Source organism: Microtus pennsylvanicus, chromosome 8, assembly GCF_037038515.1.
Source record: "Microtus pennsylvanicus isolate mMicPen1 chromosome 8, mMicPen1.hap1, whole genome shotgun sequence".
In the NCBI taxonomy this organism is placed as follows: Eukaryota; Metazoa; Chordata; class Mammalia; order Rodentia; family Cricetidae; genus Microtus; species Microtus pennsylvanicus.
This window is the reverse complement of record NC_134586.1, coordinates 4914197-5058375: the sequence shown is the minus strand read 5'-3', so window position 1 is coordinate 5058375 and position 144179 is coordinate 4914197. Positions and strand designations below refer to the sequence as shown.

At 46.5% G+C, this 144179-nt stretch overlaps 1 protein-coding gene across 3 annotated transcripts; it reads right to left on the bottom strand.

The window, feature by feature from the left end:
• Positions 1-62182: 62182 nt before the first annotated feature.
• Positions 62183-131044, bottom strand: Bcat1 (branched chain amino acid transaminase 1). Of its 3 annotated transcripts, XM_075982306.1 has the most exons (12): positions 130876-131044; positions 130356-130510; positions 105675-105743; positions 98388-98588; positions 90369-90479; positions 88713-88832; positions 82264-82427; positions 75774-75916; positions 71805-71890; positions 69728-69868; positions 67352-67426; positions 62183-64138 (listed from the first exon to the last, which is right to left on the bottom strand). In XM_075982306.1, the coding sequence occupies exons 1-12, from the start codon at positions 130913-130915 to the stop codon at positions 64097-64099; spliced, it is 1347 nt and encodes a 448-aa protein (XP_075838421.1). In that variant the 5' UTR covers positions 130916-131044; the 3' UTR covers positions 62183-64096. The 3 variants fall into 3 exon arrangements, with proteins under 3 accessions (XP_075838421.1, XP_075838420.1, XP_075838422.1); XM_075982305.1 differs by lacking the exons at positions 130356-130510; positions 130876-131044 and adding an exon at positions 106961-107406; XM_075982307.1 differs by lacking the exons at positions 130356-130510; positions 130876-131044 and adding an exon at positions 105817-106919.
• Between the last annotated feature and the right edge of the window lie 13135 nt (positions 131045-144179).

Sequence of the window (144179 nt, the reverse complement as noted above, 5' to 3'; positions counted from 1 at the left end):
TAGGTCTTGTGGGAGCTTACTGACTCACTGACTATACTGAAAGGTGGGGAACCTGCGTAAGTCTGAACTAGGCCCTCTGAATGTGGATGACAGTTGTGTGGCTTGGGCAGTCTGTGGGGCCACTGAAGTAGGACCAGAATTTATGTCTAGTGCATGAACTGGCTTTCCCTATAGAGATATCTTGCTCAGCCAAGACACCGAGGGAAGGCCTTGGTCCTGCCTCAAATGATGTGACAGACTTTAATGACTTTCATGGGAGGCCTTATCCTCTCTGAGGAGTGGATAAGGGTGGGATGGAGGAGAAGCGGCAGGAGGGGAGGCAGAGGGAACTGGGATCAGAATGTAAAATAAGAGAGATTGTTGTAAAAAAAATTTAAAAAAAAGAGGAAAAAAGAAAATAAACCTGGTATTGTTCATGCTTTTAAAAACAGAGTAGATTTTTATGAGGAAAAAGAAGGAAGTCTGTGTTAGGATGAGCTGGTAGTCCTGATTGAACCTGCTAGCTGGTGTAGCTAAAAGGTGAATTTTGCTCCTGGATCCTGCTGTTTTGATAGTTGGATCTTGGAGTTTTAGTCAGGCACAAGGGAGTGGTCAATAAAGGGAACCTGACTTTGGGGGCTAGCTTAGAAATTTAATCTAAGGGCTTATGAAGGGAGAGGGGAGGGAGATGCACAAGACCTATCTCTGCCATGTCATGCTTGTCAAGCTTGGACCTTCAATACTGACCCAAGGGCATTGAATACACATGATGCACATGTATACATACAGACCAAACACCCATACACATGAAATAAGTATTTAGAAATAGAGAAACACATCATCTTAGTGGACCTTGACTTAAACAAACCAACTATAATTTTTTGTGTGAAACAATTGGACAAATTCATTTTATTGATATGATGCAGCACATTTATTGATTTGAATTTAATGAACTTCCAGTGAATCCCTGGGGGGAATCTTATTACATGAAGAATTGGTTAATGTGCTATTGGATTTGGTTTTGTTGGTGATTTTAATGGCAACTTCCAGCAAGTACACTGACCTATAATTTTCTCTTTATGCTGTGTTCTTAACCTTGTTTTGGCATGGAGGTGATAGCAGCCATCTAGTTGTTTAGAGGAATTTCATCCTCTTTTTTTTTTTTTGTTCAGAAGAACATAAGGAGAATTGGTGTTAGCTGTTCTTATAGTCTTACATAGAATTCAACATGACACCACCTAGTCCTGAACTTTCTTTGATGGGAAATTTTTTTCATGATTCCTTCTTGGTGTGGTATGTGTGTCTGTAAATTTTCCATTTCTTCTAATTATGAAACTTGCATGTAAATATTTCTAGAAATCTCTAAGAACCTTGAGGAGTTTCTGTTGTGTGTGGTAATGCCTCATTCACCTCTGTTTCTATTTGAGCGACGTTTCTCTCTCTTCAGTTAACCAGATAAAGGGAGTGTCTATTTTTGTTTTGTTTTCTATTTTGTTTTCTTTACCTTTCTAAAGAACCAACTCTTTGTCTCAAAGATATTTCACACTGAAGTCCCCATTTCACTGCTTTATGTATATTTTTTCCTTCTACTGATTTTTGAATTCAGTTTGTTTTACTGGCAGCTTAGTTGCTTCAAATCTATTTTTTTATATAGCCATTGATTTGTTTAAACTTATTTTTCAGCACTGCCTTACCTGCACCCTATGTGCATTGGCATGTTGACTGTTTCCAAGAAGAAAAGCTGATTCTTTTTTATTTCTTCCTTGATCCATTGAGTGTCCAAAAACCAGTGGTTTTGTTGCAATGTTTTCTCATTGTTGACTTCTAGTTGAATTGCATTCTAAGTGAGAAAGATACCTGACATGGTTTCAGTTTTTTTAAGTTTTGTCAGGCTTGTTTTGTGCCATGCAGAGAATGTATCCTGTGTGGTGTCCCCTGTAATGATGTGGAGAACGAGTATCACACAACCATCGAATAGAATGCTCTGTAGATGTGTTGGGTTTATTTTATGCAGGATGAAATATCACTGTGTAGTGATGAGGCAAGCGGGCCTGCTTTTCATCCCGCCTGACTCCCGCATGGCTAGCTTTACACCCGAAATAACAACACACAAATTACATTCATTTAAACACTGCCTGGCCCATAAGTTTTAGCCTCTTATTGGCTAATTCTCACATCTTGATTAACCCATTTCTAATAATCTGTTTAGCACCACGAGGTGGTGGCTTACCGGGAACGATTCTAGCCTATGTCCATCTTGGGCCAAAGCTTCACTACGTCTGCCTCACTGCCTTCTACCCAGCATTCTGGTCTGTTTACTCCACCTACCTAATTTTCTGTCCCATCAAAGGCCAAGGCAGTTTCTTTATTAACCAACAAAAGTAACACATAGACAGATGACCTTCCTCCATCATTACTGTCCTGCTTTTATTTATTTATTTTTTTGGAGCCTTTCTGTTTGGATAATCAGCCATTGTTAAAAATATATGTTAAGATCCTCAGTTGTTTTAGTAGTAGGGTACATCTATCTCTTTGGGTCTATTATTACTTTGCCTTAAATATTTAGTTCCTCAAATACTGGGTTCATATATGTTAGAATTGCTAAATTGGTGAGTTCATTATTATATAATAACCTCTTTTATCCATTTCTACTTTTTAGATATATGGTCTATCTTATTGATATTAATATGGGAAATTATGTTTCTTTACATTCATGTTATGTATATCTTTAAAGGTTCAATAAATTTTTGTAACATATAGCTGGGTGTTATTCTTATCCACTCAGTCATTCTATATCTGTAAATAGAGAAATTTGATCCATTTATGTTTAGGTAATTATTGACATTAAAGGTCTTACAATCAAATTTACGTAACTTGGTTTTCCTAATGATATTTCTCTCCTCCTTTTATAGTTTTTTTGTGGGTGTTTATATTCTACATACCTTCCCATGCTGTCTCCTTACTCATTAGTGTCTCCCCTTTTTAGTTCAATATCTTCCTTTAGCATTGCATATAGAGCAGCCAGAATAGAGTCTCAGTCTCTCTCTCTCTCTCTCTCTCTCTCTCTCTCTCTCTCTCTCTCTCTCTCTCTCTCCTTTCATTTTTCTGGGCAAATCTCTGTGTCTATTTCATTTCTAAGGGATTTTTTTGAAATACAATTTCTTTGGCTGATTTTTTTCAGTTCTTTGTATTGGAAAAACATCTGGTGCCTCTCTCTCTCTCCTGACCCATAAAATTTCTCCTGAGGGGTGTGGTTATGTGAATTGGGCTGCCCAAAAGCTGTTTCTTTTCAGTGGAAGCCTTGAGACCTTTCTCTTTAACTTCCACCCATGAGATCTTGATTATAAGATGTCTTAGGACACACTTAACTGAATTAAATCTGGATACTGATCTTTGACCATCCTCTACCTGGATATTGTAACCTTCCGTATTTTTCTGGTATCATTTCTTCAGAAATACTTTTTAGCCCTTGGACATCCTCAGGTTAATCCATAACCTTGATAACCTCAGTATTTTCTTCTTTAATGGTGCCCACATGTTCCCATAAGCTTCCTTCACACCTTTCCAGTTTTTCCCTTCACGTGTGTATTTTCAAAGTCTTCACTAGTTCTTTCTCATGTTTGATTTCTCTTGCCTCATATAACATTGTTGCTGGGCCCTAACATCTTCCATGGGATGTAGGGGCGGGGAGAAGATGCAGTGTCAACATCTCAGACACTGGGAGTCAGGTATGTTGTATCAGGAGTGGCAGGGCTGCTTCCCCAGCACCCCCGGCCACCTGGCTAGCTTATGCCCTGAAATAACAACACACAAATTGTATTCATTTAAACACTGCTTGGCCCATTAGCTCTAGCCCTTACTGGCTAATTTGATATCCCATTCAACTCATCTCTAATAAACTGTGTAGCACTGGTCTTACCAGGAAGGATTCAGCATGTCTGACCTGGTGGCTTGCTCCATCATGTCTGCTTCAGAGAGTAGAGCTATCACATCTGCCCAGGAGAGGGGAGCATGGTGTCTCTGAGCTCACTTTCTCTTCCTCCCAGCATTCTGTTCTGTTTACTCCACCCACCTATGTTCTAACCAATAAAATGGGCCAAGGCAGTTTCTTTATTTTTTAACCAATGACCTTACTCCATGACAGGTAGAAGGCATAAAGCAGACTCACTTATTTAACAACAGGGAAAAAACTTATACACTCTCCCAGCACCCAGGCTTTTTGATCCATTGATGTCACATGGTCACCCCTCATTTGCTAGGCATGATCAGGACCTCAGACACTGCCTGTTGCTAGGCCCTCAGGCAGCATTGGGTGGTTGTCCCTCATTGGCTAGGCAGATCAGGACTTCTGACAGTGCCAGGCAGACTCCAGGTTGACTCCTCTCAGCCTCATAGGCCTTAGCTTCCTACATACCATCGATGGCATTCTTAAATTCATTGAGAGCATTTTTCAGATCAAGGATTTCTGTTCTGCGTTTTTATTGCTTTTGTGTCTTCAATAAGTATTTTTGTTAGATTTATGAAACATTTTAGCTTTCTCTAATTCAACTAAGTTCCCTTAAAAATAGCTGCTGCACACTCTCGAGGAGTCTCCCATACTGATTGGCAGCTACCTGATGTCTGAGACCTCACTGTGAGTCCTAGGTGAGATCAAGATTTCCCAAAGCCTCCAGGTGCTTTTGTGTCTGACAGCTCTGACACCACGAGATCATATATCCATTCCAACATCTTGTAATGGTTAACTTCCAAGAAAAGCTCCTCATTTTTTCTGAGCCTGCATCTTCCTGCTTCATCACCCATGATCTCTGTTTCAGTTCCTGTTTCCATGTTCCTGCCTCTGGGTTCCTGCCATGACTCCTCTTAATGATGGACTGTAGTAGATTAAATGAGAATAGTCCTCACATGAGCCTGTGAGGACTTTTCTCATTTAATGTATTTGCACGCTTAGTCTCCCGTTGAAGAAATGTTTGGGAAGGATTAGGAGCTGTGCCTTGTTAGAGGAGATGAGTCATTGAGGGTGGGCCTAGTTCCTTTCTCCTTGCCTCTTGCCTGTGGATCAGGATGTAAAGCTCTCAGCTTCTGTTTCAGCATCATGCCTGTCACCATGTTGATCATAGACTACCCCACTAAATCTGTGGACAAGCCTCCAATTCAATGCTTTCCTTTATAAGAGTTGCCGTGGTCATAGTGTCTCATCACAGCACTAGAATAGTGACCAAGGCATGGCTATAACCTGTAAGCCAACAAGACCCTTTCTCGCACAGGTTTCTTCATCACAGCAATAGGAAGCAAACAACAATGCTCATTTATTTAGAGTACCTTCTGAATTATTTTTCATAGTGAGGCAGGGGGCAACCTATAAGAGCAGTCCATCCTCATAAGGCTCTGGCTGGAGCCCAGGCAGCGCTTAATGACCCAATCTGTCCTTTAGACAGTGAAGATTCTGTCTGACTCTGGGCAGACTTCCCTTAATATGGGCCAGCCCTCACCTCCTATGCCATACCTGCATGTAGCAAATCTTTCTCTCTCCCACCAGCCAGATCCCAAATAATGACCTGGAGATTTATTATTAATCATGAAACCTTAGCCTTTAACTTAGGCTTGGCTAAACTAGCTCTTATAACTTAAATTAACTCATTATTTTTAATATAGGTTCTGCCACGTGGTGTTACCTCTCTTCCATCTTGCACCTCTTGTCTCCTCTAGTTGGCAACTCTGCTTTTCTTTTTCCCAGAGTCCTCCCTATCTCTGGAAGTCTAACCTAACCTCTTTCTGCCTAGCTATTGGCCATTCAGCTTTTTGTTACACCAATCACAGCAATACACTTTTCACATAGTGTACAGATATCCCAAAACATTTCCCCCTTTTGTCTAAATAAAAAGGAAAGGTTTTAACTCTAACACAGTAAAATGATATACAATAAGAATTATCAGGTAAGAATTGTATTCATAATGTCCAATCCATTTGTATTTGAGAAATTTGGGGAAAGGACTGTATTAGCTATCTTATCTTAGTGAATATAAAGTTTTGTACCTAATTCATGTTCTAGCCTAACTTGTATAACCATCTTCAAAATATATTTTCAGACCTTAAAACATCTTCTTAAATAAACAATTTAAGCTGCTAGTTTCTCAACTTTATAAACATTTCATCTCTTTTATAAGTTTCATTTCTCAGTTTGGTAACAAGGAAAACTATAACTATAACTATCTCTTTTTCAACTCCATCAGAGACCCGAGAAGGATATAGTGCTTCCTGAGTAAGCAGGAAGTGCACAGAAAACAACTTCCAAAACTATAGAAATGACAAAACAGCTGGCTGTCTGCACACTCACCCCGAAGTTTCTCTGGAACATTGGAGCATCCATCTTTGGCCTACAGGCCTAGAATATCTGACAGATTTTTCTGTGAAGCAGGAATTTGAAGGAATGTATTACCTTATCTTAGCAAAGTTTGGTAGTCACTTTCTTTTGTGTCCTGCTTATCCAGTTTTGACAGCATATTGCCAGTACTTTATATAAGGGCAATTTATTACCCAAATAGATAGCTTTGTCAAATTGAAAGCAAACTCCATATGGAGGTTCTTCAATACCTATCATCTTTTTTTAAAATAAATTGGAGCTGTCAGAAGCAGGTGTGTCTCATTGTCATGAAAATCCTTACGCTATTAAAACATTTTAAATGCCATATTCTGTATACTTCTGAAATGTCTGACAACCATCTATCTATTTAAAACATTTCTTTCTTTGATCTTAAAAACATATCTAACATGACTCTAAGTTTTATTTTTATAGCTGACTAACCACTAACGTTTCTTTATTATCATAAATAACTTTCAAGGACTAAAACTTCACCTTACATTTTTTAATTAACTGCATAGGTACAATACCTTAAACAAGAGTAGAGTAGAAATATACATACAGTATGACAAAAATAACCTTAAATTTGTATCATTATAAAAAAAACCCCATACCAATGTAAAGTATTTGAGACTAGGGGTTGTTCAAAAGACTAAACAATCCACCCTTTAATCCTATCATTTCTATACTCTGTCTCCCTCTTTTTCCTTCAGAAAGAGAGCCCTGAATCTAATCTCCTTTGCTTAGCTTTTTTTCTGACCATGATCAGTAATAACTTGTAACCATTCCCCTAAACAATGATAAGCATCTATAACCCTCCAAATGACCAAAAAACACTCACCCTGCCTCTTGAGATTATGGGTATCATGTTTTCTACACTGCTTCCTGTTGTCTGGGGGTGATGGAATCTTTAGGGAATCCTAAGGAAATTGAAGTAATGGTCAAGTCCTGGGTAAGTTTGTTGTATTTTTTTGTTTAGTCTCTGTGTTTTGGGAAAGTGTAGAGCTTATCTGAAGTCTTGACTGGATAGTCTGTGAGGCTGGACCATCTCAGCTAGCAGCTTTGAAGTTATTCTGTGTGCAGAATTTTGAGGAAACTGCAACAGAAACATTCTGGGCATCTGGGCCATCTATTTTCATTGTTTTTGGTCCATTTTCCTAAAAACACATAAACTTTTTTAAGGTAATATATTTATCTGCATTAACACTAGCTGGTGACTTTGCCTTTCTTCTTCCCAGAGTTCTTTCTGTCTCCAGAAGTCACACCTAACCTCTTTCTGCCTATCTATTGGCCATTCAGCTTTTTGTTATGCCAATCAGAGCAAAGCACCTTCACACAGTGTACAGATATCCCATTACACCGGTGCACATCTGTGATATCACATTCTGTCACCTGCTAAACTGACAACCCATTCAAACCAATATAACACAGAACTGACACCATGCCCCACATGTCCACTGTCTACTGTAGTGTCACTGTGAGGGAGGATGCTCAAAAGAAATCCCACACTAGCTCAGAATTGAGTATATTAGAGGGTTATTTATTTAGGTGTAGACTCACAGATCACAATCCTCTGCTAGAACGGGGAACAACAACCAAATCCCACAGCCAGAAAAGAGGCTGGACACATGCTTTACATCGGCATATATAATATAAGAGGCCATATCCAAGTGGGCGGGTAACGTAAAGGCTACTGGTGGTAGGAATTCCTACAGCATTAGTGGACCTGTGACCGGCTCTACCCAGAAACAGTTGGTACTCATTAGGACAGAAGTTGACAGACTGTGGCCATGTGTCAGTACTAGAGCCACATCTACAGGCAGACTCTATAATGGGGGGGGGGGGGGTACTACAGTCTTTCCACTGTTAGCTTTTGCTGGTCCAACAATAAATTACATGAGCAATCTGATACTTACTTTTCTGCCCTAACCCTAGTTATGCCCTTGTGCACCGCCTGAGATGACAGCTGTGTTGGCACAGGTGGTCCTTTGGCCACACAGGTGGTTGCTATGTAGATTGTACCAAAGTCTCCCAGCTCCAAGTGCCTACACTGTCTTAGGAATGCATTCCAGGCCCACAAAGCTGGAGAGGATGTGGTTCAAGGCATTAATCTGTCCCACTGGATCTCAGGTGGCTTCCTGGGGACAGGGGAAATGCTGAAGTTCCACCTGTGAGCCCTATCTTGACAGGGCTGTGCTGCCCACGGTACAGAGATTAATTGGACACAGGAAACAGTCCTTTGCTTGCCAACACTGTGCTAAAATGGGTCACACCTGAGTCTCACACAGGCCCACATGGTCTTGGATGGAGGAAGGCAGTGACCCAGACCCATTCCAAGGTTGGAATTGATAAGGTCAGATATTGGGTCTGTCTTCCAGGACACAGGCCTTGCTGGATGCCAGAATGATCTAAAAGCTCTCTCTGTGAGTTTCTGTTTGTATGTGAGACGTCCAGTTTCTAGTAAGTGTTTGGTGTCACCTCAGCAGGCCTACCACTAGGTCCACAGACTGTCTTGTATTAGCTTCTGTACCCCGATCCTCAGCAAATGAAGCCCAGCTTCCCTCTCTGCCACCGGAGGGAAAGAAAAGGTGGTGTAGGTTGGCAGCTGCCCTATGTAATTCAATTACAGTCTTGATCTCTGGGTTTTAGCCAAAGATTGGGGTCCTAGGACTCTGCCCAGGATTTATTACACTATAACAGGTCCACCACTGGGGTCTTGGCTTTTTAAGATTTTTTTTAAAGTTCATTTGCATGTGTGTGAGGCTGCTTGAGATTACATGCACTGTTGTCAGAGTTTTCTGTCCCACCCAGTTCCCACAGTCATTAAGTCCCAAAGAAATCACACAGAGGTCTACATTAGTTATAAACTGATTGGCCCATTAGCTCAGGCTTCTTATTAACTCTTATAATTTGTATTAGCCCATTATTCTTGTCTAAGTTAGCCATGTGGCTCAGTACCTTATTTGGCGAGGCTGGCACATCTTGCTTCTTCTGTGGCTGGGTCACAACTGCAGACTAGGACTTTCTTCTTCCCAGAATTCTCCTGTTCTTGTTGACCTGCCTCTACTTCCTGTCTGGTTGTTCTGCCTATACTTCCTGCCTGGCTACTGGCCAATTGGTGTTTATTTAAAATATGATTGACAGACAGCAGACCACTCTCCCACCCCGATGCACCACATGTATATGGGTGACTATGGGGTGTTGGATCCCTCAATGTGTGCTGCCATGTGTGTGCTGGGAACTGAAGTCGGGTCCTCAGCAGAAGCACTAAGTATTCCTCATTGTGTCCCTCCAGCCCCTGCTATGGTCTGATTTTAAGACAGGAGTTGATGTGAAGTGGGAGGTGTCCTTCCTGTCCTTCTACCTGGAGTGTGTCGAGAGATAATAATCCTCTTCTTGCTTCTTCCATGAATTTCATTTTGTTTCACTAAACTGGGCCCTTACTCTCTTACCTGATTCCTGAGCACTTGTGGTGGGTCACTGGGTACATGGGCACCTGTTGGTCTTGGACTCTCTGTAAGGGAACAACTGTTAGAAGACCCTTTCCAGGTGGTGCACTCGGGAAGTAGAGGCAGGTGGATCTCTGTGAGTTTGAGGCCAGCCTGGTCTACAAGAGCTAGTTCCAGGACAGGCTTGAACAGGCTCCAAAGCTACAGAGAAACCCTGTCTCAAAAAACAAACAACAACAACAAAGACCCTATTCTGATGTGGGAAGGTCATTGGTTAATTAATAAAGAAACTGCTTGGCCTGATACGTTAGAAATAGGTGGGTGGAGTAAACAGAACAGAATGCTGGGAGGAAGTGAGGCAGACGCCATGCCTCTCCTCTCCAGGACAGACGCGATGAAGCAAGCCGCCAGGTCAGACATGCTGAATCTTTCCCAGTAAGACTGGTGGTACACAGATTACTAAATATGGGTTAGGAAAGATATGAGAGTTAGCCAAGACGAGGATAGAGCTAATGGGCCAAGCAGTGTTTAAAAGAATACAATTTGTCTCCCCATCTCCCCTTACCCCCATCCCACCCCATCCCCAAGATCCCAATTTTTTTGCCCGGCAATCTTGTCTACTTCCCATATCCAGGAGGATAACTATATGTTTTTCTTTGGGTTCACCTTCTTATTTAGCTTCTTTAGGATCACAAATTATAAACTCAATGTCCTTTATTTATGGCTTGAAACTAATTTTGAGTGAGTACATCCCATGTTCATCTTTTTGAGTCTGGGTTACCTCACTCAGGATAGTGTTTTCTATTTCCATCCATTTGCATGCAAAATTCAAGATATCATTGTTTTTTACCTCTGAGTAGTACTCTAATGTGTATATATTCCACACTTTCTTCATCCATTCTTCCATTGAAGGACATCTAGGTTGTTTCCAGGTTCTGGCTATTACAAATAATGCAGCTATGAACATAGTTGAACAAGTGCTTTTGTAATATGATAGGGCATCTCTTGGTTATATTCCCAAGAGTGGAATTGCTGGGTCCTGGGGTAGGTTGATCCTGAATTTCCTGAGAAACCACCAAACTGATTTCCAAAGCAGTTGCACAAGTTTGCATTCCCACCAGCAATGGATGAGTGTACCCCTTCCTCCACAACCTCTCCAGCAAAGGCTATCATTGGTGTTTTTTATTTTAGCCATTCTGACGGGTGTAAGATGGTATCTTAAAGTTGTCTTGATTTGCATTTCCCTGATCGCTAAGGAAGTTGAGCATGACCTTAAGTGTCTTTTGGCCATTTGAACTTATTCTGTTGAGAATTCTCTGTTCAGCTCAGTGCCCCATTTTATAATTGGGTTGATTAGCCTTTTACAGTCTAGTTTCTTGAGTTCTTTATATATTTTGGAGATCAGACCTTTGTCAGTTGCAGGGTTGGTGAAGATCTTCTCCCAGTCAGTAGGTTGCCTTTTTGTCTTAGTGACAGTGTCCTTTGGGGGAACTTGGGGAAATGGGATGGTTGGGATAAAGGAAGGGTGGATATGGGAGCAGGGAAGTATATATCCTAATTAAGGGAGCCATCTTAGGGTTGGCAAGAGACTTGAACCTAGAGGGGCTCCCAGGTGCCCAGGGCGATGTCCCCACCTAGTTCCTTGGGCAGCTGAGGATAGGGAACCTGAAATGGCCCTATCCTATAGCCATACTGATGAATATCTTGCATATCACCATAGAACCTTCATCTGGCGATGGATGGAGATAGAGACAGAGACCCACACTGGAGCACCGGACTGAGCTCCCAATGTCCCAATGAGGAGCAGAAGGAGGGAGAACATGAGCAAGGAAGTCAGGACCGTGAGGGGTGCACCCACCCACTGAGACAGTGGGGCTGATCTATTGGGAGCTCACCAAGGCCAGCTGGACTGGGACTGAAAAAGCATGGGATAAAACCGGACTCTGAACATGGCGGACAATGAGGGCTGATGAGAAGCCAAGGACAATGGCACGGGGTTTTGATCCTACTTCATGTTCTGGCTGTGTGGGAGTCTAGCCAGTTTGGATGCTCACCTTCCTAGACCTGGATGGAGGGGGCAGGACCTTGGACTTCCCACAGGGCAGGGAATCCTAACTGCTCTTCGGACTGGAGAGGGATGGGGAGAGGAGTGGGGGGAGAGGGAGAGGAGTGGGAGGAGGGGGAGGGAAATGGGAGGCTGGGAGGAGGTGGAAATTTTTTTTCAATAAAAAATGAATAAATAAAGAAAGAAAGAAAAAAAGAAAGAATAGAATTTGTGTGTTGTTATTTCGGGGCATAAGGCAGCCAGGTGGCCGGGCAGGACTGCAGCCCACTGCTCCCTCTACACTATTCAGCTGCCCTCTCACCTTTCACGTGAAATGGCCATGCTCAGGGTGTTTCCTAAGGCTCAGCTTTGGGCTTTCGGTGAAGCACCCACTAGAAGAACAGATTAGAACTGTAGCATAAACAGTGCGAGTGCACACAAAGAATCTGGTTGGTGTTTAAAGGTTCTGGAGTCTCAGTAGAATCGTGGTAGACTTCTGGTTTTAGAGGTACTGACATCTCAATGGAAATGTGGTTGACTTCCGGTTGATGTTTAAAGGTACTGGAGTCTCAATGGAATCGTGGTAGACTTCCAGTTGATGTTTAAAGGTACTGGCATCTCAATGGAAATGTGGTTGACTTCCGGTTGATGTTTAAAGGTACTGGAGTCTCAATGGAAATGTGGTTGACTTCCGGTTGATGTTTAAAGGTACTGGAGTCTCAATGGAAATGTGGTTGACTTCCGGTTGATGTTTAAAGGTACTGGAGTCTCAATGGAATCGTGGTAGACTTCAAAGTGCACTTGTCAAGCACTGAGCATAGAAAGACGCCAAGATCTTACTTTCTTGTGGTATAAATTGTCTCTATGTTTTTAAGCCCCATGTCTTTCCTTTTATTGGTCCAGAATGAAAAACATAAGAATTTTATCTTAATAATCAGCACTTCCCACTTCCATAACCAAGAAAAAGTGGAAGGCTATTTCAAGGGTCTCCAATATTACACAGCAACAGGTGGGGCTGGGGAAAGTTTGCCCAGCTCAGCCGATTCCCTCACTTACTTTGAGACTCATAGAATATACACGGCCAGAAGAGTCAGCCAACTACCCGGGCAGAAGCAACGGCAGACTGATTTGGTCGGCCACCTGGATATCTGTGGCTCTATGAGCTGTCATCAACATTAAGCTAATGTCTTGGCAAAGCATCTTCTGACCACATAGACTTGACTTTTAAAGTCCATACAAAAGAATGGCCTGGCCCTGCTCTGAAGGCACTCAGGGGTCTCTGATTAACAACTGCCCTAAGGATTAGAGATGTGTGCTGTGTGTGTGGGTGGGGGGGGATGTAGCTCAGTTGGTAGCAGGCTTGGCTGGTTCAGTCTCCACACTGTATGAACCGGGTATGGTGCACACACCTGTAATCCTAGTACTTGACAAGAGGCAGGGTGCTGGCACCCATTAAACCTGGGCCTTTTCTAATTCGGTTTGATTTGGTCTGATTTGGATTATTGCGTCAGTGGAGAGGTTTGTCGCACTGGAAAAAACACTCAGCTACATAGTAAGCCCAAACCTCACCTGTCCAAAAAAAGAAAAAGTGTGTAATATGTATGCTGTATCCAAATTGAACAAATCTACCTATTTTAATATACTTTCCTTATTGGGGGCGTTGAGTACCAGCCTCAATACCACCTCAGGGCTCAGAATTGGATGTCTAAGGCAGGTGAGGATCTGAGGGTAAAAAATTAACTCAAGTACGTTACCTCTGCGTGTTTATTTTTCATATGAGGGGGAAAAGTGAAGTGAAGGGGCACGGAGAAGAAAAAAGAAGAAAGAAGGAGAGAAGGGGAAGAAGTAGAAGAAGAAGTAGAGTAAGGGCTGATCTCCATGGGGTTTCTAGTTTTTACACAGGTGGCAAATTCCACAGGCAAGGACAATGATAATATGCATATCACAATCACAAAATGGGGCAGAAAGAACCTAACAAAGCTGTACTTCAGAACTGGTGGCCCGACCCAGGGAAGAGCCAGCATCCAAGGGGAAGTACCTAACATTCCAAACCATTATTAGATAAAGTTACCAAACATCCCTGAATCCTGGATTCACCCATTCTCCATTCTCCTCCTCTAATCTCTTTGGTGATAACCAGATTTGTTTGTTAGCAAAGTTGGGGCATGCTGCCTTCCTGCTCCCTCTGTGTGGTCTGTTGGCAGGTAATTTTGTGAGATTGACTCTATGTAAATTTGACTGTTAGAACAAAGAATGTTTGTTATCACTCCAAGGCCGTGTGTGTGTGTGTGTGTGTGTGTGTGTGTGTGTGTGTGTGTAGCAAGGTCATTCCATTGCCCTTGCAGAAATCACAGTGCTGAGGTATTTTGGGAATGAATCCCATTTTGAAGGGAAGAATCACGGTGTCACAAGGTTTCCACAGATATGACAGCGACTTTTCCAAAAGACAAGTGTTCCCGCAGCTCTGCAAAACAGGGCGCCCCATAGGTTGTACACTCGTGGGTCTGCCTTTATGAATCTGGCAGCTGTGCATTTACTGTATAGTCACGTGGGCTCCAAAAGTTCCTATACTGTCATGTGCCACAGGGAAAGTGAGTTTCTGCTCAGTTTACTCCGTGTGCCCATGACCACGGTTTCCACAGAGGAACTCAGGAAGGAGGCAAAGCCATGGCTAGGCTGTCAACACCCCATCATGTCAGTGGGGAGGAGATCATGAGGCCCCCCCGCCTGAGGAGCTTTAGGCAGCTCACTTGCTGTGGGGGAGTCTTATTCCCCAGTGGTACACCCCCAGTAAGTTGCTCTTGCTTAAGTAAAGAACCCTGGTCATCCTCATGTAGGCAGCCTAGTTAAACAGTGGGCCACTGTCAACAAAAGATAGAAAATAGAGGGGGGGTTGGTGGGAAGAAGTATAGGAGGAGGAGCAAGGAGAAGAGAGGATGGGGGGATGATCAAAGTACTGTGTGTGCCTGTGTGTGTGTGCCTATGTGTATGCCTGTACGTGTGTGCCTGTGTGTATGCCTGTCTGTGTGTGCCTGTGTGTATGCCTGTCTGTGTGTGCCTGTGTGTGTGCCTGTATGTGTGTGCCTGTGTGTATGCCTGTATGTGTGTGTCTGTGTGTGTATGCCTGTATATGTGTGTATGTGTGTGTATGTGTGTATGCCTGTAGGTGTGTGCCTCTATGTATGCCTGTGTGTGCTTGTGTTTGTGCTCGTATGTGTGTGCCTGTGTGTATGCCTGTGTGTGCCTGTGTGTATGCCTGTATGTGTGTGCCTGTGTGTATGCCTGTATGTGTGTGCCTGTGTGTGTGCCTGTGTGTGTGTGCCTGTGTGTGTGTGCCTGTGTGTGTGCCTGTGTATGTGCCTGTGTGTATGTTCCTGTGTGTGTATGTAACTGTGAAAGAATAAATTATTTTAATGGTTTAAAAAGGAAAAATTGAAGTATGAATTAGGATGAAGAAATGAAAGAAGGGAGGGAAGGCAAGGAGGGAAATTGCTTGTTGTGTTTTAACTCCTCTGTTCAAAGGACAAAGCGTGTGTTTACTGTGGACACATCATGTTTGGAAGTGAGTGCACACGGTAACATGACTTGGCTGGCTAATTAGCAGAGGATCACCTCACACAGGTTCCATTTCTCTGGTGAGGATACTTTGAGAACTACAGTCATCATATTGTACAAATCTTTTCAGCTCCCATGTTTAGCTCTTACCATGGGGTGGGAAGCCACCCCAAGCCTAAGAGCTGGATTCCAAATTGCCATCCTCCCGAGCGCTGTAGTCTGTGCTTGTAAATGAGGGGCTCCTCCGAGTTCCAGGGGACAGACGTGAACGTTACCAGGCGTGCGGATGTAGGTTGCTCCCAGCCCTACAGAAACTGAAGAACAGCTGTGCTATCTAGACCAAGTTCCCACACTCGTCGGCACTGGCTCAGATTTTGTTTTGTTTGGAGATAGGGCGATGAGGAAGTCACAGTTTACAGAGCATTTTCTTTAAAGATTTAACATCGTCACGTTTACCCCTTATATGGCCTGCCATGCCTGCACTGCCCCTGTCCTCTGGATGAGGAGGACTCTGGTAAATTAGATCCAGTCTCTTATGCTGGGGTCACACAACCAGTTAAAGGAACAGTTTATGAGCACAGGGCACATGCTCTGAGACATTTTGGTGGACTAGTGCTGGAGGGTTTGACCACTCCTCTGGACCAAATACTGTGATGTCATGACGAGAAAAGCACGTGACATTCTAGGCAAACTCACCCACAAGTTCGTCTAGCTGTCCTGGCTTTGCTGGAAGAGAAGCAGCAACAGGCAGATGCTACTGAGTCCGACCTTGTTTTATAGCCACTGTGCTTTAGCTAATTCATAAAAACATAACAATCATTTGCATCAATGCAGAGCCAGGTGATAGTCTGAAATGTAAGAACCTCCTGTCCCAATCCCCTCTCTCTGTGACAAATGCCCCGAGCATTTGTAAGCAATGTAAGGATGAAAGGTTTATTGGTTGACAATTCCAGGTTACCATCCATCAAGGCTGGCTCAAAAGCAGCCTGTCGCATCCCATCCACAGTCAAGAATGGCAAGAAATGGCGAGAAACGACTGCACCCTCACCGCCTGTAGAGCATCATTTAGCTTCCTCCTGTCCTACATAGTTCAGGACCCCCTCCTGGTCCCGGAAATGGAGCTGTACACCGTAGCCCAAATTTCCCCACATCAATTAACAATCAAGGCCATCCCCTACAGGCGTGCGTGCCCGCAGGCCAAGCTCATCTAGGGCTCCACGAGGTAGCAAGTAGATATTTAAAACAGTCACCCTGTGTAATATTTAAATCGGGCTAAGCAGGCTTCTCTCCTTAGTTATCATTTTCCCGGTGAAAAAGCCATTTCATGCCTTTCCCTTAGCTTCTGACATGCACAGCTACATTCTTCTCATCTGTAGTCACCCCACTGTGCACAGCACACCGAGACGTCTGCCTTGTGTGTGACTGAAGTTAGTGCCTGCCCAACACCCTCTCCCTCACCTTCCCTCCTATTCTCCCAGCTTCTGGTGACCACCAGTCTGTTCGCAGTGTCTGTGAAAGCAGCCTCTCTGGGTTCCACAACAAATATCATGTTAAATGAATATCCACAACACATATCATGTTAAACAAACCTATGTTATTCTTTGCTTAAATTTTTTTCACTTAATCATGATCTCCTCTTCCATCCAGATTACAAAATCTTTTTCATGGCTGAACAGTATTCACACACACACACATGCACGTACACACACACACACACACATACATGTTCTACAGATGCTAATCAGTTTATGGACACTTGGATACATTCCATTTCTTTGCTCTATTCGTCATACTATATGATGAGGCTGGCAGTTATATTTTACATAGATCCATAAGAAAATTATTTTGATGTATGTTTGAAATAATTTGTTTAAAATCAATAAGGTTTTCTAACCTTTCTATACTCCTACAGCCTGAGATAGAGAAAGGGGGAAATGGTGGGGTTTTGCTTGCCTTCATGACTACATGACAAACCTTCATCATGGTCAAAATCAAGTTCACAGCACAAAATGTAGCGTTCTTATCTCTGTGGCTGCCCACTGGCTCTGAATGTGCACATGGCAAAACTGGAGTGATAGGAATCTTCCAATAAGAAATGTAGGAAAGGGGAAGGGAAAAGGGAGAGAGGAAGAGGAAGAAAGAAGGAAAGAAATGGGAAGGGGAAGGGAGGGGAAAGGAAGAAAAGGGAAACAATGAGGAGGCAGTCAGGAGGAAAGGTGAAGGAAATAGAAGGAAAAGGAACAGAGTAAGGAGAGAAGGAAAAAAGGAAGGAAGGAAGGAAGAAAGAAAGGAAGAAAGGAAGGAAGGAAGTGGAGAGGGAAGGTAAAAAAGGAGGGAAAGAGAAAGGACAGAAGAAAGGATGGAGAGAAGGAAGGCTATGACATCTGGGCACCAGCAAATAGTCCTTCAGTAAGCCTTAGACCTTTGTAGTAGCCAGTTAGGCCAGTTCTTACTTTGTCTGCCTGGATACCCATTAGCAGAAGCTGAAGGTTAACTTTTTTCTCTGATAAATGTCTATGTGCCCCAGAGGACACACTAACATCAGAGATCAATTCCATACAAGTCCAACGTGGTGAGTCAATGACTGTATCAGGCTTATGAATAGGAGCAAGGGTGAGGGTGGTTCCAAAATAGCTCACTTTCAAAAGCCCCACCCTGTAACGAGTCTTTCTCTGCCCGAAAGGTTGACCTGTAGCTTAGGCTTGTTCCACTTGCTCTTATAACTTCATTTAACCCATTTATACTAATCTACATTTTGTCTCAAGGCTTTTACCTCCCTTTCACCTTGTACCTCCTGTTTCCTCTCCTTGTCCTTTGGTATCTCTTCAGTTTCTCTTCTGGAAGGCCCACCTACACCTTCTGCTTAACTATGGGCTGTTCTGCTTTTTATTAAACCAATCACAGTGTAATCAAATATCTCAGAATACCACCCCGTTACCATGATGACTCTATAGGAGCTACATGGATGGGGTTCCACTTCAGCCCATCTTCTACCTCCTCTGGCCACTAGCATCTTCCAAAGTCCTTCAGGGCTGGTTGGACTCCTGTGTATCATTCCTATGACCACTAGGAAGCGCCAAAGCCTCCCTCACCCATCACTCAAGGCCTAGTTATCACTGATTCCCTCTCTGTCACTCAAGGTCAGGCCATCACTGCATCAAACTGGCCTGTAAGCAAGCCTGCGGGCATTTTCTTGATTGATGATCGATGAGGGTGGTACCATCCTTGGGCTGACGGTCATAAAAAACCTGACTCACAATCATGGGGAGCAACTCAGTAAGCAGCACTCCTCCATGATCCCTGTTTCAGTTCCTGACTCCAGGCTCCTGTTTTGAGTTCCTGCCCTGACTTCCTATTGTGATGAACTGTGATCAGGACACATAACCCAAAATAAGCCCTTCACTTCCCAAATTAATTTGGTCATAGTGTTTCATGAGAGCAATAGAAACTCTAACAGGTACTTGGCAAGGACAAATTTGGCCCAAGATGATGGGAGAGTATCCAACGGTGTCCTCATTCTCTTAAAACAGCCAAGACAAAGAAAGAGGGAAGGAAAGAAAAGAGGGAGAAAGGAGAGAGAGAGAGAGAGAGAGAGAGAGAGAGAGAGAGAGAGAGAGAGAGAGAGAGAAAGAGAGTTTCAACATGCTCTAAGAAGGGCCGTGTGAGATCTGTAAGAGACCAGGCGCCTTTGTTGATAATTCCTTAAAACATGACCCTGTGGCAAGCCTCTTGCTCATCACAGTGACAAACACATACAGGTTTCTCCCCTGAAAGCCACAAAGGAAGAGAACTGACATAAAACTATTGGAGGGAGGGAATTAACACTGAGTTAGAAGTGTTCAAACTTGCTGTACACCATTAAAGACAGAAATAGAAATAATAATTTTCCAGTACATCTTTAAAATTGAGGTGTTATTCAAAATATTTTGTAATGAGGATAATGGCATTCAGTCATCCACTCATAGATCAGCTATGTACAAGCTGCTGTCTAAGGCTGGAGAGACAGATGAGAAAGAGAGTCCCCGACACGCACTGTAAGGAACACGCATTTTTGCACAGGAAGACAGTGCCCATGTACAAACTCTCAAGTGGTCAAGGAAGAGTTCAATCATACATGAGTACCAAGATAATAATAAATACAGTCATATGTTGTAATATGATTGGCGGGCGAGCAGCCAGGCTGCGTTCCGCCACCCGGCTAGCTTTACCCCGAAAATAATTACACGGAAACTCCATTCTTTTAAACACTGCCTGGCCCATTAGTTCCAGCCTCTTATTGGCTAGCTCTTACATATCGATCTAACCCATTTCTAATATCCCTGTAACACCACGAGGTGTCTTACCAGGGAAGATCTTAACCTGCGTCTGTATCCGGTAGGAGAATCATGGTGACCCCTTGACTCAGCTTCTTTCTCCCAGCATTCTGTTCTGTTTACTCCGCCTACCTAATTTTATGTCCTATTAAAGGGCCAAGACAGTCTCTTTATTTAACCAATGAAATTAACACAAAACAGAAGACTCTCCCCCATCAGTCATAGAAGGTGAGTGGTGGTTGTCAGTGTGGGAGATGGTGGGGTGGTTAGTCTGAGCAAAGAACAGCTCTCCAGTCCAAGACAAGAAAAAGGTAGGAAGCCATGTCATGAAGCGAAGCAAAGGGACTCTGGCAGCAATGACAAGCAGCGGGGGCCTGGATTGTGGGCCGTCGTGAGTAGAATACATTTTGTATAACTTTTCATTTGTTTCTGTTTAATTTGGGGTTTGGGGCACTTTGTGGTCAGTGGTTCTCTCTCTGTGCCACATTCCAAGACCCAGAGCCCCTGAAATTATAGACTGGATTCTTTGGCCTGCTATAACCCTTCTTCATGTGCATCCCCAAGATACAAACAAGGCACAGGAAGAGAGCAGCGTGGTCTTTCAAGGTTTATCAATGACGTACGTACAGGGATTCTTTTCCTTATTGAGAATTTTTACTTTTTCAATTAAACTGGGTGCTTCACAACTTTTATTTTGTTTAACCAAGTTCCCGGTTAATTCCTGTACTTTGAGCCATTATTAGGTTAATAAAGGTGACTTTAACACAGCACTTATATAACTGTTTGAGATGAAAAAAACAGTCTATTGTGGAAGCAAGCTTGCTAAGCCACTGGATGATCTAAAGGAAGGTAGAACACTGTGTCCAGGAGGGAAATTTGGTGATCTCAGCAAGTAAACAACTCAAGGGCTTCAGGAAGTCCCTGAGACTGACTAAATGCATTGGGCTTTCCTCACCTCAAGCAGATATAAGCAGTGGGGACCCAACTGTCGGGAAGAGGCTCAGGCAAACTGAGCTGCCTGAGAGAGACATCCTCAAACTCTTGAGCTGCCTATAGATTGTGTGGTGAACTCTAGGTTTCCAGATTTTCTTGCTCTGGCAAGAAGCCTCTTGATTCTGCCCAAGCACTACCTACCATCTCTGCACCTAGAGGGAGTGTAAGCTGTAGTCATGGCTGAATTACTGACTTCCTCTGGCCTTGCTGCTGGTTTCACTGAAGACACTCATACAAAACCAGAGGGGTTCTTTTCCAAATCAGCCAAAGGGCACCTTCCTCTGCTCAGAGCTGCCTTGCGGCTTTCATTTTGTTGAAATCCAAGCTCTCTTCAGGTTCTGGGAGGACCACACGGTCCACCCCGCTTACACCCTTCCATCTCCTTCCCACTTCTCCCCACCACCGCCGCTCAGCCATGGGTTTCTATCCAGACCCTTACCCTACTGCTGGAAGACAAAGTCCACAGAGTTAGGGGCCTGCATTTGGTTCCCTGCAGATCCCAAGGGCCTGGAGCAACACCCTGAACATAGTTAGCATTGGACATGCAGCTGTTGAACAAAGGCACCAAATTTGTGCACATAAAGATAATTCGGCATGCTTTGCACAAAGAGAATTAAGCCTTTTATTAAATTTCTCTTTGTCGGCCCTAAACAGGATATTTGTATAACTCCTCCAAGACTTGGGGAATATGACTGAAGAGAGGATAAAAGGCAGAAGAATCGGAAGATGGGTGTCTTAGAGTCTTTATTGCTGTGAAGAGGCACCATGACCACAGCAACCCTTATAGAGGAAAATCATTTAAGTGGGGTGGCTTTCATTCTCAGAGTTTAGTCCGTTATCATCGTGGTGTGACACGGTGTCACACAGACAGACATGGTGACATGCAGACAGACACGGTGACACACAGACAGACATGGTGACACACAGACAGACATGGTGACACACAGACAGACATGGTGACACACAGACAGACATGGTGACACACAGACAGACATGGTGACACACAGACAGATATGGTGACACACAGACAGACATGGTGACACACAGACAGACACGGTGACACACAGACATGGTGACACGCAGACAGACATGGTGACACACAGACAGACATGGTGACACGCAGACAGACACGGTGACACACAGACATGGTGACTCGCAGACAGACATGGTGACACACAGACAGACATGGTGACACACAGACATGGTGACACGCAGACAGACATGGTGACACACAGACAGACATGGTGACACACAGACATGGTGACACTCAGACAGACACGGTGACACACAGACATGGTGACACACAGACAGACACGGTGACACACAGACATGGTGACACGCAGACAGACACGGTGACACACAGACAGACACGGTGACACACAGACAGACATGGTGACATACAGACATGGTAACAAACAGACAGACATGGTGACACACAGACAGACATGGTGACACACAGACATGGTGACACACAGACAGACACGGTGACACACAGACATGGTGACACACAGACAGACATGGTGACATACAGACATGGTGACACACAGACAGATATGGTGACACGCAGACAGACATGGTGACACGCAGACAGACATGGTGACACACAGACATGGTGACACACAGACAGACATGGTGACACACAGACAGACATGGTGACACACAGACATGGTGACACACAGACAGACACGGTGACACACAGACATGGTGACACGCAGACAGACACGGTGACACACATACAGACATGGTGACACACAGACAGACATGGTGACACACAGACAGACATGGTGACACACAGACATGGTGACACACAGACAGACATGGTGACACACAGACAGACATGGTGACACACAGACATGGTGACACACAGACAGACACGGTGACACACAGACATGGTGACACGCAGACAGACACGGTGACACACATACAGACATGGTGACACACAGACAGACATGGTGACACACATACAGACATGGTGACACACAGACAGACATGGTGACACACAGACATGGTGACACACAGACAGACATGGTGACACACAGACAGACACGGTGACACGCACACAGACATGGTGACACACAGACATGGTGACACACAGACAGACATGGTGACACACAGACATGGTGACACACAGACAGACATGGTGACACACAGACAGACATGGTGACACACATACAGACATGGTGACACACATACAGACATGGTGACACACATACAGACATGGTGACACACAGACAGACATGGTGACACACAGACAGATATGGTGACACACAGACAGACATGGTGACACGCAGACAGACACGGTGACACACAGACATGGTGACACGCAGACAGACACGGTGACACACATACAGACATGGTGACACACAGACAAACACGGTGACACACAGATGACATGGTGACACACAGACAGACATGGTGACACACAGACATGGTGACACACAGACAGACACGGTGACACACAGACATGGTGACACACAGACAGACATGGTGACACACAGACAGACACGGTGACACACAGACATGGTGACACACAGACAGACACGGTGACACACAGACATGGTGACACACAGACAGACACGGTGACACACAGACATGGTGACACACAGACAGACATGGTGACACACAGACAGACACGGTGACACACAGACATGGTGACACACAGACAGACATGGTGACACACAGACAGATATGGTGACACACAGACAGACATGGTGACACACAGACAGACACGGTGACACACAGACATGGTGACACGCAGACAGACACGGTGACACACATACAGACATGGTGACACACAGACAGACACGGTGACACACAGACAGACATGGTGACACACAGACAGACATGGTGACACACAGACATGGTGACACACAGACAGACATGGTGACACACAGACATGGTGACACACAGACAGACATGGTGACACACAGACAGACACGGTGACACACAGACATTGTGACACACAGACAGACACGGTGACACACAGACAGACATGGTGACACACAGACAGACATGGTGACACACAGACATGGTGACACACAGACAGACACGGTGACACACAGACATGGTGACACACAGACAGACACGGTGACACACAGACAGACACGGTGACACACAGACAGACATGGTGACACACAGACATGGTGACACACAGACAGACACGGTGACACACAGACATGGTGACACACAGACAGACATGGTGACACACAGACAGACATGGTGACACGCAGACAGACATGGTGACACACAGACAGACATGGTGACACACTGACAGACATGGTGACACACAGACAGACATGGTGACACACATACAGACATGGTGACACACAGACATGGTGACACACAGACAGACACGGTGACACACAGACATGGTGACACACAGACAGACATGGTGACACACAGACAGACACGGTGACACACAGACATGGTGACACACAGACAGACACGGTGACACACAGACATGGTGACACACAGACAGACACGGTGACACACAGACATGGTGACACACAGACAGACATGGTGACACACAGACAGATATGGTGACACACAGACAGACATGGTGACACACAGACAGACACGGTGACACACAGACATGGTGACACGCAGACAGACACGGTGACACACATACAGACATGGTGACACACAGACAGACACGGTGACACACAGACAGACATGGTGACACACAGACAGACATGGTGACACACAGACATGGTGACACACAGACAGACACGGTGACACACAGACATGGTGACACACAGACAGACATGGTGACACACAGACAGACACGGTGACACACAGACATTGTGACACACAGACAGACACGGTGACACACAGACAGACATGGTGACACACAGACATGGTGACACACAGACAGACACGGTGACACACAGACATGGTGACACACAGACAGACATGGTGACACACAGACAGACATGGTGACACGCAGACAGACATGGTGACACACAGACAGACATGGTGACACACTGACAGACATGGTGACACACAGACAGACATGGTGACACACATACAGACATGGTGACACGCAGACAGACATGGTGACACACAGACAGACATGGTGACACGCAGACAGACACAGTGACATACAGACAGACAGACATGGTGACACACAGACAGACACGGTGACACACAGACAGACATGGTGACACACATACAGACATGGTGACACACAGACAGACACGGTGACACACAGACAGACATGGTGACACACAGACAGACATGGTGACATGCAGACATGGTGACACGCAGACAGACATGGTGACACACAGACACGGTGACACACAGACAGACATGGTGACACACAGACATGGTGACATGCAGACAGACAGACATGGTGTCACGCAGACAGACAGACATGGTGTCACGCAGACAGACATGGTGACACACAGACAGACACCGTGACACACAGACAGACATGGTGACACGCAGACAGACATGGTGACACGCAGACAGACATGGTGACACACAGACAGACATGGTGACACGCAGACAGACATGGTGACACACAGACACACATGGTGACATGCAGACAGACAGACATGGTGACACACAGACAGACATGGTGACTCGCAGACAGACATGGTGACACACAGACAGATATGGTGACACACAGACAGACATGGTGACACGCAGACAGACACGGTGACACACAGACATGGTGACACACAGACAGACATGGTGACACACAGACAGACATGGTGACACACAGACATGGTGACACGCAGACAGACACGGTGACACACAGACATGGTGACACACAGACAGACATGGTGACACACAGACAGACACGGTGACACACAGACATGGTGACAAACAGACAGACATGGTGACACACAGACAGACATGGTGACACACAGACATGGTGACACGCAGACAGACACGGTGACACACAGACATGGTGACACACAGACAGACATGGTGACACACAGACAGACATGGTGACACACAGACATGGTGACACGCAGACAGACATGGTGACACACAGACAGACACGGTGACACACAGACATGGTGACACACAGACAGACACCGTGACACGCAGACAGACACCGTGACACGCAGACAGACATGGTGACACACAGACAGACACGGTGACACACAGACAGACACCGTGACACACAGACAGACATGGTGACACGCAGACAGACATGGTGACACGCAGACAGACATGGTGACACACAGACAGATATGGTGACACGCAGACAGACATGGTGAAACACACAGACAGACATGGTGACACACAGACAGACATGGTGACACACAGACAGACATGGTGACAGACAGACAGACACCGTGACACACAGACAGACATGGTGACACGCAGACAGACATGGTGACACGCAGACAGACATGGTGTCACGCAGACAGACACCATGACACACAGACAGACATGGTGACACACAGACAGACATGGTGACAGACAGACAGACACCGTGACACACAGACAGACATGGTGACACGCAGACAGACATGGTGTCACGCAGACAGACATGGTGACACGCAGACAGACATGGTGACACGCAGACAGACATGGTGACACACAGACAGACATGGTGACACACAGACAGACATGGTGACACACAGACAGACACGGTGACACGCAGACAGACATGGTGACATGCAGACATGGTGACACACAGACAGACATGGTGACACGCAGACAGACATGGTGACACGCAGACAGACATGGTGACATGCAGACATGGTGACACGCAGACAGACATGGTGACACGCAGACAGACACGGTGACACACAGACATGGTGACACACAGACAGACATGGTGACACGCAGACAGACACAGTGACACACAGACAGACAGACATGGTGACACGCAGACAGACATGGTGACATGCAGACAGACATGGTGACACGCAGACAGACATGGTGACACGCAGACAGACATGGTGACATGCAGACAGACACGGTGAAACACACAGACAGACATGGTGACACACAGACAGACATGGTGACACACAGACAGACATGGTGACACACATACAGACATGGTGACACACAGACAGACACGGTGAAACACACAGACAGACATGGTGACACACAGACAGACATGGTGACACGCAGACAGACATGGTGACATGCAGACAGACATGGTGACACACAGACAGACACGGTGACACACAGACAGACACGGTGACACACAGACAGACACGGTGACACACAGACAGACAGACATGGTGACATGCAGACAGACACGGTGAAACACACAGACAGACATGGTGACACACAGACAGACATGGTGACACACAGACAGACATGGTGACACACATACAGACATGGTGACACACAGACAGACATGGTGACACGCAGACAGACATGGTGACACACAGACATGGTGACACACAGACAGACACGGTGACACACAGACAGACACGGTGACACGCAGACAGACATGGTGACATGCAGACAGACATGGTGACACGCAGACAGACATGGTGACATGCAGACAGACATGGTGACACACAGACAGACATGGTGACATGCAGACAGACATGGTGACACACAGACAGACATGGTGACACACACACAGACATGGTGACACACAGACAGACACGGTGACACGCAGACAGACATGGTGACACACAGACAGACACGGTGACACACAGACAGACACGGTGACACGCAGACAGACATGGTGACATGCAGACAGACATGGTGACACGCAGACAGACATGGTGACACGCAGATAGACATGGTGACATGCAGACAGACATGGTGACACACAGACAGACATGGTGACACACACACAGACATGGTGACACACACAGACATGGTGACACACAGACAGACATGGTGACACGCAGACAGACATGGTGACACACATACAGACATGGTGACACACAGACAGACATGGTGACATGCAGACAGACACGGTGAAACACACAGACAGACATGGTGACACACAGACAGACATGGTGACACGCAGACAGACATGGTGACATGCAGACAGACATGGTGACACACAGACAGACACGGTGACACACAGACAGACACGGTGACACGCAGACAGACATGGTGACATGCAGACAGACATGGTGACACGCAGACAGACATGGTGACACGCAGACAGACATGGTGACATGCAGACAGACATGGTGACACACACACAGACATGGTGACACACACACAGAGATGGTGACACACACAGACATGGTGACACACAGACAGACATGGTGACACGCAGACAGACATGGTGACACACATACAGACATGGTGACACACAGACAGACATGGTGACATGCAGACAGACACGGTGAAACACACAGACAGACATGGTGACACACAGACAGACATGGTGACACGCAGACAGACATGGTGACATGCAGACAGACATGGTGACACACAGACAGACACGGTGACACACAGACAGACACGGTGACACACAGACAGACACGGTGACACACAGACAGACAGACATGGTGACATGCAGACAGACACGGTGAAACACACAGACAGACATGGTGACACACAGACAGACATGGTGACACACAGACAGACATGGTGACACACATACAGACATGGTGACACACAGACAGACATGGTGACACGCAGACAGACATGGTGACACACAGACATGGTGACACACAGACAGACACGGTGACACACAGACAGACACGGTGACACGCAGACAGACATGGTGACATGCAGACAGACATGGTGACACGCAGACAGACATGGTGACATGCAGACAGACATGGTGACACACAGACAGACATGGTGACATGCAGACAGACATGGTGACACACAGACAGACATGGTGACACACACACAGACATGGTGACACACAGACAGACACGGTGACACGCAGACAGACATGGTGACACACAGACAGACACGGTGACACACAGACAGACACGGTGACACGCAGACAGACATGGTGACATGCAGACAGACATGGTGACACGCAGACAGACATGGTGACACGCAGATAGACATGGTGACATGCAGACAGACATGGTGACACACAGACAGACATGGTGACACACACACAGACATGGTGACACACACAGACATGGTGACACACAGACAGACATGGTGACACGCAGACAGACATGGTGACACACATACAGACATGGTGACACACAGACAGACATGGTGACATGCAGACAGACACGGTGAAACACACAGACAGACATGGTGACACACAGACAGACATGGTGACACGCAGACAGACATGGTGACATGCAGACAGACATGGTGACACACAGACAGACACGGTGACACACAGACAGACACGGTGACACGCAGACAGACATGGTGACATGCAGACAGACATGGTGACACGCAGACAGACATGGTGACACGCAGACAGACATGGTGACATGCAGACAGACATGGTGACACACACACAGACATGGTGACACACACACAGAGATGGTGACACACACAGACATGGTGACACACAGACAGACATGGTGACACGCAGACAGACATGGTGACACACATACAGACATGGTGACACACAGACAGACATGGTGACATGCAGACAGACACGGTGAAACACACAGACAGACATGGTGACACACAGACAGACATGGTGACACGCAGACAGACATGGTGACATGCAGACAGACATGGTGACACACAGACAGACATGGTGACACACACACAGACATGGTGACACGCAGACAGACATGGTGACATGCAGACAGACATGGTGACACACAGACAGACATGGTGACACACACACAGACATGGTGACACACAGACAGACATGGTGACACGCAGACAGAGATGGTGACACACAGACATGGTGACACACACACAGACATGGTGACACACAGACAGACATGGTGACACGCAGACAGAGATGGTGACACACAGACATGGTGACACACACACAGACATGGTGACACGCAGACAGACATGGTGACACACAGACATTGTGACACACACACAGACATGGTGACACACAGACAGACATGGTGACACGCAGACAGACATGGTGACACACAGACAGACAGACATGGTGACACACAGACAGACAGACATGGTGACACACAGACAGACAGACATGGTGACACACAGACAGACAGACATGGTGACACACAGACAGACATGGTGACATGCAGACAGACAGACATGGTGACACACAGACAGACACAGTGCTGGAGAAGGAATGGAGAGTCCTACATCTTCACTTGTAGGAAACAGGAAGTGGTCTACCTCATTGGGTGTGGCTTGAGCACATAGGAAACCTTAAAGCCTGTGTGTCCACAGTAACATACTTCCTCCAAAAAGGCCACACCTACTCCAACAAGGCCACAGCTCCTAATAGTGCCACTCCCTTCAGGGGACATTTTCTTTCAAACCACCACAATGGGAAGAAGGCCACCGGTGAGACCCTGTCTGTGGATATGGCACGGCTGTTGCAATAATGAACACATAGCAGTTATGACTGCCCGCACAGGACATACACACAGACACAGACAGAGGCTGGGAAGACGGCTCAGGTTTTAAGAACACATACTGCTCCCCCAGATGGCCAGGGTTTGGTTCCCTGCACTATGTAGGATGGCCCGCAACCATGAGTAACTCCAGATCCAGGAAACCCAATGCCTTCCTCCGGCCTCTGCAGCCACTGAACTCATGAGCACATGTGCACACAAGCCAAGCTTGCCACACACACACACGCACACATATGCACACGCACACACACGCGTGCGCACACACGCGCACACACACGCACGCACACACACACGCACACACATATGCACACGCACACACACGCGTGCGCACACACGCGCGCGCACACACACACGCACGCACACACACACGCACACACACACGCACACACACACACACAAACATAAAAATAAAATATTTTAAAGACATGAAAGAATTCTATTGTGCCGGTGAAAGTTGTCATCAGATTAAATACTAGTTTCTAACTCTATACATCAGAGAAAATGGTTGTTTATTTAAGAAATATATACAAGTATTTCTTTTTGAAATGTTTTGTGATTTAGTCACTGGGCCAAAGATTTATGAATGGGTCATGAATCTTTACATAAATATCAAAAGTGGTGACAAGAAAATGTATACACCCTCAAGCCATGAGATATATGATAAAACAAGGAAAGTAAAATATTTAAAGAATAGCCAGACTGGGCATGGCGGCACACACCACTAGCCATGGCGGCACACACCACTAGCCATGGGCACACACCACTAGCCATGGCGGCACACACCACTAGTCATGGGCACACACCACTAGCCATGGGCACACACCACTAGCCATGGCGGCACACACCACTAGCCATGGCGGCACACACCACTAGCCATGGCACTCTGGAGGCAGAGGCAGGTGGATCTCTGAGTTTGCAGACAGTCTGGTCTACAGAGTGAGTTCCAGGCCAGTCAGGGCTACAAAGAGCCCTGTCTCAAAAAAAAAGTAGCCAGGCTGTAGCTAGGCCAAACCACCACAAGATTACAAGTTCAAAGCCCCAGCTACAAAGTGATTTCTCAGACCAGGCCCTCAAGACACACAAACAAAACAACAAATTGCTTCTCTGACTTTGATTTGGGGGAAAAAAATAATGTTACACTAAAGTCTCATAAAAATTCTAAACTGATTAGAGCAAATTCACAAGGGTTTTTGCCTGGTATTTCTTGGACTTAAAAACAGCCACATTTCCCCTTCCGAATGATCTTACACCTCTCTTGTCTCCCCAAACCCACGAGGAAGGAGAAGCCTGGCTGGCAGGTACCTCCCCCTCACCATTCATCCTCATCGAAGAAGAAACCCCAAGGGAGATTGCGTCTCTGATTGCATCTGAACCCCCCCAGCCATTGGATCACCAGCACAGGACCCAAACTGAGTGAACGGTACTTCCTCAGTCAGACCAGCCTTGCAGAGTGTGGCTTGCTTCCTCACAAGGAGCAAGAGAGTTTCCACAGAGCCTGGCAAAGATGCTTATGATTTGCGACTGAAGGATGCCCCTGAGACCTAAGTGATGCCCCACCCTGCTGTATGGCGTGAGCCTGCTTCTGGTAGATGGAGCAAGTCCCATCCAGGGCTAGGCACTTCCTCCCCTCTAGAACAAATGAGGTTCTGGGGTGTTCCTCAAATAGACTTGCTGGACCCAAACACACCAGCCTCTCTCTGTCTGTCTCTGTCTCTCTCTCTCTCCTCCTGCCTCCCTTCTCATCTTTTTATTTGTTTTAAAGACAGAATCTCATGTAGTCTATGCTGGCCTTGAACTTCCCCTCCCCCTACCTCTACCTTCTACATGCTAGGAAAATCAGCGTGCACTGACACACCTAGAAAAATATGGTAGTAAGAGGGCCCCCACAAATCCCACCACTGGCACACCTAGGTAACTATGGTAGTAAGAGGGCACCCACAGATTCCACCTATCTACTTTTACCCATTTGCTTTAAGGAAAGAAAAGGCAGCCTACAGAATGGGGAAAGGTCAGAGGGCTGATCTCCAAAATAAACAAAGAACTCAAGAAACTGGTCATCAAAAGAACAAATAACTCAATAAAAAATGGAGTACAGACCTAAACAGAAAACCCTCAACAGATGAATATCAAATGGCTGAAAGACACTTAAGGAAATGATCGACATCCTTAGCCATCAGAGAAATGCAAATCAAAATAACTCAGAGATTCCATCTTACGCCTGCCAGAATGACCAAGATCAAAAACACTGATGATAACATATGCTGGAGAGGACGTGGGGTAAAGGAAACACTCCTCCATTGCTTGTGGGAGTGCAAACTGGTGCAACCACTTTGGAAATCAGTATGATGATTTCTCAGAAAGTTAGGAAACAATCTACCTCAAGATCCAGCAATACCACTTTTGGGTATATACCCAAAGGATGCTCAATTATACCACAAGGACAGCACTGTTCATAATAGCCAGAGCCTGGAAACACCCTAGATGCCCCTCAGCTGAAGAATGGATTAGGAAAATGTGATACATTTACACAATGAAGTACTACACAGTGGAAAAATAATGATATCTTGAAATCTGCAGACAAATGGATGGATCTAGAAACGAAACATATTGAGTGAGGTAACCCAGTCCCAGAAAAACAAATATAATATGTACTCACTCATAAGTGATTCTAGAAATCAAGATCTCCTGATTAAATTGGGAGCATGGGGGGGGGGGTCCACAGGAGAGAATAGAAGGGGAGGGGGAGGAAGAGAGGGGAGCAGAGAAAAATTTATAGCTCAATAAAATCAATAAAAACTGCAAAGGAAAATGTTTCCTGGGTCCCTCAGTTTGTTCTCGGGTGGTTTGCTGAGTTAAGTTGGGGGCTAAACTGTAATCCCATGTGAAAAAAAAAATGTTTGCTGCAGTTTGCTTCCTGTGGTAGGAAAATCTTCACTTAAAAAAAAAGTTTCCCCGGTCTAAATTTTGAAAGTAAAATGAGTAATTCTAAATACAATTACATTTCAGCCCAGTTTAAAGACGCGCGTTATAATCGGGTTTAACATTTTGAGAGACGGTGTGACATCTTTAGAAGTATTTTTTTTAATTTTTTTATTGATAAAAGGAGGATAAAGAAAAGAAAAAAAAAAAACAAATTTCCACCTCCTCCCACCAACCTCCCATTTCCCTCCCCCTCCTCCCACTCTTCTCCCCCTCCTCCCACTCTTCTCCCCCTCCTCCCACTCTTCTCCCCCTCCTCCCACCCCTCTCCCCTTCCCCCCACTCCTCTCCCCCTCCCTTTCCAGTCCAAAGAGCTGTCAGGGTTCCCTGCCCTGTGGTAAGTCCTAGGTCCTCCCCCCTCCATCCATATCTAGGAAGGTGAACATCCAGACTGGCTAGGCTCCCACCAAGCCAGCACATTGCGTAGGATCAAAACCGCGTAGAAGTATTTGAGTGTTGTTTCCCTCCATCGGAAGGAACCCCACTCCAGCTCGGGTCCTTTGTTAGTCCCTGCGACACTCACAGCGCTCTCCCCATAACATATGGGGTCTTATACAGTAAAGCGAAGCTGTGTTTGTTAAAAATAAAAATAAAAGTCTGCTGACTTTAAGTTCTGGTTTTTATTCCATGTACGCTACGCCCTGTTAGGAAAAAAAAAAGTTACAGATCGTTCTATGTTGCCCCAAATTCACAGTGCAGAAGCCTCCGTATGGAGAAAGGGGCGGTAATGAAAAGTCAGGCCACCGCTTACAGGGCCGCAAACATCGCTAGGCAATACGCTGTGTTTACTCAACTATTTATAGAGGGGACTCGCTCCAGTGAAGCCCTCTTCTCCCCCTCATAATGATACGCTCTGTGCGTGTGCGTGTGCGTGTGTGTGTGTGTGTGTGTGTGCCTGGATTCTCGTACAGACACAGTTGACAACTTTATCCCTCCTGGTGCGGGTTACTGCTCCAGGAGTCTGTCCTCCGTGGCTCACTGTATTAGAGCGCCACCTTCTGGCTGGACAGAGACATGGAAATCTGTAAAAAGAGAACAGCAGCCCCTCACAGGGTTGCACCCAGCTGGAAAGGCAGAGACACAAGGAGCTGGTGGGTCAGTCCCTTGAATTGGTGATGAAAGCTTTCCCTTCCCTGATGCGGGACTTCACTCTGTACGCTATGAATATGTTTTATTACCATCCGCCCAATAAAGCCCTGCGGGAAATCCGAACAGAGATATTGAGAGAGTAGGTGGAGTCAAGGAGATGCCATGTAGCTACTGAAGAAGACAGATGCTGGAACCTTACTGGTAGGCCACAGATGAATAGAAATGGGTTAATTTAGATGTAAGAGTTATTTAATAAGAAGTCTGAGCTAATAGGCCAATAGCGTTGTAATTAATACAATTTCTGTGTGAGTATTCGGGTCTGGGAGTCTGGGAAATGAATGAGCAATCTCCATTTACACTTCCCTCCCCAGGGAGTTCTTGAAAACACTCAGTTTTGAGTAAGTTTCTTTCTCTACAATAATGGCCAGCACCTGTGTCTCTATTTTATTTATATCTTCACTAACGAGCATCTTCTAAGGCTTCCAAAGCTGTTCTTGTACCAGTGACTGAACTTGGGAGTCCCTCTGGCGGTCATGAGCATGAGTCTCAAATGCGGCTGATTTTCTTCCTGCTGCCTTCCTTAGCCAGGGTCTCACTCCAGCTTATCTCTGTACCCCAGCGCCCACCAGCCCTCGGCACTCCATGCCCTGCCACACATGTTCCTGCCCACATCACTGAATGCCCTGTCTCAAACACACAGGGGGCATCACAGAGGAAGACCCTAATATCCACCTCTGACCCCTCCACAGGGGAACATGTCCGTGTGTGTGTGTTCTAGCCATTACTAATATCCAGCTTGGGATATTTTGGCCAGAATCTTGGATTTATATTAGAGTTCTGTCACTTGCTACGACCGTGGCAAAGTTTAAAAGCTATTAGCAGCCCTTGGCTCCTCACCTGCAGGCCTCAGCTCCGTGTTCTTTCTTCCACGCATAGATGTGAGAGATCAGTTGTCTCTGTAAGGAGAGCTTTCTTCACAGGTGTGGCCCTTAACTAACTTGTCTTTCTTTTATGTCCATGATTTCCTCTCCTTAACTGTTTAATTACACTAATTCAAGAGAAGAGAAAACAATTAATTGTGCTAGGCTTGACAGTCTGACTCATGCCTCTAATACCAGCATGGAGGAGGCTGAGGTGGGAAGTTTCTATGCATTCTAAGCTAGCCTGGTCTACAGAGTGTAACCTTGTCTCAGATGAAAACCGGGTGGAGAGAAAAGAAAAAGTTATGGTCAGGACCTATGACTTGGGGCACTGGCTTTCAAGTATCCCATCTGACCTTGGTTTCTTCATCCACACTCGGGAGAAAGTTTTCCCAAGGTTAGACCCTGAGTGATGAAGAAGATGTTCAAGTAAGCCTTGACTTGAGTTTAGAGGAGACAAGTTCTTTACTGAAAAAAGGGATGTTTCTAGCCCATGCTCTCAGAATTCAGCATTCAACATTCAGCCCTGGGAGTCTGCAGCTGCGCTGAGTGCAGATGTGTTTTCTGCATCATGTTCCGCTGACAGACGTTCACCTTTCAGGGGTGTTCCCTTTTCCTCAGGACACACCCAGAACACAGCGCACACTCAGGGCACAACACACTCAGGACATAGTGCACACTCAGGACAGAGCGCACACCCAGGACACAGCGCACACTCAGGACACAGCACACACTCAGGACACAACTCATGCTCAGGACACAGCACACACTCAGGACACAGCTCACACTCAGGACACAGCACACACCCAGGACACAGCGCACACCCAGGACACAGCACACACTCAGGACACAGCACACACTCAGGACACAGCGCACACCCAGGACACAGCGCACACTCAGGACACAGCACACACTCAGGACACAGCTCATGCTCAGGACACAGCACACACTCAGGACACAGCTCACACTCAGGACACAGCACACACCCAGGACACAGCACACACCCAGGACACAGTGCACACTCAGGACACAGCACACACTCAGGACACAGCGCACACCCAGGACACAGCGCACGCCCAGGACACAGCGCACGCCCAGGACACAGCGCACGCCCAGGACACAGCGCACACCCAGGACACAGCGCACACTCAGGACACAGCACACACTCAGGACACAGCTCATGCTCAGGACACAGCACACACTCAGGACACAGCTCACACTCAGGACACAGCACACACCCAGGACACAGCACACACCCAGGACACAGTGCACACTCAGGACACAGCACACACCCAGGACACAGCGCACGCCCAGGACACAGCGCACGCCCAGGACACAGCGCACGCCCAGGACACAGCGCACGCTCAGGACACAGCGCACGCTCAGGACACAGCTCACGCTCAGGACGCAGCGCACGCTCAGGACACAGCGCACGCCCAGGACACAGCGCACACTCAGGACACAGCACACACTCAGGACACAGCTCATGCTCAGGACACAGCACACACTCAGGACACTGCGCACACTCAGGACACAGCACACACCCAGGACACAGCACACACTCAGGACACAGCGCACACTCAGGACACAGCACACACTCAGGACACAGTGCACGCTCAGGACACAGCTCATGCTCAGGACACAGCGCATACCCAGGACACAGCACACACTCAGGACACAGCTCATGCTCAGGACACAGCACACACTCAGGACACAGCGCATACTCAGGACACAGCGCACACCCAGGACACAGCGCACACTCAGGACACAGCGCACACTCAGGACACAGCGCACACTCAGGACACAGCGCACACCCAGGACATAGCGCACGCTCAGGACACAGCACACGCTCAGGACACAGCTCACGCTCAGGACACAGCACACACTCAGGACACAGCACACACTCAGGACACAGCGCACACTCAGGACACAGCGCACACCCAGGAAACAGCACACACTCAGGACACAGCGCACACTCAGGACACAGCACACACTCAGGACACAGCTCATGCTCAGGACACAGCTCACGCTCAGGACGCAGCACACGCTCAGGACGCAGCACACACTCAGGACAGCGCACACTCAGGACACAGCACACACTCAGGACACAGCTCATGCTCAGGACACAGCACACACTCAGGACACTGCGCACACTCAGGACACAGCACACACCCAGGACACAGCACACACTCAGGACACAGCGCACACTCAGAACACAGCACACACTCAGGACACAGCGCACACCCAGGACACAGCACACACTCAGGACACAGTGCACGCTCAGGACACAGCTCATGCTCAGGACACAGCGCATACCCAGGACACAGCACACACTCAGGACACAGCTCATGCTCAGGACACAGCACACACTCAGGACACAGCGCATACTCAGGACACAGCGCACACCCAGGACACAGCGCACACTCAGGACACAGCGCACACTCAGGACACAGCGCACACTCAGGACACAGCGCACACCCAGGACATAGCGCACGCTCAGGACACAGCACACGCTCAGGACACAGCTCATGCTCAGGACACAGCACACACTCAGGACACAGCACACACTCAGGACACAGCGCACACTCAGGACACAGCGCACACCCAGGAAACAGCACACACTCAGGACACAGCGCACACTCAGGACACAGCACACACTCAGGACACAGCGCACGCTCAGGACACAGCTCACGCTCAGGACGCAGCACACGCTCAGGACGCAGCACACACTCAGTACACAGCGCACACCCAGGACACAGCGCACGCTCAGGACACAGCGCACGCTCAGGACACAGCTCACGCTCAGGACACAGCACACACTCAGGACACAGCACACTGGTCTGGAGAGATGGCTCTCTGCTTAAGAGCATGTACTGCTCTCACAGAAGACCAGAGTTTGCTTTCCCAGCATCCACATGGCTGCTCACAACTTCCTGTAACTCCAGCTCTAGGGATCCAGCATCATCTTCTGGTCTCTGCAAGAACTGCACTGCCCTGCACACAGGCACATCTACACTGACACACACACACACACACACACACACACACACACACACAACTGTTTTCAAAAGAAAAGGAGTACATGAAATGTTATTTGTTGCAGGATATTTGTACACTGTGTGAAGATATGTCATTGTGATTGGTTTAATAAAAAGCTGAATGGCCAATAGCTGGGCAGGAGAGGTCAGGTGGTACTTCCAGGCAGAGAGAGGAACTCAGGGATGAGTCTAGACCTCTGGCATTAGCCCAGGAGACAGAGGGAGTCGGACTTACAGCCACGAGGCAGAACATAGAGTAATAGAAATGGGTCAATTTAAGTTAACCCATTTAATTAAGAGCTAGTAGAACAAGCCTAAGCCAAGGCCAAGCTTTCATAATTGATGATAATCTGTGTCACTATGTGGGAGACTTTCCAAAGAAAGCCCAGCAGGAAAGACTTGCTACAGAACAGGAAGCAAGCAAAGACGGCCATGACGTTAGCACTGTCATGTCCCAGATGCCCCTCTTACTGGTCATCTTTCCTACCTTACGCGGAGTTCCAGATGGGCAAAGTCTCCATTATGGGCCGCACGTCTGAGCTATCAGCAACCTGTTCTCCTAAAGTCAACAAAGAGCCCCGAGTATACACATTTGCTCAGAAATGTGCAATCCACAAATCCTGCCCTTACATGGCAAACGTAAAACCACATACACAAATTACTGAAACATCATCAAAGCTGCCATGGTGGTGCAGTCTTAAATCCCAGCACTCTGGAAGCAGAGGACATGGATCTCTGTGAATTCAAGGCCAGCCTGTCTACACTGTGAGTTATAGACCAGCACGGGCTACATAGGGAGACACTGTCTCAGAACAACGACAATATCAACAAGGAGATACGACCCTACCCGCCAAGATCTTACAAACGATGTCGCCTTTGTTGCTATTCAACACGAACAGGAATAGAGTGAATAATTTTCAATAAAAGGCACGGAGGCTTTTGCTGCCTTTTCTTAAACACTGAAACACACCGCGTCTAAGAAAACAAATGCCTGTATCCCAACTGGCTTTGCTGAGTTCCCCTGGAGCACTGATTTCCCAGTCACTCTTTCGTGCTCTGCGACTCCACGGTGCTCGGGGATTCCGGAGGGATGCCATTCTTCACAGTTCCATATTCTGAAGGGATATAGACAACTCTACACAGCAGACAGAAAATGAGTTTAATCTCTAAGTTCTTTCATTGGTAGAGACTGTCGGGTCTCCAACGTGCTGCCAACCACCACTGCTCTCAGGCAGGTTTTCTGAGTCTATAACAGTGGGATTTACACTTTCCCAAACAACAGTTTCAACCACTATCGTGTGGTCCTAATTACTTTACATCAGGCTGACGACTCCAGAAACATGGATGCTTAGCACCATCTAATGCTCAAGAATAAAACAACCGCATGGTCCACAGCAAGGAAATGCATCCTAGAGCAGGGAGTGTGCATGCGTGCATGTGTGTGTGTGTGTGTGTGTGCGCGCGTGTGTGTGCGTGTGCGTGTGCGTGTGTGTGTGTGTGTGTGTATGCGTGTGTGTATATGATTGGGGGTGTTTTACCTGGGTGTATATGTATGAAGCATGTGTGTGCTGTGCCCATAGAGACCAAAACATGGCATTGGATCCCCTGGAACTGACATTACAGACAGTTGTGAACCCCCATATGGGTGCCAGAAACGGAACTTTGGTCTAGAGGAGGGATTGTTTTTTTAAGGAGGGGATTTGCTTTGGTTTCATGTCACTGCTATAATAAAGTGCTATACATTTTGTGGCTAAAACAAGAGTATTCTCTGGGTTCTGAGGAGTCTAAGTCTCAAACGGTCTCTGTGCAGCAAGTTGAAGGCATCAGCAAGGTGTTCCTCCTGAGGGAGATCTCTTTCCACCCACATTCCTCTTCCCTTGTCTTCTAAGAGCTCACATGACTAGACTGAGCTGATCCACCCAACTAGCCTGAAAACCTCCCCATCAAGGTTCTATTTATATCTGCAAATTTTTCCCTCTCCCATGAGAAATAACTTACTCACAGGTCCCACGGGTGAGGATACAACCCGGGTAAAGGAGGAGCATTGCTTCACCTGGACACGAAAGTTAACGCAGTAACTAAAATCCTGAACCAGATATCCAAAATTTCAGCCCTTGACTTTTTGTGGGTACACACATTGGCACATTGACTTTTGTATTGGTGGAGTTGAGGGGAAATATGGCTGATTTATGTTTGGGGGTGGGCAAGAAGATGGCTACATCATGGAATTAAAACCTTTATCATTTTGCTCATTTTAGTGCTTAGGCACCTAGGCTTCCTGCTATTGCGTGTTGAGCACCTGTTCTTTAAATGACCTCTTAAGAGCCACCCAGTTCAGAGGAACGTCCCAAGGGGAACTGGTCAGGTCTTATTACTTTGTGTCTTTGGTCACCCAACCTCTGCCTCTGATCTCATCCGTCCTTTGACCATCACACACACACACACACACACACACACACACACACACACACACACAAAACATGAGCACCTACATACCTACATAAACATATATTCAAAATTTAACGCCATTTCTTTCATTTCTTCTTTACAGAGACACTATCTTTACAAGGCATAGGTGACTTTCCTGCCTGCCTGCTAAAAACCCATACCTACTGAGTTGTTCTGTCTTTTCTCCATTGATATTATTTATATATTAGCAGTAGACAATCTTGATTACCAATACTAATCCGTGGCATTACTGAGCTGCTAGCTCTGGGCTGCCGCTGGCACTAACTGACCACACTAGGAAAGGAGGAGGACAGGACTTGCTCCAGTCCACACCTGCTCTGTCTTCTGGCCAGCAGCGCCTGGCTGCCAACATTGCTAGTGGAAGTTAACCAGCGTTCATTGCTGGGAAGTAACTGGAGGAGAAAGAGAGTCCATGGAGAATAGATTCCTTCTCCACACCAACTCGAGGGTGGATCTGATGTTTATCAATGAGCATGAACGATGGGAAAGAGTAGAATTCCTCAAAATTTCTAATAAAATAAAGTTTTGAAAATACTAAAAAAATGAATGTCAGGCATTCAAGATTGGGGGACTATTATTTTTTAAAAAGAAAACAAACTATCTTTTTTCATTTTACATACCAATCCCAGTTCCCACTCCCTTCCCTCCACCTATTTCTCCATCTAACTCCTATCCCCCAACCCCAGCCACTCCTCAGAGAGGGTAAGACACTGTTTTGGAGAAGGTCCAAGGCCATCCCTACTATGTCAAGGCTGAGCAAGGTATCTATGCAAAGAGAATCCACCTGGAAAGGGTAAATAGACAAGATTGCCTGACAAAATTGGGAGCATGGGGGTGGAGGGAGCAGACATTCAAGATGTTTTCCAAACTTCCTTCCCAATAGTGACCAGGGCCAGCCAGTAGCTCAGGGGGTAAAAACATTTGCCATTTGAACCCGACAACCTGAGTACAACCTGAATTCTATCCTTAGAACCCGTGAGTTGGGTTGTGGCAATTCTGCAAACAAAAGGACTTAGGGTAGGAAGGGCTAATTTCAGCTCACAGCTCACAGTCTGTTGTGAGTGAAGTCAGGGCAGGAACTTGAAGCAGAAGCCATGGAGGAACACTGCTGGCTAACTCACTCCCAGGTTCATGCTTAACTAGCCTTCTTATACAGTCCAGGACCAAGTTCCCTGGGGAATGGTGCCACTCACAGTGGGTGGGGCTCTCTACATCAATTGGCAATCAAAACAATCCTCTACAGACATGTGCACAAGACAATACGATCTGGGCAGTCCTTTCTTGGGTGGCTCTGGGCTGCATAAGCTGACAGCTCAGCTGACTAGGACAGGACATAAAAGATGGAAAAAGAAATGGACTCCACACGTTGTCCTCCAGTCATTGGGCACCATGGCACATACACCCACTTAGCTGTACCCTGCCGACCTAAGGTTTCTGCCAATACGTTCAGAAAGTGTCTTCAGAGGCTGGAGAGATGGCTCTGTAGCAGCAAGTGTGCACTGCTCTGTAAAGCACTGGAGTTCCGTTCCCAAACACACACACACACACACACACACACACACGAGAGAGAGAGAGAGAGAGAGAGAGAGAGAGAGAGAGAGAGAGAGAGGAAGGAAGGAAATTTTTAAAAAATAGATGAAGTGTCTTGACTTTTGTACTTCTTTGTTAATACAATATAACTTAATGAAACTGTTTCCACATTGAACAGACCGGGATTGTCTGAATCTGTGTTCTAGGCCGTGGTCATTTGCATTTGACTCCAAACAATCTCCTATTCCCTTTGAGGTGCAAGCTGTGTTTTCGTGTCAACAACTACAAAGAGCATATATACGTGTGTGTGTGTGTGTGTGTGTGTGTGTGTGTGTGTATATATATATATATATATATATATATATATATATATATATATATGACAGCCACCTTCAGAATCACCCCCACCTTCTGAGAAAAGACCACACCGTCTTCCTGGAACAACCCTAGAAATACATTGGGTTGCTACAGCTCCCCTGTTTCTATCCAGTACAAGACTTATCTTGGGGGGTTACATTGGCTCCAGGGTATCCCTCTGTGGGAAACCCTGCATGTCTAGTTGCAAACCCTCCCCTTTCCACTGGCGTCTTATCCCCCAGTGAAACACATAAATCCCTAAATCCAGCTCAGCACCCACTTCCTGGAAAAGGCACATAAATCATTTTGCAGTCTTCTTAAGACAGAAATTAGGTCAGGGGCTATTTATTAAATGAGTTGCTTATAAAAATTAAATTTAACAATTCAATGTGACGTGCCTTTCTCTAACTTTAAGCGTAAGTGATCGCCCTGCAGATGATCCCTTACTTCTCTGCTAGGGCAGATACTACAATTGGCTCATAAATCAGTATTCCGGGATCTGCTGTAAAATGTCAGCACAGGAGGTTTGCCGCACATGTTCACAGACAAACTGAAATTGATGGCAGAGTGGCCCATCCGCCTACCTCAACCACTGATTCTTGTAAACGATCTTTAGGTAGGTTCAGTCATAAAGACAGGCCGCTTTGGGGGCTGGAGGAGTGGCTCAGCGGTTACTAGTGTAGAAGGGTGTTACAGATGATCCCAGTTCCCTTCTCAACGCCCAAGTTGGGGAGCTCACAACTGCCTGTAACTCAAGATGCAGGTGAGCTGGCACCCTCTTCTGGTCTCTGAACACATTATACTCACATCCACACACACACACACACACACACACACACACACACATGTACATAAATTTTTAAAAATAATCAGGGGCTGGAAAGATGGCTCAGAGGTTGAGGTCCACTTCCAGAGAACCCAAGCTCAGTTCCCAGCATCCATATAAGATGACCCGTAACCACCTGTCACCCCAGCTCCAGGGGAGCTGATGCTGCTGGTCTCTGGCTTCCCTCAGCACCTGCACACACATAGCCCACACCCTTATACAGGCACACCTAATCATAATTTAAAATAACAAAAATAAATACTTTAAACTAAAAGGTTATTTACAAAAAAGATCAGCAGCTTCCTTGAACATAAGAATAAATGACCACACAAGGCAGAGAGTTGGTCTGTCCATTGAGACTGTCACAACTTAACTAAGGATATTAGGGCTAGAGAGATGGCTCGGTGGTTAAGAGTAATGGTATCTTTATTTATTTATTTGAGTTTTTATTAATTGTGCTTCATAAGAGCACTTAGCTGCTCTTGCAGAGATCTGAGTTTGATCCTCAGCAACCACATGGTGGCTCACACCCATCTGTGACATGCTGAATCTTTCCTGGTAAGCCACCATTTCGTGGTGGTACACAGATTATTAGATATGGGTTAGTCAAGATGTGAGAGTTAGCCAAGAAGAGGCTAGAACTAATGGGCCAGGCAGTATTTAAAAGAATATAATTTGTGTTATTTTGGGTGTAAAGCTAGCTGTGCGGGGAACTGGGCAGGACGAAAAGCAGGCCTGTCGCAGCTCATCACTACAGTTGTATTTCCAAAGACTTGATTCCTGCCTTACAAGAGGTAAAAAGATGTTGAATTGTTAACAGGTAATCCAGTTGTAAGTCTCATGGCTTTGTGTGGAAGCCAAAGGAGAGCATCAGATCCCCTAGAGCTGGCGTCACAAATGGTTGGGCGTCACCCAACATGGTTGCTGGGGTCAAAAAACGGTCTTCTGCAAACAGAGAGTATGCATATGCACTGAGTCATCTCTCCGAAACTGTTAACTTTTAAAACTTCATAGCAACTTGAACATCACTTAACACAACAATAAAAATGTGTACACCTCATGCTGAAAATGAACTTCTTGGCAGGGGACCAAAGCACATAGTTCTTATCTGCAGTGGGAAGTGTGGGCTGGTGTTTAAACGTTTACCTTCCCAGCCAGAAAAACTGCAGGAGACACATAGGTCCTCCGTACTCAGTCCTTGTTGCTTCCAAAGGAGAGGGGCGATGCCATTGCCTAGAGTCAAGCAGTCCTTATTTCCCATCCAGATGTTCGGTGTGGTTGAGTCGTGTGAGATGCATGGGCTTGTCAGTCACCTATGCAGGAAAACCCTCCTGAAAATGCTGTGACTTCAGAAAATATGACACATCCAACGGCTAGTTAGCCGTCTGGGGAGCATGAGTCTCCCCTTACCAGGACTTGTCATAGGGTAAAAGTCCCCCCTCCCCCACACAGCAGGTTCTCATGGCTGAGCCTTACTTCCTGATTTGGCACTGTAACTATTTTCCCCCTTTCTGTCTTTTCTTTTTTCTCACACTGACCTAAATTCTCGTCAGCCAAACCTCAGAGAAACAGACACAATGCATACGTTACTTCTTTGAGGTCTTTACAGACGGGTCTGGTAGGTGAGAAGGCGCTGACCTCCTATGGACTCATACTTAGAAGTGCACCCGTCCTTTAAAGGAGCTGGAAGGCTGGACTATCAGGAGATTTCCAAGACTGAGCTGTGTGCATGGGGAAACTGCTTCACAAACCGGGTCACTAAACGCCTCTGCCGGAGCAGATGGGAAAGAAGGAAGCCCCGAATTCAGTTTCTCAGCCTTAACCACTCTGCTTCCTTGCTGGGAACCCACCAGTGGCCTTTAAATTCAAGGATGCCCATCCTCTGTGGAGCCTGGTGTTCCACTTTGTGTCTGGGTTGTTCATTTAGAAAGAGAACCCATATATTTATCTATGGTTGATTTATCTCTTGATGGGAGTTTGTCTGTCCATCTGGTGATCCTCTTATAGACAGACTTCTTGTATGTTCTATCCAAAGGCTTCTGTCTTACACACAGCCTGCTCTGGGTTATGGATTCTCTCCTGCAGATGTTTTGAGCAGGTCTTGAGTATGTGCTAGTGGTGAGAAGTCTTACATGATGGGTGTCACATTTAAGGACTTGAGGCACCAACAACCATTAAAGGCGGGATAGAAAGATGGGGAACATATGGGAGATGGGAGAAGGGAAAAGAGGCACCTGCCTGGAACCGCATTAAAGCCTCTCGCCAGTCTCAGAGCAAAGACTCCAGCACAATTAACAACTGCTCAGGGCCTCTCCCTTCCCACTGCAGTTTTCTGGGACTCTCCCCAGGAACCCATTTACAGAGAAAGGAAGTGTGTAGCCCCAGTGCCCTCTGGTTTCATTACACTACAGCTCCATCCAAGGCTGGGCTGCTGCCACTTATCCCTATCACCAGATGAGAGAAAAGGGGAAGGGAGTTTCTTAGCAACTTTTGAGATGTAACTTGAGAACCAGCAAAAACATCACACATGGCTACAGCTAAGACAGTCATTGCTTCCCTTCTCTTGGAGACTGGGGAGATGCCTGTGCCCACACCCCGACTTGAGCATCCTTTACTTTCTTCCAAGTGCCTCTCTTTCTCCTCTACCCTCACTCTTAAACCCATATTAAAATACCTTTAACAAAACCTCCAACCCTGGTTTGCCATAACCTGGCTACTCTAGAAATTCTTTTCCTTCTCAACACTATGGATCCTTATTTGTCCTGACTCAATGTCCCTAGGAGTCCCAGGGGAAGGGAGACAGACTACTCAGGCTGCAGAGGGTTCCAGAATAGAGCTGTCCCCTCATCTCTGAGAATAACGCCTGTAATCACCTCCAATGAAAAGCAGAAATTAAGCCCCCAATTTAGCCCCACTAAATTCCCACCCCATAGTTTCCCAAAATTTTTCCCCAAAGACAGTGACATCAAATTTCTATTCCTACACTAGTGTGGAGGAGGCTGTCACACCAAGGCAGTCTTTACTCATCCTGGTACCTCTCAGACAAACTCTCCAGGAAAGTGGAACCCTCCAGGGTTTCCGGTCAAAGGTGTGTTTCCTTTAGAGCCCTTCTCAGGCTCGTATAAAAACAAATAGAGGAAACTCCCTGATTCGCGTCCACTCATTGTTATAATTTTAGTAAAACTTGAGCCTATTTGTCAACCTGAATGTTGACACCCTTATAGACTACTGCTTTGAGCTGTAGTTTGACTTGTATTGTTATGCGTGTGTGATTATACCTTTTTTGAGAAGCTACAGGTGCAAGTTTGTGGTGATATATGTTTGTGATCTAAGAAATGCTGCCTGGCACAGTGGAACTTTGGGTGGAGTCTGCAAATGAGGCTTTGTAGAGCGCTTCTGTCACTCGCAGAATCACAGAATGAATCTCCATGCCCCAACCATTTACCAACAGTTCACGTCACACTTGAGACCTGCTATACTTGTGGGTATCTGCATTTGGGGGTGCGCTATGCAGTTAGGTACCTGCATAACTCATAACCCTAGCCCTGGGCTTGGGCAGCTCCTTGGAAGAAAGTCTTTCACACTTTCATTGCTGGGGTGGTAGATTGCACCCTGTGTGTCCCAACTAGGAGAGCAATGTCAAGAGCTTCTGGCTCCTGTGGACTTGGCCTCTCATGCCCTGTCCTCAACAGTAACTTGGCCCACAATTCTCATGTTCTTCCTGCCCTGCTTCTATTTCCTGCCTGATTGCCCCACTAACAGAGGTAATGGATCAAATGGACTTAGCAGGCATCTATAGAAAATTCCACCCAAATAGAAAAGGATATACCTCCTCGGTATCTCATGTAACCTTCTCGAAAATTGATCACATACTTGGTAACAAAGCAAACTTCCACAGATATAAAAAAAAAAGTTTAGTAACCACCTGTGTCTTATCGAATCACCATGGAATAAAGTTAGAATATAACAACAATTCAACCCCCAGAAAACCTACAAACTCATGGAAACTGAACAGTCAACTACTGAACCACCCCTGGGTCAGGGAAGAAATAAAGAAAAAAATTAAAGTCTTCCTTAAATTCAATGAAAATAAAGATACAAAATACCCAATCCTATAGGACACTATGAAATCAGTGCTAAGAAAAAAGTTCATAGCGCTAAATTCACAAATTAAAAAAAAGATGGAGAAAACTCACATTAGAGACTTAACAGTACAGGTAAAAGCTCTAAAAAAAAAAAGAAGAAGAAGAAGCTGACTCACCAAGGAGGAGAAGAAGACTGGAAAAATCAAATTGAGGGTTGAAATCAACAAAGTAGAAACACGGAAAACAATCCAAAGAATCAATGAAGGAAACAGTGCTAGTTCTTTGAATAAAATCAACAAAATTGACAAACCCCTATCCAAACTAGTTAAAAGGAGGAGAGAGAACACGCAAAATAACAAGATCAGAAATGAAAACGGAGCCATAACAACAGACACTGAGGAAATTCAGAGAATCATTGGGTCTTGTTAAAAAGCTTATGTGTGACAAAGTTGGAAAATGTAAAAGAGATGGACTTGTTTTTAGATAAAATCCAAATACCCAAATTAAATCAAGACCAGGTGAGCAGCACACAATGCCTGTCTGCACTCTATGTGCTACCATACAGTTTGTGAGCTACGAGCAAGGGGCTAGAGGTTAAAATACACAAACACACAGACAGAGAGACAGAGACATGGACCTCTAGTCACTGGTAAGAAGCCCTTTAAACAACAGCACCCTGGAGGCTTAGCACCCAACAGTCAATTGGGCCAACAGGTGAAAACCTTATCCTCTGATCCTCAGGGCCAAGGCAACCCCTTTTGGCTACAGAAGGAAGAGGTGGAGAGATAGCTCAGGGGTTAAGAGCATTGGGTGCCCTTCCAAAGGTCAGAAGTTCAATTCCTAGCAACCACATAATGGTTTTAATGCAGAATTTTACCAGAAATTCCAAGAACAGCTGATACCTAGACTCCTTAATGTGTTTCACATTATAGAAACATAAGAGTCTTGCCAAACTCTTTTTTTGAAGCCGAATCAGGCTTAGGCAGGCAGAAGAGCATGGTGGATTCCTGCCGCCATACAGAGACGTGTTTTCAGACTGCGCAGTGCTCTGCGTGTCAGATTTGGCTGTAACTTGGATGAAAAGAATTTCTGTGATGCACGCTCAGTCTCAGAATTAAAGTGCTGAGTGCCGCTCCTACCTGGCAGCCCCAGAGCTAGCACAAAATGGTACGTCCTCCATTTTGAAATTTCAGCATGTCCTGGGGCCTGGGGCCTGGGGCCTGGGTCCCGGGTCCTGGATCCTGGGTCCTGGGTCCTGGGTCCTTGGTCCAACGAATGCAAGTCAACAACAGACAGACAGGGCAATCCGATATCATCAGGAAACTCCTTGAGGGGCCTCTCGCAGGCCTCCAAGCCAACAGTGGCCCAGTCATTCCCAGTCACAGTGGAGAATGTGCCTCACCAAGAAAATTAAAAGCTCCAATTTCTGCTGTAAAAAGTAATACTGGTCTAAATGATGAATTACGTGTGGAGGATGAGTCAAAAAAAACCCAGTAGGACAGAGTAAACGTATATTTTGGCAGACTTCTATTAATGATCAAAGACCAAAGCTAAGAGTCTGTATAAATGGCACTTTTATTAGCCATTTGGGCAAGAAACTTCTCTTGCCTGGACTATTGCATAAACTGGAAACAGAGAACCCACAGAGAGAGGACTACTGAACTTGCCTAAAGGTGAGATGATCTTTCAAGGTTCTTGATTCATAAAAGAGTCTGCAAGACATTCTTCAGGACAAGAAGATAGTGACTGCCTTTGAAATTTCTGGTCCTGGGTCCTGGGTTCTGGGTCCTGGGTCCTGGGTTTTTCTCTTACTAACAGGCTTGGAATTGGAGAGGGACTGAGCCAGAGTCCAACTTCAAAAATAGCTCTACATATTTATAAAGAAATGTTTAATAAGACATATATATATAATTAATACTTAAAAAATATGTCCATCCATCAGTAATTAAATATTCAGGGTCCCTCAATTTCTTTGAAGATGAGTATTTTCCTGTGAAGATAAGAAAAGAACCCTGCCTCCAACCTATCTGTATTTCTTACCATCAGTATGCTCGCCATCCTTCTGAAAGAATTGTTATTTATCTTTTCCAAGTGGCTTCTCTTCTTCAAACCGAACCTTTATTAATTTTGACGGTATCCACAATTTTTCCTCACCTGTGGAGATAAGAGCAAAACCCCTTCCCCAAGGTAGCACATCCCCTGGCTTCCATTGTGAGGTCAGCACATCCTTGAAATAAACTGCTTGATTTAGTTCAGTAGACTTTTCCATTATCCAATGTCTTTCTGCAGCCGTTGTTCCCTTCTCATTAGCGTTGAGAAAATTCAAGGTTAACAAAGCATTATGTAGCCTATTTCTGGGGGTGTTTTCCACCCCTTTCTGTTTGTTCAACATATCCTTTATAGTTCGATTTGATCTTTCTATGACTGCTTGACCTGTAGGATTGTATGGTATACATGTAACATGCTTGATATTGTAATAATCAAAAAACCGTTTCATTTTCTTAGAGACATAAGCAGGACCATTATCCGCCTTTATTTGTGTAGGTATACCCATGATAGCCATGACTTCTAATAAATGAGTGATTACTGAATCAGCTTTTTCTGAACTTAAAGGAGTTGCTCACTGAAAGCCTGAATAAGTGTCAATGGTGTGATGAACATATTTTAATTTGCCAAATTCTGCAAAGTGGAACACATACATCTGCCAGATTTCATTCCTTTGGGTGCCCCTTGGATTAGCTCCTGCAGGCAGTGGCATTTGGTTATAGAAAGAGCAAGTAGGGCATTTCTTTACAATCTCCTTAGCTTGTTGCCATGTAATTGAAAACTCTTTCTTCAAACCTTTGCTATTAACATGATGTTTTTTTATGAAATTCAGAGGCTTCTAGCACACTACCAATCAATAATTGATCAATTTCTGCATTACCTTGTGCTAGAGGACCTGGCAGACCCGTATGGGATTGGATGTGTGTTATGTACATAGGGCAAAGCCTGTTCCTGATCAAATCTTGAACCTGGAGAAACAATGAGGTTAGTTCTGTATCATCAGGTATAAATTCAGCAGTTTCAATATGTAAAATAACTCTTTCTGTGTATTGTGAATCAGTGACTATATTAATAGGTTCTTTAAAATCCCTTAGCACCATAAGAATGGCATATAATTCCGCCTTCTGGACAGAATTATAAGGACTTTGTTCCACCTTACCCAAGTCTTCTGATTTGTAACCTGCCTTCCCTGATTTATTGGCATCAGTATAGAATGTACGGGCTCCAGTTATTGGAGCATCACGGACGATTCGAGGAAGAATCCAAGAAGTTCTCTTTATGAAGTTAAGCCTCTTGCTTTTTGGATAGTTGTTATTAATGTCTCCCAAAAAATTAGCACAAGCTCTTTGCCATGGTTCATTATCTTCCCATAATTTCTTTAGTTCATCAGCAGTGAAAGGCACTATAATTTCTGCTGGGTCTATGCCTGCTAGTTGACGAAGTCTCAGCTTGCCTTTTATAATTAACTCAGAGACTTTTTCCACATAAGTTTTCAGTTTCTTAATTGGTTTATGTGGTAAAAAGATCTATTCCAAAATAATATCATCTCTCGGCATTAAAATTCCTGTAGGAGAAATTTTTGATGGTAGTATGACGAGAATACAATCGAGCTCTGGATTCACCCTGTCCACATGTGCCTGTTGTAATTTTTCCTCAATCATTGTCAGTTCCTTTTCTGCTTCAGCTGTTAATTCTCTGGGACTGTTTAAATCTTTATCACCATCCAAGGTTTTGTTCAAATGAATTATTAGATCAGGTGTTATTCCAATAGCTGGTCATAGACTAGAAATGTCTCCTAACAGTCTTTGAAAGTCATTAAGAGTCCGTAGGCGATCTCTCATAATTTGTGCTTTTTGTGTCTTAATTTTTTGCAAACCTATTTTATAACCTAAATAATTAACATAATCCCCCTTCTGAATCTTTTCAGGAGCGATTTGCAATCCCCATTTAGGTAAAAGTATCTTTATTTCTTCAAACAGCCTGTTCAAGGTATCCATGTTTGAATAGGATAACAAGATGTCGTCCATGTAATGGTATACTATAGATTTGGGAAATTTCTTGCATATTATTTGCAATGGTTGGTTCACAAAATATTGGCACAGGGAGGGGCTATTTAACATACCCTGGGGGAGGAGGGCCCAGTGGTACCTCCTCGAAGGTTGAGAATTGTTATAAGTAGGCACTGTGAAGGCAAATTTTTCTCTATCTTCTTTTTGCAAAGATATAGTGAAAAAACAATCCTTTAAATCAATAACTATGAGAGGCCATCCTTTTGGTAATAAAGAGGGCAAAGGAATTCCAGATTGCAGAGAGCCCATAGGTTGAATAACCTTGTTGATGGCCCTGAGATCTGTCACCATTCTCCATTTACCTGATTTTTTCTTAACCACAAATACAGGAGAATTCCAAGGGCTGGTAGATTCTTCTATATGTCCAGCATCTAATTGTTCTTGTACCAGCTGTTCTAAAGCCTGTAACTTTTCCTCAGCTAAAGGCCATTGCTTTGTCCATATTGGTTTCTCAGTCAACCATTTTAGAGGCAAGGCTGTTGGTATCTCTGAAGGGACATCAATTGCTTGTTCTTGTACAGCCCGAATGGCCGGTTTTCTCCATTTGTAATATCTTTTAATATTATTCTCAGAAATATAGGCTCTAGAAGTAGCAGGAACGTTAATTTGGGTATTCCATTGTTGTAATAGGTCACGACCCCATAAATTCATTGCGATATTGGCTACATATGGCTTTAATTTTCCTATTTGTCCCTCTGGCCCTATACATTCAACCCATCTCGTGCTCTGCCTTACTCGAGATAGGGTTCCAATTCCCAGGAGCTGAACATTTACATTCTAAAGAGACCAATATGGATGCCAAGGTTCTGGGGTAATGATACTTACATCATCTCCTGTGTCCAGCAGGCCAGTAATAAAAATGCCATTTACACACACTCTCAGTTTAGGTCTTTGATCATTTATATAAGTTTGCCAAAACACACGTAACTTATCTTTCTGATCATTATTGCTTGTAACAGTAGGCATGGGGCTTCCAAATTGTCCTGATGAGGCACATTCTCTGCAGAAACTGGAAATGACTGAACCATGTTTGCCATGGGGGCCTGTGAGGCCCCCCCTCTCACGTTTCCCATCTGTATCAGGTTGCTTTGTCTATCTCTTGTAGACCTGCATTCATTCATCCAATGTCTGCCTTTTCCACATCTTCTACATAAACCTGAAGGCTGAGTCCTCCTATTTCTGTTATTTCTAGAAGATGCATTATTATTATTATTATTATTATTATTATTATTTCTGAAAATCTGTTGTCTACAATTCCTTTTCATATGACCCATTTTTCCACAATTAAAACATTTGGTATTCTGGTGTCTCCTTTTACCATTGGAAATTGCTTCTTCTACCCATGCTTCAGTGCCATAATCAAATGTATCAACATTGAGTGTATGCAAGACCCATTCTTCCAAGGGCGCTGATCTGAGCTTTAAAGGCCCCCAAATCCTTTTGCATTCCACATTTGCATTTTCATAAGCCAAAGACTCAATCATTATACGTCTTGCTTCTGGGTCAGATATCCCTATTTGTACAGCCTTAGTTAATCTTTGTAAAAAGTCACTAAAGGGTTCTCTCTGACCCTGTTTAACTCTGACAAATGATTCCATTCTCTGTCCTGGGTCTTGTATCCTGTCCCAAGCCCTTAAGGCTGCTGTAGTACACATGAAGAGTGTGTTTTCATCCAAATTAGCTTGTTCCTGAGGGTCGGAAAAGAGCCCTTCACCTAGAATTTTATCTAGGGAAATGTCAATTCCCTTCGCTTTTTTCCTGCTGTTCTAAAAGTCTAGCCTCTTGCCTGAATAAGCATTTCCATTTCAATTGCGGTCCACTCTCAAGTACTGCAGAGCTCAGCTGGAGCCAGTCCGAGGGGGTTGCTCTGCTTGTCGTGGCTCAAGATCTTAGCATCTCTTTAACAAAAGAGGCTTGCATCCCAAAAGTCATGACAGCCTGTTTAATTTCCTTGAGGTCATTCATATGGACAGGCTCCCATGTATCCTCCTTGATGACCCTAGGGTTTCTGGAACCAATCACCTTCTCTTTGTTATTACTGGAAAGGCAGGTAGAGCTGTAGGTAGAGCTTTGTGGAAATTGTCCCGGAGAGATTTACCCACAGATGGAGTTAAAATTTGCTTTTCTACCCTTTGCTCTTCTTCATCAGAATTTAGAAATTTCTCAATCTTTTCAATTCTATTCACCAATGCCTTCTGCAATGTCTGAATCTCCTGTCCAGAATTATGTTCCAAAGCCTTCATTGAGGATTCTAAAGTATGAAATTTGTCCATTAGAGATAACATCTCATCTTTGGACATAATTTTTATGGCATAAACTGTGCCTTCTTGTATTGACAATCTTTCCGCCAATCTGTCATAAGCTTTAGACAAAATCCAATTGTCACATTCAGCAGTTTTGATTCTCTCAGTTAATGTTTCATTTCCTACAGAAAGGGACTGAAGCTTACAATCCAAATCAGCTGTTTCCTCTTCCATAGTAATGAATTTCTCCTTAATATCAGCCACTAATATTTCAGTTTCTTCAGAAAGGGACTGAAGCTTACAATCCAAATCAGCTGTTCCCTCTTCCATAGTAATGAATTTCTCCTTAACATCAGCCTGGAGAACTTCAAACTGATTCTTGAGAAGATTGTTGTCATTCTCAATTGTTTTTAAGCGTTCAATCTCTGCCTTAAGAATCCTGGATTCATCTCGTAAAGACTTTATCATATTTCTATTATCAAACCATTTAGTGCCAATGAAAACTACAAATCCCAGAAGGATCCATAGAAGTGGGGTGTAGACACCTCTTGTAAAATCTCCCACATGGTACAATTTAAAAAACTGTTAAATTTTTGAATACTAACGTGTTCAGACATTTTATTTATAAAAGAAAATTTTTTTACCTGCAATGATCGGTTCCTGCCAGTGGTGGTCTCTGTGTTTTTGGAGCCTGTCCTGGAACTAGCTCTTGTAGACCAGGCTGGCCTCAAACTCACAGAGATCCACCTGTCTCTGCCTCCCGAGTGCTGGGATTAAAGGCGTGCACCACCACCGCCTGGCTGGCCTCGAACTCACAGAGATCTGCCTGCCTCTGCCTCCCAAGTGCTGGGATTAAAGGCATGCACCACCACCGCCCAGCCAAGTCACTTTGTATCAGACCAAATCTGCTGCTGTGGTGGCTTTTGTTGCAAAACCGCAGGTACTTGAGTTTCTGCTCATCCAGGCAGTGGGGTTCTGCTGCAAACTTAGCCAAGGCAGGCAGGGAGGGGTTAATTGCTCTGGCGAGCAGGCAGGGCAGAATGGGCCTGTGTGGCCAAGTGTGTCTCGGACTCGGCACTGGGGCCCGAGTCAAGAACTAAAAAACAGCACCCAGGAGCGTGCTGTGTTAGTTAGTGGGCTACGCGTTTGAGTCGGGGTCAAAATAGCCCCACGTTGGGTGCCAAAATGTAACAGCGTAAACGAATGCAGACAGATTGTAAAAATATATATATATCGCTTTAATGGAGAAATAGACTTACAGAACCACCGTTCCTGCGGAGACCAGGAAAGCAGAAGCAGTGGCTGGGAGCATGCTCACCAAATTTATAGGCAAACATTAGCCTGAGGCGAACACGCCCCCTAAGGGGCAGGACTTATCCCTACATGTACTCATATGCAATAATGCATAATCTTAAAACCAGGCATGGTGCCACATTCTTATAACCCCAGCAGTAGGCAGACAGAGACAGGCAGATTTCTGGGACATAGTGGCAAGCCAGCCCAGCCTAAACATGGACTTCTAGGTACCAATGAGAGACCCTGCCTCAAAGAAACAGGAAGATAGATACCCAGTGTTGTCCTCTGATTTCCACGCGCACAAGTACACATGCACCCTCCCCTACACAGAGACTTCTCTGTCTCTGCTACACACACACACACACACACACACACACACACACACATGTGCACACACCTGCCTTAATCTCAGCCTCAGCTCTTGGGGCTGTGCTAACCCTTGGAGAGCCCAAGTCTTTTGTCATGTTTTCAGCTAGCCAGCTGCTGCTGGCAGAGCGATTGTAAGACTACAAGGCAATGAGAGGAAGCACTCAGGAGGAATGCATCCCACAAGTCAGCTCAGCTGCAGCTCTCGCCGCCGAGCGAGCGTGTAGATCTTTCTAATTGTGTTGCTATGCCCTAAGGCCTGCAGTTGGAGAGGGGGAGACGAAATCATGTGTAGGAATTCACTAATTAAGAGCTCATGCAATTTCCTGTGTGGTAATGTCTATGGATCACCACGACGCCTTTCTCACAGGAGACCCAGACAGAAGGGAAGAGCGAGGAGATTCTCAGGAGGAAAGAAAGGTTAGCTGTTTAGGGGAAGATTTCACATCCCAAACCCAGGGCTCTTCTGAGCACTGTAATGTGAGCCCCTTTAACATCAGAACTGATTTTTCTTTTGTTAGTATGATGTGTGCTATATACATGTGTGCATACACGTGTGCATTGGAAAGCCAGATGCTGACATTTGATGTCTCCTTGATCACTCTGCACCACATGTTTGAGGCAGGGTATCTCCCTGACCCTGGTGTTCACGGATTGTCTAGACTGGCTGCCCTGATGACTCCCAAGGATCTTCCTGTCTCCCCAGCACTGGCCCTACAGACGTGTGCGCTGTACCTTCATTTTGTACATGAATGTTGGGGATTTGAACTCAGGTCCTCATCCTTGTGTAATGACTCCACCCACAGAATCATTCCCCCCTGTACCCCCAGTTTCTTCCTCTATGAGGCCATCTCTGCTTTGCAAATGATCTGGTTGAGAGGATGTCATGGCTCTGTCATGTTGAGTAGATTTAAGAACAGCACTTTGGGGCTGAACGTGCAGAGAAGTTGTCTTGCTAAAATGAGGATTCTGATTTCATAGGTCTGACAAGAGTCTTGGAGACTATATTTCCAAAAAGCACATGGGGTTTCTATTGCTACTGGTCGGCCAGCAGAGCTGCATGCAGCAAGGTTTTAAATCACTTCAGAACTAATCCAGCAGGTGCAATTTTAGATTGTAAAAGATATTCTCTAAAAAAATTAAATTAAATTAAACCCACACACCAGGAAGCTAGTATGATTTTCAAAGCTAAATAGTTATGTCTTTTTGGGCCAAGTAGGAGCTCTTGCAAGCTGAGGCTTCGAGAGGAAGTTGGCAGGACCAAGCAGTGAAGACCAGAGCCAGACCAACTCTGAGGAGGCAGGAGGCTGCCCAAATTACCATGGGCAAAGTGCTATGGTAACTCCAGGTCCAATCAAAGCCATTTTGAGAATCTGAGTTAAAGACTGGCTGGTGGGGTCCAAAGCAGCCATAATCAGGCAAGAGGCAATGATCTGGTTCCAAAAGTGTTGATCTAGAGAGAAACTGGACCCATAATACCTGTGTGGGAATAGAAAAGTCCAGACTTGAAAAGATGGTGGGTCCTGGCCAAGCAAACTGCGGTTCTGGGCACGGTATCCATTACAAAGGCCTGTACCAGGGTGGAAATCCTGTCTGTGAGCATGGATGAGCCCACACATGGCGGGCAGGGAGGAAGCTCATTCAGTGAGTCCAGGGATTTGTTCAGGAGATGCCAGATGCTATGATTAGCATCTCACAGCTACTTTCATGCCCCCGACCCTCAGCTCTCTAAGAAGACTCACGGAACCTGCAAGCCAGGCGGCAAGGCATGAGTGCTTGAAGGAACTTGTCTGTGATGGAAGACGTTGTGCTTTGAATGCACATGGGCCCCATTGGCTCCTAGGGCTTGGAGAAAGTGTGACTCTGCACATTTTACTAGATGATGCACAGGAAGGAACAGAACGGGAGGGTGATGTGGCTCATTTAGCAGAGGCCTTCCCTAGCCCCTCAGTGAAACATAAACTTGGCACTTGGGAGGTGGGCATAGGAAGATCGGAACTTCAAGGTCACCATCAGCTATGTGTGTGAGGCCAGCTTGGATTACATGAGACTCTCTCTTAAAACAACAGCAAAGTTTGTTAAGAGGGGACAGGGTTTAGAGAGAGGGTTCAGTGGTCAAGAGCACTGACTGCTCTTGCAAAGGACCCACGTTCAGTTCCCAGCACCCACATGACAACTCACAACTAGTAACTATTTTCAGGGGGATCTGACGCCGTCTTCTGGCCTCCACAGTGACTGTGCGCACATGACGCACACACATGGCATGCAGACAAAATACCCATCCATAGAGAACACATTGTATGCACACATACATACTCGCAAACATGAGTAAACGGGAAACACAGAGAAAGGCAAGTCCAGACGATGCTGACTCTTTCCTGAGCTGAGTCTGACGAGCACAGCACTGTTAATGAGCACGTAGTGAACCTGGGATTTACACTGTGAATTCAGCAGCTTCCAGAGGACACCATCGTCGTCAGTGTGTCCATGGATTCAGTAAAGCCATGAGATGAGATTTTATTGTGAAGATGGCTGCTTACTTGATGCTCCTCCCATCCAATTATACACACATGCACACACTCACATTTATACCTGGGTTCCATTCGACACACACACACACACACACACACACACACACACACACACCAAAACATTTCCATCCAACTTAAAAAAAGAATTGGGTACATGTACCTTCTCAAGGCATAGTATCCAGGCAAGAAAAACGAACAATAATTTAAGGGGCAATGTGTAACCGAGCCCTCAAAAACACTCCCCTCCCCTATGCTTGCGACTCATGCCTGATGCCTGTCCTCCCTCTTTGGGAGGCAGTGCAGCACCGAGGGCTTTGGAACTCATGTTTCTCTTAGGTGTTGTTGGCCATTAAAGTAAACTAGCCGAAGTGCATTAGCTGATTAGTTTTCTGAACTGCCTGGAATGAACCAGGAGAAAATATTCCACATGTTTCTTCCTCAGCACGGGGACAATGTCATCTGTTGCTGCATGAGCCTGGGTTCTTAAGAGAAAGTTGAAAGGGGGCTCAGTCTGTGGCATCTGTATCTCTCAGTTTAGCCAGTGAGGGTTTAAGGAATCCAATTAACGTGTGATTTGGGCATTAAAGGAGGCCAGCCAATTCAATGCCTACCAAGTGACTTAATTCCCACCCCAGGGGGGGTCTCAGGTATCCCAGGGTGGCCTCAGACTCACTATGTAACCAAGGATGACTTTGAACTTCCTATTCTCCTGCCTCTACCTCCCCAGTGTCAGAATCAAATCATTCCCAAAGGTGAGCCTCCTTCATTCTGCTTTCCACTGCTGTGATAAACACCACAACCAAAACTAGTTTGGGGAGGAAGGGGCTTATTTCATCTTATGGGTTTCATACAGTCCAGCATCAAGAGGCGTCAAGACAGGAGCTCAACGGAGTTTGAAACCATAGAGGAATGCCCTCTACAGACTTGCTCAGGGGCCAACGTTCTGCCGCTTTTCTTACACAGTTCAGGCCCACTGGCCTAGGGATATACACACAGGGCTGAGCCCACCTATATCTTTAGCAATAGTTTTAAAAAATGGCCATAGACCTGCCCAAAGCCAATGTGATGCAGTCAGTTCTTAGGTTGAGCATCCTCTTCCGGGTGTCAGATTCACAGCTGAAGCTAACTATGACACAGCCCACAGTTAAAATTAACCTCTGCACAGGGGACGGTAACAGCTGGGAGGTGTCAAGTTTTGATGCTGTTGTCTTTACCTGCAACCTGCCTACACAGGGAGCCAAGCACCAGCCTGCACAGGGAGCCAAGCAGGCTGGGAAGTTTAGGCAGGATTGGCCATATTCTTAGGACTTCAGCTGATGGGGTGAGGGCCACCTAACAGAGGACCATCTGCTGTCCTTGGAACTCACTGATCTGATGAGTAGCCAGACATGCGACCTGCCCATCGAGGTTCTATTCACGTGGACGGTAGAACTTGACTCAAACAATTGGTTCCCACTCCGGTTTCTGTCTCCTCTACTCACCAATTAAGGAGTGAACTCCTGGCCATGAGATCAGCCAACAGCTCTTACCATTCTCTCACGATTAGCCATCTGCATGTTAGGATATTCCCTAGCTCAGAAGATGCCAGAGATTAAAGCAGGGATCACCTGTTTCCCAGGGTGAGGGAATCTTTAATGAGAAATGCTTACTTGATTATATAACTACCTTTAAACAAATACAATCACTTTGTTCTTTAAAAAAAAAAAGTTCAGCTTTGAAAATTAGGGGCCAGAGACAGCACAGATCTCTTAAGAATGGGACGGCAAGGGCTGGAGAGACAGCTGCTCCTCAGAAGACCCAGGTGTAATTCCAAATACTCACTGGCTGCTCACAAACATCTGTTAACTCCAGGGCCACGGGATCCAGTACCCTCTCCTGGCCCGCATGCAGTTACAAAGACAGACATGGAGCCAAAACACACAGACACATAAAACAAAAATAAATACTTATAGAAAAAATAATGGAAAATTGGAAAGATTTTTTTTTCATTGCATTTTAAAAAACCCCTAGTAACCATGACTTTGGGGGAAAATAGCCACGGGTTTCCTAGGCAGAGCTGGAAAGCCACGCAGATACTTTATGGATCAGCATCTACACCTACCTGATCATGAGGTTCCCAACTTCAGGACATGAATTTGCCTCCTGTCGACATTCCAAAGGAAGTCAAGCTGTGTAATACGTATGTTATCAAGACAGGAAGGCTTGGTCACGTGTCTTATGTGGGATCAGACCCTTGATGAGGAGAATATGTTTAAGATCATGTTAAATCAGCCTTGTAGAAAAATCATCACAAAAGCTGGAAACCCCATCCTTACTATCTGTACTTCTCATGTCAACAGAGACATGTCCGACCCTGAAGGACACGTTGTCTCTTCCATCTGTCACAGCAGGTGCCTGTAATGTGTGTCCCCTCCCTCAGCAATGACATGTCTCCCTAGTCATTCCTGGGGAAGAGCAGCATTGACACTGTCAGAAGGGGAAGCCCCAACTCCATGTGTTGTTTCTTTCTCCCTTTTTCTTGTCCCTCGATGCTGGAGGATCGGACCCATGGCCTTGGGCTTTCTAGTCAAGTGTTCTACCACTAGGCTTTGACCTCAACACTTACATCTAATTCCTTGTTAGCGATATTAGCATGGACCGAGATTTTCACAGGTTAACAATGTGTGCAGGTCTTAACACAGGATTCTCTTAAGTTCAATTTATGGCAATTCTTAAAAAAAAAACACCTTTGGTTTTTGTTACACTTACACTAATTTGAATAAGCCACCAAAGAACATATGTGGAGCTGGAGGCATGGCTCAGTGGTTAAGAGCACTGGCTGCTCTTCCAGAGGACCTATGTTCAATTCCCAGCACCCACATGGCACCTCACACCTGTGAAATTCTAGTCCTAGGAGTTCCAACATCCTTCTCCAGCCATGGAAATCTGGCACATATATGTGCACAGACAGACATGAAATCAGGAAAAAAAATCTATACACATAATTGTAAAAATGCATATATAATAAATATACTTATGGATTTGGCTTTATTCTCTCAAAGACAAGTGCATCTGAAGGTAAGTTGATCAAGAACTAATATAGTTACAAGGTCTTTTTTATGTTATTGGGCCTTGACCATGTATCTTTGTAAAGTATTTTGTACTCTGAAGGTAACTAGCCACATGCTGGAGCATCATTTGTCAGAGAGGTGAACTCATTACGGCAGAAAACAGAAGACCAGTTTTAGTAACTTTGCTCACAGCTAAATACCTCACAAAAGCAAGAAGAGAAAAGGGGACTGATTTTGACTCAGTCTGAGGAGATGTGCTCTTCATGGCAGGAAGGTTTCATGGCCAGATGGATGGCTGCGTGCAGCCCCGTGATGACAAGTCCAGGCTGTTTGTTCATAGCCTGGTAGGTCGGTAAGCAGAGACATGGGAATGCTGTCACTCAACAGGTTCCTTTCCCTTTCGAGACCCACATCCCAGCACATTAGGTCTCGCCATCCAAACTCAGGGAGGTCCGTCTCCCTTCAGATGACAGTCTGAGAAACTCTCAGACATCCCCAAGTGGATGTTTGAGATTGGCTATCACATCAATCATCTTTCTGTGCCACACTGAAAGGCAGGGACAAAACACTGTAGCCAGGGGAGATGGTTTGTTTGCTTGATTTGCTCATGTGCTGTGTTAGGGGATGGTTGGGAGCATTCTATGGCAGGCACACAGAGGTCAAAGGAAAACCTGTAGAAGTCAGTTCCTTCCTTCAACCAGGTCAGTCCTGGGACTGAATTTATGTCATCAGGCTGGGTGGCCAGGACGTTCCTTCCTGTGCCATTTCACCAGCCCAGGGTGGTTCTTAAATGCCCCCCCCCTTTTTTTTTTGGTTTTTCGAGACAGGGTTTCTCTGTGGTTTTGGAGCCTGTCCTGGAACTAGCTCTTGTAGACCAGGCTGGTCTCAAACTCACAGAGATCCGCCTGCCTCTGCCTCCCGAGTGCTGGGATTAAAGGCGTGCGCCACCACCGCCCGGCTTAAATGCCCCTTTTATTTCTTGCTCAAACATTTGGGATGGTCATGTGGTTTCAGGTGTCTGGTGCCCTCAGTCCTTACGCTTGGTGCTGCCGTGGCTCAAACACGCCCACTCCATTTACTGCAGCTACTGCCCAAACCTTGGGACATACTATAACTTCACACACGCAAGCTTGACGGTTTCACGACACGAGACAGTGTGCTTTTCCGTTGTTTTATTGACAGCAGCAAAGTGTGCATAATCACAGATCTGAAGAGCCTGCCAACAATGAAGAATTTATCTGTTGCAGAATACAACCACCTCGGGTCCTTAACACAAACATAGAGCGCTGCACTCAAGATGGCTGTGGCCCAAGGCCACCTCTGAGTGCGTAACTGTGCTTCTATAAACCCTTCACCCAGTTCATCCAGTGTCCGCATGTCACCACCTTGGCACTGCCATCCCTTTAAGTCCCTTCAAGACCTTCTGACCATGTTCCCTGAAAGGCAAGCCTTGCTCACAATGCCTCTTTCTGTCTGCTTAAGAAAGAAGCTGGGCCTTGCAGCGATGTGGCCCCTGTGCTGACGCTGAGACACTGTTGTTCAGCTGACGCTGTTCCCTCCCATAATCTCTGATGTCAAAGCTTGTGGTCCTCATTTGCTCTCCGCACCAACATCACCAGGCATGGTAGCAAAGGAGCACAAATCCCGGGCCTGTGTAACTCAGGCTTCCTGTGTGTAGCTATGGCTGCCCAGACATCTGTGGGAGCACATCTGGACACCACTGACTATTTAGACTCGGGCTCCTGACTCTGAACGCAAAGGCTAAAGAGCAGACATGACTCTCTCCTGGATAAACCGGGAAATGAAAGACCTTTCCACTCACAGTCCCCTAAACAAGGGAAACACTGTCTGGAATTATTCTGTTACCCAGCCAGGTGGCACATCAATGCTCACCCAAGAGAATGGCACAAAATGTGGATGAAGATCAAAACCCAGAGTGTCTCCCTACCTACCCTTCTGTTTGGCATTTAACACTCAAAGTACAGCATTGTCATTTCCATGTGGTTGGCACTTTATCATGAATTCTGTCCAGGGCAATCACTTCAGTTCCAATATAACCTTAAAATGTAACATCATTCTCCCAACCGACCATGATGCAGGAGTCAGTGGACAGGAAAGACAGTGTGAGGTGATGCTGCGGCGTGCTTCCAGAATCGGGCATGGCTTCAGAAAGCGGTCCAGCATGGAGACAGGAAGCACACTTCAGTGTTTGTTTTTATAGTAAATACATACCGAACACCTACCGTGTGCTGGGCTTTGAGGATACAACCATCTAGAAGGCATAGGGCCCCTAGTCCATAGCAGCATGGTGAGCAGGCAGTTCTATTACTATACAAAAGGCAGTGGGGGCAATGAGCTTGAGCCTCAGAGACCCTCCAGGTGAAACTGCGGCAGACCCTGATACCAGGGAGGGACAGTTCCTCCTTAGCTTGGACTTAAGGACCTACAAAAGCACGGAGGGAAGAAACCCAGGTGACTGCATTTTTGACTCAAAGACAAAAAACAAATCAAGACATGGCCATGCCCAGCCGTCACCCGGCTTCAGAAGGTGGAGGCAGGAGGACTGTGTTGAGTCTGAGATCAGCCTGGGCAGACATCAGGGAGTACCATGCCAGCCAGGGCTACCTAGAGAGTTCAACTCCCAACCAAAACCCAAAAAAAACTCACTGGCAACAATAACAAAAAGCCCTGCTCTGAGTGTTCCCAAGGCTACCCACGAGCCACAGGGACACCACCTGTGAAATGTCCTCAGCCATCCTTCTGCACATACAGACGTCTCATTGGTTGGGGGAACGCTACCTTCTTCTAACGAACATTTGGATCTTGTGCAGGACAAAGGGAGGCATCGATATCTTCTCAGAGAAAGCTCCAGTAGAGAAAAAGACAGTAACCAGTCGCTACCACGTTTACGGGTGATAGCTGGTACCGACAATTTCTGTGGCTCGAGGAAAAACCTCAACTTGGTAACACACAAACACTGCAACTCTAACATAGAAAACTAAACAGGCGATCACGGTTCAGGGCAGAGGTCTGTCTTCTGTGGCACACCATCGACCCACTGAGATTTTCCATCAGGGTAACACGATTGTCCAGTCACTCTCCTCCCTTCCGTACTACGACAAAAACAAAAACACATGTTTTAGTGTAAAACCAAGACTTGAACAAACCTGAGCAGTCACAACTGTCCAATTACTACACCGCAGAGGGCTTGGCTGTTAAAAGCACAGACGGACCTTCTAGAGGACCTGGGTGTCCGCACACAAACGTCTGATTCCAGTTCCATGGATCCAAGGCCCTCTCTGGCCTCCATACACTTTCAACCCCTCCAGCATACCCATACACGCGTAACTAAAAACAAAAATCAGTCTACAAAAAAAATCAGTAAATCAGGGGTGACAACACATGCTTGCAATCCCAGCCCTTGGGCGATGAAGGCAGGAGGATCTACAGGTGTTTAAGGCTAGCCTGGGCTATATGAGACCCTACCTCGATCAATAAAATAAAAATGGCCTTATTGTGAACCTGTAGCTGCCTTTTCCCATCCCATGAACCAAGAGCTCATTGTTGATACTGCTAGCTGCCCTGGGGCACGTATAGCCATGTCAGTATTCATCCAGACAGGAAAACATGCTTTGGAAGGGGAGTCTGACACTTCCAGTGATGTGAAGTCATTTGGGTCTCCTTCAGCGGCCCTCATTTGAAGGCCTTTCTCCAGGGTGACGCAACTGGAAGACAGCAGAGCTTTAGGGTGTGCGGCTTGGTCACCTGCCACCTGCCAACCTCAGAGACCAGATCAATATCGATTCTCTAAAACTGTGAGCTGGACAAGCCTTTCCTTGTAAATCCCTAGCCTCGAGTGTTTCACTACGAAGGTCACCAATGCCACATGGTTTAAGACACTTTTCCTATCTTTTCTTAGAATATGTAAATACTTAGGAACACCACAAGATTTGGTTTAAAGAAATTTATCCCAGCACTCAGGAGGCAGAGGCAGGCGGATCTCTGTGAGTTCGAGACCAGCCTGGTCTACAGAGCTAGTTCCAGGATAGGCTCCAAAGCCACAGAGAAACCCTGTCTCGAAAAACCAAAAAAAAAAAAGAAAAAAAAGAAAGAAAGAAATTTATCTCAGCTTCTCGTTCCTTTCAGCGAAGAAACATTACTGTCTGTATTCTCTACCCTAGATCCCGAGCTAAACCCCAGGTGACATAAAGAGAAGGAAAAACCTCCAGCATTAAAACAGCTGGAGGAGGGGACAAACGTGACTGATTATAAAGGAACGTCAGGGTCTTAGGTGGCTCAGGAGGTATTTAAAAGGTTCCCACAGAGGTTCAGGGCTAGCCTGGTCTACACCGTGAGACCTTGTCTCAAAAGCAAACCCAGTGATACAGAGTCCCACAAGGGATGGATGCTGAAGGACAGACATGACCCTGTAAACCAAACCGTAGGAGGTTCGGCAGAGGCAGGCAGCATCACGGGACACAGAGCATCTGGAGAACAGAGCTGACCTAAAGACTGGGCGCTGTTGTGGCTTGGTGGGCAGAAACAGAAGAGCAGGCAGCAGCGTTGCCCATGCTTACCTCAGCTTCTGTTAAAAAAAAAAACCAGGAGTGCTTTTCCTTGTTGGTTATAAATAGAAAGGGGGGGGGAGAAAACAGAATAACCTTGTATTGAACTCTCGCCTGCAGCAGGTATGTATAGTAACTTAGCACCCTGGACAGTGTGGGTTATTGGCCCCATCGGACAAGCACTTACTTAGCCTGGCACTAAAAGTCTAAACATCAAGTCAGATCCGAGGTTTCAGAAATTTCCCCCTGGGTCATACTGGCAAGAGCCTCGGTTTCTCTTTCCCTTGCTTTGCTGGTTATTACCCTTGTCTTCAAAATCTGTGGGACACTTTGTAGGGAAACATCATGTTTCCATGTAACACCCAAAGAGATCAAATCTCAAACATGATGTAACATCCTTCTTTTCTTGCTCCCTCAGTAATTGCCAAAATTGTTGTTCTTGGAAACAGGCTAGCTAGTCCCTTGGCTATCAGTACCAATTTGCCCTCTTGTAAGGGAATAATTTGGAGACTTGAGGACACAAGCAAAAAATAATTGAGGGAAAAAAAGATGTGGTTTTGATTGCGGGTGGTTGGCCCTGGTGCTTACAAACGCTGGGAAACGTACGGTGCTCTTACATGGTGAGTGGCTCTGAGGCACTTCCTGATCCCCTGTGCCTGTGCTTACAACCTCTTTGTTTCTCTGTTCTGTATGAGTTCCAAGTGAATTGTTGGGCTTTGGTGTGTTTTTAAAGGCTGGCTGTCTCGTAGCCTAGGCTGGCCTCAAACTTGCAACGTATCTGACGGCCACGAACTTCTGATCCTCCCACCTCCAACCCCCATGTGTTGAACTGTAGGCATGCACATGAAACCCGCTGGCTGTAGGTATCACAACCCGAGGTGCCATGCGTGTTAGAAAGCCCGCTGCCAGGCCAGCTACATCCCCAGCCCATGTTAGAATCAGTGCCACCGTCGCTAAAGAACATGAAAGTCAAGAGAGAAAAGGTCTGGTTTTCTCAAATGTTCTACCATTCATGTCCTTTATTATTTGTTTCTTTTTTTAGTGTGTGTGTTATGCATTTCTGTATGTATATAGATACATGTGCCTGTGGATGTACATGTGTGCACATGCATGGAAAATCCCAAGGCCGACATTCTTCTACCTTATTCTTAGAGGTAGGGTCTCTCAGTCAAATCCAGAGCTCACGGATATGGTAGTCTCACTAACCACTTAGTTATTCACTTAGTAATTCAGAAGCTGGAATTCCCAGCTGGGTTGCTGTGTCCATCCAGTATTTATATAGGATTCTGGGGACCTGAGTACAATGGACAGTGAGCATTTTAATCACCCACCCCCTATATGAATCTTTTCTAGTTCAACTTTTTTTTTTTTTAAAGACAGGACCTGAACTCCCTATGTGGAGCAGGCTGGCCTTGAAGTCAGAGATCCCCTTGCCCATACTTCCCAAGTACTGGTATTAAAGGGGTGTGCCACCTCACCAAGCTTCTTATGATTATGAGCCCCAAGGTGGGTTTGCTTGCGATATTTTCTTTACTTTTATTTTATGTATCTGAATGTTTTTGCTATATGTGCATATGTGCACCATATGCACAGAGTGCCTCAGGCATGCAGAAGAGGGCATCAGATTTCTTGGAACTAGGGCTGTGAGCCCACTTGTGGGTTCTGGAGAATGAACTCAGGTCCTCTTCAAGAGCAGTAATATTCTTAACCTCTGAGCCATCTCCTAGCTGATCCCCAACCCCAGCTGGTAAAAACGTCTACCTGGATATCGGTCAACTTTTCCAAGATGCGGCTTGCAAGCTTGGGCCCATTCTCCATTGTTGGGATGTGCAGCATCTGCAGAAGGAGGGAGAGAGCGCTCTGAGGGTGGGAAGCAGACATGGCGGTGGCAGGAAGCACACGTGGCATTCCTGTGACATGAAGGCAACTCCGCTAGGCCCAGAGAGGCACCCCAGCATACCTACCACACACGCTACCTCCTGCACCCGAGTTATCTCTGCTCAGAATTTGAAAAAAAAAAAAAGTCAGCCAGTGACAGCGTGTTCGTTTCCTACCAACTCAATCGAGCACACAAAAGGTTTGAGTGGCATTCTTCGGACGGTCTAAGGGATTCGGGAGACTAGAAGAGGTCCCTGAAACAGTAGAGGAACTCAGGATTCTAAGAATTCATAGGATGAATAATTGCCCTCTGTTGAACCCTCTGCCAACAATCCAGACCTCAAAGATATTTTGCAACAAACCAAAGCAAGTCATTTCAAAGGGATAAATTAAAGCAAGTCTCATCCCCATTCACAAAAGGGTTTCTGAACCTGCATCTAGGGCAAGGTGTACCTACCTCCAAGGGCTGTAACTCCCATGGGAAGGCAGGCTAACTTCATAGCTGAAAGAGATTTCGTGCCCGTAGTGTGTATCTGAGTCCTGCCCGTTCATGTCTTGCTGGCAGGCTGGCTTTTGATGCTTTGATTTTAGTAGATAGCTCATATTCTCAAACACTCTTCTTATTATGCCTTTTTAGTGTAATAGGATAATTACAAGCCCTTTGGGTTCTGAATGCCTCCCAGAAGCATTTAGGAGAAGCATTAAAAATAAGTTAACCTTTGTAAACTTTTATTTCTAGAGTGGAGTAACAAGTGGATTTTAGTTACCAAAATGGACCAATATCACACATAGACACTGCCAAAAAATACTCAAACTAGCTTCCTGCAATCTCTTCTTTCCCTCTTTGTTTTTCTAGATCCCTCTCTGGCATGCATGCCTCCCTCCCACCTCTCTGCCACACGGATATAAAACCAGGTAGTTCTTCCACAGTGAAATAATCTTTACATGAAACTGTATCAGCAACCACCCCTGGAAAGCAAACACTGAAATGTCAAGCAAAACATCATCATCATCATTGTAAACCCAATCAGCTGAGGTTGTAATGTTGAACGCAAAAGTCAGGGGAATTTACATTTAACAAGTCATTTGAAGCAGTTAGTCTTATAGGAATAACAAGCACACAACTACAGAATAATGCCTACAGTTACAGACTGCCCATACAAATATAGAGTAACATTTACACATTTATAGAATGCCTGTAAAAATAATTCCTATCTTTACACTCTAAAAGTAGAGGCTGATCTGGGCAGTGGTGGCACACGCCTTTAATCCTAGCACTTGAGAGGCACAGGCAGGCAGATTTCTGTGAGTTCAAGGCCAGCCTAGTCTACAAAGTTAGTTCTCGGGTGGCCAGAGCTGTTACACAGAAATTCTATCTCAAAAAAAGACGGGCTGAATGAGATGCACGAGGACTGGCTTTGCTATAATGGAGAAAGGCCTTCTCCTGGCAAGATAACGCATACATGGCACAGGTAAGATGGGTAAGTGGGGGCTGGAGAGAGGGCTGCGTGGTTGAGAGCACAGGCTGCTCTTCCGGAAGACCCCAATTTGATTCCCAGCACCCACAGAGTGACTTACAACCACCTGTGGCGGCAGTTTCAGGGGCTCCAGCACCCTCTTCTGGCATCCGTGGCATTGTGTGTACACAGTGCCCAGACAGACATGCATACAAAACAGCTGTACACGTGAAATAAAATAAATCTGTTCTTTATAAAAGGGACAAGTGTAGGAAAGAGGTAATCCTCGAATGATGGCGGCAGAGGAAAGAGCGGGCAGTTCTCATGTGCTTTTCGTGCCTGTTGTCGCTCCGCTCCTAAGGCAGCAACTTGACTTTCCCTCCGGAACACTGAGCTTCCTGCTGTGCAGCCTGCCTCCAAGGACACGGCTGACTCGCTATTCACGTCTGAGCCCTCACTAAACCGCCGGGAAGATGGAAGATCTGTGCCAACACAGGCCCAACCTGCTCAAATTTCCCTCACACATTTTATGACTTCATTACGTGACAGGTAAGTGTTTATGTATTTCATAATCCCATTCATTTATTTGCTTACTGACTGAGAGCATCGGCAGAGTGCGGTGCTGTCAAACACATGAGAAGCTTCAAGAGTTGGCTTCTTTCCTTCCGTTATGTGGATCCCAGGGACCGAAACTCAAGTTTTCAGCCTGGATGACAGGTGTCTCCACCACTGTGCCGTCTCGCCAACCCCAGGGCAAAAGCTGACTTTAGAAATGACTAACATATAGAACCTTTTGTCTTACCTGGCCTTTGTACAGAACTCCTGAGACTGGACAGACAATGCCGGCCGTCCCTGAGCCAAACATCTCCTTCACTCTGTTCCCCTCTAGGGCGGTGATCAGGTCATCCATGGTGAGGTACCTCTCGCACACCTTAAACTCACCCTGTGTGGAACAGCAAAAGATAGACAAAGAAGAGAAAGAGAAAAGTCAGTGCTTACCTTTGGGTCTGGCTGAACTTCCAAATGAAGTCAGCAAGATGCCCCCGGCGCATTCGTGGCGTGTTCTCACACATGCCTGGCTCAAGACCCACACGCTGTCATGGATTAGGTCTCCCACTTAATACATTCTCCACGTCTTTGATAATAAAGGAGAAAAATTGGTGGCATCACACGTCAGTACCGGGGGAGCTGCCAGGCTCTGAAGGCGTCGTCACCTCCTCTACGTCAGAGGGAGGACACTTGGCTTCCAGAAGGTTGAGGGGCTTCCTTAAGACCAAACAGCTAGGTTGGGCGGTGGTGATACACGCCCTTAATCCCAACACTCGGGAGGCAGAGGCAGGCGGATCTCTATAAGTTCGAGGCCAGCCTGGTCTACAAGAGCTAGTTCCAGGACAGGCTCCAAAGCTACAGAGAAACCCTGTCTCGAAAAACCAAAAAAGAGAAAACAGCTAGTAAACAGAGGACTAGATCTGAACTAAGCCTGATCTGATTGCTTTTGAAACTGGTAAGAATCATAACTAAGCTGATATAACTGAAACAGTCACTGTTAGGAGCCAATATTTTGATTTTATGAGAATTAAACCTAGCAGTGTTGTGATTTTGTACAAAATTAAATTGCTAAACAATTTGTGTTCCAGAAATCAGCAAACATTACTGACAACAATTAAGGTCTGTGTTCTGGAGAGAAAAAAAAAACAAACAGAAAACAAAATAACCCATCTTGCAAGTCAACAGAATCGTTTATCTCTGGACTAGCTCCCTGGCAAGTCGCGGTGACCCCGAGAGCCTCTTGGCACTCTGTCTGTTTCAAGCAAGCTTTAAAATAAACTGCAGCTAAGAAGTCAAGAAAGACCCCTCCATAATAACCTGTTTTCCAAGCTTGGGAACGGGATGTGTGGGACACACGCAGGCTCACACCCTGTCATCAGGTCTTACGTACTTGGTCGATTTGTTCTCCTAATAAAACAAATTACTGTGCTTCGAAAAGCCATCTCTCCAAGTGCAGACACATTTGGGACAGGGCAAGCTGTTGGAAATTAAACCAACGGTTTGCAAATGCCATGTCCGATGTGGCAGCCGACAGGCGGCAGTTGGTTCTGTCCACTCTGGACAGGGTAGGATTGTTTAGCCATTTCCTTTCCTTTCAGTCTTTTCCAGAGAAACCGCTGGTCCGCTCTGAGATAATGTGTGTGTCTAAACATTTGTCTGCGAGGACTGTCTGGCCACAGTGTGCTCAAAGCCTTCCCGTGGTCTCTGGGGACCTTTAGAACATGTGGGTCACAAGCACCAGCCAAGACCCAGGCCAGCCTGCCTGCCCACTCCGCATCCACCTCACAAATGCTGCGTCACCTCAAATACCACACGCTTCAATACTCCTGCCTCTTTTGCATGGATTGGAAAGTTTGTTGAAAACAACTTTATATTTACTTTAAGTGTTTTTAATTTCAAAATAAGCATATGTAAGATAACGGGGGGATAGTAGAAGGAGAAAAACAGACAAATCAACATTTTGCTGATATAAATACATCAATGAAAACCTGTAGCTCCTATAATGGTCAGGGACATACATATGTCACGAGTGCAATGAGGAACACCTCACAGTTGAAGTTAAGGGCTGCGTGGAAACACCCGGCGTGGCGCAGGTAAGTTAGTAGCAGAAGTTGCCCTGTATGCACTGAGCCAAAACAGCCTGCTCAGCTGGCTCTCTGTGTGCCCTACTAGAGAATACTTACTGGCTGTTTTTGCCAACACAGACCTAGAGAGATCTTTGGCTCGAGGGAAGATTTGAAGATTAGATATTATTGGTGGGAACCACAGGATATGATATCACTTTTGATGAGTCTCTGCTGGACTTGGAAGTTGGGACCAAGGGCACTCACCCACTGCTGCGCCAGCTGGATGATGCTCTGCCTCGTCACACCCGGGAGAATGATGCCATCTAGCGGAGGCGTCGCCAGCTCTTCTTCTGTTAATTAGAAAACAGGAGTGTTTGCAAAATCTCATTAGACATGTCGCCGCGATGGCCATTGTTAGGAACATTTCCCACGATCAGACCAATAATCAACATGCAGGTAGTTAATTCCACTCTCCTGCATCATTGGGCTCTCAAAGCTCTACTCGGTTTTCGGCCATGTACTAATTTTAATACAAGAACAAGAGAGACAGCTCAGTGGGTAAGAGCAGGTATTGCTCTTGCAAGGACAAGAGTTCTGCTCCCCCCAGTACCCACACAAGAGCCTCACAACTGCCTGTAACTCAGTCCCAAGGGAACTCGTCCTCTCTCCCGGAACCCATGGGCACTGCACTTGTGGGCACGTTTCTTCACGCAGATGCACACACATACACATAATTAAGAATAACCTGAATTTTCTTAAATGAGCAAAACCAAAAAGGGACCAGCAAGATGGCTCAGTGGATAAAGGTATTGGGTTCCGAGTCTGGCGCCCTGAGTTCAACCTCCCAGAAACCCCGTGGTAGAAAGAGAGAACTGATTCCCACAGGGTGTCCCCTGACCACCACACATGTGCACAGTATACATGCTGTTTGTTTTACGCAACGTAAAAGAATGCAATACAACTTTTGTAAAAGGAAGATTTTTTTTTTTTTACCTAGAAAGGTAGCTCCTTATCTAATCATCTTCCATGCCATGCATCGTTCAGCTGTGGAACAATGAACTGCTTCGAGGGTAAGAGATTCAGGCTGGTGACTGCTCAGCCCTTAGGAGCACTGGCTGCTCTTGCAGAGGACCCAACTAGGGCACCTAATTACTCTCTGTGACTCTAGTTCCGAGGATCCCAACACCCTCTTCTGGCTGCCAAGGGCTCCGGCACACATGTAAAACACACGCGGTTTCTAAGGAATGCACACAAGCGCGCACACACACACACACAAATAATAATAATAAATAAAGTCTATTCTCGGAAGTGAGAATTAAAGAATGCTCTTCACAATAAACATCTAGATCAGAATGATTACTTAGTGAATAAAAACTGGTAGGCACTTAGAGCGGCAAACATAAAATCGTGCATAGGACCCACGCCAGTGCCATAGCCAGCAACCCTGTGCCTCAGAACCGGGTAGTCTGGGCAGGGAAGCCCGAGTCAGGGTCTGAGTTCAGATCCCAGCACCCATGTAAAAGCTGAAAGGGGTGGCTCATATTGGTGCTGCAGAGGCAAGGATGGGCTGTCAAATCAGTAGCCTTAGGCTCACCTTGTATCTTAAAACATAAGGTGGAAAACACCCTACTTCAATCCTGACCACTTAAGTCCTGGGAACTGTGGACGGGCAGCACTCTGAGCCCCTGGGGCATGCCCCAAGCCCCTATAATAAGCATTTATTTTTTAATTTTACAAAATGAATGAATGAATCGTCTTTGCTAGACTGCCGCAGTTTGATTTGTAGAGATTATTTCTGAAAATTGCGTTTTAGAAAGAAGAAATTGGCTCTGGCAACGTTCCGGAGGCTACTTGTCATTTTAGAAGTGTTAATGATCTCAAAATAAACGCGTTTTGCGATAGCTCGTTAGCTAGACACAGAAGTGTGTGCGTCTGTATGTGTGTGTGTGTGTGTGCAGTTTTCACACACACACAGACCCTTCCTACAGTTAGCTCAACTCTAAGACAACACCGAGTTAAACACAAACAGCAGCCTCCAAGTGTACAAAGACTGTTGTGGGAAACGGATTTAGCATCCAACTGTAACCACCAGCCTGAGGTCACGGAACAGAACATCTGTTCCACTGGTCCCCAGACAGAGCCGATGACATGCCGACATTTGGGTGAGAAGCAGTCGTTTTCCCCTGCCACCCAAACACTCGCCGGAGCCAGCGCCGGGGGAAACAGAACCCTACAGATGCAGCCTGTTACTCAGAGAATGCCGGGGGCTGGTTACCGCCCTGAGTTCTGTGAGCCACTGTTTTCTCTCCTCCTCCCCCTCCCAGGAGAGACACGCGAGGATGTGTTAGAGAGTGTCGGATCACAGCTGAGATAGAGAAAGGTCTAAAAATGTGCTCCTAAATTACACATACCAATCAAAATCCTAATGGTCAATTGCAGATCTAATTTGTTCCTTGCCCTGGGTCATTTAACTCAACATCATATTGTAGAAGATGATGCTCTTCTACACTGTAAAGATTTGTCACTTGTATTGGTTTAATAAAACACTGATTGGTTTATTGGAAGTATGGGTGGGGCAACCAGAATAGGAGAATTCTTGGAAGAGAAAAGATACCAGGCCGTGTGGCTAAATATAGATAAGAATTATGAGTTAATTTAAGTTGTAAGAGCTAGTTAGTAATTAGCCTGAGCAATGGGTCAGTTTATAATTAATACAGTTTATAATTAATATAAACTCCATGTGTTTATTTGGATAGTTTATAATTAATACAGTTTATAATTAATATAAGCCTCCATGTGTTTTTTTGGCACTGAAGGGCTGTGGGACTGGGTGGGATAGAAACTTCCTTCTCCACCACATAAAATGTCACCATTTCACTGAACCCGTATCAACGGCAGACACTGAGCATTCAGGATGCTGGAGACAGCCCTGAATTTTAAGCCCCATATAGGGGATCTTGCTTATAATTACAGCATTCTACAGCCTAAGACAGGAGGAATCCTGTAAGTTTGGGGTTGGCACAGACTACAGAATGGGACCCTACCTCAAAAACAAAACAAAACAAAAAAAAAACCCCACAAAACCTCAAGCCAGGTATGCTATAATTCCACACACATAGGAAGTAGAGAATGAAGGATCAGCCATGACTGTATAGTGAGTTCAAGATCATAAAAAATAAAAGAACAGAATCTCTGTGATTGACATACAGCGGCCAGCAGGAGTCAATGAACATGTATGGCAAGGTCGGGATATACACTGTGCATTTTGCATGGGAATGTGCAGATACACATGTGCCAGGGCATCCAGGTGGATGTACCAGGACAACTATGGGGGTCGGTTCTCTTTTTCCACCTTATGGGTATCAAGTGTTGAACTCAGTCTTGGTGGCAAGCATTCCCAACCACTGAGCCTCCTTGTAGCCCTAAGAGTGTAGTTAATCAAATGGGAAAAAAAGAAAGTCTATAGAACTTCTGAGATGTTATCAAAATGTGTAGCAACGACACCAATTCTGAAGAGAACTCGAGTGAAAGAGAGGTATGGGGCAGAAGTGGAGCCCTGACAACGGGCAGAAGGGTCCTGACTTAAGCCTTCAGCATCACAAAGTCAAACAAAAGTCAAAGGGGCATCCCAGCCAAGCCTAGTGAAGCATGACTGTATCCTCACAAAGTTGGAAGCTCAGGTAAGATAGCAAGTTCAAGGCCACTGTGAGGTGCACAGTGAGTTCAAGCCACTCCAGGCAACTACAGAGAGCCTCTCAAAATAAACAGTAAAACGGGGGCCACAAGTGTAGCTCTAAAAGCAGGTTGCCTAGCATGTAGCATTGTACTACCCCCCCCATAGCCAATTGATGGTTACTAGCACATACCACTTGGTACAGATTGAACAACCACTGAGCTAACCAAGACTCAGCACTAGCGAGTGTTGTGACACTATATGTATTTTGTCTGTATGTCTGTGTGTTGCATGTGTGCAGCGCCGATGGAAGCAGGAAGAGTGCACTGGATTCCCTGACACTGCGTAATTAACAGTTGTGACCACCACGTGGTTGCTCAGAACAGAACAGAGGTCCCCTAGTGTGCCGAGCCATCTCTCCATCAGCTGAGGTTTAAGCCACAGGCTCAACCCAAACAACAGAAACAAGAATATAAAACCAAGTCGGGTGGCAGCTCCATAGCAGCCTCTGGACCCTTGTCGTTGTCAGCAGTCAGTCATTTCACCAGAAAAGCAATTACCTCCATCTTCATTTATCCAGTAGAGGAACAGATTCATGGTGCCCACTTCGGTTATCTGGTCGTCCTTGCCATACAGCCAGAGGACCTGCTGACAACCATTCTCCGCTGCTTCACACTGCGCCAGAAGGGATGCACCGTAATTGCTGGTGGGGAGAAGAAAACCTGCTGGTTACGAACATGTGTCACCCACTCTACAGTCTCAAGATCCCATTCATGAGAGAGAGAGAGAGAGAGAGAGAGAGAGAGAGAGAGAGAGAGAGAGAGAGAGAGCAACATGCTTCCAGGGTACACGTATGGAGGTCAGACGACAAATCATGGGAGTTGGTTCACTCTTACCACCCTCCCCCGTGGCGCCCCCTGCTGTGAGATCTGATAATGCCTGCTAAGGCAATGAGTCACTGTGCCCACCCTTAATCACAAAGACACACACAAAGACAGACAGACAGACAGGAACACATGCAAACACAAGCATGCGTACACGAGATATCACTTTAATACATTACTCTATCTTTAGAACATTAAAGAAAGCGCACTAGAGACTCTAACACCAAAGAAATCTATGTCCACAGGCCCATCAGGACCATCACAACTGAATATTCTGCATGTTCCCACTGTATCGAGACTGGACAACAGCTAGCTCTCCCAGAACTCGATCATCATCTTCACTTTCTCAGGATCCCCTAAAGATGCTGTTGTCCTGAGACAACAGGAAGTAGTTTTAAGAACATGACGCCCACATTCCCGAGAAGTGGGGTGGGTAGTTTTGGTCATCTGGTAGTTATGGATGTTTATCATCGTTTAGTGGGGTTGGTGCAAGTTGTTATTGGTCATGGTCAAGGAAAACACTAAGCAAAGGAGGTTAGATTCTGGGATCTCTTTCTGAAAAGAAAAAAAAAAGAAAGGGAGGTGGACATAGGAATGATAGGATAAAATGAAACACTTTTAAACTAAAAAGAAATAGCTATTAATCCCAAATATTTTACATTGGTATGGATTTTTGTATATTTAAGGTTATTTGTTAGAACATACTGTATGTATATGTATATACGTTCTACTCTTGTTTAATGTATTGTGCCTTTACAGCTCATTTAAAATGTAAAGTTTAGTTTCAAATAGTTTGAAAGTTATTATTATAAACTATTTAGGGTAATTAAGAAATGCAGGTTAATAGTCATCTATAACATGCAAACTTGGGGTGTTAGGTGTGTTTTCAAAGTCAAATAGATGTTTTAGATAGATGATCTTCAAACACTTCAGAGATAGAATATACTATTTAAAACATTTTAATAACATAAGGCTTTAAATAACAATGAAACATGTCTGCTCCTGGCAGCACCAATCTACTTCAGAGAAGATAATGGGCGTCAAAGAACCTCCATATGGAGTTTGCTTTCATTTGTGGCAAATTTAGCCACTGGGAGAGAAACTGCCCTTGTCTCAACTGCTGGCAATAAGCTGTCTGTACTGGACAAGCAAGGCACAAAAGGTGATTGTTGAACTTGGCTAAGACAAGGGAGGAGAGTCCTTCAAAATTCCAACTTCACAGAAGAGTCTGTCAGATATCCTAGGCCTACGGCCAAAGATGGATACCCCAACAATGCAGAGGAACTTTGGCTGACTGTCCAGATGTCTCTGTCATTTCTAAAGTTTTGGAAGTTGTTTGGTCTGCACTTCCTGTTTACTCAGGTAGTATTCTATTCTCTCTGGTCTCTGGTGGAATTGAAGACTAGATAGTTATATCATTTTTTTTCTTACCAAGTTCAGAAGAGAAACTTACAAAAGAGATATAAAGTTTATAAGGTTGAGAAACTACGTTTATCTAGGAAAATGTTTTAAGGTCTAAAAAGATATTTTTAGGATGGTAATACAAGGTATGATAGAAAATGGTCTAGGTATAAAAATTTGGACTCATCAAGATAGACAGATAAGAGTATTTTCTCCGAAATTGCCAAATAGAAATGGACTGGACATTATGAATGTAATTCTTACTATATATAGTTTTACTGTGTTAGAGCTAAAACATTTCCTTTTTGTTTAGATAAACAGGGGGAAATGTTGCAGGATATTTGATCATACGGTTACATTCCAGAGCCAGTGACCAACTGACCAGAATTAGCCATGAAGATTTTGGAGGACCCAGGATTCGATACAATAGAGAGGCACAGGAAAGAGTAGAGAGGGGCTTAGAAAGATTCGGGGGCCCTTTTGAGGAGAGACAAGGTTAGCTGGACATTCCTCTGCTGCTTTCTTGATCTATCAGGTTTTTATTAATAATAGAACAATTTAGGTAAATGCTGCAGGGCCCCTGTGGGAATGAGAAGAAGGAGGTGGATCCTCTGGAACTGGAGTGACAGGTGATGTGAGCCACCATGTGAGTGCTGGAAATCAAACCCCGGTCTTCTGCAGAAGCAGCCAGTGCCCTTAACCACTGAGTCACCTCTCCATCCCCATTTATTAATTTTCTTAAGAAAGAAAAAACAATGATCTAGACCAGTGGGAACCCACATGTCAGCGTGTACAAGGCACAACTCTCTCTCTGTCTCTCTCTCTCTCTGTCTCTCTCTGTCTCTCTGTCTCTCTCTCTGTCTCTCTCTCTCTGTCTCTCTCTGTCTCTCTCTCTCTCTCTCTCTCTCTCTCTCTCTCTCTCTCTCTCTCTGTCTCTCTCTCTCTCTCAGGACAGAGAGCACATGTCAGACCCAAGTCTGTCTTTCTCCCCCAGCATCACTAATCACTATAACCCACTTATAATTTTGAAGAATTAGTGCTCTCTAAAACCAAACCTGGTTAACGTAGACTTGGCACTGTCTCAGCTGAGAAAACCACAGACCATTCTCTGCATTAAGAACCCCAATAAACTGACCTAGTTTCTTCAAGCATTTTCCTTAACATCCTGCCCTGGGCCAGCAAATGCATCAGCAGGTAAAGGCACTCGCTGCCAAGCCTGAGTCTGATCCCCCAGGACCCACACAGGGGAAGAAGAGGGCCAGCTCCCATGAGTTGGCTTCTGGCCTGCCTTGCATGCCATGGCATATACACTGGAACATAGACACAAATAGATAAAGTAACTATAGGATAGATAAATATCAAAAAAAATTTAAACAGATGCTGCCCTGACAGGGGAAGGAGGGGAAACAGGATTTGAGAACTAACTTGAAACTCAGGCCTGGATAAGAGGCCTATGGGAAACAGCTTCTCAACCAATACATCTCCATTATCTCAGAATGCCTCAGGCTCTAAGGGCTTGGAAAGTCAAGTCCCCAAGCTTCTTTAATGTTTAAATAGCCTACATTTTTTTTTCCTCTCTCTTTAGTGACTTCAAAGGGAAGCCCGAAGTGTCCCAGCTTTATTACTCCCTGATAGATAAAGATTATGCCAGCACATAATATTAACACAGGAGATGGTCAGATAATACACTCACGCTTTTAGCTTTGCCACACAATTCAATGCAGTGATACCCACGCCCTAAACCTCAGAACCGATGACTATGTCAACTCACTTATGTCAAGGCGCCCTGCAGGTGGGCTAATGTCTTTATACAAAGCCACGATGATGGCCCAGGGACAACCATAGGCTGGGAGAGGTACACATTTCCCCACCAAAAGATTGGGAGCAGCTTGCAGGTGGAAAAAGGCTGACTGACTTTAAAATTGATCCCAGTGACACAAAACCTGAGGTCAGCAGCATGGACAGATGAGACCCTAAAAGGGACAAGACGTAACCAATTGTACCAATAATAGTGGCAGGAGGGACAAAGAGGGGCTCCTTAACATTCTGCCCTATAAGGAGACATTTATACTCCACGTTGGGAATGTAGACACATATATGAGACACAAGGAGGCTGAAGAGATGGCTCAGTGTGATGGAGGAAGGTCATTGGTTAAATAAAAAGAAACTGCTTGGCTCTCATTGGTTAGGAGATAGGTGGGAGGAGTAAACAGAACAGAACGCTGGGAGGAAGAGGAAGTGAGGTCAGACCCGACAGCTCTCCTCTTGGGAGCAGACGCCTCAGGAGAGACGCCATGCTCCCGGCTCCCGGGCAGACACACGCGATGAAGCTCTGAACTAGAATCTTCCCGGTCAGACCGGTGCTCACAGATTGTTAGAGATGGGTTGATTGGGATATCAGAATTAGCCAGTAAGGGCTAGAGCTAAGAGCCAAGCAGTGATTAAAAGAATACAGTGTCTGTGTAATTATTTCGGGGCAAAAGCTAGCCAAGCAGGCGGCTGGGGTGTTGGGGACGCAGCCATGCCGCCGCTCCATATTACTACATCAGTGGTAAGAACAACGGTTTCTCTTGCAAAGGACTGGGTTCCGTTTCCAGCACTCACATGGCCGCTCACGACCACCTAGAAGTACAGATTCAGGGGATCCAAGGCCACCTTCTGTCCTCCAAGGACACTAGGCAAGAACATGGGTCACAGACTTGCAGTCAGGCAAAACTCTCTCACACATATATAATAAATTGTAAAACAGGAGAGGTAAGAACACCAGGGGTCTCAGAAAATTGCCTGACACCTGGCAGAGCTCCAACGATGGGCTGCTTTGTGCCTAACTCTACCTCCCCCAGGACTGCTGGATGCAGATGAGACAAGATGCTAAGATGCTATTCTACCTTGTTCTCAGATGACAGACTCTGCGAATAGAGCGCACCTTCAATTGTCGGTCCCTGCCTCTGCTCACTGGCATTTATGGTGGTGAGCGCTGACATTCCAGTAACACAAATACATACTCTCCACAGAGCGTGTCTGTGTGTGTTTGCCATATGTCACGTGCAGCTGCCTACAAAGGCCAAAAGAAAGCATCAGATCCCAGGGAGCTGGATTTCCAAGTTGTCGGGAGCCTCCTGACATGCAGCGAATTTAACTCCAGCTTTCTAGAGGAGCAGCAAGTGCTCTTAACCACTGAGCTGTCTCTCCAGCCCCCATCTGCTCTTTTAAAGAGAGATTAGAATTCTGTTTTTTTGTTCCTCTGTAGCAGATACTGTTCAAGTTAAATGTAACAATGTTACAAATACAAAAGACTGAAGGAATAGACCTGAAGCAAGGAATCTATAGCTGTTGTGGAATAGAACATTTAAGTGTGCATAGATGTTACATTTATTTATGCTGCATGTGTTTAGTATATAAAGATGTGATGCATTTGTTTCACCTTGCCTACCTAAGGCACCTGATTGGACTAACAAAAAGCTGAATGGTCAATAGCTAGGGAATAGAGGGATAGATGGGGCAGGCAGAGAGAGTAAATAGGAGAAATCTAGCCTCGAGAGAACAAGGGAGAAAGAGAGCGAGACACCTAGGACCAGCCAGCCAGGCAGCGCCCAGCCAGGCAGACAGGGAGGACACAGCAAGGTAGGACATACAGAAGGAAAGGGCGGTGAAAAGCCCTGAGGCAAAACATACGTGAAGAGAAACAGGTTACATTATAAGAGCTAGCTAGAAATGATTATAAGCCAAGGTCAAGCATTCATAACTAATAAAAAATCTCCGTGTCACAATTTGGGGACTGGCAGTCCAAAAAAAAGCCTGCTACACATATTTCTCTAGAGAAGCCCATCTCTAGAAATGGTGAGAAAGAAAAGGTTTGTCACTGGGGGTGGGGCACCTTTCACATCCAGATGTCATCATCCCCCACATCTCAGAGGCCGGTCACTGGGCTCTGACTATCCTAAACCTCCCAGGACATCATGGAAAGTCACTTTCCAGGAGCGTCTGCCCTGGCTGTAACATGTATGTCACAGCTGATTCAGACCTGGGAAGAGCCCCAGAGAACTTAATCCTTCCAGTCTACCCATCAAGGGGCATTCTGAATTCAGGGCCAAGTACATCCTGAAACAGGCCAGCCCATCTCAAATGAGCTTTCATTTCCTGCCAACTACATACTGATGTGAGACTGGCCAGGCAATACCAAAGCGGGGCTTTCCTCTGTCCCTTCACAGCAGGTGTGCCTGCCATCCATGGCAGAGCAGACAGTGTTTCAGGGAAGCAGGCACCTTCCCAGACAGCTCCCTGGAGCCAACTGACGGCATCAATTCCAGAACCAGCCTGCAGCTGGAGAGGAGCAGAGCTCAGGGATACGGGTTCAAAGCACAGTCCCACGTTCATGTCATGGCTGTCATTGCTACCTAAGAAGGGGCCACAAGAGACACCAGCAACTAGCACATGGACAAAGCTAATTTTAAAAAAAAAAAATTATAAACTGTTTGGCCTACTTTTCAGGCTTATTAACTAGCTCTTACATTTTAAGTTAACCCATAATTCTTATCCATGTTTAGCCACGTGGCTTGGTACCTTTTCTCAGTGAGGCATTCTCATCTTGCTTCCTCTGCATCTGGCTTGTGACTGTGTCTCTGCCATTCCTCTTCCCAGAATTCGCCTAGCTAAATCTTAAAGCACAAAGAGCTATTTATTCACTCCTGAACACTCTGCCCACATGGCTGGAGGCACACAACCACCACTGAACAGCCAGGAAAGGACGCCCAGACTGACTTACCCGCCCATCTTGCAGTCCCCAGTTCCACCTTTCCAGGCTCTGACATATTTTGGATTGGCCCACAGTGACACTGGATTGAATGTTCCACCGGAAAAATAAGATCCCACAGGGCTCAGGATCACAAAGAGCTGGGCTTTGGATGGCTTCTTGACTCCAAGAGATGGCTGTAATAAAGACAAAAGATACCTCTGTAACAGACAGTGAGACATCCTTTGTAAGCCTAGAATAGACTGTGTCCCCCTCCCAGAAGGGGGACCCAACCAAAGCCTTTTAAAGAAAACACTGACTATGAGTATTTAGGTTAGGGGGTGAGAAGGACAGGACAGGATGGGACACGGGATGGCGTAAAGCGCTTGCTGCCAAGCCTGAAAACTCAACTAACTGAAATCTGATCCCTAAACATCACAGGGTAGAAAGAAGAGAACTGACCTCCATAAGCTGTCCCCTGACCTCCACATACATGGTATGGCATGCACATTCCTCCAGCCCCACCCTGCACACACACAAAATAAATTAATGTGACTTTAAAAAAACTTTAAGCTTCATTTTTGTTTTTTTCCTGAGTTATGACTCTTTTCCCAACCTGCTGGGCATCCAGAACATGTGAGGGCAGTGAGCAGGGAGTAGACATGGAGAAGGAGGCTGTGGCCATGCCTACCTGTAAGGCAATAAAAGGTGGCAGATGGGGTAGCTTTTCTAGACAGAGATGACAGACAGGAGAAATAACATCAAAAGGACAGGAGACCTTGCATCATGAACCGGGAGCTGGAGAGGTGGTCCAGCAGCTAACAGCACTGGCTGCTCTTGTAGGGGACCCAGATTCAGTTCCCATCACCCACATGGAGGCTCACAGCTCTTCATAATGCCACTGCCAGTGCATTATGTTCATAGTGCCCTCTTCTGGCTTCCTCGGGTACTGCACACACAGCATACATACACACATGCAGAAAAACAACCTTGCACATAAAATAAAAATAGTCTTTAAACAAGAAATGAATGAAAGACAGAGGACAGACAGCCTTTTCTATGAGTACTAGAGACCTACAGACTCCTCCAGCACAAGGGAGGATGTTAACTCGGGTCTGTGGATTATTAGAGACTCAAAGTCCCCGAGGCAGTGTGTCCTAAAGGGAGAATGGTCTGTTTCCAGTGAGCTATGCAGTGCAAGAACTCAGGAACAGACAACCAACCAGGACTGCCTGCGATGGGCGCTAACTACAGCCTGATCTACTGGCGATGGCAGCCATGAGAAGCAACAGTGATGGGGGCGGGGGTTGATTGACAAGCTGATGCTGGCCTATCAAGCCACCATTTGCTTGCATTCCATTGCACCTGCTCTACTGCACACTGTCTGTCTGTCTGTCCGGGCCCCCTCATTAAGAACCAGATGGTGGCTGGGTGACAGTTGTTAGGATTCAGACATTATGCTGGCCCCTGTCACCTGGCAAGATAAAAACAGGCAGTACCCTGGCCAATTTAGGTTGCTATGTCACTACCTAGGTATGCGGGTGCAAAAGGTCCCTTTAAGAGACAATCTCTGCCCACTCATCCCCCCTTACCCTGCTCAGGAGGCAGGCTGCTCCTAGCTTCTTCCTCTTTGAATATTTCTCCTCTCTTCCCTCCCTTCACCCTTCTCTCAATAAACCCCTCACTTAAGCTCTGCCTGCATGATGTACTTGCCTCTCACCTGCCCCTGGCCCCAAGGTCATCTCTCACAACAGCACTTTTGCCTTTAACCCCAGCACTTGGGGCAGAGGAAAGGCGGAACACTGAGTTCAAAGCCAGCCTGGGCTACAAAGAGAGTTCCAGGACAGACAGGCAGGAAATCCCTGTCTTGGGGGGAAAAAAAAGAATCAGATAGATGGTAAATATCTGTAAGCCTTAGGAAGTGTCTGTGGGCTGGTGGTGAGGTGGCTTATTTGCCGTATAAGCCTGACTACCCGAGGCCAATCCCCAGGACCAATATTAAAAAGCCAGATAAGGTAGGATGTGTCTCTTGTCCCTGCACTCCTACAGTGAGGAGACAAGAGTAAGCCGGCTAGCCTGAAGCACAACACAGCAGCCAGATCCCGCCTCAAAGAGGTGAAATGAGAAGGAACTTCAGAAAACTGGCTAGTTTGTTGGCTTACCTGTACTACTGGGCCATGATGAATGCACACACGTGTGCATGCTTGTGCGCGCTCACTCACACACGTTACACGAGTTCGAATTGGTCTTATTAATAATAAAAACCTGGAGCCAGATATCGGAGTAAATGCTGAAAGATCAGAGAAACACAGGAGCAGCTGTGGCCCCTTAGGAACCTTTGGGATGGTCTGGGTTTTGCTGCTGTTGGTTTGGTTTGGTTTTGGAGGTGGAAGTGGAAGAAGCAGTCTCTCTACACAGCCGATTACAACCTCACTGACTTTCTATGTTAGTGGTTGAAGAAGTGATCTCTGGCTTCCTGCTAGCGCCCCCTGCCATTAAGGACTCTCTCTGTCCGGAATCACGGGCCCAAATAAACTTCCTTCTCTAGGTTGCCTTGCTCACCGTATTTTATCACAGCAAAAGAGCAACCAATACAATGATAAGGACTCTGAGTAAACTGAAGATACAGTACGGTACCTGCTCCCTGACGACCACATCTAGCTTTTAAATTCTGAACGAACTGTATTTCTGATGTATAACCTAATAGGTCTTTGTCATCTACCACATGAGTTCTGGGACTCCTCAATGACTTTACACGCATCAGTGCAATTTGCACAATATTTAAAAAGTAACAGTCACCTAATAGGATAAATTTCTTTCTGTACTGAATTTACCTAGTTTATGCTGAGGAGGTAGACTTGTAGCAGGGCACACGAAGCCCTCTAGATTTCAAGAGCAGCACAAAAACAGAAGCAAATTTCACTTTCCAAGTCCGTTTGCCTGTATTCCACCAGGTGGCGGCAGAGAGCACAGACAGAAGGAAAAAGGCAGATTCATTCAGCAACTCTAGAAAAGGCATCCTGATGAATCATTTCATTCATATCTGTATCCTTAGCAACAGCTGAGTTATACATTTGCAGTTTTCGATGCTGGCCAAAGCTGTGTGTGAGAATGTAACTTCGTACCTTCTAAAACTGAAGCCAGGTCCACGACACCCGAGTGTTCCTCTGTGGATCACAGCTTAGGAAACTTCTGTCATTTACATTCATTGCCTTTCCATGAAAAGAACTCGTTGGGGGAGGGGGAGGGATCTGGCTCTTTTAGAGGACCCAAGTTCGGTTCCCAGCCCCACAAAGAGGCTCCCAACTGACTGTAATTGCAGTTCTAGGAGATTCAATGTCCTCTTCTGTCCTCAGATGGGCACAGTACCCACGAGCTCAGATAAACACACAGACAAAATGCTCATAGACCAAAAAATGATTATATCTTTCAAGAACTCACTGACTCTGCTGGGGAGAAAGTCTCAATTCCACTTCAATACTGAGCATGCGTCAAATGCCATTCTGGCTCTGTGAAGGAGCTAGGTGACAGACAGGCACTTCCCCCTCAAGGTCCCTAACACCTTGGCTTCACTTGGCACTTCTGCAGTGAAAAGCAATTTGAGCCCATGCTCCTTGTCAGATAGTGCTGTCAATCAACGACAGTGACAGAATCCTGGGAAGGTAAAACTGGGTGTCTGATTAACAAAAACAAAAGCCAGCAGCTGAGGCGCTGCAAATGACAGTCTGATTCTCTTGGGGACATTTTTGTTTTGACTTTGATTCAGCCAAGGCTGGCCCCAAACTCATAGCGGTCCTCCTGCTTCAGCCTCCCAAGGACTGTGATTATAGCACCACACCTAGCTCCTCCTTGGGGTGGGGGTGTTTCTGGGGAGATGCTGGGAGTTTCACACTAGGTAAGTATGGTACCACTGAGCTACACCCCAGGCTGCTCAGAACAACAGCAGACTCTGTATCCTCAGATAATCTGAATACAGAATGGGGAAGGCTGTAGCATTTCGCGTGCTTCAAGAGACCTCACTGAGGCTGAAACACCAATGTCTTTATATGTTTATATATGTAAGTGTACACAGAGAGGGGAAGAGAGAAGGGGAGAGATCTTTTATTTCACAAGCAAAGGCTCCACAACACGGAAGCCCCTCTGCGTTCTGCAGAGAGGAACGGCACGGAGGTGTGATGCCAAACAAAGCCTGCTTCTTTCTGGGTCACCCAGAATTGCTTCACGGAAAGGCGGGATGTCACTGGTTATTTGAAGGATGGCAGAAAAGAGCCAGTGAGCTGAGAAATTCCATTAGGAACAGTGCGGCCTCAGAGGCAGAGAGCTTAGCGGCCTGGGGAGCAGGGGACTGCGGGACAGAAAGTACCAATCAACACTGCGGCCTCAGAGGCAGAGAATACAGCAGCACAGTGTATGTGTGTGTGCATGTGTGTGTGTGTGTGTGTGTGTGTGTGTGCACGCGCGTGTGCGTGCGTGTGTGTGTGTGCGAGTGTGCGTGCCTGTGTGTGTGTGCGTGTGTGTGCGTGTGCGTGCGTGTGTGTGTGTGTGTGTGTGTGTGTGTGTGTGTGCGCGCGCACATGCGCGTGCGTGTGCGTGCGTGTGTTGTGGGGAGGAGGATGCAGAACAGACAGTTCTAACCAGAAAAGCAAACCAAAGCAAAGGTTAAAGCCTGGGACCAGAAGGGGCTGAAGCCTGTCAGAGAGACCAGCTTGCCTTCTCTTTCAACCAGAGACTGCTTTTCTTTTTTCCTTTGAGAGAGGGTTTCTCTGTAGCCTTGGAGTCTATCCTGGCACTAGCTCTTGTAGAACAGGCTGGCCTTGAACTCACAGAGATCTGCCTGCCTCTGCCTCCCAAGTGCTGGGATTAAAGGTGTGCACCACCACTGTCCGGCTAAGAGACTTCTTTTTAAAAACAGTTTTGAAGTTAAAGGAGAAAATGGAGCTGGGTACTATGGCATGTATCTGTCATCCAAACACTTGGGAGGCTGAGGCAGGAGGATCAAGAGGTCAGGGCCAGCTCAGCTGCAGAAGAGTCTGGGCCTACATAGACCTTTGAAAAAAGAAAGAACTTAGGGCTGGAAAGATGGCCAGGGAGAGGGACAGATGCAGATACTCTGTTCAGTTTCCCTTTGACTTAGGTAGGAACCCAGGATTGTCCACACCCTGGGGTGGCTCTCCCTTGAAGGTACACCCTCACAGACACACAAGCCCGGAAATGTGTCTCCTAGGTGACAAATCCAGTCAGGCTGACAGTGAAGAGGTGACTGTCCCAGGACACAGGGCCTCTAAGGCCGGGCATCACACCATGTGAGGTCACAGAGTAAATCCCCCCATCTGGATGAGGGTCTTTGTAAAGAGGAAAAGACACTAAAATTCTCTCCCTAACTGGCAGACCAAGGGAGGCCTCACCAGAGGCCGGCCATGAAGACATGGAAAGCTCAGGGCTAGCAATCAGTCTTGATCAAGAGAAGGCAAATATCACCGTGCCTTTCACTTCAGTTAGTCCTGGGCGAACTACTACAGTAACCAATTTGATGGTGGCAAACTGTCACCCGCAAACCTAAAATACCTATTGTCTCATCTTTCACAGGAAAGATGGCCTCGACAATAGGGAGGATGTGTGGAGCCATGAATGTTGGGACTGGAGTGGGGAGCGGGGGTAGGCTGGGGAAGGGATGGGGTGGGGTGTCATTCAAACCACATTCTGAAAGCCTCGCTCAAGAAAGAAGCAGGCTGGAGGCTAAGCTGAGCAACAGTGCCCAGCCAATGACATTTGGGGACACACAAGAAGGCCCAGTGAGGAGGAAGGCAATTGCTGCCAAACCTAACTGCCCGTATGACATCCCCAGAACCCACACAGTAAAAGGAAAGAACCTGAAGGGACCCTAGGCAGCCAGGGCCTGACAATCATGGCCCTGGAAGATCTTGTCCCCTCTCCCCCAATCCCCTTAGCCCTGCTAAACTGCAAGCCACCAAGGCCTATTCCCTCACTTGGCCACCTCCTCTTCCTAAGGCTGGCTAAACAAAAGCCCCCTTTTGGCTGCCTTAATTAACATGCCCTATCAAAATTAAGCACTTCATCCTAACTCAGGTTTCCCCTTTTACCTGTATAAACCGCCATTTGCCTATGGGCCACATTTGTCTCCTCCCGATTCAGAGGCGTCCTTTGTGCCCCTGTACCACCCACCCCCTGGACAAACATCCCTGCCCCTTCTCCCTTGTTCTTTTCCCCTTCTTCCATCCCCTCCATCTCCTGTCTTTGTCTCTCATCCCTGACCTCTGTCCCTCTGGGATAAATAAATCTCCTTTGTGCTAAGAACTTGGTTTGGGGAGCCTTGTGCTCCCAAGGGTTCCTTCAGAACCAACTCCCAAGATGTTCTCTCTCTCCACACGCACTGTGGCACACACACGCCCACTCACGTACAAACAAAAAATAAATGCACAGCTTTTAAAAGACTTTTGAAATCACAAAAGAGTCAGGTTTACCTCGGTTCCGATAAACGTGGGGCGGACGTAGAGACTGGCAGAGGTGGAATAGGGGACCCACTCTTGGTCTATCTGTATGAGCTGCAGAATGCATTCTAGAAGCTCCTCCTCGTCAAACACCTGAGCAGACAGAATCTCCAGTGAATGCCAGCAGAGCACACAAGGCGGGCTTTCCGGTAGAGAACAGACAGAAAACTCAGTTTCCAAGGCCAATCCGTATTAGAGTCCCAACTGGCTCCTTGAACAGACATTTTTTATTCGTTCATTCTCCCCCAACATGAAACATCATGAAAGGAATCCGTAATAAATGCAAAGAGGAAAAAAAAAAAGAGAACTTGAATCCCTTTGGCAAAATAAAAAATTAAGTATGAATTATTCATAAGGAAAAGATAAAAAGTTAAATCCCCTGAGGCTCTAGACAGCGCAGCATGTAAAGCCATGTTTCCCCAAACCTGATGGCCCAAGTTGATCCCCAGAACCCACATGGTAGAGAGAAAGCTAAGTTGTCTTATGATCGCAACACTTGCCCCCCCCACCCAAAGAAACAAACAAACAAATGAAATTTTTATTTAAAAAAGATCAGATCCCACTTAGCACACTCACACAGCAGTTATAATTAGGTTTTACACTCAACTGTAACAAATAAAGACTTTTATTTTAAAATGGGTATCTGTGACCTCTTATCTTAAAATCCAATTAGAATTGGATTTTATACTCAAATCTAACAAAACACTATGGCTTCTATTTAAAAATTGCCATCTGTGACCTCACATTCTTAATTATAACTAAATATTATGAACAAGTAGAACAAAACATTTAGATGATATCAGCAACTTTAATGTTCAAAACAACTTCTTCCCCAGGAAACATAAAACACAAACCACAAAGAAAAATAAAGATAAAATTTGCCTATTTGAAACTTAAGGACTCCTGGTTTTTTGAGACCGGAAGTCGCTAGTGAGACACCCGTAAGGAAGGGCGCCAGGGCAGGTCACGTCATCCTGAACACAGGTCGGACAGATAAGGGGCAGATTCCTCAGGGGACGGGGACGTCTCCATACCCCACAGGGGACAGACAGGCTTGGTAAAAGGCTCAAGCGGTTTCCAGGCAGCTGCAGGCCAGAGAGGGACACACAGAGACCTGATGAGTGACATTGGGTCGAACAGCACTGCGGGCTAGCGGAAAGGTGACCTCTACACGTGACCGCAGGGCAGGGGTGACCAGCCACACTGGTAAACCAGGGTCAACAAGTCAGGTCGTGGGTGCAGCCGGTCAGAGATGAAGTTTAATCAATCCCATGAATACCTAGGCTAGGAAATCAAAGAAACGTAAGCCCACTTTCTTGCCCTCCTGAGCCACCTTGGCTAAGTGGTTTGTTCTCCCCAGGGTCATCTTAATTTTCTTCTCTATACAAAGGCACTAAAATTTACAATAAATGCCTTAAGACGGCTCAGCAACCGATGTGGCTGAGAGAACTGGCCCTTGTAAGGAGTCCTCTAAACTTACCGGAAGTACCCTGCCTATATAATAAAGTCAGCCTTCATACAATCTGTTGAAAACCTGATGCAATTATTCAAGAAGGATTCCTGTCTTGTTTTGTTTGATACAAGACCAGAACAAATCATGAAATGGAAGGTACCAATAGATGCACATACAGGCAAAGTGGTCCTCACAGCGGATCGGTACATTCTCTTCATGTTGAGGTCTGGTCGAAACAATCGGATCTTGTTATCAACTCCCCGAAAAGCCTTCAAGCCTTCAAAGAGCTGCGGGAAAAATAAGGGTGTCAGCAGGTGACTGAAGACAGTCTGAGTGGATGTTGACAAAGCGTGCTAGAATGGCTGGAATGGAGAGGGGAGGGGAAGGGGGAGCAGTGGGGAAAGAAAGGGAGGAAAGGGGCCCTCTCAGTACTGGACCTGATAGCAATCAGGAAGGAAGATCCAAACATACTGATACTACCTCACCTGCTCCTGGCCTGGAGCTGAGTATGTACCTTTTGCAGGTTAAGGAAGAGAGGGAGGAAGGGAGGGGAGAGGAGAAAGAGAAGGAGAGGAAGGGGAAGAAAGGAGGGGAAAAGCCAACTGCTAGTCTAGGTTTTTGAAGGCAGCCTTTTCTCAAGGTCCTGCTCAGGAAAGACTGTTCTGACCATCTTAGCACCTGATGGGGACTTAAGTCACACACACCAGAATTTCTTCCCAACGATGGATACCAAGCTTCACAGAAGATGAACAGCTGCAGGGATGACCACTGCCCTCCAGGGTGATCACAAGGTGACCACTGCCCCCCACTGCCCTCCAGGGTGATCACAGGGTGACCACTGCCCCCCACTGCCCTCCAGGGTGATCACAAGGTGACCACTGCCCCCCACTGCCCTCCAGGGTGATCACAGGGTGACCACTGCCCCCCACTGCCCTCCAGGGTGATCACAAGGTGACCACTGCCCCCCACTGCCCTCCAGGGTGATCACAAGGTGACCACTTCCCCCCACTGCCCTCCAGGGTGATCACAGGGTGACCACTGCCCCCCATTGCCCTCCAGGCAGTTGGACACCCTGGAAGTCCCTTCTCACCAGAAGAAAATGAAGAAAGAAGTTGAGGGACTTGTTCAGGCTAATCTGGCATCTCAAGAAACGCTCAGAGAGACCTCACCCCTAGAATATCTTTATTCAGTTATCCATCTGTAATGTTCAGTGATTGACAGAGCTAGGTGGGCCCGCCAAGGCTGACATAAACAGCCTGCTAAGAGCTCATAAAGTGGTCAAGCCAACAGAAAATTCTAGTTCGTTTCTTTCTTTTCCTTCCTTTCCCCCCCTTTTATCAATTTGTTTGATGTATATGAGTGTCTGCCCACATGTCTGAATGCACACTGTGTGCACGCATGCCTAGTGAGTTAGAGGTCAGAAGAGGGTGTCTGATCCCCTGGAACAAACTATAGGCACTTGTGAGCCATCATAAACCTGGGTCCTCTCCATAAACAGGAAGCACTTTTTTTACCCATTGGCCATCTCTCTGGCTCCTCTTTCTCTCAGTACCAAGTATTGATCCCAGGGCGGTGTGCATCTAAGTATCAACTCTCCCAACTGGCTACATCCTTGGTCCTCAAAATTCCAACAATCCCTTCAGCAAGAAGGTAACCACTGGTAACAAACATTCCCTTCAGCAAGAATGTAAACACTGATAACAAAAGCTCCCCCATCATTTTACTTGAGACAGCAGAGCCCTTTCATCTCTTCTTCAAGGGAACATCTGCTAAACGCCCAAATCAGAGCAATCATATCATTGTCCTTTCAAGAGAAAACAGGGTGGCTGAAAACCATGACATGTTTGGCTCACAAGTTCCTGGCTAAGGTGAGATTGCTGTCCCCTACAGCCCACAAAACTAGCAGGGGATAGCTGCCTCATCACACAAAATATTAAAATGATGTTTACTGGAGAGATGGTGAGCTGACAAGATGGTTCAACAGATAAAGAGGATTGCCTCCAAGCCCTGAGTTCAACTCCGGGACCTACATGAGGAGAAAACTACTCCTGTGGGTTAACCTCTGGCCTGGCAGGTGCATCATGGCAATCTCACCCCCCCCCCCGCCCCACACACAGATGCACACAATGCTCACATAGATACACATGAGCATGAGGGTGTGAGTTCAAGTCCCAGAATCCATATAAAGCAAAGCGAGGCTTGAGGGACAGACAGATCCCCAGGGCTGGCAAGAGGGCAGGCCTCTTACTTACTACTTAGTCCCAAGTCAGCGAGTATTAGAGGAGCAAGGTGGACACTGCCTACAGAATGGTAGACGGTCACACATTCTCTCTCTCTCTCTCTCTCTCTCTCTCTCTCTCTCTCTCTCTCACACACACACACACACACACACACACACACAGCGGGAGGGGGAGATTTGTGAACTGGAGTTCTCTGAAAAGGTGGCATAAGTCTGAAGATCCCTCGGAACATTCCCTAACTGTGGAGAGTCAGAATGCTGTGGATCCAGAGCCCAAATCCTCCCGAGTTATCCTTCACCTCCACAGCCGCCAATCCTCCACTTCTGTTTCTAACTTCACAATCTCTGGACTTTCAAGTAGATCATCATGGAAGCTAAAAGCACATCATCAGATAGCAGGACTTCTTGCTTGGCTTAACCAGCTCCCTCCTGTCCTAATCCGAACATCTCCTAAGAGTGTTGACTGATGTCCCCAGCGTGTTGACCGATGACTTGTTCTGTGACTATAAAAGGTTCATGTAACCACTTCCACAGTGGCCATGTCATTCGGGGCAACCTGATCCCATGTGCCCAGGCCACAACCACTGATTGATTCAGAATAACCCATCTCTTACCGCCTTTGGACCAGAGCAGGGTTTCACACATCATACACCTGCCCCCATGCACAAGAACATTCCCAGGAGAGAAAAAGGCTCACCCAAAAGAAAGCCTGGACAAGGACACGTAACGGAAAACTACTGCTTCAGGGACTTGTAAATGACCCGAGCTGCCCTCAGACCCCAGCAACCACATTCTGCAGCTATGACCTCCCTGGGCAAGGAGGCTAAAGGCCTAGGGCCATGCACCCCTGAACCACAAGCTTTCTTTCTAGATTGAATTCCAAACATGCACTTCCCCAGCAGTCCCTGCCCAAGTGGCCCTGAGCCACAGTCTGCTTCAGAGGGCCCCCGGTGATGTCTCCATCAAGGCTGGTCGGGTCACCTGCACGCAGATGGCATGGGTGTTTACCCACACGCGTGTGCTGGTCAAGCCCAGAACACCTGCATGACGGAGGGGCATCCTTCGGGCTGGCCTACATCCCCACCCCCAATATTTTTTCTTTTATTGAAAATAATTTTTTTCTCACATAATATATCCTGATTTATGGTGTCTTCTCCTTCTACTCCCCCAGCTCCCCATCACCTCACCTCCTTTTCTGTCTCTCATTAGAAAGCATGCTTCAAGTGATAACAATAAAATATAACAAGATAAAACAAAAACAACACATCGGTACTGGACAGAATTGACAGAAGAAAAAAGTCCACCTGAAGGTACAAGAATCAGAGACCCAGCCGTTCACATGCTTATTGTAAGGAATCAATTGTTCATCCTGGCCACCCAGAACCGTGTTACTTTCATTGGTTAATAAAGAACTGCTTTGAGGCTATGGCAGGGAAAAGCAAAGCTAGGCAGGAAAGGCTAGGCTGTGTGCTGGGGAAAAAAAGGGCGGAGTCAGGACACAATGGATCCGCTGCTGGAGACAGACATGCTAGAATTTTGCTGGTAGGCCATGACCTCATGGTGATGCACAGATTAATAGAAATGGGTTAAATTAAGGTATAGGAGTTAGCCAATAAGAAGCTAGAGCTAATGGGCCAAGCAGTGATTTAATAAATTCAGTTTCTGTGTGATTATTTCAGTTCTGGATGGCCGGGACAAACGAGCGATTCCTTTCAACACACACTCAAGGAATTTCATAAAAACACTAAACGGGAAGCCAAAACATAAACACAGAGGACCTGGTGAGGACACATGTAAGCCCTGTGCATGCTGCTGAATCTCTAAGTTCACATGAGCTTTGTTCAATTGATTCCGAGGGCCTTGTTCTCCTGTCCCTCCATCCCCTTGTCTTCCTGGCCCCTCCACCCCTCTTACACTCTTTCTGCCTCCTTTTCAGTGAGCAGTGGCAGAAGAGTGGTTGTTTGTTCCCTGAGCTCTGAGTGGATTTGATGGAGACATTTGATGTAGGGCTCAGTGTTCCGAGGTCTCTCGCTCTCTGCGTCCTGTCTGGCTGAGGGTCTCTGAATTTGTTCCCATCTGCTACAGGAAGAAGCTTCCTGAAGGAAGAGTAACTTTATTGCTACATTTTTTAAGAACAGCAGTATTTGGTTTCACCCTAGGTCCCTGGGCTATCTGGTCTTCGGTTCTCAGAGAAGTGCTGTATTTTTATTAGGTCCTAATAACACAGAGAGGACTGCGGGTTTTACTCCATCACAGAATAACTGTAATTTGAGGGCTATTTTTGGTTCTGCTTGTGTTTTCAGGCCAGAAGTGGAACACAAGGCTTTATTCATGTGAGGGAAAGTTCTTGAGCACTGAGCTACATCCCCAGACCTGTTATTTTTTAACTATAATCCCAGTATTTGGGAGGCTGAGGCAAGAGGATTGCTATAAGTTTAAAGCCAGCTTGCCACCACTAATAATAATATGAAAAAGTCAAACTGGAATTTCAATCAATCTACTCCAAAACCCCAAGTCTTTAAGCCTCAAAAAGGACCTTAATTCCTTGTAATTCACTTCCTACAGACAGGCAGTTCTCTGGCTGTGGTGCCTACTCATCTGGGTTACACAGCTTCAAAAATGAAGGAAACCAGAAACCCACGGGAATTCTGAGCGTTAAGTCTGAGAATCAGGATCCCAAAGACCACCAGCTTACCAACAGCCTTCTCTGAAGGGGGATGGTTGATTCACCCACCATTTGCTGCACAGGGCTTGGCATGAAGAACATAAGAACTCAGCCCAGAGTGTCCACTGGGAGTCAGCTGGGAAAGAAACTAAGAACCCTAAACTCGGCCTGGGCAATGGTGCGCACCTGCAGTCCTGGCGCCTGGGATGTGGAGGCATAGCTGTGCCGTAAGCTGGAAGCCAGCCTGGGCTATCGGAGACCCTGTCTTTAGAAGACAAAACAAAAGGTTCTACAGGTTGATCTTGATTGTCTTCTAGAATAGCAGGCACTGCTGGGTCAGGGTACACCGATGCACACTGTTGGCGAGGGGTGCTGTCTGAGCTCACAAAGTAGCTCACTTTCCAGGCAAGGCCGGCCCCTCCCACTTCAGACCCAAGTGTGTTTACCCAAGTGTCCTCCAAACCTGGAGCAGGCCAACACCCTGACACCCTCAACCCATGAGGGAGAGAAAAGCTAACAGCCAAAACACTGTGTCCTTGAGAAGAGCTGGGAAATCAGACTGCTTATCCCATGTTTAAAATCCTGTGTGGGAATCTGAGGCCAGAAGTTGGTTCAAGGGCAGACCAGCCTGCTCTCAGCTGGGAAGGTCTGCCTATCAGTTTGCTCCTAAGCAGGCCCAACTCCACTGAGCCCCCCATTATCAGATAAGATCTGGAGCACCCAGGGTGGCCTGAGCACAGACACCCCCAGTCCCTTTCTACATGGGGTTGTGAGCACGGATTTAATGACATGACTTCTGTTTGTCCCCTCAATGGGGCTACCCAGGCTGTCTCTCCCGGACGCTGTAAGCCCCCCAACCTGAGCATGCTTTGCTGTCTGCTGAGCCTTTGTAGTTGATACTTGCTGTTCCTTCCGTTACTTGGTGCTCGCTGTAAGCTTAAGTTACTCGTTCTAAAGAGAGTGCACGCGCCGTTCTTTGGACTGTGTAGACTAGGTCATCACACACGTTCTCCGGGCACCAGGCATGGCTCTCCAGCAGTGGTTCCCCACCTGTGGGTAGAGACCTCTCCGGGGGCTGAATGACCCTTTCACAGGGGTCGAATATCAGCTATCTGTATATCAGATATTTACATTAGGATTCATAACAGTAGCAAAATTAGTTATGAAACAGCAACAAAATAATTAAGGTCAGGAGGGTACCAATGAGGAAGGGCCGCAGCTTTAGGAAGAGCGAGGGGCACTGCTCTACAGCCTCAAATGGACACAGATCCACTACGGGGTGGGCAAGATGGATCATCAAGTGAAGGGCTTGCTGCTAAGTCTGACGACCTGAGTTCAAACCCAGACACCCACTTAGACAAAGGATAGCCAGTTCCCGCAAATCATCCTCTGATGCCCACGTGTAGGCACAGCATGCCCCCACACACAAATGAATAAATATAATAAAAAATGTAAAGGTAGTATCAGTCAGTATCCATCTTTAACAAAAGTATTAAATCGTAAGTGTTTGTACTTCCCTGGTAAGGGAGGTCCTTCTATATATGTGGTGCTTTTATTGGTTAATGAATAAAGAATCTGCCTTGCCTGTGATAGGGCAGAGTAGAGCTAGGTGGGGAAAACTAAACTGAATGCTGGGAGAAAGAAGGTGGAGTCAGGAGAAGCCATGTAGCCCCACCAGAGACAGACGCCAGAACTTTACCTGGTAAACCACAGCCTCTTGGTGATACACAGATTAATAGAGATGGGTTAATTTAAGATATGAGTTAGCCAGAAATATGCTTGAGCTATTGGCCAAAGAGTATTGCAAATAATATGGTTCTCTGTGATTATTTCGGGGCTGAGCAACCAGGAACAAACAAGCCGCCTACAATACTCGCCAAGTTCCATAAACCTTCAGAAGCACCTGAAATAGAACTGAAGCCCTATCCCTGTCTGCCTCTAGACCCTGAATTTTTTTAATTTGAAAATCAGCTCTTTTGAAGATTCTTTTCTTTGTATACATATATACATGTCTGCTCATGTGCATGTGTTTGCCCAGAGGCATGAAGGAGCATCTGATCTCCTAAAAGCTTGAGCAGGGCTGTCTGGGATGGGTGCAGAGGACTGAACTGAGGTCCTCCGCAAGAGCAGCAAGTGCCCTAACCACGGAGCCCTGAATGCTGATGCCCACACTTCTCACTTCAGTTCATTAAAAGAGTGACACCAAGGTAAGGTGGGAAATCTGAACTCTAAACACAAATAATTAAATGAGAATGATCTACAGAAAGTACAAGATCTCAGGCTGGAGAGATGGCTCAGAGGTTAAGAGCATTGCCTGCTCTTCCAAAGGTCCTGAGTTCAATTCCCAGCATCCACATGGTGGCTCACAACCATCTGTAATGAGGTCTGGTGCCCTCTTCTGGCTTGCAGGCAAAATGCAGACAGAATATTGTATACATAATAAATAAATATTAATAAAAAAGAAAGTACAAGATCTCTACAAAGCACAGCACTGGAATTCAATACTCAGAAATGGTTATTTTTATCATTGCTATTGATATTGTTTTTTCCTATGGTCATTTTTCAAGCCCTTGGTAGCGTTTATCTCTAGCACCTTCAATATTCTGGAAAAAGCTATCACATAAAATAAAGTGTAGGACCACCAAGGCAATGGCAGAGCTGGTTAACCATGTGTCTGCAGAGGACCAGGAAATGGATCCTCAAACATGAAAGAGCACATTCAACACCATCCCTTAATAAACAAACCTCAGGCTGGTTACAAGACAGCAGTTAGCACAGGCATCTGAGTAAAGAGGGAACTTAATAAATAAAATAGCAACGTTCACGGCTTTGGGGCTCTGTGAGGTGCCATTCCATGGCCTGCCTGGGTTGCCCTGAAATGAACTGTATAGTCGAGGCTAGTCTTGGACCTTCTGCCCACCACTGCTTAGCTTGCCAAGAGCTGAGGTAACAGTCATGAGCACCAAACCTGGCTTCCTGTGGACTCTTTAGGTTTCTAATTTTCCTCACTATCCTGTGTGTGTGTGTGTGTGTGTGTGTACACATATACATATAGACACACACAGACAGATACATTTAGTTACGTATATACTGGTACTTTTTTAAACTAGCATCACAGAGAAACCAAGACAATCTGCAAAGCCAGTTCTTAGATGTGTCCTCAGTCCTTTTGGCTGCAGGAAAAATTGGAAGACAAGCATGGCAACCTTTAGTAATGACAGCTGAGCCTGCCTAGCCCAGAGAAGCTCGTAAGGAGGAGAGTAATGGCCCCAGCAGCTCCCAAGCACTTACTTCCACACCGTAGTGCAAAGCTGAGGCAGCAGGATGTAGAGACAAGTTCTCAAAGGGCTTAATGTGAGGTTTCTCCCATCCTGACGCCGAGGACCACTCCACCGTCAGCATGTGATCGGTAAACACAGTTCCAAACACCAGCGAGTCGGGGTCTGGCTTTTCCTTTAACACGGTGGCTGGTGTGATGATGAGGTCTTTGGCCTGTAGACGAGAAATGAGCACCGTGAGGGGAAGCAATCAGAACCGCGCCAGCTAAATGGTCCAAGGGTCCACAAGTGAATGGCGTCCCTTAATGTCTACAACGAGCACATAATTTAACACTAGAGGGTCTGAGGACATGTGTCAGTTGGAGGAGTGCACACTGGGTGTGCAAGAAGCCCTGGGTTTAACCTCCCGCACCACTGAAAGACATGGAGGCAAGAGGTTCAGAAGTTCACCAACCTTATCTAAAAAACAAAACAAGTCTCAGACAGCAACCTAAGCATAGCACCATAACACCAAGAAGAAGCAAATAGACCAAACCTGTGCTTGGAGTTCACACACACAGACACACACACAGACGCGTACATGTATTCTCATCCTCCCTCCCCACCCTCTCTCTCACACACACACACACACACACACACACACACGCATTCTCATCCTCCCTCCCCCCCCACACACATATTCTCATCCTCCCTCCTCCCTCCCCCCCCACGTATTCTCATCCTCCCCACCCTCACACACACACACACACACACGTATTTTCATCCTCCCTCCCCACCCTCACACAACACACACACACACACACACATGCATACACACACACAAGAAATTACTGCAATTAAAAACATTTAAAACAAAACTATAATCATAGAGCTGGAGAGATGGCTCAGTGGAAAAGAGCTCTTGTTCTGGCAGAGGATCCAAGCTCAATTCCCAGAACCCACAGGCTGGCGTTCACAACCATTCATATATCCAAAGTTCCTGGGGATCAGATGCTATCTTCTGACCTCTGTGTGTACCAAGCATGTACACAGTTCATGTACACACATACGTGAATATGTACACACATATAAAACAAAATGAATACATCTAAAAATATACATAATAAATAAATAAATAAATATTAAAAAAATCAGTAATCCCTACAACAGGGGTGGCACTGGACACCTGTTATGCCCCACACTCAGGAGGCTGAAGGAAGAAGAGAGTCACAAATGTGAGGGCAGCCTAGGCTACATAGCGAGTACCAGGCCAGCCAAGGTTACATAACAAGGCTAACTCACAAACAAATCTCTGCAGTGACTTTGGTTGTAAAGTCATGGGAAGCACACCTCAGGGATGTACCCACATGGTAGGTGTGGGGAAAGCGCAGGAAGGGGAGGGACTGCTCCCCACTCCCACCAGACTCGAATGGGTCCTTTCAGAAAGGAGGGGCATCGTCCAGGGAACAGTGCTGCTCACTGTGGCAGGAGGACCCTTGAGGACAGAGTCACTGCTCCCATGGCTGCGTCCATCCATCTCCCCAGAGCATTGTGGGCACAAGCCTCCCATGCCTCCAGATGCACAGGGCAGGGATGAGAGCATCAAAGCGCTCTCCTCTTTGAAGATGGACCAGCAGAGAATGGAGCCTCAGATACAAGCCCTCTGTTCTAGGAGGACGAGACGATGAACAAAGCCCTCTATTCGGGGACACAGAAGCAAGGGCAACAAGGGCCACAGGAAACAACTGCCCTAGGCACGCCCCACAAAGCGGGCTGGACCATCACGAATGGCCAAAGTCACCACGATGCTGATCCCTAACTTGTGAACAGTTAGAGAACAGTAAAAAAACAAAAACAAACAAATAAACAAAAACCCTAGGTAGAGAGGAGAAAGCATTTGATGGTGGGGGGGGGGTGTCCTGGCAGACTCCTGTCACTCAGGCTGCCTTTGCACCATCACCCCAGGTCTGAGTGGGGTACACAGAGCAAGAACCCTACCAAAGGGGCTACATGACCAGCCCCACCCATGGCCGCTGACAAGGAAGACAGAACAGGGCAGGCTGAAGATGGACAGTGTGGCTGAAGGGTGAGACTGAATTCCAGACCTGCCTTCTCTTTAAAAATAATGTCCATTATGTGTTTATCATGTAAACAGTGCTCTGCCTGTATGCCTGCCTACAGGCCAGAAGAGGGCACCAGATCTCATCAGAGATGGCTGGGAGCCACCGTGTGGTTGCTGAGAATTGAACTCAGGACCTCTAGAAGAGCAGCCAGTGTTCTTAACAATTGAGCCATCTTTCTGGTCCTCCAGACATACCTTAAACACTGCACAGCCAATGCACACTGGCGGTTTAGAATTGTATTTATTATTGTGTGTATATACACATGATAAGTCTGTGGGCACACCAGAACATCTGTGGGGGTCAGAGGACAACTTTTGGGAGGTGGCTCTCTCCTTCCACCATGCGGTCCAGGGATCAGACACGGAGTCAGATTTATACAGCAATCTTTTCCCACTGAGCCATCCATGGCCCTGACTTCTGGTTTAAGTGACGTAATCAAGAATGCCCATGGTTCTTCAACAAGGCTTTCTTTCCTCCCCTTATCAACCCACCTCCTCCAGGCAGCTATCAAGATTTACAGCTTGTTCACCCTGCTATTTTTCTCTTGAACTTTAATAAAGTTGTCCTCAAGCATAAAAAAAATACTTTCACTTTTCAATGGCCTTCTGAATTAAAAGTGACAGGCAGGGAAGGGAACGTTAGTCTTGGCTTTCTACAATCCTGTGGGTGCAGCTGAGCAGCCTTGAGCACAGAGAGTGGGCCGGAGGGACATCTATATACCCAGGATTGACATCTATCTTAGGATTGACGTACTTTGGGCAGATGAGCCAAGCAGGTCATAGCAAAGGCCCCACAGTAGGAATACAGGAAGGAATGAGAGAAGGAACAGGGAAAGGGTCAGAGGTCCTATGGCTGTCACAGCTGGGAAAACCATGCAAGGGGTGGACCAAATTAGGAGGCTATGTCCCCATATGCCAATCATATTCCAGTCCTCAGAGGCCTAGACTGTAGCTCTGGTTACCTCCTTCCCTAGGAATGTAGTTTCCAAAACCTCAGCAGGTACAGGAAGCCACACTACTGCAGGCCAGCCCATGGGAGGGGCCACCACTAGGGATGCCTGCAAGGGGATGTCTGTCCTGTATTTCCTGGTGGCTTATCATTGTTTGAGCAAGCCAGCTAGGCTAGGAAGCACTTAAGGAGATTTAGGTAAAAGAATCTGAGCAAGTTGAGTATTGTCCTGCAATCCTTCTCCAGATTTCCCTACCTCCAGACCCAGGCTCTCCAGCCTGGGAGACCAGTGGGAGAGTTGGTAGCTCTCACTGTGTCTGCCCAGCTAAATATCACCTTTGAAACTTGGAACAAAATAAGTTTAAACCCCCAGCCCTTGAAGGTTCTAGGTCCATTTTTCTGCAATGCAATCTAGCTGATAGTTTTTTTCCCCCACAGTTGGTCAAGGCAGATAGCTCAGTGTGGAAAAAAACCACTTGCTGTAAAAGAAGAAGACCCAAGTTCAAATCCCCAGGACACGATTTAGTTTCTATAATTCTATATTCTGAATCCTTTGCCTAAAATGCTTCCAGAGTTGGGCCTGTAGCTCAGGGTAGAGAACTTTGCCTACTGTGTAAAATACTGGGCAACATTACAAAAAGTGGAAAAACGCCCAGTCTTCCCAGGCTAGACCAAAGCACTAGGGCTGCTTCACGGCCGAGCTGAGACACAAAGGATATTTATGCTCATTTAGTGTTTCTTCTAGGTCAAAGAGATGGCTCGGAGGTCAGAGCACCAGCTACTGTTACAGAGTTCAGTTCCCAGCACAGTCTCGCAGCTCACAGACAAGCTTAGCCTCAGCTCCAGCACTTTCTGCCATCTCCTCTGGCCTCCGAAGACACCGCACACACAGCAACATCCATACAAACACACAATTAACCAAAAAGAAATTTCAAACACTATGGAAACTCTAAATGAGAAAATCTCCCAGTGTTCCTTCTGCTTGTGTGAACCGCAGCGTCTTCCCTGACTACTTCCCCTCTCATACAGACTTGAACATAAAGAATGCCCTGGATCCAGTTTTTTCTCAGCAACACAAAATTTTGTGGCCATCATAATTTCACCAAGAACTCCGAATTCCTCTATTTGAAGGAATCTCTGCAATTCTCACTGTATAGTCCTAGCTGGCCTGGAGCTCAGAGATACACCAGTCTCTATGTCCTGGGTGCTGGTATTAAAGGCAATGGCTGGGGGCGCAGGGAGGTGAGACCTGAAGAGGGCTCAGCAGTTAAGACCACGGCTGTTCTTTCAGAGGGCCTGGTTCAATTCCGGCACCCACATGACAGCTTAAACTGATCCATAATGAGGGTCCTAGAAATCTGACGTCCTGGTCGGGTCTATGTGGACACCAGACATGCATATGGTACACACACACACACACACACACACACACACACGGAGAGGGAAGCACTCATACACACAAAGTATAAATAAATCTTTAAAAAACAAATGTCAGATGGCTGGTATACACCTCTAATCCCAGAATTTGAAAGGCTAAGGCAAGTGGATTTCTAGGAGTTCAAGGCCAGTCTAGGCTAAAATGGTGAGACCCTGTTTCAGAAAGAAAAAAAAGGGGGAGGGGACCAACCAATCAGTATTTGTACAGGGATGTTTTATATAATGGACACATGGAAGATTACAGGAAAGCATGGTAACTAGAAAATAATAAGATATATGGATAAACACCCAACATTTTAAAAACAAGTTTCTGGGCCAGCTATATGGTTAGGTGGGTAAAGGTGCTTTGCCTGGTGACCTAAGTTTAAAACCTGGAACCCACATGGTAGGACGGGAGAGTCACGGTCTACAAGTTGTTCACTGATTTGCACAGACACGGACCCATCCACGTATACAAAATAAGTAAACAAACACGCCCTGATCTGCTCAGTGCTTCTGATGGCTCCTCTCTGAGAACCTAGGGGGGTCTGAAGAAGAAGATGATGCTACAGCTTTGGGGTCAATCAGGGGCGACGTAAGATGCAGAGAGCTCATCTCTTTCGAAGAGGACCCTGGTGTCTGCGGTGAGACTCACAGATAACGCACACAGCTCCTTAAAAGAATGGAAAGACAGTTCACCCGCTACGGTCACCGAGTCCAGGGGCTCACAAGCATCTGTAATTACAGTTTCAGAGGATACAGCACATCTGATCTCCAAGGGCACTCACAGAGATGTGCACACTTACTGCGCGCACACACACACACACACACACACACACACACACAAAGGCGCACTACTCACACCTATAGGCTCGCTCCAGGGTGCTCAAGTCATGGTGGGGAAGGGTAGGAACAACCCCTCCGAGTTGCCCCCTGACACCCACACTCGCACCACGGTGCCCTCCCACGATAATTAATACACAAATGAAAATTTTTTTCTTTTTCTGTTTTGGTTTTTCGAGACAGGGTTTCTCTGTGGTTTTGGAGCCTGTCCTGGAACTAGCTCTTGTAGACCAGGCTGGTCTCAACTCACAGAGATCTGCCTGCCTCTGCCTCCGAGTGCTGGGATTAAAGGCGTGCGCCACCAACGCCCGGCTCACAAATGAAAATTTTAAAATTTAAGACAATAGATTTGTTTTTAATTTGTAAAGAATTAGATAGATGGTGGTGCACGCCTTTAATCCCAGCACTAGGGAGGCAGAGGCAGGCGGATCTCTGTGAGTTCGAAACCAGCCTGGTCTACAGAGCTAGTTCCAGGACAGGCTCCAAAGCCACAGAGAAACCCTGTCTCAAAAAACAAAAAAAAAAAAAAAACAAGAATTATATAGAAACAAACATGCCTGCTTTCTGGGCCCAGCTAGAAAACATCACCCTCCCTTTAATGAGACCCCGTCACAGTGGGAACGGGACCTAGGAGAGACCCTGGGAGCAAGGTGATGGCAGACAGAAGATCTAGGCTAAGGGTGTGACTCAGTCAAAGAGGCTCTAGGCTTAGTGTGTACACGGGCCCTAAGTTCAACAGCCAGCACTGAGCTTTCAATAAAACCCATCAATCTTATTCCCCAGATTATCAATACTGTCTCAAGCCATGACATGCATTAACACACACAATCAAGTTGTATACAAATTTTAGTTAACAAACACATTATCTTCACTATGAACTTTATCTTGCACTGAATACTTTGTATAAAAGCATAAAGTCCTTTCAGTTAAAAAACACATAATAATTTCTTTTGAGAAATTGAATCTCTGTCTTATAAAGGTTAGCCAGAAGCCAAGACCAGCCTGGTTTGTATGGAGTCCCAGGACAGCCAGAACGCTCCCAAGCTTTTCATGTATTATAATTGAGTTCTGGAAAGTACTGGGGATAGAATTCTAGGCAAGCACTTCTGGGAGAACTGCACCCCACCTCCATTGACCAGGGCAGTCTTGGAAGCTCCCAAGCAGTCTGTAAGGATTAGCGGTTAAGCCTATTGCTTAGTGCACCAGAAACCACAGAGACAAAATCCACAGCAGCTCACTGTAGCATGTTTTACTATGTTTTGTTGTGAGCAGAGCCTCATCTTGAATCTAGCACCCCCCCCCCTTGTTCCCAGCACTGTCCCCACACACCGAGCCTTCCCTGTGGCACAAAACTGATGAGTCAGGTTTCAGCCCCTCCCTGAGCTCTGCCAGGATGTGAGGTCAGAAGGACATTCTGTTCTATGGATGACAGTTGGCAGTGGCTATCAGAGCCAACAGAGTGGCAGAGCCAAGCACCCATGAAGAGCCACACAACCCTGTGGGGTGGTGTGGATGATGAAGAACTCGGAGGAGATCTTTATCTTCATCCCTTGAGTAACTCTCCTGGGAAGCAGGAGGCCACGTCGTACATAAACCACATAATTCAGACGGAAAGAAAACGAAACACTGCACTGTAAGTGAGTTCTATGATTTTTTTAAGGAGGGAAGACACGGTGCCTTTTTCTTGGAGGAGCAGAGTGAAGGGTTGAGCTGATTCAATTAAACAAGAATAAAAGATCAAAACAAAACTCAGGTTCCTATTCATCAATCGACCCTTTGCCAATAAAAGGAATGATTCATAAAATAAAACAAGCAGTTTGCTGCTAAGTGGATTTTGTTTTGCTGACTGGTAATAATCTCGAATGACTTTTTCCCTCACTGGCTGTAATTTAAAATTTAAGAAATCTGTGTAAATTTACAATTAAAATTCCCCAACCCCCAATCTCAACGTGAAATGCATTACCTAGCAACTTAACCTCCTGCAGACTTACCCTGAAAGTCTCGGCCACTTCTGATCCTCTTTCTCCAGCAAAGGGCGCCGGGCATCCATTACTGCAGTCCTTAAAAGTAAAAGTAAACCTCCATTAACCAAAGTCAGGTGGGTCATTGCCGGTACCTGATCAAGGGACTCACCATCACAGAAGACAGAAAAGCCGAGCCTGGACGGTTCAATACCCAGCGTCAGCTCAAACTAGAATGACGACCCAGCCTCCCAACTGGCCCCAGGTCTGGCTTATCTTCTAGTAGTTTAGGGAGGGGCTCCTTAAATTCCAGGTCAACCCAGGAGACAGGGTTCACCCGCAATGAACAAGAAAGCAATTGTCTTCCGAATGTCCAAGTGAGTCGTCTAAACCGAGGGTTTAAGCCATTTATAGGGGGGGAAAAAAATCTCCCAAGCGCGCTCAGCCTCGTGGTCTTGTCAATCAGAGGCGCACAATAGGCAAGCGGCTTCAAGAGGGAGGGGGCGCGGACTGGCTGGAACCATTTTCTCCACCCGCAGGGTCCCTGGTGCTTTGGCGCCGCCAAAACCTCACACTTGAAGAACAAAACCTCTCGATACTGGTGGCAATTAAATGAATAAAAGGCACCGAAGTTTGGAATTAACTAGGGAAAGGGGCAGGCATTCAAAAAGCTGGACGCTAATTTGCTAAATAATTGGAAAGGAGGGAAGGAAGGGGTCCAGGCTTGCAGAGGCTGGGGTGGGATATTTTGAGGTGGGGAAGGCTTTCCCTCATCCTCCAGATTTCCAGGCTGTGACACCCGCAATCCTGGTGGCATCCCCGCTATCCTTGGTGGTGCCCAAGTCCCTGTAGCGACCCTCAAGTTCTCCCTGTTCCACTTTGTGACCCCAACATCCCTGGTGATGACTCCTGCGTCTCCAGTGGAGAACCATGTTTCCCCAAGTCCCCAGTGGCGACCCCTGAATTCCCACAGTGAACCCTCAGTCCCCAGTAGAACCCCCCCATGGCCGGTTGAGACCCCCAGGATGACCCCAGAATTCCCTGGAGAAACTAGCAGTCCCTGAGTCCCTGGTGGCGACCCCGCGAGCACCCATGAATCATCTCCATCCCCGAGTCCCCTGGTGGCGACCTCCGCCTTGATCCCGAGTCTCTCAATCCCTGTGTCTTCCGTGGCAACCCCCGAATCCCCCTTGGCATCCCCTCTTGAGCTGCGGCGCCCTGCGGTGATCCCGAGAGCCTCGTGGCGCCCTCCCGCGGTGACCCCCTGAGTTCCCCAAGGGATGCTGGGCCTTGACGCCCCTCGCCCGTGCGGGTACCTGGCCGGCCAGGGCTGCAGTTGCCCGGGGCAAGCAGGCCATGACGAAGCTGCGGGCGTGTGGGAATGCGTGGCGCAGCGGCGACACGTGGCGCACGGTGAATCCTACAAGCCCGGGGCTGCTGTTTCTGCTGAGCCCTGGAAGTCCGAATGCTGAGCCACGGGCTAGTACCCGGCACAGGGAGGAGCGCAGACGCTGCAGCATCTCCTTATCGTGGGTGCGCGCAGTCACGCGGGGCTGGGCACGCGAATTAAGGGCCCAGGAGCACAGGCGTTTTACTCAAGAACTCAGTGGGGCAGGACCCTGGACACTTCTGCGACACATTTACATCACAATGGCTTTCTCTAAAACTCGGGAGGGAAAAGGACTAGTGTTTGTGCTGGGGACCGGCATTTGTGCCTGCAGGGCCTTGCTACCCTGCTGCCAGCCTCAGAAGCAATCTCCCTGCCGCTTATCCTGTTCAGGCAAAACAGCGTCCCTGCTAGCAAGGTGGCTGTCGCTTTTAACCCTAGCTGATGAATGATTGTGGCGCTGTTCAGGACAAACCTGAGCTATAGTGAGACCGTGTCTCTAAGACAAACAAAAAACTAGGGACTAGAGGAATGGCTCAGGGAATGAGCGCTTGATTCCTAGCACCCATGTCCACCCCCACCTGCAAGAGATCCCACACAGCTGGGCTCTGAGTGCCTGCACTCGGGACACATAATTTAAAATGGCCAGGTATACTGCTTTGGCATTTTCCTGACAGAGGGCCATGCTAGCAACGTTAGAAAGAGGAGCTAAGGGGGCTTGGAGATATTTCTGGGCTTAATAAAGGGCAGGGAAGAGTAGGGCAGCTTTAGTCCCCTCCATCCGCTTTCCGGCGCCAAGCTGCAAACCCTGTGCTGTTCCAACAGCCTGAAGAGTCTCTCTTATATGTATTTTCTTCTTTTGTTTTTAATGTTGGGGCGTATTTGTCTATAGTTACTAAGGTACACTATGGTCCCAACGATTCTGGGTCAGTGTCAGCCTACAGACGGTGAGCCCTCCTCCTTCGGAAATCAATTGTGGGCACTGGGTTGACCTTGCTGATCTTGAAATGGGGACCTGGCCCTGTATTGTAGGGAGAAGGCAGTTAAAATCCACCTGGTTTCAAAGTCCTGCTATTAAGTAGCTGGACAGAGAACTGCTTTCTCGGAGGTCAGTAGAGGGTGGATCCTTCCCCCCTGGTTAGCTTTGAACCCCACCTGCTGTTTCCCGAGTAAAACTCCCTGTGCAAAGTGGAAACATCAGAACTCTGTTGAGGCCTTTTTAAAGGAGACCTACTTCATCCTGGTTAACAAAGGAACCCAACTAAGTTCAACCTCCAGCCAGAGTGGAGAAGGGAATTCTGATCTGTCCCCAAAGTTCTTATACTGTCTTCTACTGATCTCTCCCTAAAGAGTTAACTAGTTGGGCCTGTCAGTCACCTGGCCAGGATATGACCCACCACAGGGGGCCTTCAAGAAGCTGAAAATTGGCTTACCTAAAGACCCAGCTCTAGCCCTCCTGGGCTGATGTCCAAAGGACCTACATCTTACCACTCATCCATAGTCATGGCCACTCTGCTCATTACAGACAAGAACTGGAAACAGCCTGGATGTCCGTCAATGAACTGATGAGTAATAAAATTGTGGTCCACTTACACAAAGGAAATTACTCAAGTGTTAAGAAAAATGAAGTGTGCCAGGAAGTATATGGAGCTGGGAACAACCACCATGAGGTCACCCAGACCCCAAACGACAGAGAATGAGGTTTCTCTTATGTGTGAGTGTTCACTTTCCAGCTCTAAATGTTTGTTTCGGGGAATGATCACAGAGGACGGGTAGCTGGTAAAGGAGCAGGGAGAAGAGCGGACCTTCCCAGAAAGCAGAAATAGAGCATTCTAAAGAGACAAAGAGCAATTAAACTAGGATTGATAGGGACGGGTGGGCAGAAGAGTAAAGGAGGGACTATGTATGGGGAGGGACAAAGAACGCTAGAGGCCATTCGGAAAGCCGTGTGGAAACCTAGTGCTATAAAACTTCCTAAAATATATACAGACAAGGAAGAGAATTTAAGTGAATCACCATGTAACGGGGGAGACGCTGCCCAATGAGACATCTTCTGCTACCATGTAGAGCCTCCAGTGCCAGGGATAGGTTGTATTTGGTTGAATTGTTGGCCCAAGGGGTCCCATGGATTCCCAGACATCACAGGCTATTGTCAAGGCTATTGGTTTCCCTTCATAACCTGACGGTAAGACACAACTTACTTACAACATCAAACATAGAGAAATCGAGCTAGTGCCCAGCTGACGCTCCATCCCTACAGACTAGCATGCAATGCATGGTGCTGGAAGGCGTGCTGGGAGGCACCACCAGAGGAGAAAGGTGATCACCAATAACTCCCAGGTATGAACCTGTGACTCCAACAACCACCTGACTGCAGGATGTACTGGTAGGACAGAGGCACAAATGTTACTGTTGCCCAAAGTGGGGTCCCCCAAATGGCAGTGCTGGTGAGAATGTCTTAAACAGGACTGTGACTTGACCAGGTGGACAGACGGATTGTTGTGGGGTGAAAAATAGTAAACCCAGCATCCACCAGGTCTCTGTTTACCAGGAAAGCCCAGGCTTCCCTAGCCCAGCCTCTGGCAAGGGCATCTAGTGCCTGACTAATCTCACACTAATTCCCAGGCTTTTCTGGCCCACACCTTTCCTTCTCTGTCTCCATCAAATTAGCAAGGCTTTTCCTGCTGTCTCCTGCGCAGACAGCCCAGCAGTTTGATCCCTCAGATAAACTTTTCTTTCCACAGCCACTTATTTTTTATTAAAGGCCCACTCTATGAGATGGAACCCATATATAACACTACTTAAGAGTCCAAAATCTAGATGTGGGCCTAGAGGAAAGCTTACTATTGTTCTGCCGCTGTCTGTTTATAATGCGGACCAGGAGCCCCTGTGATAAGAGCGCAAATCAATTCACTTGGCCACAATAGACGCGATGTGGTCTCGGGTTACACTGCTGCTGTTTTCTTTCTTCTGCATTTATTCTTTCCGTTTTTTCTTATTTATGTTTGCTTTTTCCTCACAGATCTCTCAAATCCAATTATCCCAAGCAATTAACACTCCATGACCTAATCTTCAAATCTCCTTAGCTCAACTTCTGTAGACCTCCATGTGGCAAACCTGTTTGAGAGGCAGGTTCACAGATGACCCAATCCCTGGTCATGGTTGAGTCTCCTCGTCCCTCAGAAAACCACACAAATCTGTCACAGGATGGTCATGTGTTAGGCGGAACGCGGGCAGTCCAGTGTCTCAGGGAAAACGAATGTGGTAACTGCTCTGGTACCCCAGGCCCCTCTTGGACAGGACAGACACCAGAGCCTACTCCTCCCTCTCCGTCCCATTATTGTCTGTACACAGAGGACAGCATCAGCCTGAAAGGCCCCCGCCACCTTCAAGCTCTTTCTGCAGAATTAACAGAGGGAAAGGGTCTTGAGCAGCCGTGAGAGATTGCAGTGTATTTTTGGAAACAAGCTCAGAATTTTATGTTTCACCAAAATAGCCTCACATCTCAAGTTCTGAGAGGAAGACATTAAGCCTAATTAAATGAGGCTTAAAAACCAACAACAGATATTTCCTTCATGGCTCATAGAGAACAGTTTGTGCTATACATTGTCACGTTCATCCAGTCACACTGTGTAGCTGGCCTCAAACTCACTGTGCAGACCAGGCTGGCCTTGAACTCACTGAGATCTGTCTGCCTCCTGTATATGCACATGAACCCCAGCACTGGGTGCTACTCTGTTTTTAAAGTTCATGTCCTGGAGCTGGAGACCTGGGTAAAAGCGCTTGCTGCCCACACAGATCGAAGGCTATTTCCTCAAGGAGGCAGAGATCTGCTACATTTCTTTACATTAAGCAATATTACTTTAACCGTGTAAAGGTGGGTTATATTTGTCTGCGCTGCCTTTGTTAAACAATGTAAAGGTGTGTTTCATTATGTAAGGATGTGCTGCCACTTCACCTTGTCTGCCTAAGGCACCTGATGGATCTAATGAAAAACTGGACAGTAGTTTTTCTACAGCTAGGCAGTAGAGGGATAGGCAGGGCTGATAGCCAGAGAGAATAAGGAGGAGGAGGAATCTAGGCTCAAGGAAGAAGGGGAGTAGAGGGATTTTCTCAACTGAGGTTCCTTCCTCCCAGATGACTCTACTGACAATAACTGACCAGGGTAAAATGTAAGGTTTCCCGCCGCTGAGCTAGCAAACTCCTGAGACACTGAAATTTGGATAAAAAGGAGACAGCATCCATATGTAAGGCATTCACACCCTCTCCTATACTGTTTCTCTCTTCCCTCATCGTCCCTGTGTGACCTGTGATGCTCGACAGTGTGGATCCTGTGCATATTAGTTACTTCCTGGCAGGAGTGAGGAAAGACCTAACAGAAAGCAAGGGAGGAGAGGACAGGCTCCCTTCGGCTCAGCAGCTCTTCTGGGTCCTTCTCAGTGTAACAAAGTATACAGTCGAAATTAACCATCACTTTACACCAGTTCATCAGGGAATAAAGACAGGGACCATATGCTACTCCCACATGGCGATCCTAGCTTCTAATTGTTAAATATTTGTAGCTAGGTGGGAGTAAATGTGTCGAGTCCAGGAATCTTGCCGGGGGTGGGGAGTTCACAAGATGGGAAGCCGTCGGGGGACAGGGTGTGGGAAGGGAAACAGAACACAAGTGAGGGGGAAATATTAGAGGCAAAGAAGCATAGTGGGAAAGGGAAAGGCAGAGAAATGGGGAAGGAACCATGGGGGGAAAGGCAGGGAAGCAAACATCATAGTGTTATGAAAATGCCATAAAGAAACCTACGTCTGTAAGTAATTTAAGAGGAAAAAAGGGAAGGAAGGAGGCCAGAAGGGAGGGAGGGACAGAGAAGGAAGGAAGGAGGGAGGGAGGGAGGGAGGGAGGGAGGGAGGGAGGGAGGGAGGAAAAAGGAGGAGGAGGAAGAGGAAGGAAGGAAGGAAGGAAGGAAGGAAGGAAGGAAGGAAGGAAGGAAGGAAGGACGGACAGACGCAGGGAGGAAGAAGGAAGGAAGGAAGGGAGGGAGGAAGGAAGGAAGGACGGACGCAGGGAGGAAGAAGGAAGGAAGGAAAAGAGGAAGGAAGGGAGAGAGGGAGGGAGGGAGGGAGGGAGGGAGGGAGGGAGGGAGGGAGGGAGGAAGGACAGACGCAGGGAAGAAGAAGAAGGAAGGAAGGAAGGAAGGAAGGAAGGAAGGAAGGAAGGAAGGAAGGGCGGACGCAGGGAGGAAGAAGGAAGGAAGGAAAAGAGGAAGGAAGGGAGAGAGGGAAGGAGGGAGGGAGGGAGGGAGGGAGGGAGGAAGGAAGGACAGACGCAGGGAAGAAGAAGGAAGGAAGGAAGGAAGGAAGGAAGGAAGGAAGGAAGGAAGGAAGGAAGGAAGGAAGGGCGGACGCAGGGAGGAAGAAGAAAGGAAGGGAGGGAGGGAGGGAGGGAGAGAGGGAGGGAGGGAGGGAGGGAGGGAGGGAGGGAGGGAGAGAGAGATGGGGCAGAGGCAGATGCACATGTGACCACTGCAAGCCTGCCATGCTCCTCTGAGATGTCCTAGTCCCTAGTCCCAGATTCAGAGTCCACAGACATGGGAACCACTGCATAGATGCGGTCCACATCTGTCTGCCCAGTAAGCGTGAAGCAGTTCTAGGAGGCACATGCGGGACTTATTGAGAGGACGTGAATACAGGGAAAGATGGAGAACATGGCTGGTGGTGGACAGTGGGCAGAGATTCTCAGCAAATGACGACACGGGAACTTGAAGCACCTAGTCTGCCGGAACAGCTAGCTAAAGGGATGTTCCTGTAAGGGTGCTGTACATTCAAAAGAACATCCCAGTGCATGGGACACACCTGTCCTCCCAATGCCCGAGACACACAAGCAGTAGGGCTCAAAGTAACTGGGTGTGGTGACACAGGCCTTTTAATCCCAGCACTGGGGAGGCAGAGGCAATGGGACCTCTGTTAGTCAGTTCTAGGAGAGTCAGGGCTACTTAGTGAGACCCATTCTCAAGAGAAAGAGAGTTCAGGGTTGGCCTGAGCTACATAAAACTGTCTCAAATTTTTTAATTAACTTAATATATGTGTAACTTATTTAATAGGTGGCCCAGTTGTGGAACTCTGTCCTCTGAGCATGACGCACCTGGGAGTCCTGTCACCCAATCTCTCCTGCCCCAAACGCCTATGGTCCTGAAAGTTCCAGGAGTCTATAGGAGGAGGAGGCTGACAGAGGTGAGGCTCCAACCACGCAGCTTTGTGAATTGTCACCTAGGCTGGGCTTCGGGGTGACACAGCTGCCTCAGTCACCCATGTAAGTGAATGTTAACCTCTTACTGTGTTCACATTTTCTGGGAAAACATGGAGAAACATCCATTCACCCCACCCCCACCCCAATCAACGACAGACAGAAGTGCAGATGCCGGCAAAGTCACTGAGTGTTTACTAAAGGACCACGGGTGACCCCATGACAGCGGCATCGCCAAAGTCCCGCCTGTCATGGATGACTTCCACTACTTCATATATGTAATATTGAGTTGGAAGTGTCACCCTAGCCCCTGGCCTGGGAATTGCCCTGGTCCGGACTCCAATTCCCAGCCTGCCAAGCGCTTGGACTCCAACTCCCAGCCTGACAAGCGCTGACCCCCTCCCCAGGGAGGGTCAGGACCACTCCCACAGGGTATTTAGGCTTGCGCCCAGAAAAAGGAACACGTGGTCTGTGGTCTTCAGGTTTGCGTGGGCTCCTCTCCCTGCCATGTTGTCCCCGTTCACCAGGGACTGTGGCATTTATTAAATATGGGCATTTTTGATTCGGTCTAATCTGGTTTGATTGGAATTCTTTTCACCGGCAGAAAGGCTCTTTTTAAGGATTATTTTTAACAGTATACTCCAGCATCTCCCAAGACCACAGTTGGAGGTGGGCAGGAAGGAGTTAGTGACAGACTCCCAAGTGAAGGTCTTATTGTAGACTATTATTTTAACTGTGTAAAGGTGTTACATTTGTTTCTGCTGCTTTTGTTGGGGATGCAAAGACATGTTACATTTGTTTGATTAAATAAAATTAACCTTGGGTCAGGAGGCTGAGCAACTAGCTGACAGGAAGTGGTAGGGAGGAACTAAGTATAGGTGGGGTTCTTTAGTGGGGGCGAAGCAGAAGGACCGCCCTTTTGAGGGGGGGAAGATTAGCTACTTGTTATTCAGCCTCTCTGAGCTAGCAGGATGTCATCAACCTTTGAATCCTGAATTCTATTGAAGGATCGAGATTCAGATAGAGTTTCCCTTAGTGGCTATGATAGAGCCAGTGCCTGGCTGCAGCCTTGGCCAAACCACTGCTAGTGGCTTCAGAGTTACAATTGCCAGAGAGACAGCAGTTGCTGTATTGAAGGAAAAACCATGGCGTCCTGTGACCGGAAAGTTCCACTACCACAGGCCCGGCTGTCACTCTGTCGTTCACCCCCTGGCCAGCGTAGTTTCTTCCAAACTGTGAATGGCCCTGAGGAAAAAGGCCTACAATACTCCTCAGCCATGCTCTCATAACCCAGTAGACTGTCTCCAATAAACTCATCGGGTCACACACTGGACTGGATGCATGCAGATACAGAGCCCAAATGGAAGACTCGACCCTTGTCCACTAAGTGGAGTCATTTCTCCTCTCTGCCATCCCTCTGACTACTCTCTCATTCTACAAACTGCTGTGCCCTTTCAGAAATGAAGTAACCAGCACCCGGCGCGCCACGGGACATCATTAAGTCCACAACAAACACCATCTGGCTAAAAGGGCCCGTCAAGCTTCCTGGGGCAACGCTGCCAGGGGCAAGCCTGTCTTGGTGTGCTCTTTATAACCTTAAAGGCCATTACCAGCTTGGGCAGGAAACCGTCAATCACAGTATCCAAAGGAGTTCTGTTCATTTTGTAGGGACCTTGACACTAGATGACACTGGATCCCTGGATTGCAGGGTGACTCAGCAGAAATCAGAATTGGGGGTGCATCAGCGGCAGCCTGGCATGTTCGCCCGGCATGCACAAGGCCCTGGAGGCAAGCTCCAGCGCTGACAATCTTAAACAATCAATTTTAAGAAAGGTATCTCAGTGGTTAAGAGGACCCAGGTTCAATTCCCAGCAACCACACGACAGCTCACAATCATTTCTAACTCTAATTCCAGGGAATCCAACACCCTCTTCTGGCTTCTATGGGCTTCAGACAAACCATCATTTTGATAGCTCTCAAGATAGCTCTCCAAGGCTTGCTAAGAAACTGTTTTCCCTTTCTCTTCTTTTTCTCTAAATACGCAATTTTTAAAAGCATACTTTTTTTTTTAATTTACTTCTAGACAAGGTCTCATTATGTAGGCCTGGCTGGTCTAGAACTCACTGCCTTAAACCAGGCTAGCTCCAAATGCACCTATCTCTGGCTTCTGAGAACTCATCTTTAAAGGTATACACTACCATTCCCAGGCAAATGCTTTCTTTTCATTTTTAATTTTGTGTATAGGTATGTGTCTGTGTGTATGTGCCTGTGAGGACAGTGGCTTCAGACTCCGGAGGAGGCTGTGGGATCCCTCTGCAGTTACAGGCTGTTGTGAGCCACCCAGGGGTTCTGGGAAATGAACCCGGGTCTTCTGTTGGAGCAGTCCTTTGGTTTATGCATTGCGACCCTTGTCTTCTTTTTGGCTAAGTGGAGGGTACAGTAGCTGCCCCCGTTGGGATCCTGTTCCACCCTGACTGGGAGTGAAGTTTCAGAGAGACAAAGTCGGGAGGACAGACAGGGATTTATGGTGGCGTAATTAAAAGAGGGTTTGAGATGCAATAACCAAAGTCATTCATTTCTTTCTGCCCTAGCAACTTTTGTGGCTTACCACCGGGAGAGGATGAAAGAAAGGCTTTGATTTTTTTAAAGAGGGTGAAAAGCAAGTGTGAAATAGAGGTGGGACCCATGCTTGCCAAGACGCTCCCTCCATCAAATGTTTCCTGCCAGGCAAACCTCGGGAAAGATTTAAAGAAAGGGTTACCAAGGACAAACCCATGGGCTGAAGAGATGACTCAGCGGGCACGAGCATTTCCCACCAAGCCTGACAGCGTGAGTTTGACCCCCAAACCCACGTGGCGTTAGGAGGGAACTTACTTCCCACAAGTCAGACTACATGTGTCACACACACACACACACACACACACACACACACACACACACACGCACATACATGCATGTGCATGCACACACGCGCACACACACAATGTTCTTTCTTAAAAATTACATTTTCAAGACCTTTAAAAGGTCTTTTTAATTTAATTTAAATATCTGGCTTCATTCATTTTGCTTTAAGACAAGGTCTCGCTATGCAGCACTGGCTGGTCTGGAACTCAAAGTAGATCGTACTGATGTCAACCTAGAGGCAATCCGTCTACCTCTGCCTCCATACTGCTGTGACAAGCATGTTCCACCACCCCTGGCTTGGTTGACATTATTTTCTATTTCAGAATGGGAAAACACTTCGTTCCAACAAGCTAGAACACTTAGCAGGGGGCCCAGCCGATTGGTTAACACCGGGGAACATCTGATACGAGCTTGGACAGAGGAAATGTTTTCTGTCTGTTGAAACTAGAAGAGTAGGTAATGTAGAACTTAGGGACGACTGGCTCCATTTTGGTTTTTAGCCTGATCAGAACAAATGCTAAGTTCAAAGCAGTCACTTGTGCTGAAGATTGAGAAACTGAGGGGCTCCAGAGTCCTTCTGTGTGGCCATCTTCTTTGGAAAGTTCTAGGTTGAAGAAATGAGTTCAGTTTTCATTTCTAGTCCAGGGCAGTGACTTCATTCTTTTCTAAATGTTTAGTGTCTGAAATTTGATGAATTATTCAGACCTGCCATGCTTTTGTTTAAAGGTGGAACCAAGCACACTAGGGCACACCTTTAATCCCAGCACTCAGGAGACAGGGGCAGGTGGATCTCTGTGAGTTCAAGACCTTAATTAGGCCACCTCATCTACGTAGTTCCGGACCAGCCAGGGCTATCTAGTGAGACGCTGTCTCAAAAGACCAAGCAAAGCAAAAATAGGTTTTAAATGTGGCTGTTAAGGTTGGAACTTTAAATTAGCTAGTTTACTAAACTGTTTCCTGTCTCCTCCTCTTTCCATGATATTTTGCCTTGCCCAACTTCCATAGACTGCGGGAGACATAATTAAATGTCTGCAGAAACTAACTCAATTCCGGAAATAACCAGGCTAGCTTAAAGACAAACAATTATATTTTTATTTATCATAAGGGGAAAACTCACGAAACTGAAGCAAGAAGTCTAAGCTCAGCTGTTCAGCAAGGGAACCACAGAGAGAAAGAGAGAGAGAGAGCACCTGGGTCCCAGAAAGCCACACCCTAACTTGGCCCCACCTCTTAAAGATAATTGATTAGCAAGACTTCCCCATTAAATGTCACTGGGACTTTTGCTTTTTGGGGGGACAGTGGGGAAACTGTGTTAGTGAAGACCCTGCTCTCCCTGAGTTGTACCTATAAACATGCTGGGGTTCTGGGATTCCAGGCTGTGGCCATGAGAGAATCCCACCTGATTCCCATCCATGGGCCTGTCCTTCCCTCATTCCCTTGAAACCACTAATTAGGGTTCTAGGACCCAAGCCACAGAAGTCATGCAAGTGCACGCTCAGCTCCTGAGTTCTCTCTTTCTCTCTCTCTCCCTCCCTCCCTCCCTCCCTCCTTCCCTCCCTCTCTCTCTCTCTCTCTCTCTCTCTCTCTCTCTCTCTCTCAGACAGTCTCAGGTAGCTCAGGCTGGCCTATAACACTGTGTAGCTCAGGCTGGCCTGGACCATCCTGAGTCTTCGTCCTTCAGAAGTGGTTGTACTGTGAGTGTGCTCCATCACACGCCTGAGTCAAGAGCTCCTTTGACATCGATGTTGTTTGTGAAACCTAATCTGTATATAATTTAGGGAACATAAAAGAACCACAGAACCAGAGCTCCACAGGGCACAGTTACAGCCTGGCTTAATGAGAGGCTTGGGCAGAACAAAGAAATAGCACTTGACCAGACACGATCCATCCACAAAGGCTTTCGGCAAATTCACTACGCCGTGTGGATTTCCCATTTCCTGAGAACGCTGGCTAGTTAGCCTGTCCTGGATGGCTGGTGCCACGCACAGAGAAAAGCCAGTTTCCCACTGAGGTTCCCTCAATGCCCAGATGCAGTCCAGTCCTCTGAAGACTTAACTCTTACTTTTTTAGTCTGGTTGGTTTCTTTCTGGGCTTCTGTGTTGTAGGATATGGTAAGCACTTGAATGGGGTCTATGAGCAGAGTGCTCGCTACCAAGTGGTAGGACACGAGGTAGAGCACCTACCAGAGCCAGGGCAGATAGACCTGCTCCAGGCTGGGGCTCACAGGCCTGAGGCTCTGCTCTCACCAACCCTGAAGCGGAAGAGCCAGCTGCCAGGCCATGTGCTAAGCTGAGCCACGCAACGGAGAGACTAGCCACCACTTAGTGGTTTAAGATTTGGCTCATGCAGTCAAAATAGGTTAAACACAAGCGAAAAGTCAGGCCCAGACCAAAAATCTTCTAAACGGATATAGTAGGTTTAAACATGTGCTTGGATGCTAAAGAAATGGGTATAAAAGTCATGGAAAAATAAATAGTTTAAAAATAATAAAGTGAAATCTTTATAGAGCGAGTAAAGTATATAAGAAATAAGCCATGTAAAGATGGGAAATACAGCCTGGTCTACAGAGCAAGTTCCAGGACAAGCTCCAAAGCTACAGAGAAACCCTGTCTCGAAAAACCAAAACAAAACAAAAAGATGGGAAATACACAGGGTGTCTGGATCCTGTATGGTGCTTTGCTGACTCTGAATTTTTTAAATGCTAATGTACAAAAAACAATAGCTTTTGAGAGGCATTGGGTTATAGAAACTGCTAAATTAAACCAATCTATGTATTTTAAGAATGTCTTGACTTCAGAATGGAAGTCAGAAAATATGTTGTATTGGGAGAGAGGTTGTGCCTTTGTTCCACAGGAAACAAAAAGCTATAGGTCTCTTCAAAATTAATGAAGATCATATTTGATTGGGGAAGACCTTCTGAATATCTTAGCTACAAACATTAAAAATTAAAAGAAAAAGACTTCAGGTCTTTTTTATACGCTGATCCCTCTAAATGGCAACAGTTCTGAAGTTGATGAGACCTGATAAATCTTGTTGTCTACAGAGTCCTCATGACTTATTGTATGCCACCCTTTCATATGAATAAAGATTTATATTACAGTTTGATTATACGTCCAAATGGATTTATAAAATTGACAGATGTCTTTTACCTGCTCAAATATAAAACAAAAATAAATCCTTAGCTAACTTGTACAAACCACACATTCTGTATTTGGGTTAATGCAGTTATATATGTTACCTTTTAAAGTTTGTGTGTTTTCAGAACAAAAGGACCAGACATCAATAAAAACAAGTAGCCCATGTGATCCAACCTCTCAGAATGCCTCTGTTGCAATTTCCTCAAAAATCTGCATCCAAAACAATTTTAAAGCTGCTAGCTTCGATGGTCACCCTCACAGATACTCCATCCAGGACTTTGATTAAGCTCTACACTTTCCCATTACACAGAGACTGGACAATAAAGTCCTCCTAGGACTTGACCATTATCTCAATTTTTGCAGGGTCCCCTAAAGATGCCATCACTCCCAGACAAGACACTCACTTTCTCAAGAGGTAGAGTGGATGGTTTTTAGTAAGTCAGCGGGCTATGGGTGTTTGTTATCATTTAGGGAGGTTGTTTACAAGCTGTTACTGGTCATGGTCAGAAAAAAAGTTAAACGAAGGAGATTAGATTCGGGGATCTCTTTCTGGAGGGAATAAAGAGAATATAGCATAGAAATTGGAGCATCTACACCACTTGTTACACCTGCGCTATGCCGTGCTATGCCTGTACCACGCATGTAGCATACCATCTGCACTACAAGACCTCATGTTTGTAAGCCGAGCAAGGGCCCTGGATTTAAACACACAAAGACACACAGACAGAGATGGGGGACACAGGTCATCCTTGATACAAGAATGCCCACTTTACTGTGTTCAGGGGCAGCTTATATAGTGGTCTGGTCATGCCCCAGCTCTGGCCACACCCCAGCTCTCAGGATCTTTCAGCTGCAGCCACCAGAACCCACTCCCCTGTCTCATGCTCAGAGCAGCTGCAAACACAGGAAAACAAGTTGTTTTGCTCAGAGCAGCTGCAAGCAACTTACTTACAGGAAATTCAGAGTCTGAGGGTCTACATCCCCCAACAAGAAATGATGGAATAAAAGGGTAGATTGTTGAGTCTACTTTTGAACAACTACTAGGCTCAAATATTTTACATGGATATGGACTTTTATATATTAATACAATTTTAAGGTTATTTTTATTATAATATATTTAGGCTTCTAATCTTGTTTAAGGGATTGTATCTATGCAGATAATTTTAAAATGTAATTTGAATTTATTTTTGAAAGCTATTTAGGATAATAAACACAAGTTAATAGTCATCTATAAAAATCAATCTCATAGTCACATTAGCTATGTTTTAAAGGTCAAACAGAAAAAATATTTTAAATAGATAGATGGTCTTCAGACACTTCAAAGACCTACAGAATACGGCATTTAAAAATGTTTTAATAGCATAAGACTTTTCGTGACAGTGAGACATGTTTGCTCCTAGCAGCATCAATTTACTTCAAAAAAAGGGTGATGGGCATTGAAAAACCTCTATATTGAGCTTGCTTTTATTGTGTCAAAGCTAGCCACTGGGCAAGAATCTTCCCTTACCTTGACTGTTGACAGTATGCTGTCCAAACAGGATAAACAGGACACAAAAGACAGCAACTGCCGAACTTTGCTAAGACATAGTAGGACAAGCCTTCAAAATTCCTGCTTCACAAAAACATTTGCTAGATAATCTAGGTCAGTAAGCCAAAGATGGATGCCCCAATGCTGCAAAGGAACCTTGGATGACTGTCCAGGCAGCCAACTATTTCTGTCATTTCTATAGTTTTGGAAGTTGTTTGCCCTGAACTTCCTGTTTACCAGGAAATATTATATCCTTTTCGGGTCTCTGATGGGGATAAAGACCAGATAGTCACTTTTCCTTGTCACCAAATTCAGAAAAGAAAGTTCCATAAGAGGTAAAAAGCTTATTAAGATCAAGAAACATAAAAGCTTAAATTTTTTATCTAAGATGTTTTAAAATCTAAAAAGATATTTTTAGGATGATAATGCAAGTTAGGATAAAAAGTAAATTAGGTACAAAACGTTGGACTCACTAAGATAAGATAGATAATACATTCTCTGAATTTGCCAAATGCAAATGGACTGGACATTGTGAATATAATTCTTACCTGATAATTGTTCTTATTGTATATAGTTTTACTATATTAGAGTTAAAGCCTTTCCTTTTTATTTAAATAAATGGGGGGTCATTATAGAATACTTGTATACTATATGAAGATATATTTTCTGTGACTGGTGTAATAAAAAGCTGAACAGCCAATAGCTAGGCAAGAGGTATAGGTGGGATTTCCAAGGAAAGGAAGGAAGAGGAGGAGGAATCTAGGCACATAGGAGAAGCCAGGAGACATAGAGAGGAAACAGGAAGGAAAGCAAGATGGAAGAGAGATAACACCATGTGATAGAATGTAGATTAATATAAATGGAATAATTTAAGCTATAAGAGCTAGTTGGGAACAAGCCTAAGCTATAGGCCAAGATTTCACAATAGTAAGTTTCTGTGTAGTTATATTTGTGAGCTGGCAACTGATGAAAAACTTGCTACATTTCTGAAGTGCATGGTGGGGGGGTCTATTTATCACCAATCACTTGGCATAAATTTTTACTTCTGTGAGTAACCGTGATATACGACAGTCTCAGTTTAGGAAGCAGGTGAATCAGCAGTTTTTGGTATTTTTTAGTATTACTGGGTTTTTTTTTTTAATTTTTGATTTTTTTTTTTTTTTTTGAGACAGGGTCTCATGGAGCCTAGGCTGGTCTTGAACAATCTGTATAGTAGATGGCCTAGAATTTCTAAATTGTCAGAAAATGATCAAACTATCACTAGGTCCCCCAGACTGAAGAAGAGTTTTCCAGTAGCTGGGTTGTGTCCCATTTCATTTTGGAAGAGCCAGAGGCAGCTACATATTCTGCCTCTGCCTCATCCTCAATATTGCTGTCTGTTAGAAAGTTAATCATGAGGAAGGGTCTTCTGCAGATACAGTGTTTTCAAGGGTCTGAGCCTGAGGAAGGGTCTTCCGCAGATACAGTGTTTTCAAGGGTCTTCTGCAGATACAGTGTTTTCAAGGGTCTGAGCCTGAGAAAGGGTCTTCTGCACATACAGTGTTTTCAAGGGTCTTCTGCAGATACAGTGTTTTCAAGGGTCTGAGCCTGGAGCAAGAATTGCATTTCTGATTCAAGTCAGGGCCAAGGAAAGAGCAGAGGTCCAAGGAAGGCCAACTTCTCAAATCCACTCCCTTGAGTGTTTAGTTACTTTTCAAGTTTTTCAGTTGTGTGGTGGAGCTGGATGTGTGCACACGTATGCAGGTGTCAGAGGCTGAAGGGGGCAGCTCCCCCTGGAGCTGAAGTTACAGGCAATTGTGGTCCTGGGAACCAAACTTGTGTCCTGTGTGTGTGGGGGGGGGGATGATCCTTGCTCTTAACAGCTGGTCCCTTTCCAGGCCATTTTTTGGGGGCTGGGGAGATCAATGCTCTGGTTTACCTGGAGGACCGAGCACCGGGGAGATTAAACTGCTTCCCCAGGGCAGCTGAAATTCGATCATTTCTTCCTAGTGCATGGCTGACTGATATTTCTTTTGCTTTCAGGACAGAGTCTCGTGGAACCCAGACTAGCCTCAAACGTGTTCTGTAGCCATGGCTGGCCATGAACTTCTGATCCTCCCGCCTCTACCTCCTGAGGGTTGAGATCACAAGTGTGCCCTGCTATGTCCATTGCCATGTGGTGTAAGGATGGAACCTCATGCTTACTGAGCAAGCCCTCAAATGATTGAGCGATGTCCCCAGCTCCTGCTTTGGATTTTGAGACAAGGTCTCCTTCTGGAGACCAGTCTGGCTGCGAACCCAAGTTGTTCCTGCTCACTCACCTCCCCAGTGCCGGGATTACATGAGCCACCATATATGGCTTGAAAAAAAAATTGTGTTCACTTTACCATATGAGTATTTTGTAATAATTTAGCTGATATTTATGCATAACATATGGCAGTTAGCAGCACTCTAAATATGCTTTGCCTATGTGATTGTGTATAATCCTAACACCTTCCATAAGAGGTAGGCATGATCATCACCACCAGTTCATATATTACAATAGTGTGTCCATTGAAAAACAGGCTCTTTGAGGCTGGAGCAATAGCTCAGTAGCTAAGAGTACTTGTTGCTCTTCCAGAGGACCCAAGTTCATTTCTCAGCAGCCACATCAGACTGCTCACAACCACCTGAAACTGCTGTGGGAGAATGTTCTTGTACACTGTAAAGATTTGTCACTCGCATTGCTTAAAAAATGCTGATTGACAGTAGCCAAGCAGGAAGTATAGGCGGGGCGACCAGAGAGAATTCTGGGACTAGGAAAGGCAGAGAGTCAGTCACCAGTGCACATAAAATAAAATAAATAATTATGAAAAAAAAGATGAAAATAATGCTTAAATTATACGGTATACAATCTAGTAGCATAAGAACTAGCTCTGCCAAGGCTTAATTATATAAAAATAAAATCAGCTACTGCCTATAGACTGTTACTGCATGTATAACTAGTACATTAAAGACACGCTTACATACTCCTTGCTGTTTTTATTCAGGGAGGGAGGCTGGATTTTTGCTTATTTGTTTGTTCATTCATTGTTTGTTTTTGAGTTCATATTGTCCAGGCTGATCTCAAACTTTATGTGGTGCTTCTTTAGCCACACACACATTCAGGTGTGTATAAAATTAAATGAATAAATGTAAAAATAAATAAAAATATGCATAAGCTCCTTGGTAAGCCAGTCAGGAAAAGAGGCACAAACAGTTGGTGTGAAGAGCAAATGTGAAGGGAAAACAAGCGTAGGAATTTGAGATGGCCCAGCGGGTGGCAGAAGTCAGCAGGAAATGGGAGCATCCCTGCTCTCCGTGGAGAGAACTAAAAGCTAGAAAAATAAACCCAAAAGAACAAATTTTCTTTGGCAGAAGGAAAGTACAAAGCAGCCTAATAGATCTTTTTTTCTTTCAGAGTAGGAGGGTTTGGTGAACGCTGTCAGTGCCTCTTTGCTGGCTTTGCCCTGGTATGCCTTCTTTAGTTCGCTTAAAAATAGCATTGTCTGCAACAACGGAAAACAAGTTGTCCAGGACTGGGAATGGGCAGCACTCTGGGCCCAGGACTTCTGTTCTATACTTTAACCCCAGGCTGAGTCGCTGAAGAGTAAGAAGACAGCCACCAACCCTCTCCTGCCCAAGCATCGTTTTCTTAATGAAGCTATCACCCCCTTTTTCAAGCCCACTGTTTCTCCTCGGTTCACCAACAAGGCCCTTGTGCACAGAGCGTCCACCAACCCCAACACCGTGGAGTCAGTCCGCGATGCAGTAAGCCTCCCTACGTACGTTATGGCTCTAGCTATCTTTATTCTTTAAAGCCAAGTAGCACACAACCCAGGCTGGCCTCAAACTTTCTACACAAGGGTAACCTTAAATTTATGATTCTATCTCCTTCCCTGTCGAAGACCAGCTAAAACTCATACGTTCCAGAATGAAAGCATGAGGATTAGAATTATTGAGAAAGAAAACCAGATATAGGAGAAACGAGAGACAAGCACAGAACAGCACAGGGAGGGACACTCAGTGAATCTGAATCCTGAATTTGTCCATGGTTGTTCTTACACTTTTAGGCCCCAACACAAGGGGAGAGAAGGCAAAAAACTGCTTTAACAGGACACAAAGGACAACCAGGACAGTTACCCGCTTTAATACTTGAGACCTGAAGCCGTTACTTCCCGAGTACGTTGTTTGATGTTTTGGGCAGGAATATGCAGTGAACACACCCTAGACCAAGTACCCTGTAGGCAGCCACTCCCTACATCAAACCTCCTATTTTTAAAAGAAGGAACAGAAGTAGGCTTGAATTCTCTGACCTTTGGTCAGGGAGAGTGGATCCACCTCTATGGGCCATTTTAATGTCCAAACCACCAAGTAACCACACCCTAGGTCAGGGCGTGTGGCCAGACTTGTCAACAGCTTTGAAAGAGCAAAGATGAGCTCAGACTCTGACGGCCACTAGCGGAGGAACAGGTTCACATCTGTGTGTGTCCTCAGGTACTCAGAGCCAGTGCCTAGACGGCAGGCATCCTTCACCGTGTCAACTCCCTATGCTCTTATCTTTCATCTTCAGAGTTCAAAGAAGTGCTTATTATGATTTCACAGTTTGCTGAACTAGCATCCAGGACCGAGATCACAGGAAATGGTACCTCCGCCAGCTAACCAGACATGAGCACACTTGGCAGAAATGCCCCCTCTGTGTGGTGATGGACAGTAAAGAACCGCTCAATGACTGCCCTGGGCAATCCATCAGGGCCTCACGCAGGGTGGATGCAAACGGTGTCTCAGCTGAGTCTCTCTGTTAACAGCCAGGGCTTCTCCGGGTGAGCACCTGAACAGGCGTTATTTACACTCATAACGAATCAGAATCCCTGGCCAGTGTGCCAGGGGCTTGCCATGCCTGCCTCCAGCCCCCATAGAGAGCTCCATGGTGAGTTACACCCTAACCTAGCCTACATGAGACTGTCTCAAAGAACCAAAACCAAACAAGGCTTCCAAAGGCAGACATCCAGGTAAGGCCAAAATAACAAACACACACACTACATAGGAGACAGTTAATGCCAACTGATCAAACATTCAAGTGTATACATGAAAATAAACAATAAATGAGCTTGCGTTTTTTTAAATTAAGGTTATTTGTAATGTATAGCAAGTTCATAGTTTTCAATCCCAGTTTTTAGTATAACCCCACACTATGTGGTAATTCCACACTACATGGTAACCCCACACTACGTGGTAACCCCACACTACGTGGTAACCTCACACTACATGGTAACCCCACACTACGTGGTAACCCCACACTACGTGGTAACCACACACTATGTGGTAACCCCAGACTACATGATAATCCCACACTCAGTGGTAGTAGGATCTCAAGTTCAAGATCTGGTAAAATTGTCTTACAGAAATAGGGCCTGGAGAGATGGCTCGGTGGTAAAAAGCACTTCCTACCCTTCCAGGAGACCTGAGTTCAGTCCCAGCACTCATAGCAGGCTGCTCACAACCATATGTAACTCCCATTCTGGCCTTTTATAGTGCACACACACATGCACACACTAAAAAAAATAAAATAAATCTTTAAAAAGTAAGAATTAAAGTCTTTTCTTAAAAAGAATATATCAGCCGAGGGTGGTAGCTCACACCTTTAATCCCAGCACTAGGGAGGCAGAGGCAGGTGGATCTCTGTGAGTTCAAGACCAGTCTGGTCTACAGAGTGAGTTCCAGGATCCAGGACTACACAGAGAAAACCATTATACCCAGAATCATGGAGTCCCCCAAAATCAACAAGGAGACCGAGTCCTGTATGTAAAAGCAAAGAGTCATTATTCTTACACAAGTTTGCAAACTCGGACTCTCCATGTGCCCGACATATTGGCACAATCAAAGAGCCCTGAGCACGTTTAGGGTGGGGTTTTATAACAGCAGAGGGATTTTTAAGGTTCAGGATCCCTGATATGCTGACATTTGTCTAGGGGTGCCCTGGACAAAAGGGGATGGGCGCATGCTGGACTTCAAGTGAAGTGATCCTATTTATAGTAGTTGGAAAGTTAGGAATTTCCTTTGGATGGTTTGTTCCTGGGTGGAACATGGGTGGTCCCAGCTAGTGGTCTTTCTTGGAACCAGGTATCGCCTTAGGGTAAACTGAGACTCAGGCCTAACCTTCCTGTTGGTCTATCGAACTTGTCTTGGCAGGTGTGCAGCAAACTGCCCTGGCTCCTGCAGAAACCCTGTCTCGGAAAACTATACACACACACACACACACACACACACACACACACACCTTTCCCATTAACCACTGAACACTAGACAAACGTTGTTCTGGGAAAGCTATCCCCCCCCCCCGAAAGTCGAGGCCTAGCTGATGAAGAATGCCTGTGAGGCACACCATGCTATTGCAGGTGAGATGGTCTGATTTCTAAGCTACTTTAAGGACATAAACATTCAATTCCAGAAGCAATGTAATTCAGTGACTGAGTCCAAAGAATTACTTAGGGCAGTGATGAAATGGACGCTGGCACCTGACTGGTGGCCAGAGCTCTGCCTGGATGTCACATTCACAGGACACGGGGACCTCGATGAGGTAGACAGAGTCACACCTGTGGACCAGCACACCCTGAGCCCTAACTTTGGGTTTATTTTCTGCGCGTCTGAGCGTGGACTTCAGCTCGCGAGCTCCTGGAGGCCAGAGGGCAGCAGACTCCCTGGAACTGGGGGTACGGGTGGTTGTGAGCTACATAACGGGAAAGGAGGGAGCCAAACTTCGGGGCTGGGTGAGAACGGCAAGCACTCTTAGCCACCTAGCCATCTCTCCAACCCAGGAATGATTTTTCACGTTGGGCCACAGTCCTCACAAGTGTCTCTGTTGATTTAAACAGCACCAGTTTCTTGGGGCTAGACTGAATAAGCACTTTCTTACCAGCTGTGCTTTGGAGACCCAGAAGGAGGGATGTTGTTATTCGCTGTATTAAACACTTTGAGCAGCTTTTTGGGATATAAAGTGGCATTGCCAAGGCTGCCCACAGATACAGCCGAGAACTGAGTGGGTCGGCTAGATTCTCCCATGCTTGCTGGGAAAGTCGTGTCCACAGAGGGTAGGGGGAGCTGGGACGATGACATCTAACATACAGGTCTCACAGGCATGCCCCTAGCATGCGCTGAACAGCCCCTGGAGCCGTTACATATTTAAAGGGATTGTGGGAGGTGGGTGGCTCAGTGAGTAAGACACAGCCATGAGGACCTGAGTTCAAATCCCCAGAGATCAGCAATGTCAAGCAAGGCAGAAGTACACTTCCTCAGAGCTCACAGGCCAGCTTCCCTGGCATACTCATGGCTCGCAACAAAGACTGTCTCAAACAAGGAAGGGCAAGGAGCTCCAGCGGTTGCCCTCTGACCTCCACACATGCATGGTAGCATGTGTAGGCCCGCACTTACACATAAACATGCAGACACCAACACACATCAAACACATACACACAAAAGGCAGTGGGGTCAGTGAACCGGGCCCATGAGCAAAGACGCTCGCTACCAAGTCCCATCTCTTTAGATCTGGCCTGGTGACCCCCACAGAGGGCGGAGAGAACAGACTCTCGCATGCTGCCCTCTCGGGCCCGGAGAGATCCGTGATGAAGAACACTGAAGACCTGGGTTCAATTCCCAGAATCTATATGGTGATTCAGAACTGGGGTTCCAGAGGGATCTGATGGCCCCCTTCTGGCATGTGTGTGTGCACAGATACACCAAAACATCCACACGCATAAAAATAAATCTTTTTTTTATGAATATGGTTAGCAGACTTTGGAGGAATAGTGGGAACTCTTTAGCCAGGCATCCCATGACACCTCTGTAAAGACTCTCTGTGGAGCCTGAATCCTGAAACCCCAAAAGACATAACCTGAAGGCCGGGCAGCTTCCTCATTTATGCACTGAAGTAAGGTCTGGATAGTCCTAACTTTTTCTAGTTGGAAACAGCTTCCAGGCAGTTCCCTCGTGGACACACATGAGAAACAATAAAACCTACAGTTAGGAAAACAACCAGTGAGTCACAGGTACTCCGGGAAGCCATACCAGCTAGGACCACAGGGCTGTTTTTCACTGCCGTCCAAAGGGTTCCAACCCCTTCCAAATATATAAACTTCAGAATTAATGAGCCGAGGCCAGTTCTCAAACACAGACTTTTTCTCTGTTTTCGTTGGTCTCCTATAGCCCAGGTTTGATCTCCTGTAGCTCAGGGTTGCTGCTTTTTAACCACGGGTGACCTTGAATTCCGGATTCTTCTCTCTCCACCCCACAAGCACGGGGACTACCTCCAAGCCTGCTTCAGAGAGACAATTTTTTAAGCTCTCCATCTTGTTTCAAGGGCTCAGAAAGCAGATTAAGTTGAGACGCGCTCTCCCCTCCCCCACTTCCCGACCAGGCAGTACCATCCTAGGTTAGGCCCCCTTTGTTAGTACACAGCGTTGAGCCTCGCCAGAGGGGTCACAGCTGGGAAATGTAAGCCCCTCTTCTCAGTGGGCTTGTGACCTTCGGCGTGTAAGCTCTTCTCTATACACAAACTGCCCACCCGTGGAGTTTGGGAACTTATATTTTAAGGTAAATGTATACAGAATGAGCTACTGACTAAGAGAGATTGTGGATACATTAAATGCACGTCTATAAAAATAGCAAATGCATAGGATTTAGTGAAATAAGGTAGAGATGCCAAATAAGAAAAAACAAACTACCCATCACCCGCGTCTGTCAGGGCTGGAGGCAAGGGAAGGCACGGTATGAATGGAGAAGCGGGGATGCCGCCCAGTGAGGCTTGAGCAGTCTGCGTCTCTAACTCCCTCTTCCACGTTTCAGTTTCTGAAACGTGGCCGCGCGCCGCTGCTCCCAAAAGCCCACATTTTATAGCTGGAATCTTCCTTCCCGGAAGCTAGAAAACAGCACAACCAACTGAGTATCATTTCCTTTAGAAAGGGGCACCTTTCAGATCCCGCAGCTTTTCCTAGAGTCAGAGCCCTGGAAAACAGCCTTAAACGCCTCTGGCTGATGACTAGGATAGCTACCTCCCATTAGCGTTAGAATACAGCGCGGGACGCCCCAGTCCTTCGGGCTGCCCTGAAGCTCAAGTGATCTGTAACTCCCACGTGGAATCTGGAACCGAAAAGATAAGAGGGTGCTCCTCCCACTTCCACTACACCCACCAGGAGAGCACCCCAGAGCATCCAGCCCAAACCCCATCTCTGGGCGGCAGCTCAAACGCAAAAGCACCGTTTTTCTTCTCGCCTTGGGAGCATGTGGGACAGGCGCTGTGGCATCCTCTGAAGCTGGGTACCGTACCCACAGACCCCAGGCACGAACAGGAGAGGAAACATCTGCGGGCAGAAACGAGTCCAGGTCCCCACGCCTGGTGGCCGAGGACGGGGAACAAAGCAAGCTTGTCCTTCCATCCTCCTCTCTACGTCCGCGATGTCCCGGAGTGTGGGTGGGGGGGTGGGGGGCTGCATTCTAGCAGGAGCTTCAGTCAAACACTTACCTTCATTGCTCGTGGCCGTGTGGTGCCTCCAGTTCCTGGGTGCAGGTCTGCGTCTCCTCCCGCTGCAGCGCGGCGACACGTGGCGCTCAGGGTCTCGGAGCACGGAAGATGGAGAGCTGGGCGCGCTCTGCTGCGGATTGCATCAGCGACTGGCCCTGCAGGCAGAGGCAGCCGGGGTGGAGGACCGGGGATGAGCACGTAGTTGTGTTGCAGGAGGGGAAGACGGGCGGATCTGACAGCACCTTTGATCCATTTCCTCCCTGCTCCTTGCTGAGAAACCCTGGCTATCCGCTTCCCCCTCCCCAGTCACACAGGGCACCAGGGTCTGGCCTCCGAGCGTGGAAGTTTTAAGATGTATTTTGGGATAGTAAGGAATAGGTTGGATTTTTCCAGGGTTGTGGGTCTTGTCTATCGTGTTCTCTCCACCCTCAGGCTACTTTCAAATGACCAATTCCTCTACTTCTTTTTAAAATCACATTTAAATAAATGTAATAAATTTTGTGTAGGGTTGGGCACGCACTGTGGAGAACTAGCTGGAGTGGGTTCTCTCCTTCCGCCATCTGAGCCCTGGGATGGGCTCTCAGGTTGGGCAGCTCACATTCTTAGTTTGTGTCCTCTGATGCACACAGTTTTCTGGTGTGAAATTGCCTGGTCACTTCCCTGCCCTACACACACACACACACACACACACACACACACACACACGTGCGTGCGTGCGCGCGCACGTTTTGGCTGGATTTCTGTGTGGAGCCTCAGGTTAGGCTCCAGCTGACTGACAACTCAAGGGTGTTTTTGTTGAGGGGAGTTACCTCCCTCTAAGGATATGGCAAACTTGATGTTCAGTAAATCTAAAGCAGACATCTTTGCTGTTAACTTTTCGTTCCTAACTCCCTATAAAAGGATCAGCCTTGTCTGGGACCGTGTGTTTGCCTGTGTTCTTTATAAAACAAACAAGGAAATAAATAAATAAAAATGATTTTTGTTTTCTTTTTTCTTTTCCGGTGCCTGGGATGGAACTGGTGACCAGGTGAGCGCATGGCTGAATTATCTGTCTGGCAAATGCACTGTTGTCTTTGTACGCAGCACAGCAGTAAAAGGTTCTTCCCTTCATGTGGCTGTAAGTCTAGGCATGGCTTTAACTCAAGCAGCACTAGGTGATCCACTGATGAATGTAGAAATACATGGGTTACTCCACATTGTCTAAGGAGTGGGGTTTTCCAGGTGGTACAGTGCCCTGGGAGACAACTTTCCTAAGCAGCCTTTGATTCCATTCTAGGGGAGGAGAAGGAGATTGCACTGGGTAGACCCAGAGAAAGGGCCCCGTCTCTCGGAGGTCACGACTGATACAAAGCTTGTTCCTGGAGAAGAAAATAGACTATGAGTTTATCAGGGCAGATCGAGAGGGGGAGGGCACACAAAGATACTAAAATCACATCAAGGGCACACAAGCATACTAAAATCATTTCAAGGAAACCAGGTTTCAAAATTTATCAGCCCTGCCAGGCACTGGTCTGATTTGATATCTTATCAATGCTCCTTCAGCAGCCTGAAGCCTCTTGGACTCTGCGGCAGACCCGTCTTTACTCTGTAACCCCATATATATGGACATGGATATATAGATATATTTACTATGTGCCGTGATATGAGAATTAAGATTAGAATCAAGGAACCTCGTTCGCCATGCCGTGCTACCGATGAGGTGGGTTTGTAGGGCAGATTGCTGTACACTCTGCAGACTCAGAAGCTGCTCTGCCTGTATGGACCCCAGCGACTCTCACCTTTGAACCACCACCCCCAATTCCTTTACTACAGCTCCAATCTTTAGTTATTTGTTCTTCACAATTTCTTCTCCCCAGGGCACATTCAAGAAAGAATGCGTCCTGGGTAGTTCTTATTGTCAATCTGACACACTCCAGAGTCACCCAGAAGAGGGAACCTCCCTCCGCCTCTGCCTCCCAAGTTCTGGGACCACAACCCTACAGCACTGTGGCCAGCAAAGTATATGCTTTTGAAAAGCAGAGAAAAATCAGATTAGAGAGAAGTCTAGGAAGACTTCCAGCTGGTCAGGGTGGACGGGAGTGGGAGTGGGAGTGGGGTGGGGGGTTGGCAAGGGAGGCTAAAAGCAGAGATTAAACCCAGCGAGTCAACTGGGGCAATGGGAACAGAAGATGGCCTCCTGAGCCCCTCGGAGGGGGTAATAAGAAGACATAGTTGTAAGCTAGTGGAGGGGGCTCGGAGTCCCCTCCCCCCTTTAAAAGCAGCCTGTGAAGATATTAACCAATTAACGTTTGGAGCGTGACTGGGTGGATGCCAGTGTCAGCAGGATGTCTGTGGTGATAGAGCATTATGAAAATATCTCTGACATTCTGGGCGGCTGGGAACCTTTGCTGGACCTCAAAGTTAATATTAGCCGGAGTTAATAATACATCCTGAAGCCACTTAAGACTGTTATCCTACTGTGGGCTCAGCCTGCTTGCTCGGCCTGTCTTAATGATGACTCAAGTTAATCACTCTTGTGTTGATCTCCAAGGATGTCCTCAGACACCAGCTTTCTGGGGCTGTGCTTGGATCTGAAGCCACTGAACTTAGGTGATTGCGATGAGCCTGGGATCTAGTGCCGCTCTCGGGTTTATCAGTGTAGAGGCTGTGTGGATAGACGGCAGAGCCTAGATGTGGGCGGGGAGAACATTGCCTGCATTTGGAGGGCTTGAGAAGAAAGCGGTGAATTCACAGCAGGGAGGGGATCTAGGGAGATAGCAGGGTGGATAAACTGCTGGCCGTACAAGCGCTAGGTCCTGGATTTAGTCCCCAGAACACAGAGAACACTGCCCTCGTACACGCTCATAATCCCAGAGGTGGGAAGTGGAGTCAGGCAAACCCTTGAGGCTCACTAGCCAGTCAGCCGGTCCTAATGGGGGCGCTCTGGACTTCTGCGAGACCTTATCTCAGAACACAAGGACAGCCTCTTCGTGTTGCTCTCCTGCTGTGAAGGAACAGCTTGACTGACCAAGGCAACTTATGAAACAAAGCTCACAAGTTCAAGGGGTTCATCCATTTTCATCACAGCAGGGAGCACAGCAGCATACATGCCCTGAAGCAGTAGCTGAGAGCTACATCCTAATCTGATGGAAGAGAGGGAGAGAGGGAGAGAGGGAGAGAGAGAGAGGGAGAGAGAGAGAGAGGGAGAGTGAGAGAGAGGGAGAGAGAGAGGGAGAGTGAGAGAGAGGGAGAGAGAGGGGGGAGGGAGAGAGGGAGAGAGGGAGGGAGGGAGAGAGGGAGAGAGGGAGAGAGAGAGGGAGGGAGAGAGAGAGAGGGGGAGGGAGGGAGGGAGAGAGGGAGAGAGGAAGGGAGGGAGGGAGAGAGGGAGAGAGAGAGAGGGAGAGAGAGAGAGAGAGAGACTGGCTTGGGCTTCTAAAACCTCAAAACCCATCCCCAGTGACACATTACCTCCAACAAGGCCACACCTCCTAAGCCTCCTAATTCCTCCAAATAGTGTCACTCCTTGGTGACCAAACATTCAAATATGTGAGCCTCTGGCGGGGGTGGGGGAGGGGTGTCATTCTTATTCAAACCAGCATAAATGGCAACTGGCGAACAATGTCAGAGGCTGACCTCCATACATACATGAGCACGCGCACACATACACACATGCACACAGAGAAAAGGGCCCTGTCACAGAAGCTGGAAAGCATGCAGAATAGTACCATGGAAGGGAAGTTTCCCAGAGAAGGTCGGCTGTGTGGGCGAGCGTGGGGGTGGAAGGGGGAGTGATGTGGGAGTGTCTTCTATCTATCTGTTGCTTTTATTGGTTAATTAATAAAGAGAACTGCTTGGCCTGATAGGGCAGAATTTAGATAGGCGGAGTAGACTGAACAGAATACTGGGAGGAAGAAGGCAGTGAGGCAGACGCCATGATTCTTCGACCTGAGACAGATGTAGGCTAGAATCTTTCCTGGTAAGCCACCACCTCGTGGTGCTACACACATTATTAGGATTGGGTTAATCAAGATGTGAGAATTAGCCAATAAGAGGCTGGAACTAATGGGCCAGGCAGTGTTTAAAAGAAAACAATTTGTGTGTTGTTATTTCGGGTATAAAGCTAGATGTGCAGGAGCTGAGCGGGATGAAAAGCAGGCCTGCTTGCCTCATTACTACAGGGGAGTGTCCTGACGGGGGGGTGGGGGGGCTCCTGAGAGGATGCAGAAAACCCACAGGTAAGACCACAGCAGCCTTTCAAGACATGGGGTTGGAGGCTGACTCATGTTTGAAGAGGTCAGATGGTCAGATGGGAGAATCTAATGCCCCTGGGAATTCTCTTGACTTTTTCCTTTCACCACCCACTACCTCCACCCATCCCCCCACCCGCGTGTCTGTGAGTGTCTATGTCTTTGTCTTTCTTCTCCCTCAGGATTCATTCCGTGTTCTTAACATTTGGTCTTTCACTCCAAATGCTCTCCATGCCGGATGAATTCAACATTGGCTAATTCCATTACTTCCCTATTGAGAGACCTCTTCCCTTCTAATAAAACCCTGACATGCCTCATATGCCCCAGGATTTCTCAGTTCTGGAACTCTCTTTGTAGACCAGGCTGGCCTAGAACTCACAGAGATCCACGTGCCTCTGCCTCCTGTGTGTGTGCCCGTGTGTGGGCCTGAGCACATGGGTGCACATCCTGTGGAGGCCAGAAGAGGGCGTATGATTCCCTGCAGCTGAAGTTACAGGCTGATATGAGCTGCCTACTGTGGGTCTTCTGCACAGGCAGGATGCGCTCAGAAGCACTGAGCCGCCTCTCAGGACCTGAGACCAACTTTTACACAGGATGTGCATAGTTCTTTGGGAGGAGGAAGCTTTCCCTTTGACCTGCAGTATACTTACCGGCTCACACTCCCCTGGACAAGGAAGGACAAAGGGACTGAATTTTGGTCAAGGGAACTTAAGAGGAAGTCCCCTGAGGAGTTTCACCTTTCCACAAGGAAAACTGGAAGTCGGCAAGATCCAGGTATATAGGGCTCTTAAATTTTATTTATTGTTTATATTATTTATTTACTTTCTTTTTTAGACAGGATTTCTCTGTGTAACCCTGGCTGCTCTGGAACTCACTTTGTAGACCAGGCTGACCTCAAACTCAGAAATCACCTGCCTCTGCCTCCTGAGTGCTGGGAATAAAGGTTTGCACCACCACCACCCTGCTGAAAATTTGTTTGTTTGTTTATGTGCATGTGTGCTTTGTTTGCATGTATGTCTGTGTACCACATATGTGCATGGTACCTAAGGTGGCCAGAAAAGGCACCAGTGCCCTGAAACTGGAGTCACGGATGGTTGTGAACCTCTATGTGGGTGCTGGGAGCTGAATCAGGTCCTCTGGGGGTGCAGTCAACACTCTAAACTGCTGAGCTATCCCTCCAGCCCCTACATGCAGGTCTTGATTTGACTTACTCAGAAGACCTTTTGCCTCTGGGACATGGGGACATCAGCCTTCTGTGGGATGGACTTCCTAGAACACATCCAAAACACTTAGCTCCCTATTAAACACCCCTAGTTACCACTTCACGTCATTACAGGGGCCCCAAATGTCTGTGCGCCTTTCCAAAATGCTTCTAGCGGTTCAGAAATATTGCCTGTTAAGAACCATTCAAGGCCAGAAGACTGTTCTGTGACTACAAGATTGTGCCGCACAACTGTGAGAACCTGCGTTAGAATCCCGAGGGAGTAGTGTGGGGAATATTATTTTCAGGTGTGTGACTGTTGTTAAGGCTGCATTTGTTTAACTCTGCGAAGCTGTGTTACTGTGCCTGTCTAAAGCAGCTGATGGTCTAATAAAGAGCTAAACGGCCAGAAGCCGGATAGGCGGGGCTGGCAGGCAGAGAGAATAAACAGAAGGAGAAATCAGTGAGGAGAACAAGGAGAAGAGGACACCAGGGACCAGCCACACAGCCACCCAGGACACAGCAAGTCATGGAGAAAGAAGTAAAGAAAGGTATAAAGAAACAGAGAAAGATAAAAGTTCAGAGGCAAAAGGTAGTCAGGTTAAATTAAGAAAAGCTGGCAAGAGACAAGCCACGCTAATACTGAGCATTCATAACTAAGAATAAGCCTGTGTTTATGGTTTATTTGAGAACTGGGTGGCAATAAAAGTGAAAAAAATCACATCGCACGGTCCTGCAAGGGTCTATCATCCCAGGGCTTCTGGGGGGATTTGTGAGGTGGGGAAAGAAGCTGGGGTGTATTCAAACCAGGTGGTTCATGCAGCAGAGGACAGCAGAGAGATCCTGCCTCAAAACAAGGTAGCCAGGGAGGACTGGCACTCCAGGCTGTCTCCCGATCTCCACGGGTAATTGTGGGCTGAGGAGATGGCTCACTAGGCAAGAACGCTTGGTGTACTCTTACATACATGCATGAGGACACGCGTTCAGTCCCCAGCACCCACACGATGAGCTAAGTACAGATGTTGGAGCTCCCATAGCCGGGCCCTGCAGAGGGCAGGAGACAGGAGGCTCCATTGCTGGTGTTTACCCGTCTACAATCCCAGTTCCACGGTCAGTGAGGGAACAAGACGGAAAGTGGTGGTAGAGCAGAGCTCCCGGTGTCCTCCTGCGGCTTCCACGCGCACACACATACACGTACACACAGGGACTTCGGGGTTTTAGCATTCTATAATTATACATCCATCACTTTAATCTGTAAGTGTAAGGAAGACCAGCTGACCTCTCTGGAGCACGGACAAGGTGGGTGGGCCTCTGATATCATCCACCCCGGTCAGCACCTGCTGCAAGGTTTTCTGACCTCCTCGGCCTATGTAACAGTGAGCACATTAGGCACCAAAACTGGCTTTTAGTGGCAAAACTAGAGTCTATTTCTGTTCTCTCTCTTTTTTTAATATTTATTTCTTCATTATGTATACAATATTCTGTCTACATGTATGCCTGCAGGCCAGAAGAGAGCACCAGACTCCATTACAGATGGTTGTGAGCCATGTGGTTGCTGGGAATTGAACTCAGGACCTTTGGAAGAGCAGGCAACACTCTTAACCACTGAGCCATCTCTCCAGCCCCTTCTGCTCTCTTTTTAAAGGTCAAAGTCTTCTATAGGCCCAGCTGGCTGGCTTCTCTGTGTATCTGCGTAGGTGGCTCTCTCTCTCTCTCTCTCTCTCTCTCTCTCTCTCTCTCTCTCTCTCTCTCTCTCTCTCTCTCTCTCTCTCTGTGTGTGTGTGTGTGTGTGTGTGTATACAAAGGACTGTGCACATGAGTGCAGGTAACTTCCAGGACCAAAGGTGTCGTGTTCCCAGGATCAGAAGTAATAGATGGTGAAAGCTGCTTACCACCTCCCACGGGAGCTGGGAGCAGAAGCCGGGTCCTCTGCAGGAGCAGCCAGTGATCTTAACAACCAAGCCGTCAATCACTCCAGTCCCCAGGAACGATTTTATCCTCCATCCCCACCCCGTCATTAGAAGCAAAAGTCTGGGTGTGTAGCACACACTAATAATGCCAGTGGAGGCTAGGGCAGCAGAATCCCAAGTCTGAGGCCCAGCCTGGGTGATAAAACAAAAGTCTATGTTTAAAAATCCAAAATGAACAAAGCAGCCCAGTTACACTAGATTAAAACTGAGTTTTGAAGCTCAAATATTTCCACAGGGATATTTTCAAAGTATGACATAATATATTAATATTCATTGCTCACAGTTGAGCACACACTAGTAAATCACAAGAGTGAGTGGAAGATAAATTGCAGAGGTAACTTTTGGGACCGTTTGAGTTTCCACTAGCTACCACCAGAGGGCGCTACAGATTCCCATATTTTCACAACACCTAGTGTTTTACTGGATCCAACGGTGTCTATGACATTTGGTTATCTATATTGTATGCGGTTATCATACAATTAATTCTGGATTTACATTTATGCATATTTTTATGTACTTCCGCTGTCTGGTCAGCAACGATAGACACATTTGTGTTCGCAAGAGTATGGCGTACCTCACGATCTCAGACACTGGTGAGAACAGGTTGATATAATCTCTACAGAAATAATTTGGCAACTGCTAACAAAATTTCAAAATAAAATCAGGTGTGGTAGCTCATACCTATAGCCCACAACTTGTGCCGAGGCTGCAGGATTGCTGTGAATTTGACGCTCACGGTGAGATCCTGTCTCAAAACAAACCAGCAAAGGACAGCTCAAGGTTACCTTACTATAGTGTTCAAATTCTTGAGGTCCTAGGTTCCATACCCAGCACAGGAGAGAAGATATTCAAAATGAAGCAGCAATCCTGGTGGACACCTGTAATCTAAGCACAGAGGCCGAGGAAGAAGAACTGGGAGTTCAAGGCTAACCTAGACTTTGTGGCATTAATGGCCACTCAGGGCTATATAAAGTGACCAGCTCTCAAAAGAAAAAACCTCAAGATTTCTTAGTCACTTAGACAAATCTTGTTTAAACTGCTTGCATGTGATTAAGAAGAGGAATAGGACCAAAAGCTACGGAGAAACCCTGTCTCAAAAAATCCCCCCAAAAAAAGAAGAGTACTAGGCTACACAGAGTCTAAAAATAAAAGCTGAGCGCGCTAGCTCAAGTGTGTGATCCCCGCACTAAGGAGGCCAAGGCAGGAGGACCAGGGCGTCAAGGTCGTTCTCAGGTTCACAGCCTGGGCTCCTGAGGTCTCGCTTAAAATACATAGGAGTGAGTGGAGTGGGGGGGAGGGGATGACTCAGTGGTTAAGAGCGCTTGCTGTCTCCCAGAGGGCTTGAACTCAATGCCTAACAGTCAGGTCTCCAGGCTCAGGGCCACCTGCAACTCCAGTTTCACGGGATCTGACAGGCTGCTCTGCCACGGACACCTGGACACATGTAGCACATGCATAGATAAAAATATTAAAAAATAGAGAAGTCGACCATGGAGCTTGCATTAATTCGGGAAAGACACAATCTGCAGAATCCTGTCGTCGTCTGTCTGTCGTGTGCCCCCCTCCACTACCCCCCTCCACACCCTCCCCTCCCATCCTCTCTGCCGGGATTTGCTACCTGCCAGCTGCCACCATTTTGCCATTCTGAGAAACCTCATTCAGTGTGAGCCCTCACTGAGAGCAGGAAGTTTTTCTCACTGGTCAGAGAACAGATAAGGTCTAGTGAGTTTGGAATGGTTATTTCTGGCCCTGCCCTGGCTTTCCTGTTTGCCTGGAGTGCGGGGTGGATCTCTGGGTATTGCTGGCTTTGGTCTCTGTGGACTGAACACGCAGGTGACATTCCTGGATGTTAGAATCTCTTGGGAAGTTAATTGGAACAAGTCCAGGGGAAAGGCCAGGCTCACGGTTCATTTCCCAGGCCTAACTGCCAGATGAGGGGAGCTAAGCTTTGCATGTGTTAAAGGAGTTCCAGAAGATCATCCAAATACCTGATGGGCCAGGGCTATCTCTCACTGGCTCTATGCTTGCTTAGCCTGCATGACGCCCTGGACTGGATCCCCGGCACTACAAACCCCGGTGTGGAGGTGCACACCCGTAATCCCAGCACTCAGGAGGCAGGAGAATCAGAGGTTCATGAAGTCATTCTTGACTAAGTTTGAGGCCAGCCTGGGCTACATGTAGCCCAGGTTGCACAGAGAATTCAAAACCAGCCTTGGCTATGGGAGACCCTGATGCAAAGAGGAAACACAGTGGCCGTTTCTGAGGGAGGCACTGTGTGTGGTAAGGGAAACACTAACATAAGGAAGTTTGCAGAAGGCTGCAGAATCCCTGTAGGTCTCATTCGGGACTGCAAACTTGAGGACGCTTCGGGTTCTGAGCTCAGAGCCGGAGTCCTGGCTTGCTTCCTCGCCGCTCTGGGGTTGGGGTTTGTGGCGCTCTGGTTCTAGAACTCTCAGCTGAGTGCTGTTTACTTGAGGAACTGGCAAGAGGAGAATGTATGCATTTTTCAACCTGACTGAACTCCTCAAACCAGCATCACCCACCACATTCTCCCTCCGCCAACCCTTCCATTGGAGAGCATGCCAGGATGCCGAGAGGACATCATCTCCCCTGGGTGCAGCTTTGTTTACATACTGAGCATTCAGTGTTTTAACTGTTACATTTTACACAATTTATATACCGTGTCTTCCAAGCCAGAAAAGGAAGGGACAGCATCCTGTTATGTTTGCAAACACACACACACTCACACAGCAACTCCATATTATCTTAGGAAATTCCAAAATTGATCTCTGCAGCTGTGGATGTCGCCTGGCCTGGTCTGGACAGTGCTTGCCTAGCACACAGCCGTGGGTTCAATTCCCAGTACTTCCTAAACCATAGTGCAAGCATGTAATCCCAGCATCTGTCTACAGCATGAGTTTGAGGCCAGCCTGGGCTACCACACGATGTCGTAAGAGAAACGGGTAGGAGGCTTTCCCACCTTCTGCTTGAGGAAAGGCTGTTCAGGTCTAATCTGGCAACAGCATCCACCTGGGTCCACAGACAGGCTTCCTCCTCAGCCTGCCCGTGGGTCTTTGCTTGCTAAGACTATTGCCATGAGCTACAGAAGAACCAAGCCGGGTGTGACCGAGCCCACACTGCCCCCTTGCGGACAGATATAAACCAGCATAAATGAGCTCCCCCTCTCCCTCCCACCGGCAGACCTCTGTTCTCCCTGGTGTGGACGCAGAGGTTGGAGGTTGGTCCACGGCATGCTGGAACACGCCGGTGAAAATACACTGGTGGCGTTTCCCCAATAGATAGGTGGATTTCAGCCAGCCCTCACCATAGCTACCTTGGCAGACAATGTGCTGCCCCCGTGGCAAAAACCACCCCACGGGCTGGCCCCCATGCTGCCCCGCTCAACCTCAGAATAATCTGCTGCCGGAGACGTTGACCAATACAGTCAGTGTAAATTAGAAGCTCAGTAGTGCAAACGGAAAAAAAGCAAAGCCGGAAAGATACAAAGTGATAGAGACAGTGATCTGGAAGTTCCGTCCTCACTGAGGGCAAAAGGTCAAACTCCCTCCTCCCTTCCTCCTCCTCCCCCCTCCCTTATTTTCTTCCTTCCTTGTTCTATAGGTGGAACTTGGGTTCTTGCGCATGTGAGGCACAAGAGCTATCTCTTGTAGTGGCATTGCATTTGTATTTTAACAAATAAAGCCTGCCTGAAGGACAGAGAGTAAATCAGCCCCACTCATCAGTCTTACTACCTGGCAGTGGTGACACACACCTTTAATCCCAGGAGCCATAGGAACCGTGCGGTGCAGCACGCCTTTAATCCCAGCCCTGGAGGGATTATAAAATGGGAGGAGACAACTCTCAGACACAGTCTCATTCTGAGACTCCTGGAGGCAGGATCACAATTTTGGACTGAGGTTGAGGTAAGAGCCAGTGGCTGGCTGCTTTGCTCTTCAGATCTTCAGGTAAACTTTATTTATGAAAATACAAATTAAATGCCGCTACAAGCTCTCAGTCCCATCTTGTGTAGTTCTTTCTGCAAGAAGATCATTACTTAGTAATATATTGATCGGTCACGGGCTCTTCAATTACCATTATCAGTAAATACCTAAGGGCTGAGTAACGATGCCTATATCGTGCGTAGATTTATTACAACTCGCCAAAATCTCTTTCAGGAAACAAAACAAGCCTGTGTAGCCATGAGCCACAGAGTGCAATCTCAGAGACTAGTGTTGGACATCATTGGATCACGAAAGAAGGTTCGAGAAACTGTAACAACACCTGGGACTAAACCATCATTGTCAGTATAAGGCTGATTACACCGTAGCTATAGATAAACTAACACAACACAACCCCTGAGACTAAACCATCATTGTCAGTATAAGGCTGATTACACCGTAGCTATAGATAAACTAACACAACACAACCCCTGGGACTAAACCATTGCTGTCAGTATAGTTATAAGGCTGACTAGACTGTAGCTATAGCTAAACTAATACAACTCCTGAGACTATACTCCAATGACACCTAAGACGTGAGTCATTCCCAGAGAAGTGAACTCCTGCTGTGCAGTTCTGGATCAGACGGGTGTTAACTCAGCTCTTTTGCCGTCGAGAGGGCAGCTCCAGCAATGACACCAACAGGACCTGGGTTCTACAAACAGGAGCAGTGGTGCCTGCTTCCACGAGACTACAAAATCAGACGAGAGGAGTTAAGTGGCTTGGGTGACCGCTGTCAGTATTCTACATAACATAACCTCACTTGAGCCCTGATGGAAATTCCTACAACAGATACGTAATTCAACCTTTTGATTTTGTTAGAAGCATTTTCCATGTGTGTGGCGTGCATTGGTTGTATGTATTTACATGTACAAGGGCACACATATGTTGAGTGTGCATGCGGAGGCCCACGGTTGAATCCCTGGCCCCCAGACTGCTCTTCCACCAAGTTCACTGAGGCCAAGTCCCTCAGGAAAACCCAAAGTTCGTCAGTGTGGCTAGTCTTGGTAGCTAGCTTCCTCTGAGGTTACCTGTCTTCACCTTCCCAGCCTAGAGTTACAGACAGGCTGCCAAACCCCCTCCACATCCACACAGGTCCTGAGAGTCAGAACTTAACTGCTAAGCCCTCTCGCTAACCTCAACGGTCTAACACTGGACTTGGCAAACTCTGGAAAGCGGTGTGCACAGTGCGCAAGGACATGGACGTGGCTGAACTGGTGTGCTCTCAGGGCCTTTCTGAGCGATGCTCTGTGGCCTTCTGGTCACTACATTTAGCTAGTAACAAATCAAGACTCCAGGGATACTTGGTTTTCAAATGACAAGTCATCATTAATCTGTGAATAAGCCACAAACTATCTGGGATATACTTTATTAAAATACTCAAAGTTCATTTGAGCTCCTTGAACTGAACCTGGAAAGCATGTGGAGCGGCATTGAGTTTTAGGAGGAGGAGGTGTTTTCCTCACCGTGTGTCCCCAGTCTGCGGGGATCAGTGCAGTTTAGGTTTTTAGTAAACATGGCTGACTGCCCTTGACGATAGTCATTAAAGGGTTAAACTGAGAGCCCAAGCTGCACATCAGTGGCTAAGAACATTGGCTGCCCTTCCAGAGGACTTGGGTTTGGTTCCCAGAATCCACCTGGCCACTCAAAACCACCTGGAACTCCAATACCTGGGGATCCAGTGAACTCTTCTGGATGCTGCAGGCACTTTCAAACACATAACACATGAACATGCTCAGGACCCCCCCCCACGCTACATGTAATGTCACACACACACATACACACACACACACATATGGTTTTGACATTGAGAGTCCAGCAAACAAATGGACCATCTTTGTATGCAAATATAAAACGAAAAGTGAGATTTTTTTCATTTAAAGGTTTATTTATTTTTGTTTTATGTATATGAGATGCATATATACAAATGTATTTGTATGTATTTGTATGCAGATACACACACACACACACCCCTACTTATGTCTGAGCTCCATATATGTGCCTGGTACCTAGGGAGGTCACAAGAGGGTGTCAGGTCCCCTGGAACTGGAATGACAGATGGTTGTGAACCACCACATGGGTGTTGGGAACTGAACCTGGTCCTCAGCATGAGCAGCCAATGCTGTTATCTCTGGGCCATCTCTGACACCAACAAGGTGTGGGTGGTGCATGCCTTTAGTCTCAGCACTCAAGAACCAAGAAGATACAGGCAGATCTCTGTGGGTTTGAAGGCAGGTCTGATTTCCATAGAGAGTACTAGACTAGCCAGGGCTAAAGAGTGAGACCGGTCTTTAAAAAACAAAAACAAAAACAAACCACAGAAACAGATAAACCCCTCCAAGCAATTAGTTCTAGTAAAGGTCACTCTTGGCTTTCACTTTCTGTCAGCGCCTTTACACAGGTTACAGCACATAGCAAGTGTGAGCTGT

Bases quoted from the DNA above. Each gene is read 5' to 3' on its own strand.
- Bcat1 (XM_075982305.1), bottom strand. From the start codon at position 107,164: ATGCTGCAGCGTCTGCGCTCCTCCCTGTGCCGGGTACTAGCCCGTGGC. The intron at 98,589-105,674 runs GTAAGTCTGCAG...TCTCGTCTACAG, and splicing joins AAGTGGCCGAGACTTTCAGG to GCCAAAGACCTCATCATCAC. The intron at 71,891-75,773 runs GTAATTGCTTTT...TCTAATTAACAG, and splicing joins CTGGATAAATGAAGATGGAG to AAGAAGAGCTGGCGACGCCT.